The sequence below is a fragment of the Crotalus tigris genome, unplaced genomic scaffold (genome assembly GCF_016545835.1).
Source record: "Crotalus tigris isolate CLP2741 ecotype Arizona unplaced genomic scaffold, ASM1654583v1 scf7180000024340.7048381, whole genome shotgun sequence".
NCBI classification, from domain to species: domain Eukaryota; kingdom Metazoa; phylum Chordata; class Lepidosauria; order Squamata; family Viperidae; genus Crotalus; species Crotalus tigris.
In genome coordinates, this window is record NW_024100510.1 from 6,417,627 (window position 1) to 6,539,543 (window position 121,917).

The 121,917-nt window shown below is 38.7% G+C and overlaps 3 protein-coding genes across 8 annotated transcripts; 1 reads left to right on the forward strand and 2 right to left on the reverse strand.

The window, feature by feature from the left end:
* Positions 1-24,261: 24,261 nt before the first annotated feature.
* TRAM2 (translocation associated membrane protein 2) lies at positions 24,262-69,084 on the forward strand. The gene is made up of 11 exons (XM_039326422.1): positions 24,262-24,503; positions 50,071-50,134; positions 51,326-51,435; positions 52,289-52,405; positions 58,116-58,174; positions 60,100-60,184; positions 60,656-60,726; positions 61,109-61,213; positions 61,710-61,853; positions 63,018-63,187; positions 63,966-69,084. The coding sequence occupies exons 1-11, from the start codon at positions 24,384-24,386 to the stop codon at positions 64,037-64,039; spliced, it is 1,119 nt and encodes a 372-aa protein (XP_039182356.1). The 5' UTR covers positions 24,262-24,383; the 3' UTR covers positions 64,040-69,084.
* A 1,165-nt stretch (positions 69,085-70,249) lies between these two features.
* EFHC1 (EF-hand domain containing 1) lies at positions 70,250-110,306 on the reverse strand. 2 transcript variants are annotated; one of them, XM_039326419.1, is made up of 12 exons: positions 110,181-110,306; positions 83,608-83,928; positions 82,326-82,547; positions 80,603-80,890; positions 79,836-79,985; positions 78,609-78,801; positions 77,820-78,040; positions 76,788-76,928; positions 75,270-75,483; positions 73,871-74,018; positions 72,647-72,860; positions 70,250-70,392 (listed from the first exon to the last, which is right to left on the reverse strand). In XM_039326419.1, the coding sequence occupies exons 2-12, from the start codon at positions 83,668-83,670 to the stop codon at positions 70,321-70,323; spliced, it is 1,926 nt and encodes a 641-aa protein (XP_039182353.1). In that variant the 5' UTR covers positions 83,671-83,928; positions 110,181-110,306; the 3' UTR covers positions 70,250-70,320. The 2 variants fall into 2 exon arrangements, with proteins under 2 accessions (XP_039182353.1, XP_039182355.1); XM_039326421.1 differs by lacking the exons at positions 83,608-83,928; positions 110,181-110,306 and having other exon boundaries at positions 82,300-82,419.
* On the reverse strand, positions 95,620-110,318 carry PAQR8 (progestin and adipoQ receptor family member 8). Of its 5 annotated transcripts, none has more exons than XM_039326423.1 (2): positions 110,181-110,318; positions 95,620-99,369 (listed from the first exon to the last, which is right to left on the reverse strand). In XM_039326423.1, the coding sequence occupies exon 2, from the start codon at positions 99,356-99,358 to the stop codon at positions 98,297-98,299; it is 1,062 nt and encodes a 353-aa protein (XP_039182357.1). In that variant the 5' UTR covers positions 99,359-99,369; positions 110,181-110,318; the 3' UTR covers positions 95,620-98,296. The 5 variants fall into 5 exon arrangements, with proteins under 5 accessions (XP_039182357.1, XP_039182360.1, XP_039182359.1 ...); XM_039326426.1 differs by lacking the exon at positions 110,181-110,318 and adding an exon at positions 109,892-109,972; XM_039326425.1 differs by lacking the exon at positions 110,181-110,318 and adding an exon at positions 109,105-109,830.
* Between the last annotated feature and the right edge of the window lie 11,599 nt (positions 110,319-121,917).

Consider the following 121,917-nt stretch of genomic DNA (forward strand, 5'->3'; position numbering starts at 1 on the left):
ATTTAATAAAATGAATTAAACAGCTGTCAGGAGAATCATTAAAGCATAAGAGACAAATACGAACATTCTACTTAATTTTTCTTTTTTATCCCCAACACTGTCTACAAAATACAACCTGGCAAGCTAAACCTACTGATTTGGAAAGCGACCTGGCAAAAGAAGAAGATTAGAATTAGATTTAAGAGATGTGATTCAACTTACCAGATGGAATACTATATGACTAAACACCTGTTTGAATACGGTTAAAAAATATAAAGTTTGTATATAAAGAGGCCCTATAGTAAGATTGCTAGATGGTGTACTATGATTAAATACTTGTTTGAATATGGTTAAAAAAATAGACAAAGCTTGGATATAAAGGGGCTCTATAGTAATAGGGATAAGATATATAAGTAGTATAATACTTTTATAATATATGAAATGAAAAAATATTGAGATGATGTATTTGAATGAAAAGTTTGGATATTCAAAGGTAATGAATTTTGAGAAAATTATGACTGATAAGAGTGGCTTTAATACTGAGAGGAAATTAAGCTTAAATAAGAATCTTGAAAACAGGACATATAATAACTTAATAAGATGACTTCTATAAATACAATTGAAACATAAGCTGATTAGAAAAGATGTTATATGTTGATGTTATTGTTATATATATAAATACTAGAAAAATGTTTATACCCAACTCTGTATGTATTGAAAGTATTAAGAATTATATTTGTTTAATGTAGACCAAAGGAGAATACTACTGGAAGAAGAGAGGATCAAGGAAATATATTATCAACTAACATATTGATCGATTATAGAAATTAATTATTATTTATTGTTTTTAAATATATGAACCCAGACAACAATTGTTCGCTAAGCACTAAAGATTGTTATTGTAAAAAATTAATAAAATATATTTTTTAAAAAAGGAAAAATCAACTATTGAATACTTTTCTGAATGTATGGCAGGGAATGTTCTGAAGGAAACCAACTTCCCCCTTCCAGAGAAGCTAAGAAGATTGCCTTATGACTATTGATTTCCTTTAAGAACAATATTCGTTTAGGAAAAGAAATAAAACCCATGACTTGTGCTTAACTTGGAGGGAGTTCGATGGATTTGCGTTCCAACTTAGAGGTGTGTTCAGGAAAGAACCAAAGGTTTTGAATTCCTTTTGGAAAAGCTTTGCCAGATATAGCACTCCCTGGCTGTGGAGAGAGAAGTCTTGTTGGGTGGCTCTCTTAGGAAATCAAGCTGTCTGGAGGAAGTGGAAAGGGTAAGAAAGGGTGAAAGATCAGCCAATCACCTAACATGCAGTCAAATATCCATAACAAAAACCAGTTAGTTGGGTTAGTTGGTTAGTTTGCCCAACAATGATTAGAAATATATTTCCTTTTTGGCTTATCTTCTTCTCCCCATATTCAAGCTTTATAGATTGCTGGAAGGAAATAAAATTTAGCAGTTACCTCCTATTAAACTGAGGATACCCATCCCATGTGACAATCTGAGTAAACTGAAAATTGAGTAGTCTTGGAAAGATCAGAACATATTATTCATAAGCACCACTGCACTTCTGATATAATGATAATTTTTTGTACATTTGTATCGCTTTGCATTTGTCACTGTGACATTTCGCTTTGTTTTTTCAGCCCATTATCAAAAAAAACCTTTGAATTTTATTTATGTAATCCATATTTTATTTATGTATTCTATTCCACCCAGTTTTGTGTCATATTTAGTGCATAGTCTGGAATCTTCTGATGGTCTTGTATCATGTATAAATTTCATCAGTATTATTTTGGCCCCCTCGTTCAAGATGCTATTAAAAATGTTGAGGAAAATACGTAGGTCCTAGAATTAAAACTTAAGCTATCCATTTGATACTTTCCTTCCCTATGATAAGGAACCATTAACAGTATTCTTTAAAGATGTAATTCTTTATTGGTTTATGGAAGATTACAATCACCTTGCCAATTACTATATATCAGTAGGTCTTGATTAGTGTAGTTAATGAATCCCACGATATGATTGCATTATTCAGATTCACACTATTCAGACTGATATGTCTATGGGAAATAAACTAATTGGTTCTAGTTCAATGGAAATATGCAAGAAAAAAGTAAACATAAATTTTATATGTATATTAATGAAATATGACAGTAAAGAATAAGAATGTACTTATAATTTAAATTGATGATTTGCAATCACAAAGTAGTTATAGAAAGCAACATTTTTTTTTAAATAAAGTCTAGATTAAGGCATTCACACACCTTGTCTTATTTTATTGTTGCTATGACCACATTCATATTGTTCAAATACATCTTTTGCTCTAGGAATAAAAAAAAAACCCTTCTTTTTAAACCTGTATTCTTTTTCTCTGATGGAATCCTTCTGTTCTCCATTTTCATACACAAGATTAGCAGTGTCTATACCCCCAACTGAATAGTGCACGCACACACGCTAAACTCTCATTCTGTCAGCTCTGCCATCTTCGCTAAGCTTCCTGCCATAAATAGAGAGGGGGCAAAGGAAATTGGGGAAATTATGCAGGTGGAGAGAAGAAGGATGTACAGGGGGAGGGAGGACACTGACAGGAATCACAGGTGATAAACAGCCAGATTCCACCACCACAAGGACGTATGGCCTGGGGGAAAAAATGTGAACCCTATTCAAGATGTGCCTACAATCAAAGTGGTTCTCAAAACATTAAACTGCCATATTATTGCATACTGACCGTCAAGGGGGGGAGGCCACGAACGGGAAAAACATGTAACTTTGTGCGGGAATATTCAGATCTTTCTGTTGCTGCAACCTCTAATCCTTAGTAAAAGAATCTATCACTTCAACCAAATGGAGCTGAGGGTCTTTCTTTCATAGGCACCTAGCAGGGGCAGGTTTGACACATTCACTGAATTTTGGATCGCATTAAATGTAATTTGGTATCAATTTATAAATCACAATAAATCAAATATTACATTATTTGAACTCACACTAATTGTGACCTAGCTGTCATTGTATACTTATTACTGCATGCTTTCTAGCAAAAGTGCTAATTGATTTTGAATGAAGGCCTGGGGGAAGGGGGTCATGACTGGGGTTGCATCTGGAGTTTGAATGCCTGTAGTGGGTACATTTACAAAATGGTTTTAATGGGGGGGGTATGGCCAGTGATAAAGCTTCCATTTACTGTATGGGGTGAGTTAGTTCCCGAGGGCAGACTTTACTATCCCAGTGGGATTACAAACCATGGTTTCAACTAAAAATAATGCTCAAGGTTTTTATTTTGCAAAGCCCTCCCTACCCAACTTCCAATATGTTTAGGTTAAAAGAATGCTTATAAAATGGAAATAGGGCAGAGAACTTGATGGGCTCATTGGTATTAGATACCATATTTTCTACTTTAAATTGCCATGGTAATATTAGATTTAATGTAAATTTCAAGTGGGCTGATTCTGTGCTGTTTTTTTACTTTTGCATTTATTTATTGTTTTCATTTATTAAATTGTACTTTTAGAATGTGGTAGACTTTGGTGAACCCTTTTGCAAATGAAACAAGGTCTGTTTTCTGGATCTATAGTATAACCAAGAATATCACTGTCTGGATTGATATTCATTAAAACTACGCAGTAATTTTTTCCTATGTCTCACTCAAGGCTGACAAAGCCTGCCAGCCTTTTTAATGCAAAGAACTCAGTGCTTGGCTTCTTACTCCAGTGACTTCCTTTTATTCAGTCATCTGATGGGAGCACATATATTTATATTCTACTACTAATGTCTATGGAGATTCTCAGTCATCTAGGTCACAGTTATTCCAAAGATGCTTTTTCACGAGGCAACTGGACTTTCTTGTTTTTCTTTGAAGACATTTTGCTTCTCATCCAAGAAGCTTCTGACTGGATGGTGGGGGTTTTGTGTTTCAGGATTCGAGCAACTGAAACACAACACATCATAAAGCAAGCTTATTTATTTCTCCTTAACTCCACTCCAAGCAACAAGCAAACAGGCACGCAGGCTTTTTATAGTTTTCCAACACCCAGGCAGTCCAGCCAATAATAATCCTTCTTTCTTCGCACCTTGCGCATGCGCAGTAGTCTGGCGCCAGCCAGTCTGGTCCTGGGCAGCTTTTAGGTTGCCCAGGACCATTTGCAACATTTCTGAGGAAACTCAGCAGGCCCAGGACACAACACCCCTCCCCCTTGGATAGAACACACACAATTCCCATTTTCTTTACAATAATAATAATAATAAAAGAAAATAATATTCTTGCTCACATGCAGGCAACCTTCTTATAACTAACAGGATTAGCTAAACAACCCGCCCTTTAATGTGGACTTCATGTATCTATCTTCTACCCAAAATAGGTCCCATCTCCTCATCCTAGACCTATAAGGTCCCGTGTACTGACAGGAACCTCACATATTCGCCTAGATGCTTAGGAGGGGCCTTAACCCGTTGTGACCTACGCAAAGTCAGAGAGGGTGCCTGGCCTGTCAGCTCACCTGCCCGGCTAGGCAGACCAGGACTTGTACTTAAGGGCACCTGACCTACCGGCCCGTCTGGTGAGCTTGCTAGACCAGGATTTTTATGCACAAATTTTGCAGGTGACCCCTGGTGAGGCATGCTGGCAGAGTTGCCAGGGCTCTCTCCAGGCTCCATGAGATCGGAGGAAATTCCCCAACCCGCTGGAGTGGTTGAGGACTCCCCAACTTCCCTGGATGGCTCCAGGGAACTTAGTCCCTCAAGCCCGCGACCAGTCTCGGATGTGACCTGTGTTGCAGGTGTGCCCCAATACTCCCTGTCCCCTGTGGCTGAGGTGCCAGAGTCAGGAGCCACCTCTATGGCAAACCCCTCCTCAAGAGAATTCCTGTTTGGAGCTCTTGCGGATACTCCGGGCACCCCTTGGGATGACTTCCTCTTGGGAGCAATTGCTGATGTGCCAAACTCTCTGTTCGGCGTAATGGCTGAATCATGAGGATGCTATTGCTCCTCCCCTGGGAAATCCCTAGTGATCTGTGGCAATTCCCAGGAACAGTGAGATTGTGTCTCAGAAGGTTGACCTGAAGTGTGATGTAGTTTCTGGGCCCCCTCCCCCCCGAGAATGGAGGCAGGGGCAGAATCAACATGAGACAACCACCAGTGCAGTTGATCGATGTGGTGCTGCAGGACACGGCCATCTCCCAAGGTCACTTCGTACGATAGAGGTCCAGAGATCTTACAGATGACAGCAGGAACCCAGAGATGTCCAGGACCATAGTTCCTAGCCCAGACCAGATTGCCCACCTGAAGTCTCCAAGGAGCCCGTGGCTGTGACACCTGGGAAGACAGTCAGTTGGGGTGCAATCTGTCTAACTTTGTGATGAGGCAGCGGCCCCAGTGGAGTTCAGCTGGCTCTTCCCAGTGGCAATGCAAGGTGTGGTGTGGCGTGCAAGAAGAAAATCTGCTAACCTGTGATGCCAACTGCCGTGCGTTAGTCTTTTGAGCGTGTCTTTGGTGGTGCACACCATTCTTTCAGCTTGCCCATTGGTGGAAGGGTGGAAGAGAGCTGACGTTGCATGCCATATCAAGTTGGCCTGAAGGAAAGCCTGGAACTCACAAGATGTAAATTGAGGACCATTGTCAGAAACGAGAACATTAGGAAGGCCATGGGATGCAAAGATTCCTCATAACACCTGGATGGTCCTAGCAGCAGTAGTGGAGGAGACAGGTACAACCTCTAGTCATTTGGAATGGCTATTCACAAGGATAAGGAAGAATTGCCCCTGGAAGGGCCCAGCATAATCTAAATGTACCCTTGACCAAGAGGTTTGTGTCTCCTCCCACCTGTGTACAGGGGCCTGAGGCATTTCAGGCCAAGATTGTTGGCACACCTGGCATCCGTGCACCTGGGCTTCAATAGCTTTATCAAGCCCAGGCCACCAGAGATGGCTGTGCACCAGTGCTTTCATGCGTTCTATGCCCAGATGTCCCTCATGCAGAGAGGACAAGACCCTAGAACTCAGTGAGGCTGGGATAACTACTCTACTCCCCTATAAAAGGCACCCATTAAAGGTAGACAGTGCGTGTCTCCTTTGCCAGAAACTTTGAAATGTAGCATCTGGACATATGTCGGGCCATCCTGACAACACCCATGTCACCACGCATGCAAGCATGTGATCAGTGGCAGTTTCTGCAGCCACATCCCTAGCATTGAGGGGAGATTCAGGCAACTCTTGAATGGAGAGAATGTTAATAGCAGGAGCAGGATCTGCTTTTATCTGTTTTAGAGGTAATCTGCTAAGGCCACCTGCATGGTCCATTTCCTTTCCAGGTTTGTGAATTAAAGTATAGTCATATGCTCACAGGAAAATAGACCATCTCAGCATATGTGGGGAAATAATGTGTGATGTTTGTTTGTTTGTGGTAAACAAACACAGCAAAGGCTTATGGTCTGTGTAGATCATGAAGTGGCGGCCATATAAGAAATCATGAAATTTATGCCAGCCACTATGGCCAAGCTTCTCTGTTAATCTGAGCGTAATTACTCTCTGCAGATGACAGAGTCCTTGAATAGTAGGCCACAGGGACTTGGGTGTAACGGCTCAGCCACAGCAGCCTTATGGGGAAGGAAAGCATAATAAAAGTTAAGAAGCCCCAAGAAAGCCTGAAGCTCGCTCTTGGACTTGGGACTTGGGGCCTCCTGAATGGCCTTCAATTTAGACTCTGCATCCGCCTTGAGCATCTATTTTAAAGCCTAAAAATCTGTAGAAGTAACACCAATTTTACATTTGTCCTTTTTTAATTTGAGGCCCACTTGACAGAACCTCATCAACATAGCCCTTAATCTTTCAGCCAAATTCTGCAATGACTCCCCTGCAATGAGGACATCATCAAAGTAGGGGCAGATCCCTGAGATACCCCTGAGCGTGTGCTCCATGATGCTCTGGAATATGCCAGGAGCAACATTCATCCCAAATTGTAACCTTTTTACTTTAAAAGCGCCCCTATGGATCACTATTGTTTGGGCTTCAGCAGTTGCCTCATCAACAGGTAGCTGCTGATAGGCCTGTGCTAAATCAAGCTTTACAAACAGTGTTCCCCCTTTTAGGGAGGCCAGAATATGATTCACTACTGGTACAGGATATGCATGCTGTTGCAAAGCTGTGTTGAGATTTACACGTATAGTCCATGCAAATTTAGACTTCCCCATTAGCCTTTAAAGGCATCACGATTGGGGTTTCCCATGGACTTGAGTCCACAGGTTCCAAGATGCCCTGCTGGAGCAGCTTGTCCAGTTCAGCATCAATCTTGCCTTTGAGGGCGAATGGCACCCTCCTAGGCTCAATCCTAACTGGTGCGATGTTTGGGTTTAATCACAGTGCAATGGGAGGCCCTTTGTATGAACCAAGCTCCGAACTAAACACATCCACAAACCCTTTGCAGACTTTTGCAAGTCCTGGAGTTTGCAGACTATTCAGACCAGTCACCTGAATTCCCAGGGCTTCAAACCAGTTGAGTCCAATTAGACTTGTACGATCACCCCCAACAACTACCACATCTAAGAGGCCTTGGAAAGCCTTATGCTGTACCTTGAGTGTGGCTTCTCCTAATACACTAACCTTTGAATTTTGAAAGTCAGTAAGAATTAGGTTCGATGGCCTGAGTTTGACTCGACGGCCACTACTGCAACAAATCCTTTTAAAAGTATTGTGTGAAATGATTGATAGAGCGGACCCGGTGTCCAGCTCCATCGATAAGAGAACCCCTTGTAACTGTACATCAATGTGAAGCTTCTTTTTAAGGTATTGTGTGTCCCCGTTCGCAAGATGCTTCTACGCGATGCGTAGAAACCCACCCTGTGTTGACTGGGGACCCCGGTACCTTTCCAAAGGGATTCTTCCTGAGGTTGCACCTGCTGGTGACCCAAACAAATGGTGGCAATGTGGCCTTGCTTACCACATGCCCGGCAAATGGTGGAGCAGAACTAGCAGTCTGTGCGTTTGTGGAGTCCTCCGCAACCAAGACACTGAAGAGCTGCTGGGGCCTTGTCTGGTTTCTCTCACAGTCTTCTCACCACCGGCTGGTGAAGTCTGTCCACCACCTCTTCAGGATCCGAGTCTTGGACTTCCTGAGCAATGGTCGCGATGGCTGGATCGTTTCTGGCAAGCCACAGAGCCTTCACAGTGCCACCTGCTGCTTCTTCAGCTGCAACTTCACAAAAGACATCTTGGAAGGTGACTTCAGTTTTAGCAAAGATTTTTTGTTGCAGCTCCCTGCTTCTCAGGCTGCAGACGAAACGGTCTCATAAGCGTTTTTCCAGGTCCTTGAATTCACAAGGCCTGGCAGCTTGTCTCAATGCAGCAATGAACTCAGCAGCGGACTCGCCCGGCTTCTGATCCCTCTGCTCAAAAGCATGCCTCCACGCGATCACAGAAAGCTTGGGGTGGAAATGATCCTTCAGCATGTTTTTTAGGTCTGTTTAGGTGACAGACTCCAGCGGTGCCGGGGCTACCAAGTTCTCGGCTACATCGAAAGTGTCTTGACCGCAGATGCACAGCAGGGTTGCTGCTTTCAAGCTGTCTTGCCAAACTTGATTAACCCTTAGGTAATTTTCCACCCGGGCCACGTAGGAGTTCCAGCACTCCGGGTGAGAGACGTCGAACTCGAACAGACGTCCAATCTTTGACATCTTCTGCTTCAAATGCCTCGCTGCAAGCCTTTGTTGAGGGGAAGGGCCCATTTGCCAAGCTCACCTCCAGCGATGCTGTACTGGCAGGTGAGTGCAGAGCTGGACGCCAATTCCCAGGCTTCAGGCTTTTCAGATGAGGCTTATCCTCTTCTTACTGCCTTTTTCATTGCACCTTCGTCACCACTTTTGTGTTTCGGGATTCGAGGCATTGAAACACGACACATCGTAAAGCAAACTTCTTTATTTCTCCTTAACTCCACTCCAAGCAACAAGCAAACAGGCATGCAGGCCTTTTATAGTTTTCCAACCCCCAGGCAGTCCAGCCAATAATAATCCTTCTTTCTTCATGCCTTGTGCATGCGCAGTAGTCTGGCGCCAGCCAGTCTGGTCCCGGGCAGCTTTTAGGTTGCCCGGGACCATTTGCAACATTTCTGGGCCTGCTGAGTTTCCTCATCAGGCCCAGGACACAACAGGGGGAATGGAAGGATTTATACTTCTTGCAGACAGCTGGTCATTTGCATTCTTTTAGAGAGCTGTTGATGCCAACTGGAGATTTATCTGTTTCATCAGAGTCACCTGAATAGTGCAAATGGGTGTGGAGCCTTTTTGAAACTGTTGAAAGGACTATATTGTAAACTGGAGATTGATGATGTCATATCCCTCCCCCTTGAGAGAGGGCTGTTCGGTTTTGACACAGATGGTCTCTTTGACCCCTTTTTCAAACCAACAGTCCTCTCTGTCCAAAATGTGGGCTTTGCTGTCTTCAAAATAATAGTCTTTGTCTTTTAAATGCAGACCGATTGTTGAATCTTGTCCTGTTGTGTTTGTTCTCCTATGTTGTGCCATGCGTTTATGAATCCTTCCATTCCCCCACCATCCAGTCAGAGCTGAAGAAGCGTTTTGGACAAGAATCAAAATATCTTCAAAGAAAAAGAAGAAAGTCTGGTTGCCTCGTGAAAATGCATCTTTGGGATTCTACTACTAAGCAAAGAAATTCCTGGGAGCAAGCCCTCCCTCCATCCCGCTCACAGGCTAAAAGAAAGCCAGCAAAGCCTTCTCTCTAACTGTCTTTATCTTGGGGACTGTCTTGGGCTTTTACAATTCCCTTATTCCTAATATATCATACACAAAACACCTAGAGGAACTGATGCAGCAAAATCAAGTATCTTGACTTTCTTTGATTAGATGTTTTAGATAACAGGATCTCTGCAAGGACACATGGACTGTTTTTCTTATTCTCCAGACTAGTGCTGCAGAGTACATCTTCCACCTAGTGAAACTTCAGTTATGAGGGAAGGAAATGAAACCCCTTCTTAAGAGGGAGGAATCTCTAACCTATCTGATATTGTTGTATTACAAGATTTGGCAGCCTTAGGCAATATGACCAATAATGATAGAGTCTGGAGGTTCTCATTCATCAAATGAGTTTCAAGTTCCTCGTGGACCACACCATTTCTAATAAAGCCCAGTATTTACAGCATCCTGTTTGACCTCCAAAACTAATGACACAAAAGGAAAGGCTCCCCTGATAATATTCCCAGGGTCTATGGGGACTCCTTGTAAGTTTGAGCCAAGTTTGGGTCAAAGCCAAGGGCAACTGAAAATTGTAAATTATAGTTTCATTAAGGGATATCCCTCTTTATTTTCCTCCATTTGTTAGAATGATACATTATTTTCCCCACCCTTTGCATTATAAATAAAGATTAAATATAGAACATTCAAATGAGCAAAGCCACTGGTGTGAGTAGCCAGGGAGAGACTTAGTTAAAGCCTTGCCTGGAATGTCACAAATGATGACGTCACAGGGCTACTCTCTGAAAGTTCTATTCTGCATCCATTGGAGGCCAAACTGAGACTAGTGGCAGAAGCTGGTGGCTGCTCTTGAAGGACGGGATATATTTTTATAAATACCACAACGACTCCGATTTCATCTTGCTGGGGAATAGCCTATTATTATAGATTCATCATCAGGGAAAAAGGAAAAAAACAGGTAAAGATACATATTTATTTATTTTGTTTATTATTTATTTAACAAGTTTATATAGTTGCCCAACTTTATTAAATTAATTGATATAGCTGTCCAACTTACTCATAGGTCACTCCTATATGATATTACCCCATTGAATTTAATTGCTTTTGATGGTGCTCCATAGGAATTGTCCAAATGAATTTCAGGATTTTCAGACATATTGGATTACATGTGTCTTCATTGTAAGATAGCATAGCTGGCCTTGATGACTGGGATGATGAGAATTATATCCTAATACAATGTTGAATATTTCATGCCCACACATCAAATTCTTTCTTTAATGATACAAAATATAGGAGAGGTGACCAGGTGTTCTGCTTTCCATCTCGGTACTGCTATTGCTGTGCACTTATATTGAAGTTGGAACCACCAAAAGCTATTCTGTGAAACCTTTTGATTGATAGATAGATGGAATAATATAAATTGCTACCCAGGTTTCATCTCTCTCTCTCTCTCTCTCTCTCTCTCTCTCTCTCTCTCTCTCTCTCTCTCTCTCTCTCTCTCTCTCTCTCTGTCTCTCTCTCTCTCTCCCTCTCCCTCTCTCTCTCTTTCTCTCTCTCTCTCTCCAGTGCCTCTATTTGGGTTTTGTCAATTAACTATTTTTTAAAGTTTGCTGATGTTTAATAAATTAACCTCAAGTTATATTTTTTGCTAACTGAACTGAGTGGCATGTGTGCTTACTATGATAGGGAATGGCTACTGTATGTTGGGTGCCAATCAAACTGGAAATTACCCACAATTTCCCAACTTTTAGAAACTATTTAATCAGTGAAATCTGCTGAGAAGCTTTTTATGGGAAGTGCCCACTAAATTTACTGGGTTGTATTAGTGAATAGAAATAAATAAGATTTGGCTGTACATACATCAAACATGGAAAAGAGGTAGAAAGGAGATACAAGAAAAGAAAGTTTGTCATATGTGAGATAAGTTGCTTTTTATTTTTCAATAAAATTCATTGTGGACACTTTCCCACTTAATTACAAGCAGCCACTTATTTGTTCTAGAATGTTCACTCCTCGATTTCCTACTTTCTAATACTTGAAAAAGTATACTTTTGAATTTCTCCAAAACTGTATATTTCTTTTTCCCTGAATCAAGCTTTACTTTATTTCATTGGCAGATGAAAATTCATATCCATAATTTGTACTTCAGTCTAAGTAATCGGGAACCCAGCTGACACTTTCATATAAGTCACTTTGTTGAAAAAGGTTCCCCCAAAGCAAGCTCTGGCCTCATGAATAATATTTCCTTTGAAAATATGCTGGAATACTCTCAGAACCAAAGGCAACAAAAACCTCTGTATACTGAAGCCAGTCTTTTCCAGCCTGGTGCTCTTGAGTGGACTTCAAACCCCATTCTTAAAGGCTGTATTGGCTGGGAATCCTGTGAGCTGAAGTTCAACACATACGGAAGGCATTGAATTAAGCCATCAATAGCCATTTTTGCTTTTTTATGGGATTGATAAAAAGGAACTTTTTGAATGATGACATTAAACTAGAGTGGAGAACTTGTGGTTTTCTAAATGTTCCTGAATTAGAGTACACCTTGGCAACCTAAGTACTACTGTAACCATGGTAAAGGATGCTGGGAGTTGTCCTTCATCAACAGTACCATGGATTAAATAATCAAGTATTAGTTGTTGTAATCAAGTTCATTTGCAAGGCTTTACTTTAAATCAGTGGTTCTCAACCTGTGGGTCGGGACCCCATTTGGGGTCGAATGACCATTTCACGGGGGTCGCCAAACAACGCAGTCCGCCATTTTCCCCCTTTTCCTTAGCTGTGCTACTCCCTTTTATTCTATTGGCTTTTGAAAGCCAATAGAATAGACTCTCTTGAATAGAGTCTGATTCTATTGGCTTTCAAAAGCCAATAGGAATTGTCCAGGCTGTCTCTGCCCTGCTGAGCCTGCCAAAAGTCCCATTCTGCAAACGGTGCTGCAAGTTGTCTGCAGCGAAGGCGAGCTGTCTGGAAGCTTCCAGCCCTCCCTGCTGAGCAACTACTAAAAATGTAAGTAAAAAAGGGCCAGGGGTGGGAGGTGGGAGGCCGGCGGGTGCAGGGAGGGTTGCTGGCATGCATAGGGCCCGGCGGGTGCCTTACCTCCCTTGGGCTGGGCCAGCTGGTGGCCCAGCTGGTGGTCAGCCTGTGCCGTCTCTGCCGCTTGCCAGCTACACCTCGGCCGGTGCAGGGGGGAGGTACCACGCATGCACGGCACTCCTGGGCAGGGAAAGTCCTCAACTTACGACCGGTTGGGTAGTCCTCGACTTACAACTGGTTGGGGGTCACGGCATTAAAAAGGTTGAGAACCACTGCTTTAAATGATGCAAATATAAGCAGCAGCAGGCAAGGCAGTTTTGAGTAGTCCCACAATCCCCTGGAAACTTACCTGTAAAGAATTTCCAGTACCCAGAGTTGAATGCAGTGGTTAGACATGTCATTGGGGCACAGGCCAAAAGTATCAGCATTGTCGATAGGTTGTCAGCTGTGGCTCAAAGTCAACTAACAGTTGTTCTTAAATGGAGCCCAATTTGGTGAATTTAATTAAGGCTGGGAATATATCTGGAATGCAAAGACACATGATAAATACTGTTGCGATGCTCTCTGTTGTATACAGGATGTTCTGGGACTAGTGGTCTTTCCAGTCCCATATCATCATCTTTGGATGGGGGGAGGGACTGCTCCTGGTGATTTGCAGCCTTAGGTGATTGGGTGCTTGAAGCTTCCTTGGTCTGAAACCAACCAGGTTTTTCCAGAGCCACCTCCTGTGTCCAACTCCTCTGAGTCAGAGATGGCTATGACATCCTTTCTCACTAGTCCATCTAGAACAGGGATGTCAAAATGCTGGCCCATGGGCCGGACACATCACATGGAAGCCACACCCACCCCATTGCCGGCAATGGCAAAACAGTCCCGATACGTTGTGTGTCATCACATGATGGCGTGAATTTGACATGTCTGATCTAGAACATGAGGCAGCAAGACAGTTATGGGATGAAATAGGGCTGTTATAAAAGAATCCTGAATCTAGCAGAGGGGGAAAGCATGAGAAAGAAACTCAGAGTAATTGTGCATAAATTAGATTTGGTATGAGCTGTATAGCAGAACTACTTGGATAGACTTTTAAGATTCTGTTGCGCTTTTCTACTAGCAATAAAAATCTTTTCAGAAATCCATGCTTCTTGTTTCCCTTAGTTGTGTCTAAGTGTGAGCAGAACTAAAAATGCACATGCAGAAGGACTGCCTGAGTGCATGATTTTGACTGTAGTCTGATTGGTCACAGACCTTTTCAAGGGAAAGCAATTTGTGAAGCAGTTTCTCATACCTCCAATGTAGTCCAGGTCAGGAAACAGACTCTACAAGTTAGACAGGAAGAATCTTTTATTGATATAGGCTTAGTAACAGAACTGATGGAGCTAACTGAGCTTGTTTCTTATGCTGTCACTGTATCCTAGGCTTAAAGCATGATTTTGTTTATACAAGTCTATCTTTGTTTAATTTCTCCAAGATCATGCCTGGAGCTCACTACACCATTGATGACTATAGAGATAGAGGCTTGATCATAAACAAACAGGCCATGCTGTCATCTGGCCAGAGTTCAGAAAAATAGAAAGAATGGGCCTGCTGGTGTCCATTAACTATATAGCATTTGTAGTTATTGGATGTCCAACTTCACCTGTGCTGGCTTGTGCATTCTTGGTTATCTAAAAGAAACCAACTGATTGAAGATGGTACAAATCTTCATAGAACTGCACTTATCCATATACCGTAATTGTGGATTCATTAATTCATTAACTCGAATCATTAATTCAAGGAATTCAACTGAATAATTAATCCAGTTTATTAATTCATAATTAAGCAATCATTACAATTCATTAATGAGTTCCTGAGTTCATTAATTCATTAATACAATAATGAAAAGATATATAGTGAGTAATCAAATGTGTTACCTTCTGTATCACTTTGAGATTTCAGGTGAACATTGAAAAATGCTGACCTACCAAGAGAGACAGTTTTTACCATGAAAACCAGTTGGATGAATACTTTTGAAGGTTTTTTTTTTGTTTGCTTGTTTGACCCCCCACCCAAATGACAGAACATTATTTTCATTAAAATGAAATTAGGTGTGGATATAAACTCTACATGCAGGGATTGCTTTAGAACAAGGGACACAAATCTTTTATGTTTGTTTATTTTCACACAGTTATTACAGGTTAATAAAAGGTCTTAATTTAACCATTTTCACTATACATAGACACTATTTAACATGTATCCTAAGATATTACACGTTTAAGATATAAACGTTTAGCAGTATTTAACTCTGTCATAGATTTGACACTTACCACAACATAATTTTTTGAATAATCAGATATTAGAGTACCCTGAAGCAGTATGTTTACCATATTATCTCTATTTAATCTTGATTAAATGATCACTCTATTTTGAATGATACTGCCATACACATCTACTCAAAAGTATATCCTACTGATTTCAATGGCATTTACCACCAGATTAAATGGACAAACACAGATTAGTTAGGCAACATTCTTCCAAACATGATCTATTTATCTACCTAAATACCTATCAGTTGCCACTTGGACTATTGCAACACAGTTTATGTGTTCTTGAAAAGCCTTTGGACAAAAGCTGATAGAAAATGTGGTAGATCAGGCAGAATGCCCTAACATACTAAGCTAACTCCACTGTTCTGAGATTTCCATTTGCTGCACTTGCGCTTCCCTTCTCCCTCTCTCTCTCTCTCTCTCTCTCTCTCTCTCTCTCTCTCTCTCTCTCTCTCTCTCTCTCTCTCTGTGTGTGTGTGTGTGTGTGTGTGTGTGCGCGCGTGCGTGTATAAAAAAGAGAGCAGCCTCACCCTGTTCGACAACCTGATAAGCTTATTGGGCGGAACTCCCAGTGTTTTCTTTTCTCTGGGAACGGGTCCAAGTAGCTCTTTGAGTGTTTAAGGTTGCAGACCCCTGGTCTAGGATACAATCAGATAAGAGGGAGCATAGCTCACAGTGAAAAATGGATGGAGCAAGAGATTCAGGAGGGACTCTCCCTAAGTTCTTATGCTGTAAAGGTGATTGTGGGAGAATTGTACTTGCAAGATTCAGTTGCACAATTCAGCTAATGTAGCCTTACAATAAAATAGAATTAGCTTATATGACAGTGTTTCCTGTCTGGTCTATCTGGTAAAACTAACATCTTCTCCTATATTCATTTGCCCATCCAGTCAGATCAAATAGGATCATTTGTTTCCCAGGTCCTGCCTATACAAGGAATTCTCCCCATCAAAATCAAGTTTACCCTTTCTCTTCAGGGTTTTAGGAGGGCAGAAAGACCTGGCTTATTTATCAAGTGCAGCAGAAACACATGCTATGACTGAAAATTTGAATTTGGCAGATAAATATATTTGTTTTTTGTTTTCTTTCTTTCTTTTTTTCTTTCTTTCTTCATAATTTTGCTTCTGTACTTGGTTTATTTTATGAGTGAATTTGTGAGTTTATTTATTACTTTTGAGGCGGCTTTTTTTTTGCTTGGTGATTTTTTTATTGTTAAGTACCCAGATCCTTTGAAAATATAAATAAATTAAGTAAGTAAGTAAATAAGTAAGTAAGTAAATAAATAAATAAATAAATGTTGGTTTCCAGGAATCACTTGGGATATGGCAACAATCAGGAGTCATCACTAGAGAAGGGGGGGAGGAGCTGAAAATATTGGGTCCATTTTTTTCAGTTCAGGACATGAGGATTTTTAAAGAATAAAAATATATGTGAAGCCTTTCTTGCCTGAATTTATGCCTGAAAACTGGAAAATTGTAATGTCAGTTTTCATCAGTTCCATACAGGCAAGCTCTAAGAAATTAGATTTTGAGGGATTCACAGAACATGATGAGAAAATACCAGACCTTAGATTTGATTGCAAACAAACAAACAAAAACAAGAAAGCCACATGGTTGTGTCCCTACCAGGAATCAAACTCAGCCTCAGGAAAGTTCTTCTTAAAATAGAAATAATAATGTAGTGAAATATTTTGTCTCTGTTGTGTCCTTATATTGTTTTAATTTTTCTTTTTTCTAGTGAAATACCCAGTTATTCCTCAGTCAGCATGAAGGTTTTTTATGTTTTTCTACTTATCTTTTTCTTGTTCCATTCAGTGTACCTGGACAAATCAGGTGAGAATGCCAACATTTCTCAGATATTTCCTTTTGGAGATATTTCCTTTTTCACTATTTCCACTACTGACTTGTGTTTTATGACATTTAAAAAAACAGGAATTATTATTTCCAAGATTTAATTTGTTAAATTTATTTGCCATCTACCCTGAGCCTGTATGCATATGATTCATTCCGTAGACTGCAAAAATGCATGTTTGCATTAGATGGCAATCAAAATTATTTTTTCTCTCATTTTTGAACTCTTCAGTTTTGTTTAGATGAAATCTTCAGATAATTTGTTCCAATTGAACAATTGTTCAATGCAATTTCACTCTAAATTCTAACTTAGTGTTTCTCAGTACAATTTCTGTACAATTTCTAACCAGTTACATACATATTTGCTTTCCACAGGATTGTTTCCAGGAGAGAGATATAAGACTAGAACTTTAAACTGTTATTGATATTGTAATGAACAACAGTTGTGTAAAGCTACATAACTTATCCTAGGAAACAGCTAGAAGCAGATGCTGAAGAAAATGCAGTGTGACAATTGGAAGAAATATTCAAGAGCAACATAAAAACTTTATATGTGAATATGTACTACTCTTTGCTCAGTTCACTGAAGCGAATGTGAAAACTATTACGTCTTTTTAAAAATAAACAAACTAGTATTTAAACTGTTAGGTAATACCAAGATTTCTTAGTAAGGAGTCCTCACCTTACAAACATAACTGGTGGTATGGTAATTAGAATGCAGTATTGCAGGCTAACTCTGCCCACACACCAGGAGTTCAATCCTGACAGGACTCAAGATTGACTTCTAAAGTTGGTAAAATGAGGACCCAGATTATTGGGGAGAATATGCTGACATTGTAGATCATTCAGAGAGTGCTGTAGAGCACTATGAAGTGGTATATAAGTGCTATTGCTATTGTTATAATTAAGCCTGGCAGTCAATAAAGAAGTTGAAAAATGAATGCCCCGGTCGTAGAGTGGGTTGTTTCAGTGAATCCATTGTCTACTAAGGGGTGGTTTTTGCTGGAAACTGGAAGTAAACACCAGTTTCTAGCAAACCATCATAAATCATGAGCATGTGACTTCAGGGTGCTGCAAATGACTGCAAGTGCGGATTGGTTGCCAAGCGCCCAAAATACAGTCATGTGACTACAGGGAGGGGCAGTGTCATAATTTTGAAACTTGGTCATTACTACCTTTGAGTGGAGGGGTCTGTTGTAACTTTGAAGGGTTATTAAGCAATGGGTGATAAGTCAAGGACTACCTGTAGTGATTTTTGCACAAGTAAGGAAATTGCAAATGGAAACCAATTATCCATACCCTGTAATTTGTATTCATACAAACGATGCTCTATCACTAAGTACTTAGGGACATGAAGATGTATGGAGCATGGCTATGCACTCAAGAGCTAACCGCCTCATTCTGTGATAAAATAAAAGTATATGGACTTCCCAATGCAATCAATTACTAGATATTCCCAGTAATAGTTGGAAAGTAAATGTTTAATTAATTTCTGCATATTTTCTGGTTTTGTCTAGATTTGATAGTGGCAAGGATATTGGCTTGCTAATTTTTTTTTAATTCCTTTCTTACATTTTTCACTTACTTAGGAATATAATTATTAATCTTCTTTATCAATATACATGTATGCATATGTGTTCTTAGGTTTCTCTTCTGCATAGGAGTGTAGAAAAATTAATTCAGATGTACATTCCTATTAAGCAGCTCCTTTCTGTGATCAGCAACAATAGCAAAATGTAGAAAAGGATTTAAAAATACCAAGCCAAAGACATTAAAAGCAGGAAATTAGGAAAGAAAATATACAAATCACAAGTCCTCCTGTTTTCTTTGAAGGCACTGGACGATGTAGAAGACTGAAGGGGGTTTGCCGACATACCCTCTGCCATCCTGTTGAAGTCTATGTTGGTCGATGCAACAATGGGATGGGAAATTGCTGTGTCGATGATGCTGAAGACATTAGAAAATATAAGCAGTAAGAACTCTGCTGGTCATGGCACCAATTAAAGAAGAATAAGCAGTCCAAACAATGATTGTTGTTTTGGAAGTGAGCATCAAAAGAGAAAAAGAACTGTTTTATATTGGTGAAATAAATGCGGTACATTGTTGTGTAAAATTATTATTTGTGCTGCACTTGCTGAAATTTATCTTCTGTGTTTCTACCAATAGGTGGCACTCATTTTTCACATCATTTTTCTGGCACATTTTTCAAGAAAGGCTGATTATGCCAGAGAATAAAGTTGTGTTTGATTCCTTTTCCTTTTTTGATAAGAGGGTAAGCTTAAACTTTGTTGGATAAATTCCAGTATCTCATTTCCCTCCCACTTCCTCCACCTTTCTGAGGCTGACTCTTTCTGATACTGGTAAACTGCATTAGACAAAGGGCATGGGGTGGAATTGGGCAATCGATGTCTAAAAGACTATGCTGGATCCAGTGAGATCAAGTGTTCTGGCATGTCTACCAAGTACTCTGATCAGTCCTGGGGTTAAAACAAAAATGTGATCAAGAAAGAGAGATGATATTTCAGACTCCAAGAGACAGGATTGCTTTGCCCGATTTAAGCATTATTTTCCAAATATTGATACATGATGCATTAGCACTATATAATAATCCACTTCAGTGGGTGTACAGAGTAATTTACACCATATGGAGATGTTACTATTTGGGTAATATTCCTCAAATTTCATAATTAACTTGTAAGATACATCTAAGAAAGGTTCTGGGAAGAGTCAGTATGTTTTGGAACTGGCTTCTGGGTCCATAGTTGTCAGTTATAATACCTCTAGACATAAGATTACTGTAACTCACAGAAATCTTTTTTTGGGGGGGGAATGGCAATTCAGTATAGGGTTTCTGTGAGCTACAATAATCCTGCATCAAGAGGTTATAATCATAATAGGGTAAGTAACTCTGATTAAACAACTAATTGCCATAATAAATGCTAAACATCAAAAGCCTTTGATCTATAATAGCAACCTATTCTGCATAAATAACTGAGAATCACATAGGTCAGTGATGGCGAACCTTTTAGAGACTGAGTGCCCAAAACCTGCCCCCCCCGTCCCCGCTCCGCCTCCTGTCCTGCCTGTTCCGCCTGCCCACAGGGTCACGCACCGCCTCAATGACCCACCGTAGCATATCGCCCAGGCAGCCCTACAGCAATGTGGCAGCCACATCCTGCAGCACCATCTGCACCCTATGGGGCGCAAGGCCGGAATCTTGTCCCTGCTGTCTGGCTATGTCCTTGGCTGCAGTACTCTGTGCAGGCCATGCCTGAGGGCGACTCTCCTCCAGGGGGAATGCTGGAGAGGAAGGGGCCACGGGGGGAGACAGGGCTGGGATGACGGCGCATGTGCCCACAGAGAGAGCTCCGAGTGCTGCCTCTGGCACGCATGCCATAGGTTCATCACCACTGACATAGGTTATGCTGTTGCTTATAAAATTGGGGCTAGTGACACTATTCTTAAAAAAAAACCTGAAATAGTTCACTGTTCAGCTTTTGGAATATGTGGCTTTGAAATGTCTAATTTAGCCTGCAAAAGCCAAAAGGTCAATCATTTCTCAGATAAAGGTCTGGAGTTTTCATCTAGCCTTTCCTAGTTTGGTGTGTTCTTTAAATCTGGATGGAAACTAATCAAAGACAGAAGCAACCTAGAACTAAGAAATTTCCTGACAGTTAGAACAATTAAGCAATGCAACAACCTGCCTCCAGAAGCAGTGAATACTCCAACACTGGAAGTTTTTAAGAAGAGATTGGACAGCCATTTGTCTGAAATGATATAGGGTTTCCTTCCTGAGCAGGGGGTTGGACTAGAAGACTTCCAAGGTCTTGTCCAACTCTATTATTGATATTGTATTGTTAAATCTCTCCTACGTTGGGGCAAACCCAGGCCCTGAACAGTTCTTTAATATAACAGAGATAAGAGTGGGTTAAGAGCCAGTTTGGTGTAGTGGTTAAAGCATCAAGCTAGACACTGAGACCATACGTTTTAACCATGTTTTGGTCACAAAGCTAGTTGAGTGATCTTGGACAGTCACTCATTCTCAAGTCTTAGGAAGAAGGCAATGGCAAATCACAGTCAACACTGATTCAAAGGCACCAACCAACAAAAGAAAGAAAGAAAGAAAGAAAGAAAGAAAGAAAGAAAGAAAGAAAGAAAGAAAGAAAGAAAGAGAAAAAAGGAAGGAAAACCTTGGATCTTTATGGGGTTTTTTTAGAATTTTTCTGCCTATTTATTCTAGGAACGTGTTTAACTTGAGGATAGGAAATGAGTAAAGTTGCAGTTCTAAACATTTTTGTAGCCTGATTTCATTCAATGTAGTGGTACTTTTTGAGTGGAAATGTTGGATGCAATTGTAAATAGATCAAGCTTCATTAGGGCTGTATCCCAATTCTTTCTTAGAAGTAATTCCTGCAGAAATCAATGGAGGTAACTGCTGAGAAAGCAGGCTTCAGAGCTAGCTGAAGAATTCTCCTGTATTTTTTAATACTTCTTGATATTTGAGTTTGGAGACTTGCCATTCTCTCCTTTATTTAGCAGTTGATTTTGTTTCCACAACATCTCCAGAGCCTCTTGTTATGTCTGTAGTCTCACTTATCTGCGTATAATTTTGAAAATATAATCCTTTGAGTTCTCTGCTCTCTTTGTCCTGTTTCAGGAAATTTAAAAGACTATCAATAGTAAAATGTCTCTACTGAAGCAAGTTTTGAAAGACAAACTCCCCCAGTTCCGTGTAGGAGCAGGCTGACACGTAATAGTCCAGGAATGTTGCATGTAACTCAGCCCAACTGATTGTTTCACTGTCTCTTCCTTTCTGCTGAATCGCATAAGCTTTAGGGACTTGAAACATATGTGCATTTCCAATTTCAGATGTTTTGGACGGGTTTTTTTTGTTAAGAGAAAGACACACACAAAACAGCAACTAATTTCTGCCAGTCTCATGACAGAGAAAGCTAGTCCAGCACTAGTTTCTTTTATGGAAAATGGAAGTTAAGTGATAGCAATACAGCAAGCTCAGCTGTTCCATTACCCGAGTGTAAATCTAGGAGCGGGGAAGAACCTTATTTCTCTCTGTTCTTGTTTAATTATGCCTCCAATGGTGTTTTACTTTGAAAATATCTAGATTCAAAACCAAAACAAGGAAATAATAGCTATTTAAAACTGTTTTAATAAAAATAATAAAAATCATTTGTTCTTCTATTAGTTGTTTTGACACACAAGTTTGGATTTCTGAAATCATAATAGTCACCAAAATGGAAGTCAGGACAATCATGACCTCTGAACCATTATTATTGATTAAAATGTGATTAGGGTAAAGCATCCTCAGACAACTGGCAATAGAGACAGGAAGCAGAGGTGGCCACCAAATTCCAACCACAGTGTCTTCATCTGCTTTTTTTTTATTTGTGTGGTTGTGCAGAGAAAAAATAAGAATACCAAGGAGGTGAACCTCAGCCTTCCCTCCCTCCAATTACTTTTTTTTAAAAAAAAAATATAAAACATATTTAAGGGGGAAAAAATCTTCAAGAAGCATCAGTCAAGTCATGAACAACTGCAAAGCCACTGATGTCTGCCAAAATGAGTAAGTTAGAGAAATCTTGATTTGCCACCATATGCCATTTTGCCTGACATAGCACAAATATATTAAGAAATGAAGTGAAAAAAACATATTGCTAAGTAAATATTTAAGGACTACACTCTGTATACATTAGGTAAGCCTCAATGCAGAATGGAATTTAAATCTCAGAAAATTTTTCAAAAGGCTCACTACATATTAGACATGTGTAAACAGTATTTTCTCTAAATTTAGTAGTTTTCTCCTGCCATGAAACTGTAAGAGAGTTCAAACTACAGTATAGCTTCACTTTCATTAGGAGAGAATACCTAAACTATGATTTGGACTGCAAGGAGATTAGTTTGTCTACTTTTGTTTATATCCTGTTCTTTATTCAGGAGTTCAAGCCATTATATATTCCCTCCTCCTATTTGGGGACTGAAAGAGAGTAACTGCCTCTGGACAATTAAATCATTAAAATAAATAGGTTAAAAGACACATACTGTACATCAAATACATAACTCTGCATAGGGCTGCAACTTCATGACTGAAACTGGAAATTATGCATTAATTTTATTAAGTCAACAATAGTTTTCATAACAGTTTACAAAGTTTGCAAATTTTAAAAACACAGCAAGACTATTCTAAAATAACAAAAAAAGGAAAAATAACATAAACACTATCAAACACTTTAACATTAGATTGGTGCCCCAATATTTTTGCCCCTACATTACACTTACTTAAACCATTCCCTCTGATTGAATGTGAGGCATGATGCATATGATTATAAGTACACAGTACATAATCCAATTATAGAAATACAATTTTTGATCCCTGGGCTTCAGAGTCATTTTATTTTTTTCAGCTGTTCCTCAGTGCTACTCTAGAAAATTATTTCTTTCTGTACTGGTTTTAAATACAGATAGTGCTCGATTTACAAAGATGGGATTACAGATAAGACTTTGTTTAGCAACCACTGGGTCCAGCTATTCTTCTCCCTAAGCGACACATCTTTATACAAATTATCATGGATCATTAAGTGAGACATCACATTCCTGTGACTTGTGAATTTACTGCCAGCTTCTCCATTGACTCTGCTTGTTAGAAGCCAGTTATGATGCTGAAAAGGTCATAAATCCAAGGACTTGGACAGTTATGGGGAAAATCCAGTTGGAGGAAAAATAAGCTTATTTATCGATGTTTTATTAAGGTAAATTGGGATAAAATGCTGGCATTAGCAGACCACCAAGAAGTTTTGTTTTGTTTTTAAACAGGGCGAGAACTGGAAAATATGCATAGTTCACTTTTGGAAGGCACATTGGAAGGCCAGTAGCATATCATTATGCATAGACATTTGGGAATAAGTTCTATAACACTAATTGCAGAATAAAATCCGAATAGAACTGGACTGCCTCCCTACACACCGAAATTTCAGACACTGAACCATTTGAAACCGTTTTTTGTTTCCACCATGCACGCCTAACGAGCTTCTATGTCAAAGCTATCTTCTATTAGAGTCTAGGAATTGCGGGGTGCTTTTAACCGTGGCCACAGATTCCCGTCCAACAGGCTTACTCGCCTCCCCAGCAGTGGGAACTCTCCCGTGAAGGATGGTGCCACGAAACTAGATCGGACTTCAGCAGGGGAGCTTCTGGTCTGGGGGAATCTGCAAGGGCGGACTTTGGCAGGAGGCGGCTTATGCCGCCACGCCGCGCAGGACCAGCGCCTCCAGCCCGGCCCCTCGCTCGCCTCAGCCCGAACAGGCAGATACAGGGTTAAGCCAGGCGGGGCCGAGCAGCCAGCCAGCCAGCCGGCGAGAGCGGCGCCTGCGCAGGGGGGGGGGTCGGGTTCTGGCCCCGGTCTGCCTTGCTCGGAAGTTGTTCAGGGGCCGGGGAGAAGTTGGCGGTTCTGGGCGGAGGCAAGGGCGGTGGGGCCGGGCCGCTCGCTCGCGTCCCTGCCGGCCATGGCGTTCCGCAGGCGGGCGAAAAGCCACCCGCTCTTCAGCCAGGAATTTCTCATCCACAACCACGCTGACATCGGCTTCTGCCTGGTGCTCTGCGTGTTGATATCGCTTATGTTCGAGGTGAGCAGCCCCGGCCGGGGGATACCAGTCGTCCTCTCCTTCGGAAAACGGGGTCCTGCCGGGTCTTATGGCTGCATGTCCTCACGATGAATGCTCCCCCTGGCTCCGGGAGCGGGAGGTATCAAGCGATTTCCTTCCACGGCGAAGGCTTTTGCCATTTCCTCTGTCTTTCTCGCTTGGGACATCTCTCTCTCCCTCTCCCTCTCTTCTCCCGGGTTCAATTCCTGGATGATACGGTATTAAATCAGAGAATTACACTTCTGTTTATGCTTCCCACTTGGGATCCCTCTCGCCCCCTGGAGTTTAAACTTGATTGCCTGGATTTGAAGATCTAGCCTAGAAATCCGCTTTCCATTCTGAGCCTTTCGCTCTCTTTATTCTCCAAACTTTCTCCCAAGCCTTAAAACTTTGCCCTGTCCTGATTCAGAGCCTTTCACGCCAGACAAATGCCATCAAGGCCAAATCTTGATAGGTTGTCACTGTCAGCAGGAAGATTTCTTGGGAAGTTTGTCCCTCCGGGGTTATGTCAGTAACTTTCCTCACCTACTGAAGCAGACAGTGGAGTGACAGATCAGAGGAGCTGCCATCTTCCCCTTTGTTGCCTTGGGTTTGGCATGGTGAAGGTTACTGCTCCATAGGGAGTGAAAGAGCATCAGTTGTAAGGAGCATCTGTTGTGTGCACCCTATGAATGAATTCACCATTGCACTGAGTCGTTGTGTGGTTTGTGATCCAACCCAGTTGCTATGCTCTATAAACCTTGGTTTATGGCTCAATATTCTGCATAAACCCAGTTACAGTATAGCTTGAGCCCAGCCCCCTTTTGGGTAGTGCAGACAACCATCCCCATTGCTGATTTCCAGCTCGGCTGACTGAGCAAGCCATGTTGCTGCAACTGTGAAAAACAACTAGTCTTCCTTTACTTGCTCTTTTCCTCCAGAAGGCTGGAGGAAGCATTCAATCTCATACATTCTGCCATTAGGGGGAATGAAGAGAGTGGTAGCAGCTTTTTTTTAGCCATCTCTGTTATCACAGGCCTATTTAGATAAACAAGCAGAAAAGACAGTTGCCAAAAACTTTTGATTCCACTGACTTTTGCTTTTGGGTGAAGAGCGAACTTGGGCCATGTCCACACAACAAATTAATCATCAAAAGGGGTCAACAAAAATGTATGCATTGTCACCTTACTCCGATCACTTGTGGCTTAATAATCAGCATCAGATTATTGGAACCAGAATTGGTTCTGTTTTGAATTTGGAAATTTTTTTTTGAAAAGCTTCTGGCCCTAGTGAATAAGTTTGAGGTGGGGGTGGCAGTTTAAGATAATGGCACACAGCTCTCCCTTAAACCTTTTCAACTTACTGGATGAGCAGGTTGTGTGAACATAGCCCCAGTTCCTCATAGCCCTAGTGCCCAAAGAGAAGGAGAGAGGAAAGGGTGGCTTGTTCCAGGCTCAGTTAAACAAATACAAACCACAGCTTTTCCCCCTTTGGAGAAAAAAATGGAGGGGAGGGATTGATTTGTTCACCTCTCAAGCAAAGTGAGTGAACTGCTGAGGCGCAGCAAGCAAGCCCTGAGTCCACAGCACCCCACTCAGTCTTTGTCTTCTTTCCCTGAATAAAAAACAATTGGGAATAGATTTATTCTTCCTGCCTTGCTACTATGAGGAGTGGGTGTGTTGCATTAGAGACGACGTTGTCTCTAATGTACAGTTGTCTACTCAAGCAAATGGTTAAAAGCAACTGCTCCTCTCTCCTACCATAGTACAGCAGTTAAGATTGGATAGATTGTGTCCAGCCCTTCGCATTGAACTACCAGAGAGAGGCAGCAGCTCTTTCTTCCACAATTTGGGATGATACCAGGACCCAGAATTATGCAGAGCCCTAAGAACAAAGAACTGATATGGATCTTTTTAAAGCTATGATAACTCATCAAGAGAAATTCATGGAATTGAGAAACACTTAAATGTTTAATGACTTCTTTCCTGTATCTCCATAACCCAGGGGCAATTTGAACTTAGTTCCTGTTCCCCATAAGAACTTTGCTAGATCAGGCCAATCTAGTCTAGCATTCTAGCTAGATCATAGCCTGCTCAGTCAGTGCTCACCAGCAGGGCATGAGTACAATGACACTGTTCTGCTTACGTTCCCTGATAACTATTATTTGGAGGAAGTTAGACATGAGGATTAGTTGCCAAGCAGGACAGGAATCAGATGCATCTGGAGCCAGGGCCTTGAGAAGCAATGAGATGACTTCAGACACATTCTCATTTTCTCTTTAGAATATGGACAAACCTGAATCCGTTTTGTTCAGAATCCTGGCTATAGGTACATATTGTTCTGAATTGATCCTGAAATGAATGACTCCCACGCCCCCCCTCCCCCCAAAAAATCCTGCTCCTAATTTATGTGCAGCACTGTGACTAGGAGGGACTGAAATTATTAAGATTTATCCTGGCTTTCAGGCCACCTCCTTTATTCATTTGTTTTTATTCTGTTCTCTAGCAATGTGTAGAAGAGGGACTCCTGCTGTAGCAGGGGTCTGGCTAATTACATTCTGTTTTGATGTATTCTCTCTATTCAGATCATCTAGTTTAGTCTAGTCTAGTCTTGGTGGCTGGCTGACTGGGGAATTCTGGGAGTTGAAATATAAACTTCTTAAAATTGCTGATATTGAGAAATGCTGATATAGGGTGAGAAAGATAGATAATGCAATGTCACACTATGTTTTGTTTATCCATTTTGCGTTTTTTCCCCTTTGACTTCTGTAATGAGTGATGTGTGATAATTATACAACCTTACAACCTTAAACTAAAGGAGGATTGATAAAGTTTTTCTAAAATCTGCCTGGAAGATCTGGATTTTTCTGATTTCTACTCTTTTCTGTAACAGCAGCTTTCTTGAAACAGCCATGAGTCTTCATTAGGAGATAAACACTTGTTCCCAACTTGTCACTTTTTCTCAATATCCTTTTATAAGCATCTCCCTGAGTTATCTAATTATTTTGACTAGGCTTCCTTTGCTCATTTTCCTACTATATTCAATCTTCATGGTATGTAACTTCAATCTTCCCTGCCTCAGTCTGAACACATCTATTATATGGATTTATTTTAACTGATCTCCTCTGGATCTGGGCAGGAGATCTGCAGACATCAACATTATTATTATCCTTATCTTCCATTATTTTTTCTATTTGGGCATCCCTGGGTGGTCTAAGGATATTGTTTATATACGTGATCACCAGTAGCAAGCAACTGTGGCTGGTATGCGCTTTTAGAACCTTTGTTCTATGTCTCATCATTTATATTTATTATGAGAACAGAGATGCCAGCAGCCTTACATTATCAAGAGTATTATGGCTGAGTTCAGTTATTGGATTTTGTTATTTTATTGTTGTCTGATGTACTTGGATCATTCCATTCAATATTCTCTGGAATCTGGAGAATTCTGAGAATGTTCTTTAGTAATGTAATGTTTAGTAATGATCTTTAGATTAGTAATGCAGCAGAAATTGACTTAGATGTTATCACCTCCATAGCAGTAGTAGCCTACAATGTAAGGAATTGCATTCCCCGCCATGTGCTGTTGTGTAATATCAAGACTAAGGAGCATCCTTTATGGATTTTATGCCTTGCAATCTTTAATTGAGCCTCTTGGAATTATTTAATTGCAATATTATATATGAATAGTATTTTTATTAGATTTCAAATAAAATCATTAGTGAATGAAAGGTTATGCACAGTTTATTTTGAAGTATTGATTTTTAAAAACCTATTTAAATCTTTGCAGTCATGGGAGAAAGTATTACACAGCTGTAGAGTTACTAGTAAAACAACTCTGTCCCTTACATCAATATACCTACTGGTAATTGATTTGGCAGGAGGACATGGAAGCAAGATTAGGACTGATATGGATGAAAAGATTTATTTCTATAATCTGTCCTCAAAGCATGAAAGTAAAAGATATTTTTTAAGATAAAGAGTTGCTGATCCACTGATATGATGCGTTCTTAAGCTCTCTTTGATGCAGTTAAGGGACAATCTATTTAGATCTTTCTCTCCTTTGGCAGGGAAAGACATTACTTTTATTTTAGTATATTTATTAGATTTTTATCCTGCCTTTCATTAAGGGGATTAAATTGGTCTATACTACATTCTATCTTCCTAGCTTTTCCCACAGGAATCTTATGAGGTAAAATAGATTTACAGAGAGTGACTGCCTCTTGATCAGGGATTTTGGAAGAGAGACAGACAGATATGAATTAACAAGTTCTGTGGTCTGAAAGTTTGAAAAAAAAAATCCCACCTCCATTTAAATCCACCATCTTATAATATTATCAGCTTATATTTGGTTATATCAGAGACAGTATTGAATGATTCATACCATGAAACATGAACCCTGATTATGCCAGTCTCTTTCCTGGAAATGATTAGAATAATCACTCTATCAACAATATATAAAGACTATATAGATTATATATAGACTCTCTATATAGACAAATATGTAAAGAGAGCAAAAGTGTAAGTGTATCATGCACAGAGGAAGAAATGTTTTAAAGCAACATGTCAGCAACAAGAACTCAGGAAAAATTGTTAGGATCTGAGGTCATAATTTTTTGCAGTTTTAGATTGACCCGTCTATGCCCTTGAAGTGCCATCTGGAGTCAGACACATCAACTCTCCACACTTATCAGCTCTCCATATGTAATCAACTCAGTTTTGGCTTGAAAATAGATGTGTCTTGGATGCATGCAGATTGTGGAGGTTGGAGCTGGTTCCCTTCTGGGTTGGCTGGGAGCATTTGCAAATCCAAGTTGCATTTGCTTTATTCTTCCAAGAAAGAATGCCGATCATTGTTACAATACTGGCACTGGTCCCATAGAGGTTCATGTTAGTACTTGATCTCCTTCCCATACCTGATGCCTTCCAAGTTTTTCTATGACTCCCAGCAATCTCTGGTTCATTGGAGGGAACCAAGTTGCTGGGGGGGGGGAGGCTGCTCTATTTACTTGTTTGATTCAGGGAATTAGGGCATCTGGATGATTGCCTTTTGCTTGTTAAAAAAAATGAAGGGGGCACCGACCCAGAAAATGGCAGATGTCCTGGGAAAAGGCTTTTTTCTTCATATGGCATCTTGTGATGTGGGCACAAAAGACCTATGGTGTGGATTATACTACTTCTATCACTTATGCAGGCTGGTAAAGTTGCAGTTAAAATCCCTGGCTATATAATACCTTATTTCTTTCCATACTCTGTACATACAAGTAGGAAAACTATAGCAGACCAATTTTAATCTCTCAAACTTGTTGTGTTATTTGGAAAGCAGCAGATGCATTTTCTGGATCCATATTGACCCAGGTGGCTCTCTATAGAAATGACTAACGGGTTAAACTAAGCTGTGTCTTTTTCATCTTGATTCCGCAAAAAACAACAACAATAGTTTGCTGGGTTCACACAACTTGCTAAACCAAAACCCTCGCAACCTGTATTAGCATGAGGTGCTCATTCAGTGAAATGAAAGTCACACTGACTTAACTTCCGGTTTTGCATCGTGGCGAGACAGGACATAGGAAAGCAGAGCTCTGCCCTTCACACCTGATTTTCCCTGCTGGGGGCCCTGAAAAGGGCCTAAAATTGCCCCAAAGAGGTGATGAAGAAGGGGGAGTGCCTTGTTGATTACAGAGAGATGGTAGTCTCTCTGTTAGATCCAAGGAAAGCCCTCTAAACTGGCAGGGGAAAGACCGACCACACCTCTGCGGCCAGCCATTAGCTGCTGACAACCGAAGAACAAAGTTTAATTAGCATGTCGTAAATAGCATGTTTCGGACTGAGTGAGAGTATTGATTCTTTCTTTATTATTTTACAACTGAATTTCCTGGGAAAGGCTCAGAAGAAGCTTAAAACCTCTGGATGTGAACAGAAGCGGTGTTTTAAATTTGTTATGGGGGACAGAAATACACAATACTGAAGTGAAAGTAATACAAAGCTACAGTTTTGATAAATCTGAGAACTGAAATAATTGTTAAGATTTTCTCTTTGGAAAAAAAATACTGAGGTAAAATATAAGAAATCAACCCTTTGTTTTAAGAGTGGAAAATTGACTTTGAGTGACATCTAGTGGTGGATTTCTGTTCAGCACCATAACTAGCTCCTTGGCTGCTAGGTACAGCTGGCAATAAAGAAAAATATTTTGGCATATTTATCATCCTGACATTCTTGGAGTATAAATACCTATTGAGCTTGGACTTTTAATCTCAAGAGCTAGTGGGAGAGAAAGAAAAATTTGACTTTTGAATACATCTGGCTGCAGGGAGGTTGAACATTTTGAACACTTGGAACATTGTGGATTACAACATTGCCTGACTGATAATTTTCAGGATACTTGAGACAAAGGATTACATAAAATATTGCTATCAGGACTGGATTATAAAGGTTATATGTAAAGACCAGAAAACTAGAGGAAATTTTGTTCCACTCTTACTGATACTAGAGGATTTCTAGGAATGATGCCTCAAGAAAAAACAAATATCTTTCAGAAGGAAATACTGTCTATGTTACAGCAAATTCATCACACAGTTGTTGCACACAAAGAGGACATAAAAAGAAACCATAATGAGACTAAAAATAACCTAGATGATATAAAGGACCAAATCTCCAAATTGAAGCTACAACTGGAAAGCTCCCTGACAATGACTACAAAGTATGAACAAATAAACCAGAAATCAGAGGATGAAGCAGAAGAAATGGATCTAGAGATGGAGGAGATAAAAGAAGGGAAATATGGACTGCCATATACAAATTAATAAAATACTGCAAGACCTATCTATAACAATGAAAATACAAAAGACCCCTTTCTTCCTTCTCCAAAATACACCTGAGGACAAGGAAGAAGATTCTAGAAAATGGAACATGGGGAAATGTCTAGGCCTAGGGAATGTGGATGGGTGGAGTTCCCCCCCCCCAAAAAAAAATACTCTGCCTAAATTGCCTTTCCCATGCCAAGCAGCTTGCACATAAATAGAAAGAAAATTTTGGGGCAATTTACTTGCCTTGGCCTGGAAAGCTACTTGGCAAAGAAAGAAAGTGAGAGTTAGACTTAAAAAACAGAAGATTTGATCTATCAGAGGGGGGCTCTATCTGTTTAATATACCTGTTTGAATATGATTAAAAGAACCCTTAGATATAACTAGTTTTTTATAATGGAAGATACGATTTAGAATTAAAATAGCATTTTGTTTTTCTTCTTTTGATATGGGAAATTTGAAAATAAGAGGAGGATTGGCATGATTAAAATTTTTTAGCTTTATAAATGTAATTAATATTGAGAAAATCATAACTGACAAAGATACTTTAAATTTGATGGGAATTCAAACTTTGATAAGAGCACGAAAAACAGGATATTGACTTATGAATTGATTTGACTGGTATTTCTTTAATATTAGTAAAATATGATGAAGATGCCTATATTTAATTTTGTATACATCAATAGTACTAAGAATTGTAATTGTTTAACGAGGGGAAAAGGAAAAAAATATGGGGAAGAAAAGAAGATCAAGGAAAAAATATTGGATTGTACAGTACTGAATAGATTTATATTGAAGAAGTTGATGTGAAATATGTGAACTCAGACAACATGTTGTTTACTAAGCTCTAAAGATAGTAATTTTTAAAAGTCAATAAAACTTATTAAAAAAAAGGAAAAAAAGTCACACTGACTTTGGGAAGAGAGCAAACATAGCGGATGAGGCCAGGAAATGCCTGGATCTCATGTTCATTTCAATTCATTTCCATTTAAAGAGAAGTAGTGTGATTATACACATGTAACAGATTTCATAATTTCTCCTCTTCTGTTACTTGCACCTAAGGCTTTCTAGAACTCAGGTTGTGTCCTTCTACCTTACAGTGAAGTTGACCCAATCCTGCTTTTTTTTTTTTCATTCTTTTTTCCCCCTCCTCTTTACTGCTTATTTTGTTCTTCTTCCCAGTTCCCTCAGCCCAGCAAACTCTCTTCATGGGGTTTTTGAAAAAGGCCAGTACTACTGTAGTACATGCTTGGCCTTAAAGAAAGTCTGACTTGCTTTTCTTCCCAAATCATTTCCACCACCTCCTCCTTTTGCTTTCTGTTTTTGTTTTTGTTTTTTTTTTCCCTCCAGCCACTTCTTTGTAAACCAAATGCACATTTTCTTCAGCCTTTGTTTCCTCTCATTTCCCTTCTTGAACTCAGCTCTTGTCTAGTTCTGGTGCTGGTCCGCCTTTTGGGGCTATAGAATGGAAGGTTCCTTTTTGAACTTCAGACCATCCCAAATTCTACCTCTGCAACCAGTTTTGGAAAGTTGTGAATGGAGTCTTTCTCTCCCCCTCCTCTGCCTTGCTGGGGTTCCTTCCAAGTATTCTCTCCAGGCAGACCTGGCCTTTTGCATTGCAGTGCTGCCACTTTGCACAGAAATGCCAGGAATGCTGAGCTCCGCCTTCGGCTTCCCAGCTTTCTGTCCCACTGCTTTCCAGGCAAGGGGGGGGGGGTCTGGCTCTTGCGAGACAAGCCTGGGCCCTTCAGACTATCCTGGCTGGAGTCTGAATGCTCCTGCCAACAGTCCCTCTACGAGAGGCTCAGTGAAGTCTGTGATTGAGAACTTGACAGTTAACATACATGCACACTCCTCCCCCCCCCCAATCCCTTGCAGCTCAGTGCCACGTTTCAAAGCAAACTGAGGTGAGAAGGGAGGGAGAGAGACAGATGGCTTTAAGCTTGCAACTTGGATAAATTTCTCTCTCTCTCCCTCTCTCTCTCTCTCTCCCTCCCTTCCCCTCCCCTCCCCCTGCCCCTGCCCCCCTTCCTCTCCTCTTCAGTTCCATTCCCTTGAATTAACAAGCCATTACCAGTGGGCAGAAACATTAATGGTTTGAAAGGGGAGGGAAGAACAGGATCCCTTTAATTAATGAGAAAACTGAGCTGGCAAAGGTCTTCATGTGCACTGTTTTTTGTTTTGTTTTTTTAAAAAAGCATTAAGAATTCCAAAGGACTTTTTCTCCCTGTGAACTGGAGTATTGATTAGTTTTGTCTTGTTTGCTTCTACAAGGGGGTGCTGTGAGAAATGAACAGTGATAAATCACATAAACAATCAGTGAAAGATGCTGTTGATCTTTTAACTGCTTAAGCAAAAATTAATAATTTGTTGATCTTGGAAGATTACCTCAGTTTAAACTAGCCAGAGAGTAAGGTAGGGTGAGCCTCAAGAAAACACTGGGACTTCTCTTTCCTTTCTCCTACATAAATTACTAACACTTAAAATGAGTTTTTTCCCCCCATCTGTAACATGAGAGATTTCATAAAGAAATGAAAGTACATCTCATTCCAGGCTTCTCAATTCTGGGAAGATACAAACATCAATTTATAATGGGTGACCGTTGTCCTGCTCAACACTTACATATGAGGAAACAAATCTTCCAAAATACTTTAAACACAAAAGGTTGCATAAAAGATAAATATTGCTTATACTTTCCTTCTTTAAAACTGCCCTATACATAAATGAAAACTCAAGGCTTCTCCAGATATTGGTTCTACCATATCAGACTTGTCTATTATTTTAATTTACAATAATTTACAATTACATTGTGTATTTATAATCACAAAAATATTGTAAATGTCTAGAAATTTTGAGCCATACAGATAAATAACTCATGGAAGCAGAATTAATCCTACATCTATACACTAAATCTTCAGTTCAACAGACCATTAAAGTTATGTCCATTACTTGCAAATGTCTGTTAAATTCAGATTTTTGCTATTTCTGTCCATTTTCTGTGGCAACACAAATGAATGGAAATGATACAGTATACATTTGTTTAATTGTTAAATGTACACTGTATCATTTCCATCCATGTGTGTTGATAGGTCCAATAGTGTAAATTGATAAAAATGATGCAAACCATTCAGACTATTTTAGTTTCAATTGACTTTGCCTGTTACAATATATCCAACATCTGCTAAATTGTGATCTGTGCACCAAGTTTGTAATGCAATCCCTGTCACAATTTCAAAGAAGCAATTTCATAAAAAGCACATAAAAGAGTAAAAAATGGTAGACCAAAGAAATTTTAAAAAGCAGGAGTAAGAAAAAAAAGTAACATAAGAGTAATGTATACCAGTATAATTTACTGTATTTCTTTAAACCTTCTGTCTTTGCAAATTGTCCTTTCCTTCACCAGCTTCATATACTACAGGTAGTCTCGACTTATGACTACAATTGAGCCCAACATTTCTCTTACTAAGTGGGACATTTGTTAAGTGAGTTTTGCCCCATTTATGACCCTTTTTCCCACATTCGTTAAGTGAATCACTTCAGTTGTTTAGTAACACGGCGGTTAAGTGAATCTGTCTTCCCCATTGACTTTGCTTGTCAGAAGGACACACAAGTGTTCACATGACCCTGGGGACACTACAACCATCGTAAGTATGAACCAGTTGCCAAGCATCTGAATTTTGATCACGTGACCCTGGGGATGCTGCCATGGTTATAAGTGTGGAAAACGGTCATAAGTCACTTCTTTCAGTGCTGTTGTCACTTTGAACAGTCATTAAATGAACTATTGTATGTTCAGGATTACCTGTATTTCATATGTCTTTTGTTCTTTTTTTTCCCCCCTTCTTGAGGGTCTCTTCAGTTCCATCCAACCAAGCCGTTCTTGATCTTCTCTTCTTGTTTCTTTATATATTTATTTTTGCAATTTGATCCTTATTCATTTTCTCTCTATGACTAAACCACCTCAGTGTACTTCTTTCATATAATTCACTTTTCTATTCATTCTATATTATTTTGTACAGTACAGGTAGTCCTTGACTTACAACTGTTCGCTTAGTGATCATTCAGAGTTACAGTGGCACTGAAAACAATGACTTATGACCAGTTTTCACACTTACGCCTGTTGTAGCATCCGTAGGGCCACGTGATCAAAATTTGGATGCTCGGCAACTGGCAAGTATTTATGACAGTCTCAGTGTCGGGGGGGGGGTCACACGATCCCCTTTTGCAACATTCTGACAAGCAAAGTCAATGGGAAAGCCAGATTCACTTAACAACAATTTGACTAATTTAACAAGTATTGTGATTTGCTTAACAGCTGTGGCAAGAAAGATTGTAAAATGGAGGCAAACCCACTTAACAAATGTTTCACTTAGCAACAGAAATTTTAGGTTCAATTGTGGTTGTAAGTCTAGGACTATCTGTACTTATAAATTCTTGGCCTGTTTTGTTTTACAGTGTAGTTCTTTCATTAAAAAAAATGGACGCATCATATACTTCTTAGGGAACAATATACCATATTATTGTAGAAAGGTCAGATCAGTGTTTCATTTCCTCTGTTGATTTGATTAATAAGACTTTGTTTTCCATTATTGATTACATTAAATGGTCTGTGTTCTATGCAAATACTTATTGGACTGCCCGGTCACCATCTGACTACTGATAAGGGGATTTGATATGTAGCCTTTACTGGAAAAGTTGCGTAGTTTGGAAGCTTTCCCACCTCCAAGAAAGATCACCTTATCAGAGTACTGTTGGGGCAGCTCTCAGGACAACATAGCAATCAAAATTAGATAAACTGAGCATTCAGGAATCCTCTGTGGCTGCCTTCATTGTCCTAGATCTTATTTTATTTATTTTATTTTATTTTATTTTTAAAATTTATAAGCCGCCCCACTCCCGAAGGACTCTGGGTGGCTAACAATAAAAAACACATAAAACATAACAAAACAACAATACAAAAACAATCATCCAGGGGTAAGGTTTTATAAACCCCAGGCCTGCCGGAAAAGCCAGGTCTTAAGTAGCTTACGGAAGACCAACAGGGTGGGAGCGGTCCTAATCTCCGGGGGGAGCTGATTCCAAAGCGTGGGCGCCATCACAGAGAAGGCCCTCCTCCACGGCCCCGCCAAATGGCACTGCTTGGCCGACAGGGCCTGAAGGAGGCCCAACCTGTGGGATCTAACTGGACGTAGGGAACTATGAGGTAGTAGGCGGTCTCGCAAATAGCCTGGCCCTGAGCCATATATGGCTTTAAAGGTAATGACCAACACCTTGAATTGGACCCGGAGACCAATAGGCAACCAGTGCAGCTCACGGAGGATAGGTGTAACGTGGGTGTATTGAGGAGCACCCACTATCACTCGCGCGGCTGCATTCTGGACCAACTGTAGTCTCCGAATACTTTTCAAGGGTAGCCCCATGTAGAGCGCGTTGCAGTAGTCCAAACGTGAGGTGACAAGGGCGTGAGTGACTGTAAGGAGAGCCTCCCGGTCCAGGTAGGGTTGCAACTGGTGCAACAGGCGAACTTGTGCAAAGGTCCTCCCAGCCACAGCCGTCAATTGATGTTCCAAATTCAGCTGTGGATCAAGGAGGACACCCAAGTTGCGAACCCGCTCCGAAGGGGGTATATTTTCCCCTGCAAAAGTCAACACTGGACAGTCGACATGATCCTTGGGAGGCAACATCCAAAGCCACTTGGTCTTGTCAGGATTGAGCCTGAGTCTGTTAACCCCCATCCAGACCCTCACAACTAATCTTTATTGATTATTGTCTTTCTTTTTTGTAGATATAGCTTTATAGGTTTGAGTCTTTGTATTCTTTATTTTGAACATAACTATTCTTAACTCTGAATACCAAAGGTCTGTTTTTTTCTGTCCTTCAGGCTTACGGGATTTTGATCACTTCTGAGATTGACTCAAGTGTTACTTAATTTCCAGACCCTTTCCATGTCCTCTTCATAGCACAAACTCTGTTCTCTTGGAGTAATGTTCTTGTTTTTTTTTCCTTTGAACAACCATTGTCCTTGAGATAAAGATAGTCAATAAAGGCACAAATGAATACAATTTATTTTGTATAGCTAGGTAGAAACTCTTTATCTTCTTATTCATTAAGCCAAAGCCCTCATTCCACACATGGGGTGGTAGAGCCTGCAAAATCTCTATTTCTGCTTTTGGTCCCAGGAAAGAAACTGTCATATATTAATTTTGATACCATTTGTTATAGTGGCAGAAGAGTGAATTTTGATTTTTTGGGGAAACAATTATTGAAGGTGATCAGCCAAATGCAATCTTTTAACCACTTTGCTATCCCAAAGTATACCAAATTATTATTCTGAGGATCCTACTAAGAATTAACTCTCTGTTCACTCTATCCATTGCTACTTTGAATCTGTCCATTTGGTTTCCAAAGAACATACATTTTCATTAGCATAAGTTTCCCTAATAGGTCTTTACCATTTCAAAAACACCTTTACTGAGTACTCATATAGGAAAACTCTCTTCCTCAGTGTCTGTCTTTTGCTGTTGTTGTTTCTTTGTTAGGATTGTTAGTAGTATACCAGTCTGGACTATTAAATTGGTATTTTGACCAAGCTATTTTTCCTTTAGTACTTGTGTCTGTCAAAAAAATAAATATGATTTGGGGAATAATTAATTGGTTAATATTCTCCCTTCTTGAAGCATTGTGCATGCCAAACATCTGGGAAATGCTGTTTGTATCCAACATCTGCCTATACACAATTGCATATGTATGTCATGTATATATGAACAAAAAAATGTGCTGATACAATTCCATTAATGTTCCTGGGTGTAGATCAGGGGTGTCAAACTGTCAGCCCATGGGCCGGACGCGTCACACGGAAGCCATGCCCACCCCATTGCCGGCAATTGCAAAACAGTCCCGATACGTTGCGCGATGTCACATGATGTCATGAGTTTGACATGTCTGGTGTAGATGGACCTTTGGTCTGTGAGGGGATGAAGAGAATGGGGGAAAGAAGAGAGATTGGCTCCTACCTTTCGTTCCTCACTCCAGGTTCAAAATTTTGGTCCTGTCTATGAATGACCATGTCCTACGTAAGTTAATCCCACTGAACTCAAATGGACATTTGGATACACTATACCATTTTATGCTTCAATGTTATTTCTTTGTTTTATACTGCAAGTTTTACAGTACAGATAGTTCTCAACTTATGACCTGTCATTAAGTATAATCATATTTCGGGCACTCAATAATCAGTCAGCATTTATCACCATTTGCAGGGTCCAAGGTCACCTGACCACAAGTTACAGTGGCTTTTGGTGGCAACCAGTGTTTACTTCTGATTTCCAGCAAAAAACACAGATTGTGGACAATGGGTTCACTTAACAACCACTGCAAATAGTGTCAAAATGGGTGCCTTGACTTTCGACATGTGATAGAAATTTCATGCTCCATTATAATTGTAACTCAAGGACTATCTGTACTGTAGTTTTAGATAGATAGAATTAAGTATATATGTATTTAATTTATATTTGTCATTAGATATTTGAAAATAATTTTCTCCCAGTCAGAAACCATGTCTGAAACAGGCATGATTCCTTAATTTGGACTAAGAGGTTTTGCTCTGAAATTTAGAGTTTAAGGAAAGAGAAAATTTGAAGGAACTTCTCGTACCTCTACTTTTTGCCTGATGCTTTGATTTTCTCAAAAACATCAAACATCTTTTCTTTTGATGAAAAGAATTTGAGAAGCATGAGAAAAAGAGGCTATGTTGTATAAAGGCTTTGTTTGTTTCAAGAGCATCGAAGTTTCACAGAACTCATTTTCTAACACCAGCTATATGAAAATGTTTTATATTCTTCATCATTCTCCTTTCAACTATATATTTCTAACATTGCAATTCAGGAAAATGCAATATACATTATTACAGTTAATATTATTGTGTTTGAGTATGGATCAAAACAACCTATTAATATAAATGGCTGCTAATGCTATTCCAAATAACTGATTTAAAAATACTTCAATTATTTGAATGAAAATAAAATTGCCCGCAAAAAAATTTGGGACTTCTATTAATCTATATTTACTTTTCCTCATAATCACAACCATTTGCTATGCACTTTTCCTAACAACGAGCAAAATTCTTGAAGCCATCACAAAGGAACTCAACAAGGTTCTAAAAGTTCTTTCTATCTCTTCTTTTGAGTCCAACAGATGCCCACAAAACTATTCCTTCAGTTCTGGAATGAAACGATATAAAGCTGCATGGTGTTAAGTTTGGACTGTATAGCAAACTTTGCAATTGCATGTTGAATGGCTCATGCCAAATATTGTGACAAGCAATTCAATCACAACACTTTGTTCAAAGCACAGTCTTACAAGTACCCACTGCTTGTATTTTGTATTCAGAAAAAATAGCAGCACAACCTTTTTTCACAGCAACCTGTGACCAACTGAAGCAAAAGAATATATGCTAAAGAAAATATCAAAGCTTATAGAACAGTAGCACCCATTGATGACATAACAATGGAGGTACTACTTTTCATTCATACCTTGGGGAAATAAGAGAGCTGATTTTGGAGGGAGGGAAGAAAGGAGGGAAGCAAGGAAGGAAAGAAGGAGATAGTATGTGAACATATAGTTTCATTCCATAAGTGGAATGAGTTAGAAATGAGCTCATTTCATGGATTATTTTCCTGTTTCATTTATTAAAATATCACTTTTTAAATTGAAGTTATGAAGGTACAGTCATTACTTTTCATTCAGCCCACATAATTTTGAAGATTAAGGTTACTGAGAAAAGAAGCAACACACACACACACACACACACACACCATTCCCTGGCCAGTTAGGGAGTTGGTTTGAATTCCGATGAACCAGGTAGAGTCCCCTCTCTCCAAGTTATTGCCATTCAGTGCAACAGTATTGGAATGAGTGGTGAGCCTTCTGTAGCTTCCTGCTACTTTAGGAGTTTTCTTCTGAATGCTTGATAGGATAAGGGGGTAGAGCTGCCAGAGTTATGCATCCTTCCCATGTACCATATATAATGACTGCCCACAGAAAGAGGATTATTGACTGCATCTCCCATCTACCTCAGCTGACCAGTGAGGGGCACAAAATTACCTTCAGCCTGAATCTCATCCTCATCTTTGTCTCATTGGGTGTGGAGAATAAAGAGGGTGACCTTCACGGAGAGAAGGATGATCTAAGGAAGATCCGTTATCAAAGCAATTTAATAAAAGTAGTTTTTCTGTGTCTCCCTCATAGGGCTTGACACTAGGTTTGTTTTTGCAACAGTCACTTAATTTCTTTCTCCCTTTTTGTTACAGGATTGCAAGCTTGCTTGCTTATTTATTTGTTTATATTTATTACATTTCTACTCTGGCCATCTCATCTAAGTGACTTTGAGCAGTTTACCATAAAAATATAAAAAGTGGTATAAAGGCTGAAATAAAAAACAAAACCATATTAAGAACAAAATTAATATTAAAATGTTGCAAATTTAAAAGGAGGGGGGAGTGATCCTCATGTTACTAACTACCACAGGGTTGCATATCAGTTTTTGACCGACATGCCAGTTGGCAGAGCCAGGTCTTAACTCTCTTTGGGAAGGCCAAGAGAGTGTGGACTTGCCTTAGCTACGGGAATAAAATGTTCTGTAGCAGCAGAGAAGGCTCTCTTCCTGGATCCCACCAGTCAAATTCTTTCATCGATGTGATCTGGAACATACTTTTCTTTTGTCTAACCAAGTGAGACAGGTTGATGTAATTGGCCCAAGTTCCTCATGTCTTTTTAAAGAATAATTTTCATTAAAGATTTTTTTTCCACAGGTAAGATACATTTTTAAAAACAAAGAAAGAAAAAGAAAAAAGTGCAAAGAAAAAGCTAAAAGAGAAAAAAGAAAAATAACTAAAGAAACTAAATTGTTTCCAAATTATTTTTTAACAGATATTAACAAACCCTTCATGTTCCTTCCTATGAACTATTCCTTAGAACTCTTCAATCCCTTATTTAATCCTAATCATTTTCGATCATTAAATCATCATTTCACTTTTATTTTTCTTCTAGTAAAAAAGTCTATAAAAGTTTCCAGTTTTTTCAAAAAAGTACTTATTGTTTTTCTCCTGATTTACTATTATAATGGAGCCTGAAATTTCTGTCCTAAGTCTTCACAATTGTAAATCAAGGCACTCCAATTTTATTACTTTTTTGTGGCAGTGATTAAATGAATGTGGCAATTGTTCAGTGAATCCACGTAGTCCTATGGGCATTTTTGCTGGAAACCTGTAAAAAAACCCATAAATCATGGTCACATGACCCCAGGATACTGCAACAGGCTGTAAAGGTGAGCCTGTTGCCAATGCCCAAGATAAGGTCATGTGACAGCAAAGGAGTAAGCAGCCATGGAACTCTGAAATCAGGATGTAAGTAGCTTGGGGTGTGTGTCTGTCATAGCCTTGAATGATCGCTAAACAAGCACTTCCTGTAGGTCAGTTTTGCCATTTCTGCCATTGTCACAATTCATTCATGCTTTGTGGGCTTTTCAGTACTCTTCCATCCTTTTGCATATAGTAGTAGTAGTAGTAGTAGTAGTAGTAGTAATAATAATAATAATAATAATAATAATAATAATAATAATAATAATAATAAGTGCCTGGAGACAGCAGAATAGAAGAGAAAGAACTGGAGAAGATAACAAAATACAAAGACCTACAAATAGAAATAGAAAGACTGTGGCAAAAGCAAGCAAGGGTAGTACCAATAGTCATAGGCTCCTTGGGTGCAATCCCAAAACAACTGGAGCACCACTTGAACACCGTTGGCATTGACAAATTCGCTATTAGTCAATTGCAAAAGGCGGCCTTATTAGGAACTGCTTCCATCCTGCGACGATACCTGTAATACCATCAAACATCCACATCTGCCTATCCCAGGTCCTGGGTAAGGACTCGATAGGTAGACAAAATGCCAAATCCAGTCTGAACATCTGGCTGACTGTACGATGATAATAATAATAATAATAGAGTTGGAAGAGACCTTGGAGGTCTTCTAGTCCAACCCCCTGCTCAGGCAGGAAACCCTATACCATTTCAGACAAATGGTTGTCCAGTCTCTTAAGAACTTCCAGTATTGGAGCATTCACAACTTCTGGAAGCATGTTGTTCCACTGATTAATTGATCTAACTGTCAGGAAATTTCTCCTTATTTCTAGGTTGCTTCACTCTTTGGTTAGTTCCCATCCATTTCTTCCTGTCCTCCCTTCAGGTGCTTTGGAGAATAGTTTGACTCCCTCTTCTTTGTGGCAACCCCTGAGATATTGCATCACTTGTAATCTTGTTGTGGTTACCATATACAAGATCAGCCTTCCATGAGCCTTTCCTAAATTCATTATCCATAAATCCCAGTCAGTCATTATGAAAGGGGCAGCAGAAAGTTGAGGAGCTGCCATGGCCCTCAAACTCAGCAAGTCATGAGTGAACTGATAAGCTGGGAGGTTGAGCAAATTCAGCTTCAGAATTAATGTTGTAGACTAGGGATGTATAAATTTCCCAAAATTGTATCATATTCTTCTCATTGTTCATTTCTGTTTGGAGTTTTAGAGAAGATGTATACATTAAGATTAGGTGGCAGTATGATAGCAAAACATTTAGGGAGTCCAAATGATCCATCTTCCACTTTGGTTGGGATATGATAAGCAAAGAATGGTCCAACAGAATTCCTCAGCCATGCTGTGTTTCATCAGAGCATAGAGCAAAGCACAATTTTCACTCTGTATACAGCCCAAGTGTCCAACTCTGCTCACAACATTTTCATTGTGCTTCAATATTGGTTGAGTTTCAGAAGATGTGAAGTAGCCCAGCAATATTAGAAGAACTCAGAAGTATGCTGATCCTCCTTGAAATGCCTGCTTTTTACTCCATTTGTAATGTTACTGTTTTTAAAAAAACAATTCATTGAAAAACTAAAAATCTACAAGAAAAGCTAATAGTAAAAAGTATTTAATTACTGAGTATTTTCAAAGAGAAATTTCTGCTGTGATTGATAACTGTGATGGACTAATGGAATGTGTTTTCCTCTTTTCTTTTATTTTTTATAGTATCTGTATCTTACAGTTGACTGGATGCAGCTGTGGGTCTCTGTTTCAAGTTTCTTATCATGAGAAACAGTAATAATTTTGGAACTGAAAAATACACACCAAAGGGTTTCAGTAAATGTTAGTCATGTTTTTCTTTCTCAGTGCATTCAGATTCGGCTGTGATCTTTGCTAGGAAAAAAGTTTCAATGAATTTAAAATGTAAAGAACATTGGGATCTTATTGCCACATTTTATTGCAGTGCTGATAGCCCCTAAATTACATTTTATGTATTGATCTCCGTTGTGCTGGGGGGTGGGGATTTTAGCACACGTCCTACAGAATATGCAGACCCAGCAGAAATGAAACATGGAGATGTGCATGCAACCAACACAAAGTGGCTGACATCTCTTATGACCTTTGGGTTCTGTGCAAAACATCAACATAATCTCACAAATCATCAGTCATAGTGTCATTGCCCCCATATTGTTTGAGTCTGTTTCCTAATATATTTAAACCACTCTGTTAAAAGAAATGTAAGTGCCAAATTCCATATCTAACCACAAGGTTCCGTCTTAGGCCCAGTACTCTTCAATATCTTCATAAATGATTTAGATGAGGGAATAGAAGGAGAACTCATCAAGTTTGCAGATGACACTAAGCTGGCAGGAATAGACAACACCCACAAGACAAGCTCAGGATCCAAAAGGTACTTGACAACCTTGAACAATGGGCCTTATCCAACAAGATGAAATTTAATGTGGAGAAAAGTAACGTTTTACACTTAGGCAGGAAAAACCAAAGGTACAAGTTGAGATTAGGCAAAACCTGGCTCAAAAACAGTAACCGTGAAAGGGACTATGGAGTCCTAGTGGACAATCATTTAAATATGAGGCAGCAGTGTGCAGTAGCAGCCAAAAAAGCTAATGCAATCTTTGGATGCATAAACAGAGGCATAGCATCAAAATCACATGAAGTATTAGTACCACTTTATAAAACTTTAATAAGACCTGGAATACTACATGCAGTTTTGGTCACCACATCACAAAGAAGATGTTGAGACTGTGGAAAAAGTGCAGAGAAGAGCAACTAAAATGATTAATGGCCTGGAGACCAAAACATGTGGAGAACAGTTGTAGAAATTGGGTATGGCTAGTCTAGAGAAAAGAAGGACTAGAGGGGACACGATAGCAGTGTTCCAATATTGAGGGGCTGCCACAAAGAAGAGGGGGTCAACTTATTTTCCTAAGCACCAGAAGGCAAGACAAGAAACAGTTGATGGAAACTAAAGGAGAGAAGCAACCTGGAATTAAGGAGAAACTTCCTAACGGCGAGAACAACTAGTGGAACAACTTGCCTTCAGAAGTTGTGGGTGCTTCATTATTGGAGGTTTTGAAGAAGAGACTGGACAGTCACTTGTCTGAAATGGTGTAGGGTGTCCTGCTTGAGCAGGGGGTTGTAGACCTCCAAGGTCCCTTCCAGCTCTATTCTGATTTTGATTCTGGTTCCTTCTTCACTCATAGACTAGGATCCTCCAATATCTGAGAGTCTATTGCCTTTTTCTTTCTAGTAAATAGCTGGAACAACTAAATATTCTTTTGAGTGAAATCCTTTGTACAAAATTACAAAATTCCTTAGGTTTAAAATAGCATTTCTTACTATCTAAACTGGCTGCTTTCTTGTATTTCCTTCCCTTCTTTTCCAAATTAATGACAGCTATGAAACCTTTAGCCTGGGTAGGCAATGTGGTAGCTCTCATTCGCCTCATACAGCAGGACCAAGAATTGTGAGAGTTTGGTACCAAATATCTAGAGGATATACCATATTTTTCTGTCTATAAGACGCTCTGGCATGCGAGTTTCTCCGCGCCGATCCACCGAACAGCTGACCCGGCAAATCCATAAGTTCGGCCGGCCAATGATCTTGCCCCCTCCCCCCTTCTGTTAGTGGCAAGCCCACAGGGGCTTGACACCTGCACCAGGTGGCATGGCAACCCACACAGGCATGCCCTGGGCTGTGGAGGTTACCATTATTTTTCCATGTATAAGATGCTGCACTTGTATAAGACACACCTGATTTTTGAACAGGGTGTTTGCAGGAAAAAATAGCATCTTATACATGGAAAAATACGGTTAATTACCTCTTCTTGTGGCACCTACTGGGTAATAGGTAAAACAAACCTCTTTTCTGCTGAAAGCTGTTTCATGTTTTCATTTTTCTTCTGTTGTGCTGTTTGTTCCATAATTTTCAACATGTGGAAGTCAACATTTCCTTATCAGTACTGTCACAAGTCTTGTTCTCCCCAAACTGGCTTTATTCCCTAAATAAAGGAAGCTTGAACGAATATAGGAAGCTGAGGCTCTATTTACAGAAAATGTTGACCTTTTATCCCATTTCTATATATGGTCCAAATATTTATTTATTTATTTGTTTATTTATGAAACTTATATACCGCTTTAAGTGCAAGCACTCTCTAAGCGGTGTACACCAGTAAGCAATGTGCAACAATCTGGGTCCTCATTTTACCTACCTCGGAAGGATGGAAGGCTAAGTCACCTTGAGCCGGTGAGATTTGAACCGCTGACCTGCTGAACACAGTCAGCTAAAGTGGCCTGCAGTACTGCACTCTAACTGCTGAGCCACCTCGGCTGATCAATCTTTGTCTAGACGCCTTCTAGATGTATGGACTTCAGTTGCCGGAATTTGAGCAATGGTGATGCTGGCAGGGAAGGTCTGGGTGCTGAACCATCTCGAGTATTCAGGTGGGGCAGTTCTTCTGTACCTGATAAGAATGTTTCCACAGAGGTGGGCAGTTGAGCAAATAACCACTTGTAGAACTTTTTCTAAATGTTTGTGGGCCAGTTTGTCTGTGCATTTTCCTTGGCAGTTTAAATTCAGTTGAAACTAATAGAATTGCAGGCAAAGTAGAATTTGTAGGTAATGGACCGTGACTGGACCCAATTTTTTTTGTGGCAATTATTAAGTGAACACTGCAGTTGTTAAGGGAATGCTATTGCCATAAAACTAACATATTGTTTGCTATGCAACATTTTTGCCCAAAACAAGAGCAAATGTCAGTTTTTAGCAAAAACATCATAAAGTGTGGGCATATATTGGAACTTCAGAACTGGGTTGTAAGTACCTTTTGCAGGGTGCATTGTAACTTTGAATGGTCACTAAGTGACTAGTCATAAGTTGAGGACTATCTGTTAGGACCTGAAAGCCTGACTCTGCCACCTGGTTTGGGGTCCCAACATTACACTGGAGTCGGTTGATGAATGAATTAAGAGAAAATCTCATCTCCACCCTCCCTCCCCCTCTGTTAACTGCAACTTCACTTGGATTATATTTTTTATTATTTTTAGAAATATTTATATTTTATGGTTTTATTGCTTTTAATATTGTAAGCTCCCAGATGGGCAGCAAGCAAATGTAAATACATAATATTGACCATGTTATTGGGTTTGAGTTGGGCTTAAAGTAAGGCCTAATTACTTAGGACTTTGGCGGAAGCGAGAGTCATGGCTCTTCTCGATCCATACTTGGAAAACATCAGTAAATGTAATTTCTTTATTTTTTTTAACTGAATGGGATAAAATTGTAAACACATAATGCTTCTAGGATGATGAAACCTGTTCAGTTGTATGAGGAAAGGTGCAAGTTTGTTTGAATCTGTTCCCCCCTCTTGTTGTAAAAAGGTAGGTGCTTGAAATTTAGAAGAAAGAATTGTATTTACAAGTGTAATTCCATGTTTTAGGGATAAACCTTCCAAAATTTCACATAGCAAAATTGTCATTTGCAAGTAAGCATTTTGTGTGAGGATGGCCCTTAAATACTGGTACTATTTATCTAAAGCAAATGTTTTGTTTTGTGATTAGTTCTTTTCAGGGATAATTACTTGGCAGGTTTAAGGTTTATCAAATTCAGTTATCCTTCTTTAAACAGAGTTTGGCCAGTAATCTCTTCATATGCTATGTTATTTTAACTTTCTAGGTCTCTTCTTTTATTCAAGGCTATGTTCAGATCTTTGCATCAAATCTGTATGGTTTTAAGCATAATAATTTACCCATTAAAACAGTTGTTATCTCCCAGATTTGAGGAACTTATCAGGTTGCTGAAGTCTGGAAAACGTATTTGTATCCCGGAGATATGTTTACTAATGAAGTACAGCCATCAGGAATTTGAACTGCATTCTAGACACTCAGACAGTAATGGAAATACTTGATTAATATTGCCAGGATAGCTAATCTCTTGCAATAAATATTATCATGTTTGTTTGTTTAAATTTTGCATGAGGATAAAGAATACCCCGAGTAAATGGGATGTCTTCTTATACATACATTAAATTTAATTAAATATAACAGTTTAAATCAATTTCAGAGTTGATTTAATTTAATTAAGGTCCTTCTGTGATTGATTAAATAAAATTAGGTAAGCAATTTACAAACTTTTCAGTCAATAATTTTTATGCATCTGTAACAAAGAAACTAATTTAAAATCTATTAAACTTTTAATAAATTGGTATTCAGAGTTTACCAGAAATTTTCAACAATAATTATAAATTCAGATGATGTATAGTGATGAGAAACTTCTGACAACTCATATTGCTAGATAATCAAACCAGTGGGTCTATGTAGTACTCAGTTCTTCTAATATTCGTCAATGTATTGTGCTTTAGGTTTGAAATGCATGTATTTCAGAGACTTTTATATAAAAAGACATGTATTCCAACCGATAGCTAAATCATATTCCACATATAGCTAACATTTTGCATAAAATGAATTACCAGAAAGTAGCTCCAGGCCCAAAGCTAGTTTCTAGGACCTCAGAATATATTTTGTAAAGAACATAGCCAGTCTTATATGATTCATTAAGCATTTGTATAGAGCAGCAAACTACATACTGAAAAGGAAGTTCCTATTCAGTTGTTATTCCTCAGGCATTCTTAAAGATTAAAGTGGTGGAGGACAGAGAACTCAAGGTTGTAAAAATATTTCTTACCAACTATAATTCAAGGAATCTGGATTATCTCAGATGTCAACATAAAATCATGAAGGCTAAAATTATATTTTGTGTTTACTACATGTAGTCCTTGACTTACAATCACAATGACACCCTCCCTTAAAAAAGATACTTATGACTTATATTCAATTTCTGCCCCCCCATGGTTACATGATTGCCTACATTTATGACCACAATTAAAGACATTTCTTGCCAGAAACCACTATTTATTGAATATATATATAATGCTTGACTGATAGATTAGAATTGTTGTTGTAATAATAATAATATAACAGTTGGAAGGGATCTTGGAGGTCATCTAGTCCAACCCGCTGCTCAGGCAGGAAACTCTATACCAGGGGTGTCAAACTCAATTTCATTGAGGGCCACATCAGCATTTGGTTGCCCTTGGGTGGGTGTGGCCAGGACGGATGCAGCCTACTGGGTGGGTGTGGATGGAGTGGGTGTGACCTACTGGGTGGGTGTGGCCAGCTCTACATCATTTGCGTCAATAGTCCCTGTGGGGGCCTTGGCAGGAGTGGGACAGATATGAGGGTCTCTGGCAGAAGGGGGTGGGACCAGGACAAGTGCCAAAGTATGATCCACTGGAGGAGCCTCACTGTTCCTCTCAGGCCATGTGGGGGGGGCTAGATGGTGGTGTGGGCTGCCCGGAGCCCTGGGCAGCAGAGGTCAAATGCCCAGCCTGGCCCTCGAGCACCCATGGCACCAAGCCCAGCACCACTTCCCCAAGGGGGCCCAACTGCACTTACCTCCTCCTCCACCTGCACTTAACTCCTCCGAGAGACTGAGCCAGCAATATGAATCTGAAAAGAAGTGTGATTCTGCCCAGCCCCCAGCCTGCCCGGCCTCAGCAGGCAGTGGGGCGCTCTCTTCACAGCGCCGAGAGGCTGAGCCAGGCGGCGTGAATCCGAAAAGAAGCGCGGCACTGCCCAGCCCCCAGCCTGCCTGGCCTCAGCAGGCAGCGGGGCGCTCTCCTCACAGTGCCGAGAGGTTAAGCCGGACGATGTGAAGCTCACCAGCTTTGCACCTTGCTGCCTGCTGAAACTGGGCAGGCTGGGGGCTAAGCAGGACTGCACTTCTCATCAGATTCATGCCACCCGGCTCAGCCTCTCGGCGCTGTGAGGAGAGCGCCCTGCTGCCTGCCGAAACCCTTCCCCCGGAGCCCATCAAGCCGGATATGTGAAGTAGGCCAGGGCCATTTGTTGGCCACTTCCAAGCGATGGTGCATTTCTTCATTCCTCACAAAGGGTGACACCTCCCCAGCATGCACCCAGGGGGCGGGGCTGACATGGCAGGCTGGTTCCTCGCTGTTCCAGACAACCTTGTGGAGCTAAGATTGAATGCGTTTCAGCATAGATGGCCACCACAAAATTGTACATTGGCTCCCTCCCAGCCAGCCTGGGCCAGGGCCAAGGCAGCGGGGGCCGTTCCCTCACTGTTTCCAGGATGGCTTTGCGGGCCACATGAAACCACTTCGCATGCTGCATCTGGCCTCCGGGCCTTGTGTTTGACATGTCTGCTCTATACCATTTCAGACAAATGGCTGTCCAGTCTCTTCTTAAAAACTTCCAGTTTTGGAGCATTCACAGCTTCTGGAGGCAGGTTGTTCCACTGATTAATTGTTCTAATGTCAGGAAAGTTACTGATACTGTACTAAAGGAAGCTAACCCAGAAATGTATTTTTATCTTGATAGGTTACAGCCAAGACTGCCTTCTTGTTCATCTTACCTCAGTATAATGTCAGTGTGCTGACAGCAGGTAAGAGTATAGTCCACTGAATTGAAAACCTCTGCCTGGTAGTCTTTATATTTCACCAAACTTAAAATGTATGTGGTTATAACCACAAACTGGCTTTCAATTAATTGTGGGTAAAGTGTCTTTACTGTGCATCAAATAAACAAACATAAACATTCACATGCTCACACGTATAGATATGCACAAATATACAGAATCAAGGCCTCTTAAAACAGAAATCTTTCCAACTTCCATATGCACCATATAATCAGCCTTTCAGGTTGCCTTCCAAATGTGCTGGAACTACATATCCCTTAGTTCTCAATACAGTAGCTTCTAAACAATGAAGCTTTCATATGTACCATAGATAATGAGTGCAGACATCATCTCCTCTATGAATTTCTCTAATCATCTTGTAAAATGATCTAACACAGGGCCAAAATTAATGTAAAATATAAAGAGATTAGAATGCATCTGTTCAATGGTCTAGATAGCATTTCAGTCTAGAATGAGTCACAATTCATATGTAGCACGCATAGTGAATACTGAGATTAACAACAGGTATATGTGCCTGCAGTTCTATACAGGTTGTCCTAGACTTACAACCACAAAATTTCAGTTGCTAGGCAAGACAATTTTAAGTGAGTTTTGCCCCATTTTATGACCTTTCTTGCCACAGTTGTTAAGTGCAGCCAATGTCCCCATAGACTTTGCTAGTCAGAAGGCCACAACAGCTGATCACATGATCCTGGAACATAGCAACCATCATCAACACATACCAGTTGCCAAGTGTCCGAATTTTGATCACATGACCATGGGGATGCTGCAATGGTTCTAAGTATGAAAAACGGTCATAAATCACTTTTTTCAATGCCATTGTAACTTTGAGCGGTCAGTAAAGAAATAGTAGTAAGCCTAGGACTATCTATACATACAAATACTTGTAGATAACTTGGATGATCAAATGAGTTTTCATTTTGAACTAGTGGGAGCCCAGAACAAACCTGTGTACATTCATAGTTGCCTCCTATGCAGACCAAACTGATTAATATTCACAGGTTTGATTTCTGTCTCTTGCCAGCATTAGACTCACCCTTTCCTTCTTTGGTTCTGCTTCTTCATATCTGCCTTGAACAGCTTGGTTCCTAAATGGTTTCTCAGCTTAATTTTTTGACTTTGATCTTTTTTCCCCACTCCCCATTTCCTTTCTTTTAGATGGTGAAATTGTTCTTTATCACTACGGGCTGAAGGATTTGGTTACAATCCTCTTCTACATCTTCATAGCAATCATTCTGCATGCTGTGGTGCAGGAATATGCACTGGATGTAAGTCTTGCCTCATGCTCAGTAGAAAACCTAAGTTGCAGGCACAGTCCTCCCCTTCTCCCACATTTCTAATCCTGTGTTACAACTGAGATTATAAAGTAACTTTACTTTACACTCTTTGTTTTGCGTTGAACTTTATTGAAGCATGAGGTGGGCAGATGTGACTTTTCCTCTTCTTGAATGATATAATCTGTCCTTTTAACCTATCAGGTCTCTGTATCTTTTCCTTTTTTCCCCTTCTTTCATTTTTCTTGCCTGGGGTAAAATCAGTTTTCTCTTTAGGCATGTTCCTTCTTGTTGGAGGGAGTGGGAAAACTTTTTCTCTCTTCCCCCACCCCATATGGTGGGAGGAAGAGAATTTCTGGTCACAGCTGGTGTTTGTAGTGTCCTATTTTTCTCCATCCTGTGTATGGGTCACTAGCAAAGATAGTTTGTTTGCTTAGAGAGAGGCAAAGACCCTTGTGAACTGCTCCAAGCTATAGCTTAGAGGCAATTTTAATATCCAGCAGCTTTTGCTTATTTCCAAGTGAAAGAGAGTTGCCACTGTCACCCATGATGAACATACCTGTCTTTGCCTCCTTCTCTAAAATCCTGCATAAAATTTTGTCCCTGTCTCAGGGAAGCCTGGGATGAGTGAGTGGGGGGATTCTGTTTCATTTTGCATGGATGCTGAACCATAAGCCAGGTCAAAATGTGTGATGCCCCCATGTTAGATCGCCAGATCATTTACTTGATTTTCCTGAGATGGTGTAATGCATATCAGTCAAGCTCTGTCCATGCTTCTTCCTTGCCTTTTCCCTGAGTGGAATGCTTGTTTTTCTTCCGCTTTTATTCATTTCTTCTTTTCCCCTAGAAAATTAACCGTCGACTTCACCTTTCCAAAATCAAGCACAGCAAGTTCAATGAATCTGGACAACTGGTAGCATTTCATCTTGCCTCTATGGTTTGGTGCTTATATGTAATAATAACAGTAAGTTTCCTTAATCCTTCCTTCTTTCTTCCCCCCCCCCCTCTTTTCCTGATAGAAACTATGGTAATAAGATTTAGTAATAAAGAATGCTACATACTTTCTGCATTGATATCTGTTGATATATGCAGAAAAAGAATGTGATAGCTGTAGTCTATATCAGTTTTAACGACATGATTAGAAAAGAACTAAATTTTCATCTTTCAAAACAATCAGAAAATGAATGATTTATAGAACAATAAAAGCAGGCATGGTGTATTGATTGAAGGAATTCTTTATAGCTAGTGAAAACATTCCAGATCTGTAGGCCTTTTGTTTTTGTTTCAATAGTTACTGCTTGACTTTTTCCCCTAGTATCAAATAGGATATTTTAGATCCAAATTTAGCTTGCAGTAAATGTCAAAACTCTCCTTAGCAGAACTTTGCTGAATGAGGATTAGCATGGAGACAGTACAGTAGCATAGAGGCTTAAATCATCCTCTGTGTCAGAACAGTGATGAATTTGAGAGAATGGAGTTTGGTTTTATTTACTTACCGTATTTTCCGGCGTATAAGATGACTCAGCGTATAAGACGACCCCCGGCTTCGGAGCTGATTTGCATGCTTAGAAAAATGTCTTATACGCCAGAAACTACTGTAATTTCCGGCGTATAAGACTACTTAGCGCATATGACGACCCCCGAGTTCGGAACTGATTTGCCTGCTTTAGAAAGTCGTCTTATACACTGGAAAATACGGTACTTAAATTTAGACACCACCCAAACCCAAATTAACTCTGGACTGCTCACAATACATGGTTTTTTCAGAAGTTGGAAGCAGACATATTTTTAATTCACCCAGTAATAGTATTTTGATACATCAACATTAAACATTTTTGGCATCAGCGATTGTACTTTGTGGAATACATCAGGAGAAAGTGGAGAAATAAGATCAAAGGTATTAAATACTGGGGGAAAGTGAATGGTAAAGCAGAAAAGCAACACAATAGCAGCAGAGACAGACACTGCAAGTTTAGGAATAATGGAGAAGATAAGGTGAAGAATGAGTTCAAGGCATACCAGATTTAATCAAGGGAAGTTTCAATGTTAAATTCCCACCACTCCAAAATTAATGCAGTGTTGTCATTTGATTGAAAGATGGTGGCAATATTATGAAGCAGATTCTGAGGATGGTATTTAAGAATTGTAGTCCTCTTCTTTGAATATTATGATAAATTTTAGTATCTCAAAAAGTAATTAAAACACTTTTCTTAGAGGTGGGCATTTGGTTCCAAAGCAAGAAAGGTACCTCATCATAGGCTTGCTAATTTTACCTGTTGGTAGTGCCCTTAAGAAGTTATGCCATTTTGTATTCAGACTAGTAAAAAAAAAATAACATTAATGTTAAAGAGGCATTAGCATGCCAGTGCTGGATCTGAATTACCTTCTACTTTGGATTCAAATGCTGCACATGTCTTGTCATAAAAGTGTCAGATTGGATTGTTAGATGAAATTCAGCTGGTTTCAAATCTTGTGAACATCTTTCCCCCATCTTGGTTATTTTTGCATCTTGTGCTTAAGAGTGAGCAAATATTCCAGTGAATTAGGGACTAAAATATTCAAGTAATGCCCAAATGTGCAAAACTTTGAGTGCACTGGTGTGAACTAAGTACGCTTTCAATTATTAATGGTATAGGAATCTCATTTGGTTTGGGTCCTTGATCTTCTTGATGTGGGTTGTATATGATAAGTATTTTTGTTACAGTTATGGAGTCACTGAGAGTGAATTAGGTGGCTGAATAAATTTGTGTAAGTTAATAAATAAATACAAGCAAATCTTCCTGCTGATTTAACCAAATTATACTGAAATATTATTAATTCTGTATGAAAAAGTGCACTTTTTTCCACTTAGTCTCACTTCTAAAACTGCAGGATTTTTATTTCATTTTGAGTTTTTTTGCACTGGTGGGCACAAGTTGGATAAAGTGATTGTGGTTTATTTAATATTTTTTGGAAGAACTTTTGTTGAGAACTGATGAGGCTAAAGGAAATCATGCTGAATAAATGAATCTCATTGTCTGAATAATTTCAGGTAATCTTAATGGAAAATAGCTGCCAAGGCATATCCATAAAAAGCCAGTTATTCTGTAAGAATAACCCAGAAACATTGAAAGAAATACCACAATTATTATTATGCATGCTTCCAGTTTGGATAAGGCAGCTTTAAAGATAGAAAGATTTTGCCAGTGATAAATCAGAACAAAAGAGAAAAAGGAAGTGAAAGAGCATTTATAAAGCAACCAAGGAGTGAGCAAGCTTGCCAACCTCAAATAGTTCTGCTTTCTTTTTGTAATTTTTCATTAATTATTTGATGCTCTGTAAATATACTGGCAAGTTGAATGTTTTTGGCAATTGCAAGAAAACCACTTTAAAACCAGCTATTATTACAGTTATTACAGTGCATTTATCATCATTCTATTGCTTGTTGATTTAATTAGTTGAAATGATGCTTTGGAGAGGAACATTTGAGCTTCCAAAAGTCCTTTTCAAAATGAAGGAGGTGGGAGTGTCTGTCCCATTGCTTCCATTTCTCACACCTTCCAGCCCATCTGCCTTGAAAGCAAACGGGCTGGATGATTTTTATTTGTGGCTTTTGTAAATCAAGCTTCTCCCTTTTTGTTCTTTCCAAATGCCGCCCATTTATTCCTTGATGTCTTAACTAGGGCCTCTTGTTGCCTAAGAAATTGTTTAAAGCTGTTAATGTGCTTTAATCTTGCAGGTTATAGAGCCACAATATTAGGAATTGAGATTGCTTCTTTAGGCACTTCTGAAGTTTGTCAGCTCAGTTCTCAGCTGATGGGTTTCTGGATAATTTAGTGTCTAGATTTCCAATCTATTTTGGGTTTTGCTCTTTTTTTTCCCTTCAGTTTTTGTTCTACCCTGGTGGAAACCTGTGTTTACAGGATAGAAAGAGATATAATGTGTTTAGTTCCTACTATCTTTGCTTTCTAGGAACAGAGTCATAAGAGTGTGTGAATCTTTTGCTAGATGAAACTGTCGGTTTTCCCTATTCCCATTTTTTCTTTTTCCAAGCAGATATATCATGCTGCTCAAAAACAGGGCTTACAGTTAGCAGCCATCTCTTTTGTTTGTTCCCAATGGTAATCAATTAGAAAAATGCTACTGTGGCGGTCTTATTTGCTATCAGAACAGATGATTGATGATTGCACAATTAATAAAAACTGCTTTATTCCTTCCTGTTTGATTACATTACTTTTTCTGGTGTTTCTATTATGAATTTACATGAAGGTCTTAAAAATAATGTCTGAAGGCACCAGTGTCCCTCCAGACCTCTTCCTTGGACCTACCAGGTTTCCAATCCATCTGACACTGTGGTTAGAGATGTACCAAGCATTTCACATGAGAATATATAATGTTGGAGGGTTTTGCTCTAGAATAGGCCAATATGTGCATCTCTTGGGTTGCTTGGAACAAAAACAACTTTGTGTTCCTAAATGAATATGTTCTGGGGCTGCAGTATATCCAGAAACCCATGTGTTGAGAAGTGAACTGATAAAACTCAGAAGGGTTTAACACAGTGAACTACATCATATTCTGGATCATCTTCCACAAAAGTATAAGATAGCTCTGAAATGCATGTTGTTGTTGTTGTTAATTGGATTTTCTTCTTTGGAAACATTTAATAAATAACTACTTTTGAAATATTTAAATTAAAAGAAAAATGAAAGAGTAACATGCTGCAAAACAAAGCAGTAGAATCTAGAAGTATCTTTGCAAAATCCAATTTGGGCTGGTCACCAGGATAGGGGTTCCGGGTGACCCTCCAGGTTGGATCTTGCAACATTATCCTGGGATACATATATTTGCCTTCATTCATGAGAAGTATTTTTGCTTCCAAGAATGCCATTAAGTTTTTCCAAGAGACCCAGGTTGGTGTAATGGTGAAACATCAAGATGCTGGCCTAGAAACTAGGAGCCTGGGAATTCTAGACTTCCATTAGACATGAAATTCTGCTGGCTAAGTTTGGGCCACTCATTCTTTCTGCCTAGCTCATTTCACAGGGTTATTGTTGTGGGGAAACTGGAAGGTAGGAGTAGAAAATATGTTAGTCCCCTTGAATTATCTATAAAAAATGTGGACTAAAATAATAATAATGGAGAAGAACACAAATATGATAGGAGCTGGAGTCTGTTGCTTTCTTCTGAAATATGTATATCTGTCTAGCAAAAGGGGAAGTAATGAAAATTCTGCAGAATGGGTTGAGAGCTCTAGGGGAGGTGGCAGAACTTTAATAGATGTTTTGCAAGTGACATTATCCTCATTGCATCTATTTTGTGAATGGGAAAGCCTTTCCAGAGTGGCTGTTGTGGAGATACTCTTAAAATGGTCTGATAATTCCAAATTTGCCCAAAGCTTTGGACACCTTTCATCTGAACTTTTAAAGCAGCATATGTAGTGTCATAGAGAAAAAAGACTGTAGGGATAAAAGGAGAATAATAATTATTTTAACCCCTTCCCATCTTTGGAGGTATCCTGTACCCTTTGCAGATACTCCTTCCCACCACATTGCTTATATGAGTGATTGATATTGTAAAATAGCTTGGGAAGTTGTTACTGTAATCTAAAGCTAAGTTTTAAAATATGATACAGATGGTCCTCAACTTATGATCACAATTGAGCCCAAAATTTCCATTGCTAAACAAGACAGTTGTTAAGTGAGTTGCTCCCATTTTACAACCTTTTTGCCACAATTGCTAAGCAAATCACTTCAGTTGTTAAGTGAATTATGAGGTTATTAAGCAAATCTGGCTTCTCATTGACTTTGCTTGTCAGAAGCCAGATGGGAAGGTTACCAGTGGTGACCACAAGACCCCAGGATAGTGCAATATAATAAATATATACTAATTGCCATATGATCATGGGGATGCTGCAATGATCCTAAGTGTGAAAAACAGTCATATCACTTTTTTTCATTGCCATAGTAAACTTCGAACAATCACTAAACAAATGGTTGTAAGTTAAGGACTACCTGTACAGCGAGCCTTCCCCAAGATTAATTCACCTTTCTCATTTCTTTTAAACAAATTGACTTTACTTTTAAACCATTCAATAATAGGAATTATCTGGGCTCTCAAAGAAAAGAAAAGCTAGATTCCTTATCTACAACTGATTTTCCTTTGCAAAAGGCTCTTTAGCTTTTGATACATAAGTTGCCAGCCACTTGGATATCAGCGGGAATATTATCCGAATTAAACAACAATTGGTTCTGAGGGCAACAGCCCGTTCCATCCTGCCTCCTCCTCCTTCTCCTCCTCCTCCTCCTCCTCCTCCTCCTCCTCCTCGTCCTTTAGCTTGGTCAACATACTGGACTCTTGTTCTGGATGAAACCCTTGGGATTCCCAGAATTGCCTTGATCCCTTGCCACAGTAATGGCAAAAAAGAGGGCAGCCAGTGAGAGAGCCAACATGAGCAGCCCGGCCTACTGCTGGAGACCACAAGTTCTTCTCTCACCTGAGCTTGTGGGGCTCTGCCTCTGAGGGAAAGGAAGAATTTTAAGAACCAGTTCATAAGAACCAATCCAAACCAGCTAGATGGGTTATCCGGATTGCTGATGATTACTTTAGCATGCGTCACAAGAATTTGTGTAAGGGTCATTACAGCAAAGATGGCTGCTAACTTACGTGTTTTCCTCTGATTTTCTTCCTCTCTCCAGGAAGGATACTTATCAAACCCCAAAAGTCTGTGGGAAAGCTACCCTCATGTTCATCTCCCGTAAGTATTTGGTAATTTTTATTTCTACCCTTCAAGAGTGCCACAGCATAACCATTGTACAACTGAACAAAACCACTTCCTTCTTCTTGTTATCTGAGGTCGACAGTGAGTAATGGTGCAAAAACGGTATTCAGGGCTTCAGAGTTCTAAAGCAATCTCATAGCTTCCTCCTGTGAACAATCCCAAGATTGCAAGCAAAAACCTAGCTTTTTCAAGGGGAACAAAGACACCCCCAGCTCCAAGAGATGCAGAGTCTAGCTGGCAGTGAGAAGGGACTTCATGTTTCTGAGAGGAACAGGAGTTGTATTGGGTAGAAGAATGACACAAGGCAATTACAGACACTTGACATATCTGGGTAAGACTGGAGTTTTCTCTTTTTTTCTCTCTCTCAAGTTTAAGGGGAGATACTGGTTTTACTTTTATTTTAATTTTTTCACAAAAGGCAAAGAGCACCCTTGGCTTAAATGGAGAAGTGGGGTGACTCTACCCACGCACGCCTTTCTCCATTTAAATTGTGCTCTCAATAGCTCCTCAGAGAACATGCAGCGAGGAAAAAAAAGGTGGTACTCTTGACGTTGATCTAAAAATGATAGTAATATAACTCATGTACATAATGAAGAAGCAAGCAGTTTCTTAATATGCTTCATAATATCATTTCTTTGCCCTCCAAGAATTTGTCATGCTTTATGTCAACTTCAAGGGGGAAGTGTTTACAAATAAGAATTTTATTTTACAGTGCAAGCAAAGAACTTTACAGGTATTGACTTCCAGTTGTAATCCTCCCTTGTTTGGTTATTACTTTGGTAATTTTTTCTGATGATTATTTACCAGATGCCGAAGGCCATGTCAGGCATTATGTTTTTCCAAAACGAATTACTCTGTGTGAAAAGAAGAGAGAAATGTATACTTCCCTGTGTGTTGCCTAGTTCAGAAATCAATCTCTGTGGTTTCACAGACTTCTTTGACCATGTGCCTTTCAGCAAATCCTAAAATTCCCAGTGAGCCAAGTTGCTCTCCAATCATATCTGAAGCTCTTGCTACGAACATTTCTCCTTATACTTCAAGGACTTTTAAACGTTTTTAAAAGGTCTTTAACCTTTCTTTTGTGGGCGGAGGCAGCAGCAAAATAAGGCGCTAGTATTTAAAGTCGTTAAGTTTGCTTGGTATTCCACAGATAGGTAGAAAGATTTTAATTTGTCCAGAAGATTCTCAGAACAGAAAATAGAAGTAAGATCTTCCTAGTTTGAGGACACTTAGCTAGCACTTGTCTTTTGGTTCATAGATATCTATCATTATTCCCACATATTATTAATCTGATTGGTAGCCACCTGATTCTACATTATATCCTTTGGATGCAGTGTGTAGTTTGAGACAGTGACTACATGTAGCCCTGGGTTCCTAAAGTTTCTGCCCTATAAGTAATTAAACAATTGCATTGAATTAAAATTGGACTGCCACTAATGTTGCCATTCCTGTTTATGATGTCCAGCAAAAGTTCATGCCCATTACACGGGCACCGACTGTTCAAGCATGAAACTCGCATTTCTTCCTGAGAAAACACAGTAATATTACATGGATATGTGCTTCTCTGTCGGTGGAATCAAAATACAGTGGGGTATTACATACAATTAGCAAAGGTAGCTCGTTTCCCTTCTTTTTCCATATCATAGAAAGAAGTTATAGTGCAAATAACATCACTGGTGCTTGGAAATTTAATTATTTGAGAGTAGAGTAGATATTACCAACTGCTGTGGGATGCTACATATTGATGGCTGGTTGTTATATTCCAAAGTGAATTTGGAAATGTTGTTTCCCAAAACAACTTCACAGCAAGCAGCTTCCTAAAGGCATGTTCATAACACAGTAGGAAGAACCAGAAGAACAATGTAACTGTTTGCTCAGTGCTATTATTTGTTACATTCTAGGTTCCAGGTTAAGTTTTTCTACCTTTGTCAGCTGTCCTATTGGCTGCATACATTGCCTGAATTATATTTCCAGAAGGTGCGGAAGGTGAGTGCCAACTCAATGAGTTTTCTCTTCACTTTTACTTTAATGTACGTTTCAGAGGCTGAAATAATTACCCTCAAATTCACCATTACAAAACTGTCCTTTCTCCAGATAAGACCGCTTCTCCACCTACAGCAGAGACCCCCTGATATTAGCCTGTTAGCAAGTTTGTAAAATAAATGCATAATCTGCCAGCGTGGCAGAAGATACCAGGAGCTGGCTTTCCTGCTTCTGTAGCTAGGATGGAAACCAAACTGCCTGGCAGAATCATTCCCTGCCACTTGGCTATAATGTTATCATGATAACTCACAGGATCAGGCTGAGCAGAAGACTTTGCAAGTGGATTTGTATAAAGCTTATGAATAATCCTGATTCTAATCCCCAGTTGCTTTGGGAACAGCCTAAGATAACGCAGAGATAAACAACTGGTTTCCCTGTATTTTTAAAATTAACACTGACTTCCTTATTTCCTAGGAAGAAATTCCACGTCAGTTGCAATACATCACCCTTTATCTAGTGCACATATCAGGAGCATATCTCTTAAAGTAAGTGTTACTGAGCACTTTATTTAATACACCAGGTTAACTGGGAGTTCTATGAGTTCCAGCCCTGATTTAGGCACGAAAGCTGTCTGAGTGACTTTGGACCAATCTCAATTTCTTACATTTTTTTAAAAAAAAATATAAGTATTTTCGGAAACAAATGCCGTAGGCTTTGGTCCATATTGCACATATCATGTTATTTTAATTTAGAGATTGCCGGTGTTTGATAAAACACATCAGGATTCATTGATGGACGTTGTAAGGGAAGGGTGAGATATGATTTATTAATACTTCTGCCCATCATCAGTGCCCAGTTTTGCTCACTCACAGAGTTTTCGTGGAGAAAGTTCAACAGGCATGAAACATTCTTCCTCCTTGTCTCTAGCCTCACCCGCCTGGGACTAATCTTGTTGCTGCTGCAGTATGTTGCTGAATTCCTCTTCCACATGGCTCGTCTGTTTTATTTCACAGATGAAAACAATGAAAAGTTGTAAGTGCTCTTTCGTGAACTTTAGATAATGAGGCTAAATCTTCTAAAATTCAACAGTAAACTTTTTTTTTTGTAATCCTGGATCGTTCTTTCTAATGCGCTATATCATGTTTCACTGCTAAAATAAAGCTACTGCTAACATAACTTGAATGTGATGGCTTATTAGCTTGGGAATAAAATTCCTTTTTCTATTAAATAGGAAAAATCTTAGATTCCCAGTTCCAATCTATGAGGATAAAGAATTATATGGACAAATTAATTTGTCTCAAACATTCAATACTTGATGCAAACTCGTTTATCAAAAATGAGATGATTGATCTCAGCTTTCAACGTTACTGGAAGATCTGCATTCTTAATGATTGATATGTCAGATCTCTTGATGCAGAATTCGGGATACTTTGACAATATTCCAGAGAACAGTGCATAACGACAGTTGCTATAAAGTGAAATATGACACATTTTAATGCAAGAATCGTTTTGTTTTTAATTTCATAAGGTTTAATGCATGGGCAGTAGTTTTTGTCATCTCACGGCTTTTCACCCTCACCCTTTCTGTGCTGGTCATTGGCTTTGGGTTGGCTCGAGTGGAGAACCAGGCATTTAACCCTGAAAAAGGAAACTTCAACACTTTGCTTTTCAGGTAAGTTTTTTTATGAGTTGTGTTTCTGGATGCTGAAGAAAGATGGCTTGGGGGCTTGATGATTGAAAAAAATAGGGATTGTCATTTCATCTCTCTGTTCATTTAGAATTCACATTTCTTACGTATGATAAATAGATTGGGGGAAAAGTAGCAGCATTATTGCTTCTTCTTCTGTACATATTCCTTTAGTTAAAAAAAAAATACCCTTGCCTTGATGGCTTTAATTTTGTTAACTAGTACAGTGACACCATTGTTAGTAGGAATTGGCCTTTGTTAAGAAGTCCACTCTTCACTACTGTTTTAAATCTGATGGAACAAAGCAATCCTGGCTGGGGGAAATTGCTTCATAGCATTAATTTTGATATAATGCTTAACTAGGATTAATATTAATAGGAAAGCATGTAAGGAACTCATTCTAGAAATTGGGTGGACATGAACTCTCCCATCGCCCACCCCAATCTTCTGTGACTGACTAATCATAAAGTAATCATAAAAATCAAATGGCACTATTTTCTTACATTCCTGGGTTTTTATTGCATACAAAAATGGGTGTGAAGAGTATGTTGAAAGCTGTGATATAATAATGTAATAAGGTAATATAATAATGATATTATTATAGAACTCATGTTCTAGGTAAATGAAGATAATAATTTTAAAGTAATAAGCTTGTTAGTGTCTTGTGCAATGAAGCAACTGAATAAAGACAGCTATCATATTGTAAAGATTTTGTGCATAGTTGCAGAGCGAAACAAAAATCCTACCTACCAATGTAAAAATAGACTGCAGAGTTCCCGGCTTCTTGGGATTTGCCAACCTCAGTTTCTCTCATCTTAAGTCATTCCAAAAAGAAAAACATTTCCAGGACAGTTAAATTGCTGTAACTTGTGGGAGTGGTCTTGACTTATTTCCCTGAGGAAGTTGTAATGTTAAATAGGATTACTTGCCCCTGCCTTTAACCGCACAGGGACAGTCATCTCTTCCCTGTTTCCCAGTTAACAGAGGACTGTTCAAGTGATCATTGAGGAAGAGCGACCAGGGCTCCCCAGGTGCCCTTGGCTCACCCCTGAAGCAGCTTGTAACTGCATACAGGTGATGATTGTCACCCTAGAACAGGCCAGATCCTGTTGTGCTTATTCCAAATATGTTTACTTTGTCTCCTCCTAGGATGGGCGTGTTGCTTCTGGTGTGTTTCTCACAGGCCTGGATGATGTGGCGCTTCATTCATTTCCAGTTGCGACGCTGGCGTGAATACTGGAATGAGCAGAACACTAGAAAAAGGGTTCCAGCCACTGCCCACTTCAAACAGCAAGTAAAGACAATGAAAAGGGAATCTGGTGAGCTTCCAGCCTGATTGACCATGTACTAAAGCTGCAGAATGCCTCTTATTATTAATCAGTTCAATTGCGAAATGTTGATGGACTAAACTGATTAAGTGAGAAGTAGATTTTTAATTAAATGCTTTAATAAAAGTATTTATTAAGAATGAAAAAAAATTACAAGAAAATATCAAAAATTTAGGAGCAGGAGAGTGGGAATGTCTCCTTTAAGCAACGGACCTTCTGTGACTTGCACTCAGTCACCCAGCCCCAGAGTGTGTGCATTTCATTCAAAATATTATTTCCATGAATATGCAGCATAGATTACTTTTATTATACATATAAAGGGCAATGATGAACAATATAATGCACAACAATATGCAAAGATTTTATTGAATAAAAATATGCAAATAAGGGACTTACTCTGGCTCAAGCTTTTTGATTCAGCCGTGGCATCAATGCCCTTGCTATGCTAGAAATACTTATGCGATGCTGCTTCTTTCTATTTTATTGCCTTGTGGATTATGCAAGGGAAGCCTTCTTCATTGTGATTTCACTCAGTAGCTCTGCTAGTTAAAGATTCTAGAGAACTCGGTCCTACTCATTTGGGGAGCATGAGATTGAGGAAATCTGCAGTGGGCAATGAGGTGACATGACATTTCTGAAGAAGACTGTTTCTCCGTGACCTAACTGGAAGCCTCTTATCAGCTACCACTGTTTGACTTTCAAGAAACATAATAGAGAAACCAATCTGTTAAAACAAATTTCTCATTATTATTCCCCTTCCCCATTCCAGGTTACCATGAAAATGGATTAGTAAAGGCAGAAAACGGTACCTCACCACGGAACAAGAAACTCAAGTCTCCGTAGAGCCAAAGGACAACCTACATGGGATGTTTGAGGAGGAGACAGAGGTGCAAGAGTGAGGACTCTGGAAATAAGAAGCACCTTCCTCTCTTTTGTCCTCACAATGCTCCACCTCAAGTGATGCTCCCACAGAGTGAACCAAGCTCTCTTCTCTCCTCCCCCATCCCTATGTCTTTCTGTCTCTGTCTCTCTTTGCAATAACCAAAAGGCCTTCATCCTTGACACCAAAAGCTTTTCCTTGTCCTTTTGTGTATTGTGCAATTCAAAAAAACATCTTTTTTGCTTGTTTTCATGCTCCCAGAAATGTTTTGTTTTGTTTTTTTATAACCCTGTTCCCAACGTAATATCTTTTTTTTCTCCTTCACTTCCTTACATCTGTTTTTTGGCTTGGGGAGATTGCAGCTTCAGCCCATGATGGAATTTAGTTCTGGGAGTAAATCTGGGGGACTGTAAGTTCTTGTTTCACTAGAAAAGGCACTCTTGCAAGGACAGGTTTTGAAAAAAAAATGCAGTTTCAGTCCTGTTCAAAGAGCATCCTCTGATCTAAATCCTGTAATTGTATTAGATATTCAGTAAGATTTGTAAAATGGTTAGGATTTGTCAAGTTTTCAAAACATGATGGAAAGATACAGATGGCTATTTTTATCTGTTGGTGATTTAGCATGCACAATTTTCAAAGTTAAAGTTTCATTTGTAGCTTTAATTACATTCTGAAGACTAGAACAGATATGGTCCTCTTTCTTATCTTTCCCTTCTGGTCCTAAAACAGAATTAATGTTTTCTTAGAAACAATTGAATTTTCCTGAAGCAGGAGAATATACTTGTCCTATCAGTTTAGTATGTGTGAAGTATGATTTCCACCTTCATTGTTCTAGGAAGCCTCAGCCTGGAGTGTCTTGAGGGAAGGAAGAAGCTTCTCCATTCATTTAAAGGGGAGCTCAGGGCATTTGTACTAGTGAAGAAGAGAAGACTGTGACTTATTCATAAGAGGATAATATCTTTTATATTGAAGATTTTATCTGTTGACCTTCTTAAGAAAGTGCTAGTACAGTCTTGTTGTTTGAGTCATTCATGTTTAACTCCATCCAATCGTAGGATAGTAATATTTTGTCTATGAAATGTACTCTTATGCATATTTTCTCAGAAATAAATTCCAGCAAATTCAGAGAGGCTTACTCCATTTCATTGTGGTATAGAATTGCAACCTGTCACTTGTTTTCCCAAGCACCTCTTTTTCTAAGTTGCATCTAATAGGTTTCTGAATTCATGCCTGCCCTAGTGTTCTTATTCCTAAAATTATATTGTTTTTATTCAGATTGAAGGCAATTTAGTTCCTAGTTGCTTAGTAGGTTCAATTATGAAAGATAGTAGGGGAGGGGAGAGAAGGAATAATGTCCCAAAAGGGGAGAGCCACAATGTGTAAAGTTGGTGGATGTTATTAAAAGTAAAATCTACCTCGGAAGCCACCCATTCCTACATTTCTTTTAGCTAAGTTGATTTGGCACCTACAAAAAAATTGGGGTTGTTCACACAAAATTTTTAAAGTTACTTTGTACATCTGTAATGTTCTTTGTTTTCATGAAAATTGTCTTGTGTTCTCCTTTGTGCGTGCTTAAGCTCATCTTATCCAGCAGGGTTGCTTCATTGTTTTAAGCCCTATGTAGCTGGGTCATCTTATGATGTTGTTCTCCTTTTCAAATAATACAAAGAAGAAACTTTTGATTTCTATTCTCTTTTGCCATAATTTGGAATAGAACTATCTATTTCATTAATAAATTGGATGAAATCAATAGAATGCATACTTAGTAGTTGGGTGTCGCAGGATTTGATTCAACTACTCCTTTTTGTGAATGCTTTTATTGTATCTAAAGCAGGTCTGCATAAGTTAAGACCTGCCAAACCAAATACATTAGCCATGAGTTTCATCCTGCCAGAGCATCTCTGGTTTGCATTTAGATCAACTGTTAAGAGGATTGCTGCAGTCTTAGCAGATAGCAGTGCATGATTAATAAGTAGCGATAAGTTTCTTGAGTCAGGGATATAGCTTAGCTGTAAAATTTTGGGGGAGTTTAAGAAGTAAACAAGACTCTATAAACTGCTTACAATATTTGTATCTCTGAAGAATCATATGTCTCTTTTTATCCTTCTCTTGCAATGGACTTTAATGCTGCTTGGCACTACTTGAGACCGTACAGAGAGCTATTTTTTTTCTTCCCACCAAAATCTTGAAATGTTCAGATCAGAGCCCTTCTGAGCTGAAATCAACTATACCATATTGTGCCTGTCACTCCTTAACTCTTATTGAATTCTAAATATACCTCATCCGTACCATTTTTATACAGGAGTGAAGGACCAAACTGGGTTGGTGTTGGTGCTAAATAGGTCAGGTGGGCAGGCCAACTTACATGCATATGTGAATGCAATAGCAATATTGCTTGAGCCCAATAGAAAGCCCACCACTATTGCAAAGCAGGTATGTATGGCTTCTACCATCAGAAGAATAACTCTTGGTCCTGTGTGGCATGTTGATGATCACCTTGCAATAGTGTGTGAAATAAAATTGCCCTGATTTTTAATTGTTTTGAGTCTCTGGAAGACATAATGAGTTCACTCACTCTTTTAAGTTTTTCCCCAAAGCTACTGAAATGCAAAAAAATAAAAATAAAATCTAGCCAAATATTTTACTTACATCTTTTTGGGAGTGCTTTGGGGACCACAAAATATATGTGCAATTTGTAGGCTTTCTTTTACACCAATTCTTTACATCAGTGTTCCAAATTAGAATTCTTTATGCTTTTTATTAATTCTGATCTATCTTATCAAATGGAGTTTTTCTGACTTTGCACCAAGCTCAGTCAAAAGACTTAGGTTTTCCAAAGAGCTAGTTCTGAAAAGCTGCAGAAAAGCCTCCAAACAGGCCTTACCCTGACCCAGTTGGCCCAACTTCTTTCATCCAGCACCAGGTTTTCAATTGTAGTACAATTTTGTGCAAGTGCCTTACATTATCACATAGCCTTTCCAATCTTTTTATCCTTCATATCTGTTTTTCTTTGTATATGTATTGTTGTAGTTCACTTGAACTAGTATGCACTAGTTTAGCTATTCAACAAGGGGGCAGCTTTTGCTGAATGCTTGCTTCAATTTCTATGCCTTTTTGACCATAAGTAGTTGCCTGATGAGTGTAATTATTGGAACTATTCTAGAGGCAAGAATTCCTTTTGTAATACGGAACAAACCATATCACAAACATTTCCATAGCAGGCTAGACGCTCTTGGTTTTAATTTTGGATGTGTCATTGTAGTTCTAAAACTTTTTGAGCAACTGCTTTTGAGCATCTTTCATAGAGTATGTTGCTAGAATTAGAAGTTATGCTTAGTTTTGTAATTATTTAGGAACGGAGCCTTTAAAAAACACTAAGCTGCAATTCTAAACAGAAGTTACCCATATATAAGACATCACCAATTTGTGCCACTTTTTATGGAGAATTGTCTTCTATTTTTGGGTGCTTTCATTCTCAAAATAAAAGATGTTGGTGTTACAATAATAGTGAAAATAACTTAGAGGGAGTTACCTTTCCTCTCCAGCACTAATGGTCTGCTTCAGATTGCTGTCTCAGTGGATGTGTGTGGATGTAAAGAGAGACAATCTACCAACACAAATGGGATTTTAACCTAAGGGTGCCTTTGTATGAGTAAACGTAGTCTCACTCTAAGTTAAACAATAAGAGCCTTAATCTTAACTTCTTGGTTCTTCTATACTTTGCTTCTCCCGTTATTCAATTAAAAACAGTTGCATCAATTTATGATCTGTTGTGAGTGACCTCATCTTGAGGAGAAGAAATGGGAAAAATAGTTCTCCATAATTTAATTATATTTGTTTGGGTTGGGGGCAACATCATTAGCTCTGGGACTTGTTCTTCATTTAATACAGGATTTAGTGTGGAAAACCTCATAGTGCCTTTCCTTTCTTTCTTGTTCTAGGTCAAGGGTAAGCAAATGTTTTGGGTCAAAGCATGTTTGGAATTTTGAGAACATATGCTGAGCATGCTTGCAGAATGAGTGTCAGGTTAGATATGGTCAGTCACAAAATACCCATTTAACAAATGATGTACTAGATATTATTTGTTACCCCAGTGGGACCTCAGGGTTGCAGATAATGCTAGAGGCAGGTGCTTCACTTTAAAGTATGCCACCGTCCTAATTTTATTAATTTTGTAAAATTGAAACTTTTAAAAAGTTAAAACAGAGCATGATGGGGTTCAAGAAGTTGCAATGGGCATGAATTTGCCTATCCCTGGCCTACAGGGATCAACAGATATGTAGCATAATATTGAGATCTAACTAAGCGTTCCAAAGCTCAGTTAGCAGATCTTTGTGATTTTGGAAATAGCATATGGCATGCTTTTCTTCGAAGTATCCATGTGATAAAGCAGCTAGCAAAACAATTAAATGTCCTACCCATACAATTTTTTTAAGCTTTGTTTTTTAAACAAATTGTAGGTGTTATGTAAAATGCATTGTGAAGGTTGCAGATAATTTGCTGTCAGTCTGGTTGAAATTAAGATTTTGTTCTGTTTCTGATACAATTAAGTGGAAAACCGTTTACCTCTATACATTCTTTTGTGTCTTCCAGAAAAAAAAAAATCTTTATTATCCTGAATCCACAGCTACATCAGGGTTATTTCTAAGGGCTTTGTTTTGTTGACCTTCTTCAGAAATTAAGTATTATAATTGTTCTTCAAATGACTGTATAGAACAGAAAATGTTACATTAGAAGTGTACATGGCTGGGTTTTTTCCTATTAGTAATTCTAATTACGGACCAAATCTAAGCCTAATTTTACATATTTAAATTTAATCTTGTTGTCTCCTGGTTTGTAGGGAGGGAGGGGACAGTTTTGGGGGATTTTTGTTCTCAACATTTTGTTCCCACTGCTGAAAAATCCAATTTGTTTATGATTTTTTGTTATTGTTAAAGAGCTTTTATGAAAGCAGTCTGTGATACAACTATTTTTCTGAAATAAAAAAGGCATAGAATGATGAAAAATATCATTGTTTATTCAATATTAATTTGTTCCTCACCATTAACTATGAAAACATGGTTCCTAACCAGCTTGGTGTTCATTGCTGCAGACTTCCTGCTTGCCTGGCTGAGGAATATCAGAACATTTGAACATGTTTGAAACTCTTGTGGAATATGCTGAGATTGTGAGAAGTCCCAACAAAGAAAATCCTGGACAGAGCAAGTGTAATGGCTCTGTTGAAACGTATGACATAAAACTTGCTTGGTTCTTATATGTAGACCTAAGTAAGTTTTATCCTTTCTTAAATGAAGGCTTATAATTTTACTTGTTTCAGGCAACAGAAAGGAAATCATATTAGTAATAGACTGCCATTAAATGTCTTCTCCTCCCATTTAGGGACTGAAAAGTTCTGAGTCCTAAGGTTCTAACCCTAATACAGGGTGTCAAGCTGGCAGCCCGCGCGCGGGCCAGTTGATCACACAAGTTATGCCCATCCCGGCTCCATAAAGGCAAAAATGTCACTATACGTCACATGACACAATCGAGTTTGACACCCATGTTCTAATACATGTTTTCAATTTCACTGGAGCATAAGATGAATGGTTAAGGGATTTAACTTATCTGTGCATTTGATATAATAGTAAAATAATTTTATATGCCACCTGACTTGCAGCAACTCTGGATGATTTACAAATTGTTAAAAACATTTTAAAACAAGTAACAATCTAACAAAGAAAGAAAAGGAGTGTCAATTTCACTCACTGAAGGCCTCAGTAAAAAATCACATATTTGGAGTCCAATAGTGTGGCAGTCATACAAATTGGAGGAACTGCATTCCAGAGCACAGGCATTGCTACATAGAAGGAACACTTCCAGGGACCTGAAAGATGGAACCCAGAGCGCGCCAACCTTGCCGGACTGAACCAGCTGGGATACACTGTGGGAGACAGGCATATTGTTCATAACCAATAAAGTAGGTCTATTACTAAAAGACTAAAGGATAATTACATTGACACAGAATCCCACAAGTGTTTTTGCTTCCCAGGCAATAAAATAAGAGAACTACCCATAATTACATGCATTAAGATAACCACCCTCACTTTACCAGAAGGATCAGACCTGTGATAGACTGTTTTTGCCATGTAATCTGGAAAGCTGAGTATATGATAAAAAAAGAAGGAATACCAGAGCAGCTTTTAATAATTAGCATTTTTAATAGAAATTGATCTTGTATAGCTGGTAACTGCTAGTTTTGAACTGATCAACACTGGAAAGCTCTGAGGAAATCAGGGTATCTTATCTGATTTTCTCCATGTGAACATATCTTAATAAGCTGCAAAAAGAGAGAAAGAAGCCAATGAGAAGTTGCAAATGCCATGTCATGTTTTTTTAATTGCCACATGTTCTAAGAGTATATACAGTTAATCTGCAGTAATAAGATTTTTGTTTCTAATCTTCAGAATAGAACATAAAAAACAGACTTTTCCTTTTCTGATAATTTCTCTAAATTGCTGGATTCTTGGGGTGTGTGAAAACATAGACATAATATGCTATTAGAAGAAGGAAACAACTGTCTATATTATGCAGTTTTACCCAGAGAACTTTTTTTATCATTTTCTTTCTCACATTTCAATTTCAATTCCAAATCTATTACTTATTACAAAATCCAAAGAAAGTCCTTGCTATTCAAATAAAATCTGACATCTAAGTAGCAAACTGACTAAAATGGAAAAAAAATCAGGAATAATCTATGTTCTTTTAAACTGAAATAAAAAAGAATAACTATGGGATTTGTAACGAACATTTACCATTGAGTTAAATACAGGTTGTCTTGAGTTATGATGATTTATTCAATGACCCTTTGAAATTACAGCAGTACTGAACAAATAATACCCGGTTTCTGACGTTATGGCCATTGCAAGGCTACCTTTGTCCTGTGATCAAAATTCTGGTGTTTAACAGCCCACCTACACAACTATAGGGGCACTTCAACACCTGCCACTCACCTCTCTCCCCCATTTGTGCCCTTTTGGCTCCCTGCACTCCACAGCCCCTGTGCCATGGGCTCCACCACCCCAGTTGATCTTTACCATATTCTTGCTCCCACTGCTGACCAAGCATGTCCAGCCTCTGCGAGGCTGTTACTGATGGTCACATGAGGCTTTTCCTCAATGTCACAAGTTGCAGCATTCTTGTGAGACCTGGGGAAGAAGGCCTCAAGTGGCCAGGCCAGGTATGCGTCAGCAGCAGCGGGAGCAGAAAGGCAGCAAAGTTCAGTTACAGTACCAGGGGCTTCTGAATTCAGGGCCACTTAGGCTAGGGCGGCTGGGATTTCTTGGGGCAGCTGGGGCTATGCATCACATTGCTGGGCCAGGGTGTGGCTTCCCAAGGTAGCTGCAGCTCAGGGGTTTCTTGCAGCCCGAGCTACAACATGGCAAGCAGTCCCACAACTGTGAGGTTCTGAAGCTGCTTGCCACCCCACAAAGCAGGTCGCAGGCTGACCAGAAGGACAGAGATTAGGGGAATAGGCAGTTGGGAGGAGTTGTTGGGAAAAGATTCCCTTATCTTGGAAGAACTGAGCATGGGGCTGAGAGGGACCAAGCTGGGAATGGTTTGGATTGGGGTGGGTCCTTGGCTAATGACCAATGGAATTCAATTAATGATGGCAATGGTGAGTGCCAGAATTGCTGTTGCTAAGCAACATGGTCACATGATGTCAAGCTTTAGAATTACATTGCTTAGCAATGAAATACTGGCATCATACCTGTTTCTATAAGACTTTGGAATATTTTAGCTAAATAACTAGTGCTGCAAATGACAATTATCACATAATAAATCACCAGTATTGGGACTCAAATAAGATAAAATCAATTTTTAAAAAACATGAAATGCCACTAGTTAACTGCAATAGCATATCATCTAATAATACTTAAATTTTGTGTATACAAAAGGATTTCAGAAAATGGCTAGTACAAACCACTCTGGAATTTGTCACTCCTAAAATCCTAACAGAAATCAGCAAATGGCACTCATGGAAATATTCAGTAACTTCCCATTGCTTTGATAAACTTAGGAAAATTCTATTAATCACAACATGAATTGGCAAGAAATCGCTATATAAAGATATCAATCCAGATTGTAACTTTCCGTGATATAGGAGATATAATATTTAATACTGGAGGTTTTTAAGAAGAGATTGGACAGTCATTTGTCCAGAATGTTTTAGGGTCCCCTGCTTGAGCAGGGGGTTGGACTAGAAGACCTCTGAGGTCACTTCCAACTCTATTATTCTGTATTCTATTTTGTATTATGCTATATTTGTGTCGGTACTATGAAGAAAGAAATGAAAGCAAATGTATAGCTACAATGATTTTAGATTGATCCCAGTCTCTGAATCATATTGGTAGAATTATGAAAGGAACAGGTGTACCAGTATCTCCATACAATATTAATATCCTGTTACTTGTATTTCCAAATTCAACAGCCTAAATACAGTTATTTCTCCGTTTGAACATTTCTATCATTGTTCTCACTGTGGATCAGCCTTGGCTTACAGATAGAACAGATTGCCAGCTCTTCCTTTTTACCTTTTGGAAAATTGAATCATCAGTTGGTATTTTAAAATGGTCACAAAGGGCAAAGAACTCTGCTTTGTTTAGAAGCCCTGAGCCATTTTTATCTTGCTGAAGGAAAGCCTCCTGCATACTGCTGTCTGGCAGATAATTATGCCGCCTCATGTGTTCCTGAATCTGTTCCAATACTGCAGCTAGCTCCTGAGGATCAGGCTCATTGGAAGCTAACCTAGAGGGAGACAAGAACTTCCTTTAAATAAAGTGTCCTTAAGACTCAAGCATCTTGAAAGGCTTCCTAAAATTATGATTAATAGATTGCATTAATCACCTACATTTTAATCTATGGCAAGATACATTCTATATGGATAGCATTGGGGGCCTATGGAGATATTAGGACTTAGAATAGAATGGACAAAATTTATCAAAAGAAGTTGATAAGTTCAAAAAAAGTTCAAAAGAAAATCCATTCTTAAGATGTATTTATATGTCACAGTAATGCAGGAACATTTTACACTGACAATGAATACCCCCAATTTGCAATGCACTCTGACCAATTTACTAAATTTTTAATCAGCCTACTAATGAGATGGATGAAAACAAATCATAAACCATTTCAACATAACTGTTGCAGATTTATCTGACTCTAAAAACAAATCCTGATCTTATTCTGCCAGGTAAGACATCATTCTTTTCCTCTGTGTCTTTTTAAATTAAAATTCAATTCCAACTTTTCTCTAGCTAGAACTGTCACTTCTAGCTCCATGCAAGTAGTAGTCACATGAATAAAACATTTCAGTACAGATTGTTTTAGATTTATTCGATCTGATTGAACATGATCTACAGGGGTAGTTAACTCATCTAGGAACTTGAAAAACATGTGAATAGTTTATCATGTCAATTGGTTACTCACAATAACCAATCATGTGCATCTTTGGTATAGGATGAAAGCAAGTTCTCTTTCCTGATACCATTCGTTGGTAACTGGAAATGGGTGCATAGTGTAAGCCCCTCCTTATGAAAGCTGCAATTACTTGTGATGTTTGAAGGTAAAGCGATACAGTTATTGATTTATTGTCTATGTGGTCATGTAAAGGGAGTATCTTCCATCATCCTCAGACACACAGCTGCAGATTCAGTATAATTAATAAAGGGCAGTTGCTTTCATCCTACACCAAAGATGCACTTGGTTGGTTATTAAGTATGGAACATTTTCTATGTATATTTTCTTCAAGTGCTCACCTCTTTAGTTCCTCTATTGCTGCCTTGCGAGGTGCGAAATGATCCCTCATAGACTGCACAACAGATGCTGGGAAGCTTTCCAAATTGCTTTCCATATAATTCAACACATAATTATCGGCATCCACAATAATGAACCTGTGGCCAAACACTGCACGAAAGAGACAATCAGTCACCATCATGACCAACTGTCTGCCAGCTCCAGAAGTACAGATTAAACTTGTGCAAACTTTTTCAGATGGATAAAATTTATCAAAAAAAATTTAAGAGGTGGGAAGGGTGCACATATTTTTCAGCCTCTTAAACTCTCAGCAACACTGGTGGTGAATATTTTGGGATTTTTTTAAAAACAGCCAATAGGTGTCTTAAGCCTAGCAATAACATGTGTTTATTTTAAACCTTTTCAGTGACACAAGGAAAATATGAAAAATAGAAATCTGGAAAGTAACAATACGCCTTTGAATTGCATTGGTGGAATCCTTGAAGCCCTATAAATGGAAAAAAGTGGTATTGAACTACCCTTGCCATAGATGACTGGCTATTTTCTTAGAAGAACAACCCTGCAGTTCAAGAAGTAAAAAGTTTCAACTAAACTTGCAGATCAACAATCTATTTTTGTTTTGCAAAGCAATTGAAGCAAAATTTGAAACAAACCGCCTGGGAAAGCCAAGGAAAATCATCCAAACAATTAAAAAACGAAGGTTAGAATATTTTGGATATGTGATGCGACACCTAGAAAAATACAGCATACTCTATTTAATCCTCCAGGGAAAGACTGAAGGCAAACGAGGTCCAGGCAGAAGAAGAACATCATGGCTTCAAAATCTAAGGGACTGGTTTGGACAAAACTCAGCAGCACTTTATCGTGTGGCTGCTGATAAAAATAGGATCACCAACATGATCGCCAACGTCCGATAACAGATATGGTACAACAACCATGTGATTGCAGTTACTTTCTATCAATATTTTGATTTCTATTCTGCTCTGAGGAAACTCTGTAAGGCTATAGGAATAAGCTGTAAGAGGACTAACTATATGTTTTATCTCTGCCATTTCTTAGTGCTTTGTTTATTTGTCAGTAAGATGGCATTTTATCATTCCAAGGGATAATCGAAGTCAGATCCCTCTCCAAAAACCCAGGCTGTAACTAATCTGAAAAGATATGTCATTTGTGAACTTTACGATTCAAATAGCTCAGTAGTGCCTAATGAAAGCAAGGGGAATTGGAGAAAAATGATCCAGTTTGTTTTAGATGCAAATTACATAATTCTCTATGCTACAGTTTTTTGGGATAATTCTAACAGAGAAAAACTTTATTTCTTATGCAAAAATATAGCATGAAGAATGAATATGTGCCAAAATATTCACTTCTAAAATATTTATACTTCATCTTTCTACTTACCTTCTATCATAGCACCTATGGTTAAGTCGGCAGGTTCATAATAAACAGGATCGTCTGTAGAGGATCCTGGTTTTGGGATTCTGGTTTTGCCTAGGTATTTACCACCAATAATTCCCGAATTGCGCATAGGTGGTTCATAAATGCTTATCATGTCAGTAGCGAGGCAATAGGAGAGGACAAAATGTCTCTTGCTGTCATCAGGGTTTGTGGATTCCTGTACAGATTAAAGATTAAATGTAAACTGCAAAATAAGCTGTGCTTAAAAGATTTGTTCATGTTTGACTATTCTCAACATTACATCTTCTTGAAAGTACTGAAACTCTCAGAATTCCCAGCCATACTGAATTAATTCATTGTGTAAAAAGCAGCCTGAATAACCAGCTGAATCATTATTTAAAATGTTCAGAAGTCATTTATTCTCTGTTCAAAGCAAATGACATTTACATCACTCTCCATGAAGAGGCCTATTCAGTGGTGGGATTCAGCCAGTTCGCACCACTTCGGCAGAACCAGTAGCTAATTTTTTGTTGCCCAGGCCCAGAATGGACTTCCGGAAGCGGCATCCACACAGAGAACCGGTTGTTTACATATTTGAATCCCACCACTGGGCCTATTTAACCTCTGTTTAAATATCTCCATTGAAAGAGATCTTACCACCTTCCAGTAAAGGGAAATTGTTTCTCTGTTAAATAGCTCTGAGTCATAAAAAATTTCTCCTAATATTTAAACAAATTTTGTTCTGCAATTTTCTGAACTTTATAATTCTGTTAATGCAGCTTAAGATTTCATTAATCTGTTTAACAGCTGCATCACACTGCTGGATCCAATGTAATTTATGATTTAATCAAGCTCCTATACTGTGTGACAGACCTGAGTATTTTTGTATGTGTATATTTTGAGGTGATTTGTGCAACGTATATTTAATGGCAACTTATTCCTTTGATGGGACATCTATTTTTATATTGTTTCTGGTTTTATACACATTCCAGTTGCTCTCACTACTGAAAGCCTTCTGAAATGTAATCTTGCAGTAATAAAATGATTGGATGCTCTGAAATGAAAGCAACAAAAAGGGACAATTGCTTAAGCTGAGAACTAAATGTAGAGCCTCAATAGATGTCCTCAACCAGCCAAGGCAAACTACACTGTGTATATAAACAGATATATGTATTTCCCATTACTCCCTAGTTTTGAGAACTCTCTATTTTAATCAGATTCTATGTAACCACAGTACTTTCAGTTGAAAGATTATTCTGATATAATAGTTTAACATCTGCTTCTATTTTTCTATGAATTGTGAGAAATAGAATTTTTATTATTATTATGGATTGACCTTCTTTCAGCAATTTCATCAGGTTATCAAAGTCATCAAAAGTTTAAATTAAAAACTCCTATATATGAATACTTATTACAGTAAAATTTTACTACTTGGACCTTTACCACTGGAGGTAAAATTAAAAGAACTTCTAATCCCCAACTCAATAATCACTCTGAAAACTATAAATCATGACATCTCACCATTCTAACAGCATAGCGCAAAATTTTGTGGTCATTTTCTAGCATCTTAATAATGTTTTTCTTAGGAGGTTGTGGAATCAAACTGAAACAGTTTTGAAGAGAGTCTTCAAGGAAACCATAACCATTGTAGGGAGGAATTATCTATAGATAAAATAAATCAAGAAAAAACTTACAATATTGAACCATGAAACTTCACTCACAATATTGTAAAATGGCTTATTTTAAAGTTTTATTTTAAAGTTTTTAAAAAATATATTTAAAAATTTCAATAAATTTAAATAAATTCTTTAATTTTTTTTAAAGAACTTTACTGTACTCTGTTGTGAAGCATCAGTAAAAGCAGAAATGGGATGGGTAAGACACCATTATGTTTATAACTAGGAGGTTCTGTTTCTAGGCAATAGCATCCACATGTTTCTGTTCATCTTAGCTTTCTAGTTACTGACAAAACAATTCAATGTAGAATTGTTTATTTTCTAATAAATTCGGATAATCAGCTCCTAGTTTTATGAAAGGGACAGGTGCCAATGAAATGGTCATCTCCAATCACTCTTTCATCTGGAAGAACTGCATTTGGAGTGGGTAAAAAAAATAGCAAAAAGCATTCTTCATTTGAAAAGAAGAGAAGGAAGGGATAATCAAAAAACATAGTCTAGCTGAGCTGATATCTGATACTTGCTACCTGGTTTTTCCTTCCACTACATTCTTACTTATTTCTAAATAAATAATATTTTAAAAACAGCCGTTGTCACCATAAGAAGTTAAACTCTCTACAATATATTTTGAACTTTTATCTATTGGCAACTGAATAAACAGTAATGCTTTGACTTAGTGTAAGTGATGCTTCCTGGTACTTCAGTTCTTTATGTCTATGAAGTCTGAGTTTCTTTCTGGAATTTCTCTAGCAACTCTCATTTCCACTGCTTGTCAGTCCTTCTTTTCAGTCCTACTCCATGTTCTGACCTCTATTTCCTTGCCCTTTAATTAAAATCTGCCCTCTTTTGCAGCTTCTTCTTTGTTTTTCCCCTTTACCTGTCTGATTTCCTCTGGGAGTGGCTTCTTTACATCAACTGGCTGGAAGTCAGTGATGCCAAATTTATCCTGATAGAATTGTCGAGTGAACTCATCACAGTCATAGATGAAAAAAGTGCGTCCAAGTAGAGTAGTGGGTTTGCCCACTGCAAAATCTTTGGCGGTAAACCATTCTAAGACCTCCTGATCAGAAATCTCCAGCACACAGGTTGGAAAGTTTTCTTGCAAAAAAAAAAAAAAAAAAGACAGTTTGGTAAGCTTTTCATTGCTGCTATTTATTCCAAATGAAGACATATATTTAGACACTGGAAAATGTAGCCCTTCCTTGGCTTGCTCACGTTTTTAAGATAATCAGTTTTATTTATTATCATGGGCCTAATTTTCATAGCATCTGAGAACATATTGCCAAATTTCATTTAGCCAGCTTCTGAAAAAGATGTATCAGCTTTAGGAAAGGCAAGCATGGGTTCATTTCAATACTTTATAGAAAAAGTGTAATTAGAAATGAGTGCTTCAATAGTGCATCTGATTGATTGACTGACTGAATAAATGTACTCTTATTTTACTAATTTTAGAACATCAGCCTCTCTGAAAACATATGCATTCCTTCTTTTGTTATAGCTGATTCCCATGCTCACATCTTTACGTATTCTTTGTGTAGCAAATGTTAATGGGTTCATATTACATCTAAAAGTATTTGTATGAAGATCTTGAAGGCACTAAACTTTTTTATTTATATACATATTATCTTAGAAAAGATCTGAACGGTCAACCAGAGAAAGTTAGTACCTTTCTTCTCCACAAAAGTTTTCGGCAGGCGCTGGCGTCTTATCAGGACTGGGAAAGGATCTCTGCCATCATTTCGTTCATGAACTTCCCGCACCTCCACTGTGTCATCTGCCAAGTAGTAGTGGATAATAAATCTCCGGCTTTCACCAAACATGTTCCAAGTGTCATCCCAAATGGCATAAAAACGAAGAACCTGAAAGAAATGTGAAGGGTTCATTCTCATTATGGAAGAATAGAAACTTTTCTCATATAAGCATGATGTCTCACAACCAAAGTGAATCACAACTTAATAAAGAGGACAAAATTATATCTTCCTTAAATTTAAGAAAGAAACTCACATTAAAACTTCAACAAAACAACATAAAATAGCAAGCCATTGATTAAATCTATTGGCTGCACAGGTTCATATGATTTTGGAGACAAATAATACAGATGTCCTCATTTAACAACCATTTGTTCAGTGACCATTCAAACTTTATGATGACACTGAATGAGTGGTATGACCAATCCTCATACTTATGGACAGCATTGCGTTCCCACAGTCATGTAAACATAAATTGGAGGCTTGATACCTGGCTTGTAATTAGATTGCAGCACCCCAGTTTGTGATCTTTGCCAACTTCCTACAAGTAAAGTCAATGGGGAAGTGAGCACAAGGTCACAAAAGGCAACCATGTAATGTCCGCACTTAACAACCCACAGTGATTTGCTTAATAATGGCATCTGAGAGGGCTGGAATTTCTGTTGCTAAGTGGTGCAATCATGTGACAATGCACTTTATGACATTGTTTAGCAACAGGAATTTCAGTCCCAACTGCTGTTAAATGAAAATTATTCGTAATGTTACCGTACTATTTATAAAATTTTACTACAAGTGAAATTACTTGTAAATTTCACTAAACTTCACTATCTTTGAAGATGAAAGTCAGAAAACTCACTGTAGTTACATAGCTTTATTATCACTGTGAGTTTCACTACTGCACCTCTTAGCATCTCCTCTTGCATGCTCTAAATATAAGCAAACCTAGATAACCTCTACAATTTATTTTTCTCCCATTTTAAGTATATTTTACAATTGTACTTGCTATTATTTTTTCACAACTTCATTGACTGTAATTTTATTTATTTTCTTGGAGAGGGGGGAATAGATTTTTTTTTGTTGTTTAAAATGTTTTGAATACACAAAAAAGTAAATTATGTGTAATATGAAACAAAACTGAAGTTCACCTTTTTGTCAAATGCCAGAAACTGCTTAAGTTGATCAAAATCTGAGGGGGTGACATACATACGTGGAGGCATTTTACGTAGTTCTATATAAGGATCAAAAATCATTTGCTCTGGAGGGTTCAGTTCAATTCCTTGGCTTTCCAGAAAAGTCTGTAAAGTGATAATCATGTTGTTAATATTCAAATAAACACAGAAAGAAATCATATAGCAAGACTGCCTTAAAGTTGCATTTGGGAGCGAAATTGCAATTTGTGGTGGGCATACTAAAAATGTCTTCCCATATTACTGAAATAAGACAAGAAACTTCAGACCTTGCAAAAAAACTGCACTGCATTATCTGCCATCACTTTATTAATCTTAGCAAAACTGAGTAAAATGCTACTCTACAAATGAAGTTTAGGCTCTTGAGAGATCCCATTGTTTTTATTCTCAGAACAGACCTCCTATATTATCAAGAAAGAAAGAGGGACAGACAGAGATCTCAATCAATTGTAAATGAAATAAATTACTAAAACTACTGTGAACATGTACAAGAATCAAAAATAACCATTATGAGAACTCAGCTGATAATGTAGCATGGGTAAAAATATGTTCATAATTCTAAAAACAAATCACATATACACAATGCTACTTATGGTGGAAAGTTTCATCTCCAAATTGTGTATTTTACTATACAATGAGAACTCTATTTTATCCCCATATTTACCACTGCAATAAGAACAGTTTATTATTGTAATGCTGTAGATTAGCAATCAAGATTACAGTACCTGGGTGAATTGATCACAATTAACTATCCGGAAAGTCTTGCCATAGATAGTAATATTAATTCCTCGATTCAGATCTTTCCAATGATAATGATCCCCACGATCATTTTTGGGCAAGCGCTGTCTTTTGATGAACTTGCCCTGAGGAATCCCTGAGTTTTCAACAATGGGCTCCATGACAGACATGCTATCATCTTCCAAATAGTAATAAATGCCCACTTGACGAATGCGGAAATGCTCTTCTGTAGACATAGGAACATCTTCCTGAAAGTATCCATCAAATTTGAGCACCTAGCCAAAAAAACAAACAAACAACCCTATATAAGGCAAATTATATTAATGATAAAAATGACAGGAAACCAACTTGATGTTGTGTGAAATCATAAAGTGACAGAAATATATTAGTGTATATTCTATTAATATTAAATGTAAGTTTACAAAAAGCTGCGCTGTCTTCATAAAGAGTAGGGAATTTCTATTTAGCACCAAGCAAATAGCAATGGCAAACTATTGTTATGGCACATTTTCTTTTGTATCCTATGATGGTACAATTGTAGAAGATATATCCATAAATATAAATATGAATAACTTTTGCCTGACAAGAATACAACCAACAGAAAATATTTTAATTTTCTAGAAGAGTGTCTGTGCTGGAGCAGAAGTCTCTTTGCCCAGCATAAATGGGTTATATTTAATTCTGCACTGTAGCATTTATTTTTGTAGAATGAAAGCTGCCTAAAATTTCTGCTATTTGCGAGACCGCCTACTACCTCATAGTTCCCTACGTCCGATTAGATCCCACAGGCTGGGCCTCCTTCAGGCCCCGTCAGCCAAGCAGTGCCATTTGGCGGGGCTGCGGAGGAGGGCCTTCTCTGTGATGGCGCCCTCGCTTTGGAATCAGCTCCCCCCGGAGATTAGGACCGCTCCCACCCTGTTGGTCTTCCGTAAGCTACTTAAGACCTGGCTTTTCCGGCAGGCCTGGGGTTTATAAAACCTTACCCCTGGATGATTGTTTTTGTATTGTTGTTTGTTATGTTTTATGTGTTTTTTTATTGTTAGCCACCCAGAGTCCTTCGGGAGTGGGGCGGCTTATAAATTTTAAAAATAAAATAAATAAATAAATAAAATCCCCCCTTCCCCAATGTATAACTTGGAGGTTGTTCATATGCTGATTCATTCTGTCTCCATGAAGTAAGCTAAACTGAATGACTGGCCCAGAGATTTGCTGCAAGGAAGATGTACTTAAATCTGGCTCTTCCCAGTTCAATATATTTACCACTAGATTACACTACAAGTCTAAAAATATGTAAATAAACTATTGATAGTATAGAGGAAAGTAGAAATAATGATTGTGACAGAAAGCAAGATATTTACTGTCATTTTTGGTTAGTTGATAACAAGAAGAGAGCTTAACAAAGTCATTTTTAATTCTGTATATTATAAAAAGGGAAGAACTTTGACAGTCTTTCAAGAAGCTATGATTATAACCTGCAAATAGAGACCCAGCAGTCTTTTCAAAGTTTGTATCTTGATATGGACTACTTTCATGGGTTGACAAATAGATATCAGAAATAAACGGCTAATCTTAAACACTTATCCAAAATAGAAAAAGTACTTTTTAAATTCAGAATACAGTTTTTTATGATTCAAGAGACACATAGCAATATTTTTCTTTTTAATTGTGCAATAAATACCTGTACCTGAAATCAGATGTTTGAGAAAATACCTTTTTGTCAAAAGCCACGTGTGCTGGGATGAAATCTGAAGGTGGGGCTTGTTTAGGTTCACCATAAGTTAAGGTGGGTCTCTTGTTAGATAATTCATCAAGTTCAGCTTGAGACAACTGATTTACATAAAGCCGATTTCCACCTATCCCCACGGTTGGAAGTTTCTTAAAGGCAAAACCATTCTTGAAATCTAGAGTCTGGGTGCGATGAAAAGCAGTTTTCTATAGAACAACAAAAATACAGATTCAAATACTGACCAGACTGGTGTATTAAAATAACACCTTTATTTTTCAATTGCCTTGTCTCAAATATATTTGTCTTTAGAGCCAAATTTCATTCATGACCCTCCCACATAATTTTAATAATACATTAACGTAATTTTTTTCTCAAAAATATGGAATTATATTTTCATAATAATAGTTCACAACCTCTAGAACAGTTTTAAACTCTTAGAGATCATAGAGTTTCAAACACTGAGGACTATATTTTAAAAAATAAAAAAGGAATATTGAAGTAAAATATGTTTTAATAATATTCTTTAATAATACTTAGACTGAATTTAACATATTGACGTAAATTTTAATGAGATATATGAGGGGTCCTTGGTGCTTTCTGAGCTTGGTTGTTTTCTTGCAGATATTTCACTACCCAAACTAGATAACATCATCAGTCCCAATATAATGAAACGTCAGCAAGAAAACAACCAAACTCAGAGAGCACCAAGAACTCCTCATTTCAATCCTGAGCTACAAATATTCTCCTTTATTGGTGAGATGTTTGAGTTTGCATAACATGACATATCACATAAACATCTTCAGTGATATTGATTAAAATGTTAGTGAAAGATTCGATCATTTTAATATTTGGTAGAAAGAGCTGAAAAATCTACTTTCACCGAGTTATGTTGAAGGAAAAGGAAGTAGGCTATTCAATGCTTTTCTCTTAATTTTTTTATGCCCTTCTGTAACTTTTGTTAAGAAATCTTCTAACATTGAGGCTACCAGGTTTCAGTTTTAAAAATATAGATGGTTACAAAATGGCTTGAAAGCGTTTTCAAAGGCTGTAAAGCCATATTTTAAAGACCCAGAGTCGTCACATTCGGTGACAGAAAGGTGGGAGTATTTATGAAATATATCGCTCTTAAAGGATGGCGTCGATCGGAGTCTCTGACTAGGCCCGCAAGACTCAGCGGAGCCGCTGGGAGATGCTTGATCTAATGGGCCACACCGCTAGCTATTCCGGAGGAAATGTGGTGTGGGAAAAAAAAAAGATTTTCCTCACCGTCGGGTCCCGAAAGGACGACCCCGGAACAAGCGGCAAGCCTTGCACCGGCTGAAGGCTCATGATGGTCGGTCGAGCAGCGAAGGGCTTTGCGAGAGATGGATCCGCTACCGCGGGTAACTAAGCAACGCCGTTTCCTCGGTAACCATCAACAGTTGGACTTTCATTTACATTTCTAGAGCGCCCGAGGAATGCGCTTGCGCACTAGTGACCGAGGCGCTCAGCTCGGTTGAAAGGTTCAGATGCCGCTCTTCATCAGCTCTCGGTTGAGTTTGGCTGGATGCTCCCCACCCCGTCGTATCGTCTTTCACTAGCGCTAGACTGAGGGAAAGAAATGTCTCAGTATAAACAGGCTGGCTTGAAGTTTGGTTTTGCTGTAATTGCTTTTATTGTAGTTCGGCAATTGAGCTTTACTCCTATGTAGCAGATTTACACGTGGGCGATTAAGCCTAATACAATGGAGCAAAGTTTACCTCGGGTTCAGTTTGGCGGCAATTAGGACGGTAAGAATGTGAATATATTAGGAAGACTTTAGTTCTAGGATTTTATTAGCCTTTCCGATTGTCCTCTGTATGCAATACTACATAGAGGCAGTATTTCCTTCCCACTTCCAGTATTCTACCATGTTATTTTTTTCTTCAAATGCAATTTGTGAAAAATAGCATTGCTTAATTTCTTGTCTGCATGGTGTTACACATCATTTTGGAAAATATGGAGAGTAATTTCTGAAGCAGCCTTTCACACTTCAGAAATCTTTCCCAGTTAGGACTTCCCCTTCCGGATGACGGCACCCTCGAAGAGCTCTTCGTGGGCTGTTTTCTCTCTACCGGTAGACCCTTATGTGGGTCTTAAATCGCCCTGGAGGGGCGACCACCGTCGAGGAGGCTTTTGCTCGGCTCTGGTGGAGCGGCGGCTCCCCCTATCTTGTGGAAAAATAAAGCCTTAAAAAAATAAAGCGCTTTTACGAAATTCCATGGGTGAAAGAGAGATCTTTATTTTTGCGCAAAAAGTGACTTAACAATCAGCAAATTTCTGAACAAGGGGGAGGGTCTAAACTAAAGCTTTATAGGTTTCTTTCTCTCAGGAACAAAGGAAGCATAGATGGAATCTTACATTGAATATGGAATCTACTTTGTGTAACATTTAGATAGTTTCTCACACTTAGGTCCATTTCTCATGGGAATACAATGAAGGCAGTTTTTACTTTTATACAATGTTTCTAAATATGCATTAGGTCATCCACGTATTGTTAATACAGCTTTTGGCTAACAGCTTTCTTTCAGAGATTATGCAGACACATGATTTTTGCTTTTAGTGATTTTTCATTATTATTATTATTATTATATTACTTTATTCTTCTTTATTCTATGTTATTCTATTTCTTTCCCACATTACTTACAGTCCGAGCTAACTCTGTAGGGCCGATGGAGAAGAAGATCAGTCAGTAAAATGGCCGATCACTTCGCTGTGCCAGCTGAAGTCAGAAAATCATTTAAGCATAAAGAACCACCTGGTGAATCCGGGTGAGACTTTTCCTCCCTCTCTCCATTCTGAACTATTTTTCCTGCAAAGAGTTTGCTGTTTGGATGACTTCCCTGTTCTAAGAAAGCAGCTTCTGTCTGTTTGGGGGGAAAAAATACTTTAAACAAAACTACAGAATAGCACTTTTACTATATTTTGAACCTTTTGGATTTGGGTATCCCAGGAAAGATTCCTAATTTAGAGCATTATTTTACTTACTATACTGAAGATATTTGCTTTTTTCGGTCTCTTTTATTGTCAGTCTTAATGTAAAGGCTTTTAACCGTGCAAAGAAAAAGCTTTCTATAGCTTACTGAGGACATCTTATGGTGAAAATATTTATTGCAATTCTAATGTCTTTGTTTTGGTGTTTGGAGAACACTACTTCAGGAATTAACAAGAAGAAAAGATAAAGGCTTGGAAACAGCTGTGGATTGTGTTTGTGATTTAAAAATTGTGGAGGAGGATATATATGGACTTAATAAATATAGTTTCCACAGAAAGATTAAAAGACTTTTTTACTATGGAAATAGAAGACTTTTACCCACAGCTTGACTATAAGCTGATATTGGAAAAAATATTGGAAATGACAGAGGAGGTGAAGTTATGGAGAAAAACTAAAGGTTATTTTGCAGAACCACAAGCTGAGCCTCAAACTTTAAAAGATCAACCTATAGGCCAAGAAGAAGCCTATATGCAACAATATACACAATCTGAGATGGAAGTAGTTACTGATCAATTGAATTCTGGACTGGATTATGAGCTGATATTGGAAAAAATATTGGAAATGACAGAGGAGATGAAGTCATGGAGAAAAACTAAAGACCATCTTCTAGAATCACAAGCTGAGCCCCAAATTTTAAAAGACCAATCTACAGGTCAAGAAGAAGCTTATATGCAACAGTGTACACAATTTGAGATGGAAGAACTCACTGATCAGTTGAACTTTAGAAAAACTCTGGACCCAAAATCCCAGACTGAGACCTTAAATAATTACTTATAAATCAACTAACTACTACAGAGGAGGATATTTCACAAGTCTATGTACAAATGAACAACTTTGAAGATAAAAAAATGACTATAAGTGAAGTTCACCCATTGCCAAAATTAACAGGAATTGACAGCCAGACGTGATCGATTGAAAGTTATGACAACCTGGATAATTAAGCTGAAATTATAATATGGAATAAAATGGACTATATTGCTTATATGATACTGTAAGAAGGGGAAGAGAATTTTGATCAGATCGATTTGTTGATAAACATTAGTACTCAAATACTGAGATTTGATGACATAGATGCGACATTACGGAAACCAGCTTGGTATAGAAAAAAAGCCAGAGTTAGATTTAAAAATGTGATTTAAAATCTTAATTATTGTGTCAAAAAGGCTTTAGAGATTTGGACTGATTTGACAATCTAATTGAGTAAATGAAAGCAGTAAGATAATAAGTGGTGTAATAATATATATGTCTTAGATACAATAGTTAATTTGGTTGAGAGTTAAATTTTACTTAACAGGTCAAAATGATTTTTTTTTACTCTGTTCATATAGAAAACTTTTGTAATAGCAGAAGAATTAGAAAGATCTATGATAAGAGAAGAAAGGGTATTAATTAATGGTGTATTAAATTAAGAGATGGAATATATGTGAAAATATTAGAATGTTATTCTTGGAATATTATGTGTGTTGTAGAAGGGATATCCAAAATTTTATTAATATGTTTGTTTAAGATCAATTGGAACATTTTATTTGAAATTAGTGGAGCTTAAAAGCAGGAGTGATTTATGTAGATGTAATAGTAGGGATGATTCTGTGGATTGATTGAATTTTAAGAAGAAATAGATTAAACTAAATTTGTTAAATCATGTGAGGAAATAGAGGGGGAAATTTTTTAGGGTATTAATTTTAGTTATATATATATGACTTGTTCTGCTATGATTGATTACCCTTTCACCACGGTATTTTCCTGAGCACTTTGATGTTAAAATTAAAAAAACCAATAAAATGTGTATTAAAAAAAATCTTTCCCAGTTGGAATACTATAATTTATACTTACTGTGCTGTAATTTATCTACTGTGAAACTTGAATTAATGGATCATTTGGGAGGTGGGGATATCTATATACCTAAATGTCTGCTGAATCTAAATGCATGCCATTACAGTAATATCAATTTATGTCATTTGCATAATATTCAAATAATATAATTTGTATAACTTGCATCAATTTACATTTAATGATATAATGTCTGGACAGACTTTGGAAATTTGAGAGTGAAATGCATATTTTTCTATTGATTAAATCAAGGTGCTATAAACTGAGATTTTACCTTCATAAAAATCAATTTACAAAAAAAAAAAAACAACTAGAAAACTCAAAACACCACAAAACAGCCTTATTGAAACCTTGTTCATCCATGTGGCTAGCAACAAATCAAATCAGAAAATCCAAAAGCATGGTGAAGAGCAAAACCAGAAAGATTGGAAGAATGTATATCAAGAGTTCTATGCAGAGATTAAATAGGAGAACATTGAAGACAAGTAACTTGGACAAATAGTTGTCAAATTCTTTTTTGAAAACGTCCAGCAATGTTGCAGCCACAACTCCAGGCAAACTGTTCTATTGATTAATTGTTCTCACTTTCAGGAAGTTTCTCCACAGCTCTAATCTGGAACTAAGGAGAAAGTTCCTGATAGAACAATTAATCAATGGAACAGTTTGACTCCTGGAATTGTGGATGTATTATCACTGAAGATTTTCAAGAAAAGACTGAACAACCATTTGCCTGGGATGATATAAGGTCTCAAACATTATTGAGCATTATTGAGCCAGGCTCATTCCCTTCCGTGATCCACTCAGAACTCACCCTCATTTTGTCATTATCTTTAAATTCACACATTTTGGCCCACACAGCAATATGCACAAAGGTATTCAAGAAAAAATGAAGTTGACAGAAAACTGTTATTTTAAAAAAGATAAAGCACTGTTAGATGAACATTCAGGAAAATATTTGTGAACTAGTTATATAATATTTTTGCATATCAATCACTGTTTATCCACAGGATTCATAAAACTTTAAGAGGGGAGTCATTTAGAATCATAGAAAATATATCTATATGGATTATAGAATTATAAAAAATCTGTCTGGTTTTTCAGAGGAGTAAAGTTCAATAGGATGATTATTCCACTCACAGGATAGTGGGAACATATTAAAAGATAAAATTAGCAAAAACATTTACATTTTTTTCAAGGGCAGATCTTGGTATGGAAATTATGAAATTGGGAATTAGTTGGAAAAAGGCTTTATACCTAAGCATACTTGCCTGAGGGAAAAATTAGTGAGATAGCCTTCTATCCATAGTAAATCTGTCTTTAATGTATTGTTACATGAACTGAACTCTTACAATAGCCGTTACAAAATAGTATTATGTAAAATGTGAAGGCACTTTGGGTGTGGGTTTCTATAATATGTTAAGCTAAAATATAATTTATGGCTCAGTGTCCTGCAAAAAGCTAGCCAGTATGGTTTAGCACAGTGGTTCTCAACCTTTTTAATGGCGCGGCCCCAACCGGTCGTAAGTCGAGGACTACCCAACCGGTCGTAAGTTGAGGACTACCCAACTGGTCGTAAGTCGAGGACTACCCAACCGGTCATAAGTCGAGAACTTTCCCTGCCCGGGAGCGCCACACATGCGTGGTGCCGCCCCCTGCGCCGGCTGAGGTGTAACTGGCAAGGGGCAACGACGGCGCAGGGTGACCACCAGCTGGCCCAGCCCAAGGGAGGTAAGGCACCCGCCGGGCCCCACCCGTGCCAGCAACCCTCCCTGTGCCCGCCGGCCTCCCACCTCCCACCCCTGGCTCTCTTTTACTTACATTTTTAGTAGTTGCTCAGCAGGGAGGGGTGGAAGCTTCCAGACAGCTCGCCTTCGCTGCAGACAACTTGCAGCACTGTTTGCAGAATGGGACTTTTGGCGGGCTCAGCAGGGCAGAGACAGCCTGGACAATTCCTATTGGCTTTTGAAAGCCAATAGAATTAGACTCTATCCAAGAGAGTCTATTCTATTGGCTTTCAAAAGCCAATAGAATAAAAGGGAGTAGCACAGCTAAGGAAAAGGGGGAAAAAATGGCGGACTGCGTTGTTTGGCGACCCCCGTGAAATGGTCGTTTGACCCCAAATGGGGTCCCGACCCACAGGTTGAGAACCGCTGGTTTAACACATTCACTGCATTGTGCAAATCTCTAAACTGGACTAATTCAATCATTCCAGGTTGCTTTAGCCACAAGAATATTCTGTTATTACAAACACAATGAGATTGTTTAATGCAAAAGGAAAACATTGTTGCTCACCTGAATATTTACTCAGGTCTCACACTTTCTGATGGACTGTGATTTGATTTATGAGGTGATATATAATTTTGTACTCTGTTATAATAGTTAAACCCATCAGAATCTTGAATAAAAATGGCATTTTTAAAGTGATACAAGCATTAAATACAAACGTATCTGCAGAAGGATCAAGGTTTTCACCAAGACAATTTTTTACTAACACTCTCCCTTAATCTTGCAAATCATGCAGAAGCACATTTTGATATATAAACAGTTTGATATAAACAAATTTCACATAAAATATCATTTTTTTAAACTTTACTTAAGATATCCTCTTCCCACTCCACACTTCAACAGTTTATAACAAAGTACAGTTTTTCAAATGTTCTCAACAATGCAGATTTCAGGAGTTTAATACAGAAGAAGTTGTTCATATAATTCTAAAATTAACACTTTTTTAAAAAGAAAGAAAATAAAAAAACTCTTATCATTTCATTTTAGTAACAAATAATGCCTATCTTAAAATATAGGCATTATATGAAAGTTATAAACATCCAAGGCACACTTGAAACCATCACCATATATTATTTGAAATATTGGAAATAATATGTAAGTCTGCTACCACAATGTTTGGATGTCAAATCCAAATAAAGCGGAAATTAACAATTGCAAATAGGCTGAACCTGCAGGTAGCAAAGAAGGCTAGTTTTATAAAAATGTGTTCATAATGGTGGAACTCTAATAATAAATTGCATTGTATCTGCAAATATTGTCATTGATACTAGCCTGGCCTTACCCAACCTACTGTTCTCTGCATATTCTATACTTCAACTCCCAAAATCTAAAACCAGCCAGATCATACCACCTTGGAATGAAAAGGCAATAATTAGAAAAAGTTACTTTAAATCCATATAACTGTAAAGTAAAACCAGTAAGGCTGTCTAAATTCTCTCAAACTGTCATGTGGCTACTTTAGGATGTTGCATTTGATCTCTGCATCACTGGCTTGGGGGGGAACAAAGGAAAGTGGTTATGTAATCATAAGCAGTGCTTTTTTTCTAAAAAAAAAAAAAAAAGGTGCCGGTACTCATACAACCCGCCTTGCCTATCCTACAAGGTTCCATCCTAAAAAGGTGCCGGAACTCCGTTCTGGGTGTTCTATGAGAAAAAAAGCCCTGAGCATAAGTATGCAAAATCAGTCAAGATTAGCCTGAAATAGCTGAATGAACCTGAAAAAGACATGGCTGCTGTGGGACTAATTGCGCAAATGTCCATGGGCATCTATCCATGGGCATCTCCCACAAGGGCCTGAGATAACTGTTTCAGACACAGGATACATTCATCAGCCTTTTGGACAGACTCTGATAAGAACACCTGCAGTAGCCTTGTATCTGGAGAGTGTCTGTTATTTGATACATTGTAACCACCCCTATATACGTCTTTTGATTATGCTGTGTGATGTAAAAACCTTAGTAACAATAAAAGAGGGTGCTGGAGTCAGCTCTGGGCTCTCATCCCGAGATACCTGCGTGCGTGTCTCATTTTCCATGGGAGACCACCACATCTGGTGACCCCGACGTGATCCACTGAAGGATACGTCCCTGCCAACCCTTTACTTATCGCCTGGAATAGGCTTGGTGCACCCGACGAAGTTGCTGGCAACTGACTCCTCTTCGTAAGTATGGGGGGGTGGAATGTCTCACGCTCAAAAGCAGCATGTGGAAGAGCTGAGGCTACTTGGCAGGAAAAAATATCTTACTGATCAGGAACAGAAATTAACCCGTCACCTTTCTAAATCTGAGGCTGTCAAATTGCTTGCTTACGTTTGGGCTAACTGCTCATCCTATCCGGAGTCTGGATCTTTAAAAATAGATACATGGAGGAAAATTGGTACTATTCTCCACCAGTCTCCGAGAACCCCCCCAGAGATTTTATGCCTTTGGAAAATTGCCTATACTTTGATTCAAACCTATGCTGAATTGCCTCATCAGCCTTTATTAGATCCTCCACCGTATAAAAATCCGTCTGTTATGTTGGCCACTCCCTTAACCCCTGGAGCTGGTTTTAACCCTTCTGTCCCTGCAAATTTTATGGATTCTGATAAACAGCAAACAACCTCTCCTGTTCCTGCCACGTTGCCTCCTCTCTCCTCTCTCTCTCTCTCTCCTGGAATCATGCGTGGTGCTTTTCAAAAGGCTTTAAATAATGGTGATTTAAGCGTTTCTGAACTATCCGAGACAGAGTTGTTCCCTGTTAATTACCAACAGACTGCTAAAGGGTTAATAGTGGGTTGGGAGGCACTTCCCCTGGCTATGATCAGAGAATTGAAAAAGGCTACAAAAGATTATGGCATAACCAGTCCCTATACTAGAGGACTAATACATTCAATTGCTAGTGCATATAGAATGTTGCCTCAAGATTGGAAAGATCTGTTCCGCATGCTTCTTAACGGAACACAATATATAGTCTTTGAATCTGAATATAAAAGAGAGGCACAAAAGAGAGCTAATCACCCAGGTTCACAATACACAGCAGAACAACTCTTTGGAGAAGGCAATTTTACTACCCTTAATGCTCAAGCTCAAACTTTTACTCCCTTTGCATTTCCTATCATTAATGCTTGTGTTCTTTCTGCCATGGCTTGTGTTGATGAGTCTGGCACCCCGATTCAATCTTTTTCTGCCATTCGCCAGACTGCAACTGAATCCTATGCAGACTTTGTGAATTGCCTGCAAGTTGCCATTGAGCATCAAATTTCAAACAGAGATGCAGCAAATGAAATCCTCATAAAATTGGCTTATGAATATGCAAATGCAGACTGCCAGTCCATTCTTAAACCAATTGTTTCCAGTCCCACGGCCACTCTGGCAGACTTTCTTAAAGCCTGTCGCATTGTGGGAACCAATGCTTTTCAAATGGACACTCTTGCAGCTGCAATCCAAAAGGGGAATCAACCCCAAGGCACTTGCTTCAATTACACTCTTCAGATGTATGGCAACTTTCTTTTGCTGACTGGGCAGGATCTGTTTCCTGTCATATTCCCTCTGACCCTTGCTTCCAACTCCTTAATAATGTTTCAATTTCTCTGCATTCTCCCATTTCCTCCTCTCCCATTCCTAACGCTGTCACCCTGTATGTTGATGGTAGCAAGACTTATGGTTCATGTGTATGGAAGGAGAGTGAACAATGGCACACAAAAATTACTCCTCCTCAAACTTCTGCTCAGCGTGCTGAACTTGCTGCTACAATATTGGCCTTACAAACTTTTTCTTCTGAACCTTTTAATCTTATTTTAGATAGTCTTTATGTATATAAAGTTCTCACCTCTTTATCTGATTCATATGTGTCACCCTCACTGGATGACTCTCTCCTCAGTCTCTTTCTCACACTTCAATCCCTTCTTCATTCCCGCTCTACTTGTTTTTTTCCTGCTCATATTAGAAGTCACCAACCTTTCCCTGGTATTATCTCCGAAGGCAATGCCAAGGCGGATGCTGCCGCTTCGGCTGCCTCCACTCACCAGGACGTTTCTGTCCTTGTTTATCTCCCATAACCCCATGGGACAGCCATTCATATTTTCATCAAAATAAGAAGGCTTTAATGAAACAATTTTCTTTAACAGCTACGGAGGCTGCGGCTATCATACAACAATGTCCCACCTGCAGCCTCCAAGCACACTCTGTTCCCCAAGGGGTCAACCCAAGAGGGACGCAGAGCTGTCAACTTTGGCAAATGGATGTTACACAATATTTGCCATTTGCCCCTTGGAAATACTTGCATGTTTCCATTGACACCTATTCAGGTTTTATTATGGCCACCCCTCAAAGGGGTGAGTCTGCTAAACATGTTATTAATCATTGTATTCGTATCTTTTCTATCCTGGGCAATCCAAAAGAAGACATGCATGCAAAAAAGAAAGGGGAAAATACCCCCGGCTTGCCTGGGATACAAAACACTCTTAATCTTGTACTTTTTACCTTAAACTTTTTGAATGTTTCTGGCACCCCTGGCTCAACTGCCGCAAGCAGGCATTTTTCTGCTTCTCCCACAGATTCTTCACGCCCCCAGGTATACTATCGACGTTTGCCTGATCCCACCTGGAAAGGGCCTGCCTCCCTCATTACTTGGGGTCGAGGCTATGCTGCAATAGACGACCATGGCGAGATCATTTGGACTCCAGCTCGTTGTGTTCGTCCTTATATGGCTCAACGTACACCACCTCAGCCAGGCATATGAGGATCAGGGACTGTGGGCTTTTAATGCTTTTGTATGGGATGCCAGGCGCACTGCTCTTACACTTAACGTCACGAACTGTTGGATCTGCATGCAAATTCCTGGTGACAGTCGTGGTGGCCTTATTTTCCATGCCATCCCGTTCAATGAAACAGGATGGAAGCAGCAGTGGAGCATAACTACAGAGACATTGAATATGACATATGCTGTGGGTGCTCGTATAATGGAACCTGCCAGATTTTGTTTTTATAGCACAGGACTATTCCGTACTGCCATTTATTTGGGAACTTATAGTAATTGTCAACAAGTTATTATATGGAATTCAGCAAAGAGATGCAAATCCATCAAAAGCAACCTTACTAAGGTAAATGACACTTATCAAAGCAATCAATGGACAAACATCAGTACCTACATGGCTTGCCTTGACATGGAATCCATAATAACATTTGCTAATGAGTCTCACCAGGGTTATTATGAGTTACCCGATATGTGGCTACTATGTGGCCGTAGAGCCTATCGCCAGGTGCCTAAGGATTGGAAAGGCACCTGTACATTGGGCCTTTTGACTCCTGCTGTATATGCTTTGCCTCATCTCCCTGATGGACGCCTGCGGAACAAACGTGATACTGGTTCCTCGGATCCACCCCTAACATTGGGTGGTAGTTTAGAGACTCAAATCAGCAGAGGGATTCTACCCAATCTAGGAGTTGCCATGAACTATAGAGACCTTCATTTGCTTAACAATTGGACTGTTCATATGTTTAATGAAACAATTAACAGCATTAAAATGATTAATCAAGAAATGGGGGAAATAAGGGAAGTAGTTTTGCAAAATCGGTATGCTTTAGATATTATTTTAGCAGCAAAAGGCGGTGTATGTGCTTTAATTCATTCTCATTGTTGTATGTATATACATGATTTTCAACCTAATATTTCTGCTACAGCTAGAAAAATGGAATCTTTGCTCCAAAATAATCCCTTACGCAGCGATGGATCAGGCACCGTGGATATTTGGGGTGCCCTTTGGTCCTGGCTACCGGATGGATCCTGGCTACGATCTTTGATTTCTATTATAGTAACCATTTTGATATTATTTGTATTGCTATGTTGTTGCATTCAATGTATTCCCTCCCTCCTGCAAATGTGCAAAAATGTTACGCCCTCCACTAGGAAGGACGCCTTAATCAGTGAATCAAGATCCCTTCTGGAACTGGAAGTGAGTAACATTGAAAAAACAGAAAAGCAGGAGATGTGGGACTAATTGCACAAATGTCCATGGGCATCTATCCATGGGCATCTCCCACAAGGGCCTGAGATAACTGTTTCAGACACAGGATACATTCATCAGCCTTTTGGACAGACTCTGATAAGAACACCTGCAGTAGCCTTGTATCTGGAGAGTGTCTGTTATTTGATACATTGTAACCACCCCTATATACGTCTTTTGTTTATGCTGTGTGATGTAAAAACCTTAGTAACAATAAAAGAGGGTGCTGGAGTCAGCTCTGGGCTCTCATCCCGAGATACCTGTCTGCGTGTCTCATTCTCCATGGGAGACCACCACAGGCTGCCTTAACTGTTTGAAAAGGTGCCCTTCCTATACATTCTGAACCAACTCTTTGAAATATGTGCTAAAAACAATCCTTTTGTGCATCACATTTTTTTTAATAACAACACATTCACTTGGATTCATCAATCCTAAATGCAACATTTTGTGTATATAAAGAACTAGCAGTAAAAGGATCTGGGAATTATCAGAGGCAGATATATGAAAGAGTCTGAAGAACAATTTCAAGAAACTTAGTACACTGTACTTTTTTTTAAAATAACCAACCATACTTTCTAAGAGTGCTTACAGATTTAAAATTGTTTGAGGGATGCCTGCAGCTTGACTAATGCTGATTGTAGTACACATTTTACAATGCATTAAATTGAAGTAGCTTAAAAATTTTAATGTCATGTAAGCAACCAAGTTACAGGCATGAAATACATGTTCAATGAAAATTGCTGTGAAACAAAGATATCACTTATGAAATCACAGAAAATAATGCAACTTAGTTCACAGTAAGAATAATGTATGTTTTACAAAAAATAATCATAATCTATTTATTTAGTTAGAAACATCTTAATGAAAAGTATTTCTGCTGAGTAACAACGTAATTAAAATTCTCAAAGCCATCCCAACTATTAGAAAAATCTTAGTAGATTATGCCACTAGATGGTGATATAAACTCACTAAGAATTTTCATACAGTCCATCAGATTTAATTGATGGAATTATTTATTTTCTTCCAATAGTTTATATATTTTAAACAAAATTTTTCAGTGTTTATGTTGGCAGAAAATGGCTTAAATTTCTTGTGACTCAACTATTATTAATGGTTTTTGAAACCATCTTGGACTGTACTTGTCTTTGTATGTTAACTACTTTCACCAAAATTTGAATAGGTATAAATCTGGCCATCTTGAATACAACTGATATACTGCATATTAAGGAGAATAAGATGGGAAACTGTAATTAGAATTCTGAGTGTACCATTGCCAGACTGCAAATGGGGTTATCCATTGTTATGACTGTCTACTAATGCAAAATGATTCCCACTTCCCAGCATCATCAAAAACCAAGTTTGGCACACATCTTTCAATTATATGCTAGTGTGCTATGTGCAAATAACATTTCACAGGAAACATTAATAAATAAAACATTCTACAGCTGCAGTTTCTGTTTGAGTATGCTGTTTGTGTTTGGAAGAAAGGAAATAGAAGTTCAGAAGTTAAAAGCCACACAAGACTCAAAGCACAACTCAACTGGACTCCTACTGATGAGAAGACAAATAAAACTGTGGTTAGGAAAATGTGCTGTTGGTACAATGGCATGGTACTTATTCATATAATACTTTTTTACAATAAAACCGATCCTTCTTTAATTATTTAACTTGGTGCTCAAACAGGGAAGAAATACTGTACTCTTATCTTGGTTGCCAGAATAGCATTCAGGTTGTAAAAGTCTCGAATGGATTTGTTTGAATGACATGATATCTAAAATCCAGAAGGGACCAGGAAAACTAACATTTTGCCAAAAATATGAGTGAAGGCATGCAGAAATGAATTAGGAAGAATAGAGTCTTTATGGACAACAAACATGAAAAACACTAGATATATTTATAGTCATAGATGCTAATCAGTGTTAAAATGGTAAAATAGCATGCTTAGCAGACCAACCGGTGGCCTTTAATTTCTTTCAGGAGAAATCCTGATTGATTTTCCTGAAGCTTTATTTTATTCCATTGATAGTTGTACTCCTCTTCCTGTTTTTGATATCCCAAAATTCTTCAGGAGGCACAGAGGGAAGCTGCAGTCCTACCTGAAATATCTTAGAATAGGAAAGATGCAAATAATCTGGAATGTGATGTGTGTGTGTGTGTGTGTGTGTGTGTGTGAGATTGTGGGGGGAATGTCAGGAACTGGGCAGGGCACAAAGCAGGGCAGATTCCCAGCATTGAAAAGGGATTATCTAAATTTGTAGATAACTTTATAGCACAACTTACTTGAAGGAAATTGAAGTACTAAGATCTGAGGAGGCTTCAACTCTTCTGAAAATATGTTGTAGATTCATTGAGAAAGCACAAAACATCACCTTAAAGGCAACAAACATCTCCTGTTCTGCTTGATCACTACTAACCTCAGTGGAGAGATAGTTATCCAAAGGAGAACAACTGTTTGCACTGCAAAAACCTTTGCATGTATACAAAGGGAATAGTAGGGCTATTAACTTCTGCTACCTTTGAGAATCCTACCCTTCTTTGCTTCAGCTAACCTGGGCTTGAATGATAAACAGGTGACAGCTATCAAATTATGAATGGTATTCTACCACCATACTATTTCTGAAGCTTATAACTTGGGGGAAGAATCAGCACTACTTGAGCTGTATAGGTACCAGTGGTTTCAAGGTCACAGATAAAATGAAACCAACTGAACAAGACTATCAGCATTATGTCAACCTTCTCCATAAGCTTTGTTTTAATCATCTCTGAAGTCATAAACATGACTACTCTATATCATTTCAGATTGCAAGTAATGAGTCTTATGATTTAACATGAAAAAAAAATCCCTACATATAAACTAGTAAACTAAGGACTTTGACCCAATGTGTTAAGGAATCTTTTTCTCTCTTATGTGACCCCATCCCCATTTATATTCTGAAGTAATATAACCCACACAGTTCCTTTACCAATGAGATAAGAGCTTTACAGATGTGCAAGTCAATGGCAATAGTCTACTCTTCTAGTTAGTTACAGTATCCTCTTTCACATAATACAAATTTCTATAAATAAGTAAGAGTAAGACCATTTAGAAAAATCTGCCTTTATAACTCTTCAATTAAGTATTCTAAATGCCCTTTGCCCAGCAATAGGTACAGTTAGTAAAAATGTTTAGGGCATAAGGCAGGTATAATAAATTAGTGTTGACCTGTAATCAATTCCTTGATTATAATTTATAGAGGAAAACCACTTGGTTAATTTACTTATATACAGTACTTGAGTAAACTTCCCTCTTCCTAGTTTTCTTCAAGCACATCAGGACTGAACCCTGTTTCTATGTCAGTCTCTCAAGATGCCTTTATGGCCAGTTCCTCCTTGATTTTGCGCTGCAGTAGGAGTGCAGTGACAGCACTGCAAGCAACTAAGCCAAAAAAAGAGCCACAAGACAGGATGATGGAAAGAGATCCATGTCGCCTGAATAAGATATCTTGACTGTTCTTGTAATCCAAGAAGATGGCTTCCAATTGTGAGAGCGTGCAAATAGCAAGGAATGTGTGAAAAATTTGGTGGGCATGACCAACAATATCACAGGACCCAGGGAAATATTTTTCAGGAACTGGACAAGAGAAGAAATAAGCACTGACTAGGAAGAAAAGTATCTGGAAGGTGTGGTACCAAGCAGCCAACTCCTCACAGCCTTCAAGGTGGCACATAATCACACGGTGAGCCACAGGACTGATGTCCAAGATGAATGCCAACCCCGCTGGGATCACTTGACATACTTTCCTCATGATGGGATATGGGCGCCGGTAGCGGTACTTGGCATAGCAACAGCCAGCACATGACAGCCACCCACAGAAAGCAGCTGCTGGCAAGAAGAAAAGCCAAAATTTGTCATACCAGGCTTGGTCAGAGCTGTAGTAGAAATGGGCCAGGGCACTTCCGTATTGGTAGATGCTGACGCCAACATAATCCACAAAATAGAAACTATAGTGTGATATCTCTGACTTGGACTGCAAGAGATGAGCTAAGAGGCTGCATGTCAGATATGTAACAGAGGAAAGGACAAAGATGAAGAGAGGTAAGGAGCGGATCTCCAGAGATAAGCCCTCTGCTTCAGCAAAAACATTAAATCTCAGCAGCACTGCCAAAGCAGCCAGAAGGTGAGTCCAGACATTAACAACCTCATTATGTTTTTGGAAGAGGCTGAGGAAATAATAGCGCCAATCCTGACCTATGGGGCGATAGCCAGCTTGGATATAAGGCTCCCTGAAAAGTTGGGGCACATCAGATTCTTTAACTGTGCAAGGCATCTTGGGAAAGCCTTCTTCCAAGAGCTGAGGAAGTCGACGGAGTTGTTGTCCACTGATGGACAAAGTGCTGATCCGTTCCAGAATAGCCGTCATCATTTAAATGTTTCCTAAAGTGATAAGAACATGAACATGATTAATAAGAAGGGAAATGAAGAATACAAAGAGGCAAATATTTACAATCTCTATATGTTACCCTGTTTAGAAAAACTATCCAAATTAAGCCCTTTGGACAAACAACTGGAGAAAGAAGATGACAATAAAGATGGTTTGATGGGACTCAATTAGGATTCAAAAATTGCATTCCTAGCTTTCATTTAAAAAAAGAAAAAGAAAGAAATGATGCTTGATCCATAGTGGTCTCTTTCATGTTGTGTTGTATTATAGACCTATATCATAAATGAACATAAATGGATCTAATTGAACAGTCAAGCTGCCTTCCTTGCTTTTCGCAATACAAGTTGTTTTCCACTTATTAATCAAAATTAGCATTGTTATTCCATTTTTTTAAAGTCACTTGATTCTGAAAAGAATATTTGGATATATTACAACCATTGTGAAATTACTGTAGTTGGGAAGTGTATAATTTGAAGCCCACAGCAAAGTTTTAAGAAAAAAAATTCAAAAAACCCACTACCATTTACATTTGTCACTGTTGCACAAGAAAAAAAAAAAAAAGCACTGCAGCTTATTGTTCCTAAATTTTGATTCAGGAAAAAAACAGCATGTATACTGAAATTATTTCCATCAGAAAATAATGCCAGAGAAATAGTCGAGTAAGTGTCATTAAACACAGTAGCCCCAAATTATTTCCATCTCTATCTCCAAAAATTACTTCCATAAGAAAATACGATGTTATATCATCATTGTCCCAGTCTTACATAATAATTATAGTGGTATTATAGTGGTAATTATGTAATATGTATCCAAAATAATGCTGCATCCCTACATGTCAAGAACAAGTTAAACAACATATGAAGATTGAAATCTCAAGATTAATACATTCAGTACAAGTAAATCACTGCAGAATTCAACATCCTGGGTCCAACTACTGCTTCAATTACTTTTCAAAAATTCCCTATTTACGAAACGTGCATAGGTTACTACCGTGTATTGAATCTCAGAGTCAGTAATGACTGGAGCAGTGACTAATGTGACAGTCTCAGAAACAAAAAATGATAGCTGTGCAGATATCTCAGTGACAAGCATGGAGGATGGATTCTTGCATTTCTAACGGTTATGTTTTAAGCACAATGTTAGATGGTATGGACATATCTCATAAAACCATGAGGAATACTTAAGAGAAATAAGTTCGTTGTTTGGAAAATAAGAATATTTCTTCTGATCATATCGTTGTGTGATATTCTTGTTCTTGAATTTTATATTACTGCTAATATCTCAGTGCTTTTTACACTGACCTCAGTCTCTGGAAGTTCCTTTCTGAAACATTCACTTTTTGAATAGTATCTCATTATTAGATTTCCGTAAAAGCATTCCATCTTAAAATGAGAAAAGACTACCTACTCTATTCCAATCACAGTGTAACTCACCATTCCCAATTAAAAAGGTCTTCAATACAAATAACTCAGATTACTTTCAGTTATTCCAAGACAAGTGATATTATCCTCCTAGCCTGATTTTCTATTTTCATGTCTTAAAGTTCAGCATATACTACTTGCACACATTAAAGGAAATCCCACAATGATTTTTCTTATATCCATTTGTTTTCTGGCTTTGTAATACTGATCCTCTTCCATATAGCCAATTTCATTCATTCAGCACTAAAAAAGAAATTAGATGATACTGTAATAAATGAGCTTGGGAAACAATGCTATTTTCTATCCTTAATAGATGCAAATGGTCCTCAATTTCATCAGGACAGTAACACTTGAGTGGGACAGCTCAGCTCAACTCCTTCCTCCCAACTTCCTATATCTCTTCCATTTACTATTAGTATCTTCCTACATACCTATATACACACATGAAAACTTACTGGCCCCCATGAGAGATTCTTCTTGGATAACAGCATATGGGACAATTTTTGCCTGGATTATTCTCCTCTGAGTTCATTTGGTTCATGCCGGATGTTAACGAAACAAAAACACCCAATTACTAAATACAAGTATGGGAAGATACTGAGGTTGGCCCAGAGGATGTAATTTTGATCACATGTTAAAAGTTCCTAAAGTGTTGGGAAAACTTGCATTCAAATACAGATTAAGAGGATTGCATCTGCTACACTCTTCTCCCTTCAAATTAAAAAAATGCCAGGAAGAATTTTAATAGTCATGTTAAATCTAATTGAAAGCTGAGTTTAAAAAAATCAGATACTGTTTTACAGCGTTTATTTTAAGGGCCATCCCTCTGTCTCTTTTTCTCTTTCTCTCATGTACTTATGAGGCTCTTTATATTATCAAAATATGAGTGTGATGAAACAAATTATATACAGTTAGCTTTACAATAGAATCATAGATAGACTGAAATCAAGGAGTTCCCATTTTTCTCCTTGCCCTCTTTTGTACTCTCATTACTAACAAAACAGTAGATGAAACATTGAAGAAACATCAGTTAAATGCTCCTGCACATTACATTTAGTGCATTTATTTATTTATTTATTTATGCATTACACTTAGCTAAGTGTAGTGCATAAATAAATAAATAAATAAATGCACTAAATGTGTAGCTAAGTGTAATGGCTTGTTTCAGAGAGATGTCCAAATTTAATTAACAATTTGGATACAGATAAAAAAACAGACCAGACCGCAAAGGTGTAGCATTCTGATCCAAGATTTCACCAAAGGAAGACACCAGGGTAAGGTAAAAAAAAAAAAAAAGAGAGACAGAATGATTTATTAGTTTGTTTTTATCTCACCTTTATTATTTTTACAAATTACTCAAGGAGCAAACATATCCAACCCACTTTTCTCTTCTTATTTTTCTTACAACAACCCAGTGAGGTGGGTTGGGCCAAGAGAAAGTGACTGGCCCATTGCCCAAAGTCACCCAGCTGGCTTTGTACCATGATACCTTGCTTCTAATCAGAGGGAATCATTTTACCCTAGTTTTCTAATCACAGCACACTGGTGGAGGGACATTGAAGTAATATATTAATATAGTTCCACTCTATGTTTTTAATAGTTTTCTGTTTTCTGAGCAAAAACGTCTATTAATCAACATCCATTATCTATTTTTTTCCTTATGCCAACCTAACTTATCTTTAGTCTTTTCTTACAGCTAATAACTTAGAACAGAAACATTTTTCTGTTATACAGTACTTTCTATAACTATTGAATCAGCAGTGACACCACCCGGCAGACTTTAACCAATCCAGAAAGCTACAAAGGAATAGCCTAGCTAGCACTTGAATGGAAAACCACTTTGGGCAAGAGTAGGAAGTCAGGGGGAAAAAGTCCTGCAAGAAGGCAATGCATAATGACAAGAACACTGAACAGATGTGTCCATGTAAGTCAAGCTCAATTTGACTGAGACTTCACTTTTTACTAAATTACACTGCATACCAAATATTTGTTCAAACTGGTCATCAAACATGTATTTCTCAATAAAATCTAGAATGTTTATACATTATCAGATCCCTATACTTCCATAGCCTAGTGATGGGTAAGATGTGTTTCTTCATATGTAATTGGCTTTGAACTCCTCCTCTCAACTTGACTCTAGCTATCCTCAGTAGGCTGAAGAAATCTGGAGTCTATCAACAGGTGCAACTTCTTCCACCTTGCAGTAAATCAATGTATCTCAGTTTCATCTCAACTAACAGAATTCCAGGTATATCCATCCTTCCTTCCTTCCTTCCTTCCTTCCTTCCTTCCTTCCTTCCTTCCTTCCTTCCTTCCCTCCCTCCCTCCCTCCCTCTCTCTTTCTTTCCATGAAATATTTTATTTATTCTTGAAGCATACAAAATTTATTATGCTTTTTGTTCTGTAATTTCTGGACCAGCAAAATGAATTTTCCAGTTACGCAAACTTCAATTATGGTAACAATAGTAAACAACAATAATTAATAATAAGCATCCTAATGTCAGTATAAATAAACTTTTTAATAAATAAAAAATAAGAGAAAGTTAACAAAACTCACAGATTCCTTCATGCCAGATTCCAGGCTACAGTATTAGAAAATAAGAACTTGTCTAATTTCAGCTGTCATGTGCCAATGTCGAACAAAGCAATAGGCAATTAACATTACAGAAGGAAAAATCCTTGGTCAGCATTTACTGTTCCACTTCCACAAAGCTTCTATTCTCTTCTTTTCTGTGTGGGTGTAGCATTTTGCTGAAAAGCTATATTCAGTTTACAGGGCATGTATTTCAGCCTCAGTCACAAACAACAGCATTTGTATGCAAGTTGCCTGGTAACTCAAATGCAAAAAAAAAAAAAAAAAAAGCAGGCAGGAAAGGACACTGTCTGGTGTACAAAATTAGTTTTTTTTAATATCTCTTCAAGTACACTTTTTTCTTTTTTTAACATTACAATAGAGGTTCTAAATAAACACACGTTGATTTTTCATTCCTGCACAATTATTTAATAATGAACATTATCAACATTTACATAAAAAGAATTGAGTTCTATATTTGTACAAACGATGTCCATTCAATACATTTTCATGCTATCATTATGCTAATTAGGAGGAGGGATAGTAATACAGGTCATAATCATTTACCCTTCTCTTTCCTGCTATAGTAGATTCTAAAAGCTAATATTTATGGCTCAGAATTTATCCATTTTTAATTTTTAAACTGTTCCCAAAATTTCCAGTTCTCTACTTTTATAATTGGGAACTGGAATACTTTTTTCTCCAACTTTTAAAATAGCTCTAGGAGAAAAATAAATTTGAATTCAAGTAATGAATGCTTTCCTTTATTTCTTCTTTTCATTTATAAATATTTTAATTTAGAATAGAATAGAATAGAATAGAATAGAATAATAACTTTATTGTTACTTTGAATGTATGCTAATCGGCATACATTAAAATGAAATTTTGTTGCATACAGCTCCCAAAGGGTTACCACCTCCAATATACACAACATAAATAATGCAAAAATCAATCAATAAATAAATAAATACAGAATTATGCATATGCCCACATATATTATATGACACAGAAAGACAACAGTCTAGTTCCGATTATGTATACATGTGCATAGTGAGAAAAACAAATCTTGCAAGTTTACCAGATGGATGGCATAGGGAAAAAAACTATTACAAAATCAGGTAGTCCTGCTAGAAATACTTCAAAACCTCCTCCCAGAGGGGAGTAAAAGAAACAGACTGTATAATAGGTCTTGGGGTCTCTAATAATGCTTTGAGCTTTAAGCACATAGTAGCATCCTGAATACCAGGAAGCAAGCTTCCTATGATCTTCTCCACTGTCCTTACCAATCTCTGTATGGACTTTCTATCTGAGGCACTGCTGCCACCAAATTAGACAGTGATGTAGTTTGTTAAAATGCAAATGCTCTCAATCGTGCCTCTGTAAAAAGTGGCCAGGACAGAAAGAAAGAGATGTGGTCTCTCATCTGATGCAGGAAGTGCAGATGCTGGTTTGCACACTTCACTATGGATAAGGTGTGGAGAGACCAATTCAGATTGTTAGTTATCTGTACCTCAAGATACTTAATACTGTTGACCACCTCTACAGCTACATCCTTGATACTGAGTGGAGTATTTGGTCAGACATTGCCCTCATGTGTTTATGTAATGAGTCCAGGCTAATTCCCTACTTGAGCCTTCCTCCCAACTGGGACAGTTGCTCTCCAACATCAGGACACATATGTCCAGGTGCTAAATATTTACACACATACCATATATTCCGCCGTATAAGGCGATCCGGCATATAAGACGACCCCCGATTTTGGCGCCGAGTCACATGCCTAGAAAGTCATCTTATATGCCCGAAAATACCATTATTTCCGGCTTATAAGACGACTCAGCGTATAAGACGACCCCTGACTTCGGCACCGATTTCAACGCTTTCAAAAGTCATCTTATACGCCGGAAAGTACGGTAATATTTATTTAGTCATCCTATTTATATGGCTGCTCATTATATAAAACATGATTCTGGGTGACATACAATAAAAATCTATAAAACAATAATATAAAAACAGTCAACAATTAAAAAAAGATTAATATTATGAGGAAATGTCAATCTAAGAACAATAAATTACATCTCTATTTGCATTTTGAATATAGGTGGCAATCTCCAGCTATTATGACTTAGTATCTTTTTTCCTCCTTTTGAGTGAAAAAGAGCATTATTCTTATACAGTAAAAATTTGCTTAATGTTTAGTAGGGTCACCAGGAGGCAAATGAAAATGCCCCAATGGATTCAGTTTTGCAAGCTGAGTCTCCAGATCAGAGAATACAACAAGTGTGTCAATTCGTATTCTATACCCCCAAAAGGGGAAACAGGATTGCATATATTTCCTTCAATCTAGCTAGCATTTCTTTCAGCTCTATAACTTTGTTTCTGAACCCTTAGCTTGTGTAATCAGTGAGCTGCACTTTGCCAGAAAATGAAAACAACACACCTGTTGTGTTGTTCAATAGTCAAATCCAAGACTGTGAACAGGGTTGGGAAATATTTTGAAAATGAATGCCACTATTTAACACTGAGGATGGAGCATTTGATTTGTTTTTTCCTAGATGTTTGATCATATTAAAAATCAGCTTACTTTAGGATATTTTTTTATAATTCTGTAAGAAACAAACTCAACATGATGGGAAATTGTGTCAATATTTCATCATTCAGCCACTAAAATTCAACAGAGAAAACTTCAGCAACAGAAAGTAAAGAAGAGCCCAGCACCACTTGCGGCTGAGAAGGAATCAACCTTCCTCTATGTAGCTCAGAAAAGAAACACAAGTAGGCAGATGACTCAAACAAACTCATTCCGTGCTTGCTTCCGCTGAAAGTTGCTCTCTTTATAGCCTCTTGCCTATTCCCAGACTGTGCATGTGTGGAAAACTGTGCATGTGCAGCTCTGCGGAAAGCTGCACAAGCGCAGAGAGGAGGAGGGAGCAGCTCAGCCCAGCAATGGCTCGCATGCCAGCAGAGACGGCTCCGTGTGCCGCCTGTGGCACGCGTGCCATAGGTTCGCCACCACTTGCTCAATAGTAGTAACTGTGAGAGGGATCTCGGAGTCCTAGTGGACATTCACTTAAATATGAGCCAGCAGTGTGCTGCAGTTGCCAAAAAAGCCAACACAGTGCTGGGCTGCATTAATAGAGGGATAGAATCAAGATCACGTGAAGTATTAATACTACTTTACAATGCCTTGGTAAGGCCACACTTGGAATACTGCATCCAGTTTTGGTCACCACGATGTAAGTAAGGCCGCCTTTTGCAATTGACTAATAGCGAATAATAATAATAATAATAATAATAATAATAATAATAATAATAATAATTATTATTATTATTATTATTATCATCATCATCATCTATCTTATCCTAGCCTATCCTATTCTATCCTATCCTATCCTATCCTAACCAACATATTATTTATCTATATCTCTTTATCTATATCTCTCTATCATGTTGACTAATCTCTGGACTAATCTCTGCAGTTATCCTGGCAAGGTTTTCAGAAGTGGTTTGCTCTTGCCTGCTTCCTAGAGCTGAGGAAAAATGACTGGCTCAAGGTCTTTGGCTTTTTGCCTGAGGCATAACTAGAACTCATACACTCGCATATTCTAACCTGATGCCTTAACACAAGCTCTCCTACCTCAACACAGACCCACACTAGCAAGAAAGCAATTGATTTGCCATGGCAAAACCTCAGCATTCTTTACCAAATATTTCGATACACAGTATTAGAATATAGAATATAGCTTCATGTATTCTATGTCTACAATCCACTTTGTCCATCAATAATTATGTTTACACTGAGAAGTCAAAAACTAATCCAAGCTGATTAGTAGAGCAGGAACCATATCCTTGTCTATCCTCAAATGTAGACGCTTCCTGGGTGACTTTGGAGCAGTCACACTACCCTAGACCACCCTAAATCATGGGTTGTGGTTGTGGGGAAAATTCTACAGTATGTATACCACCTTAACATACAAAATAAAAGACAAGACATAATTCAAATAAACTTATTTACTGCACAGTAGGAATCCATTTTCTTGTAGTGTTCCATGCTCTCACATGAATTATGCATTAGGTACCCAAACAGTTCAAGCTTCATTTTCCAGAACAATTCACATCAGTCTTTAATGACTTTCCAATCTCAACTCTTCAAATTAAGATTGTTTCTGAATTTTCATTCAGGCTCGTCCATTTTGCACTAGAGATTGGGAGTAAGCAACAAGAATTACTTGGCACTAAACTGTCTGGAATCAATGCCAGAAGCATAAACAAACATTCTTTGTCCATGTGACAACAATAAATTTTCATATTTTAAAAAATTAAAATATGTTTATCCTTTATCAAAGCCTTTAAAAGCCACTAAGGAAAATTTAAAAGACAGTATAAAATTAAACAACTTTAAAAAATTAAATTTAAAATAACAAGTCATAAATAAGAAGCTATAAGAGATTCAGGACAAAATAGGAAACTCGGGTTTAGATTATATACAAAGAACAAAAAACTACTAGAAGTAAGTAAAAAAAAACAGCAGAAGTTTTCTACAATCGCAAAAAAGAGGAACATTATAACTGTATTTAACTAATAGAATTAATACATTGATTTTCTATTCATAAGTAACCTCCAAATTATTCTTTAATTAATTATTCTTTTTTTAAAAAAAAGAGTAATATCCCAACACAATATTTAAAAAAAAATCCTCCAAAATCCCCAAACATTGCAGGTCATTAAAACCCCCAAATTCAGTAAAGATGGAGCCGAATTCATTTCCTCAGGAGCTAGATCAGCGGTTCTCAACCTGTGGGTCGCGACCCCTTTGGGGGTCGAATGACCCTTTCACAGGGGTCGCCTAAGACCATCGGAAAACACATATTTCCGATGATCTTAGGAACCGAGACACTGCTCCTCTATCTGTCTCCAGGTGGTGGGTCCGTCCATGCTGGCGCCGAGACTGGGGTCTGGCGAGGTTGGGCGGCAAGGCTGGGTGCTGGTGGAGGAGGATGGGTGGGCCGCGTGGAGCAAGAGGGTGGCGAGGTGGCGGGTGCTGCGGCTCCTGCTGCTGTTGCTGCTGCTGAGGCAGCCAATCACGACGCAGAAGAGCCATGGCATGGAGCGGTGTGACCGAGGGTGGGTGGGCGTGCAGGCCGAGGGGGAGGTATGGCGCTCCACATGATGAAATTGCAGGCGGTGGTGCCTCGCCAGCTCTGCCTCGGCCGATGCAGGGGGCGGCGCCATGCATGCACGGCACTCCCAGGCCGAGGCGGTTGCTGGGCGACGGCCCGCGTGCATCCTCGGCCTGCCTGGCACGCGCTCCAGCCGCAGGAGAGGAGGCGGAGCACGCACACCAGAGAGAGAAAGAGAGAGAGAGAGAGAGAGAGAGAGAGAGAGAGAGAGAGAGAGGGAGGGAGGGAGAGGGAAAACCCCGCCCCTCCTCCTGTCCCTGCCCGCAGGGGTCGCAGCATTAGGAAGATTGAGAACCACTGAGCTAGATCTTTGGACCAACTCAGTTCTAATACAGATAGCAAAAAAAAAAAAAAAAAACCAGGAGCATATGAACTGATGCTGGCTCTCCCAGCTCAAATCCACTCCTTTGGTGGCAACTTATTTCCAGATCCAGGTTGAATACCTAACCAGCTGAGGTCATTTCATTGACTGTAAGTTGTTCCCCAAATCATACTAGTAGCCATTACAATTGTTACTTTAAACTGTGGATTTTGCTGGAAGGAAGGACTAACGCTTACCTTTTACCTGTCACCATGCACCCATCATTGAGTTGCCAAGCCCCTATGAACAACTAAGATGCAAGACTACCAGTTTAGCATCTAAGGCACAGGGCTAGAAATCGGGACACTGTGAGTTCTAAGTGTCAGCAGTCTCTCTCAGCTCTGTGAAGAAGACAATCACAAGCCACTTCTAAAATCTTGATAAGAAAAGTGCAGGGACTTGTCAGGAGGCATTCCTGTGGCTAATGAACTAAAAGGAAGAACGACGAAGGCAAAACTCCTACCAAGGCTGCATTCCTCATCTCCACCAGGGTCATCCAAGAAGTCCTTTTTTTACACTATTCTGGATAGAAATTATCACAGCTCTGAGCAGCAGTAAATCATATTATGCAAGCGATACTTCGAAAGGATTTCCTCGAACATGCCTGCCTGTAATTGAAAAGCCTCCTTGCAGTTTTCGCCTGTGAATTCTGAATTCTGTAAGTTGCTCGGGAGCCGTCAGGGCGAAGCTGAAGGAAAGGAGGGTTTATTCGCTCAGGTTGAGTTCTCCACTCAGTCCGGCAGACCAAATCGGCCAAAGGAAAGCGCGCGCGCGCGGGGGGGGGTTCATTGCTTCCCCATATTAACTCCGCGGGCTGCCAATTTCTTCCTTATCCCTAACCGCTGCAAGAACTACTTGTAAGCAAAGCATCACAGTTGGAAGATGTAGCGGCATAACGTCACCGCCGCCCACGAATCCAAGACACAAACAAAACACACGCGGGCGCGCGCGCATACACACACACACACGCACGCACACTCCCACCTAGAAAGACGAGTCTGCCGGGAAGAAAACAAGCAAGGATCTTTTGCATCTGACGAGCACAAAGAGGTCTCCTTTCAATCAGGAGCTAATTTGTTGGGGGGCGGGGGGAGGCGGCGGGCAGGGCGAACTGAAACGGGCTTGGGAGACTCCTAACGGCAGTGAGCGTGTTGTTCCGACTTCAGGAGCGACAGGGCAAACCGGCACACGCTCCGAAGCGCTGCCTCCAAAGCTACCGGGGCAAATGAAATGCAACCCAAGCTTTCTCCGGAGTCCCGGTTCAAATACTCACTGAAAAGTACCCCCAAAGAAGCAGCGAGATTACGGGCACTTCAGGTCAGATGACTCGCCATCTGACTCTTGCTCCAATCGCTTCATGCCAGTCTCCCGCTCCCGTTTCGTCGAAAGGCTGTTTCCTCCATCCTCGCTATGCGCAGCGCGATTCTGGACAAAACCGGCCCTGCGCTTGCCCCGGACTGGGAAAGGCGAGGCAAGCGCCTCTCTCTTTCTCCCTCTCTCTCTGCCTCCCTTCCTAGTTCTTGCAGGGATGCGGCGCAGACTCGGGGCCTTGTACGGCCGCCCGGGTCTCTGGGCTGCGCTGCGTCGGGTTGCGCTGCACACCGACTCCTCCCACCCGCCTTCCGACAGTTGCTCCCCAGTCCGCGAAGGCAGGAAGGCGAACGACGCTCGGAACTGCCACCTGCACCGGCCGCCACGCGCGATGAGAGCGCCCCGCCCCTGCCTCAACTGCCCCTTCTGTCGAAGCGCACACCTGCAGGTTCGCTGACATCTGGCCCGGCGCCGCTTGGCTGAGAAGTTCGCTAAACGGGGACCAGCGGATGCGTGGAGTTCTCGCGTTTATAGGCTTATCCGGTGAAATCAGCCGGGGGGGGGGGGAGAGGATTTATAGAGTTAAACTGTATAAGATAGGTATAGTGACATATATCCTTTATTGTAAAGGATAGCCCTGTATTTCAGAAAGTAGTGTTTTAGATTTATTTCCTTCTCAAAAGCTCACATTTGTCCTTTATTTTGGTCATTTCACTTTTACAGTATATAGGGTATCACTTAATGCAGTCTTTCCCAGTCATGCGAAAAATACAGATATTGAATTGTCTTTTTAAAACAAATGTATACATACGCTTTGATTTTACATATTTATATTAGAATAAGGAGTTTTGCACAGTTTTTTTTCTTGAATTAGCTGTTGAATTTTCCTCTGTAAAGAAAAGTTTTAAATATAAACAATTTTTTTTCACTGTTATAAACCTTTTTTCAGATTTGCCCCTTTTGCAGGTTTGTCCTGTACTTTTTTCCAAGAAAAAAAGGTCACCATAATTATAAGAGATTAGAGGGGCCTTGTGAAAGGCACTGGGGGATGAAAATTACTCATATAATCAGAAGGAAGAATGGGTTTTTCTCAGAGGCACTAGTATGTAACACATACTGTAGTAGGTGTGATTGGGCACTAGCACACTGTGGATTAATTATCAATCTAAAATATATTCATATATACAGAGGGGGGGGGAGCTGGGGGAGAGCCAATTTGATTTTGTGGATAAGGCACCAGACTGAAACCTGGAGACAATGAATTCTAGTCCCACATTATGCATGAAAGCTGGCTGGGTGACTTTAGGCCAGTCTCTCTCTCGCACACCCCACAACATGCTTGGGCAACAAGCCAGTGGTCAACACTTGGTTGATGCAAAAAAGCAGATTCATTCTCTCTCTCTCTCTCTCTCTCTCTCCCCCTCCCTCCCTCCCCTCCCCTCCCCTTCCTTGCTCTCACTCTCCCCCTTTTCTCTCTCTGTATTTCATGCAATCCTGTTCAAATCCCAAAGACTGCTTGGACAACTCCCTGCAGTTTTTTTAGCAAGTTTTTTTGGAACTGGTTTGCCAGTGCCTCCCTCCTAGGCTGAGAGAAAGTGATTAGCTCAAGGTCATCAAGCTGGCTTTGTGACCAAGATAGGACTAGAACCAAAACAAACCTGCATGCCTAGATACATACCTAGAGGACCATTATCAATATTTTGCAATCGTGGAGAGAAATGTGAGCTGGATACTGAGTCATAGTTTTCCACAGACATAAGCAGTCTAGAAAAGCATTCAGCTTGGCACAGTAAAAGTTGATTGTCATGCATGATGTAGCATTTGAAATAATCACATGTTCATTCTTTCTTTATACTGTTAGTACTGTAAAAGGTGTGCTGCTTGTATTTTTCCACAGTTAAATATTCAATAGCCTCTATTGTATGTTTCCAAATATCTTTTCAAATCTAATTTATATAAGCTCTGTGACAATAACCAGCAATCCTCAGCATTAAATGATCCACAGGGAGGAAAATTACTATGACTATCCAAGCCTTTGATCTCTTATTAGACCTTCAATACCTTTTGAATGAATTTATATTTTAATTTCACATGTGAAAAGAAAACCATCTTGTGAAATAAAATCCTTTGATGTTCTAAATATATATATGTTTATTTGGGACGTGAAAGCGGAGAGATAGTGTCAATATCTCCCGCTGCTGAAAGTATTCTTCTAGTTTTTAATCATTCCTTTCCTTTAGCTATAGGGAAAACAATATTTAGCAAATAATGCTGAAATGTGGAAATGAATCAATTTTTAGCACAATGGAAGTACCTGCCAAAAAATAAGGCTGATGTTCCTTCTTAGGTAATATTCAGTAGAGCATGACATACTGCTTATCTTTGGAGTTCCCAGGTAGAGGCTTCTAATGTATTTTGTGGGTTGCTGAGCATCTATTTGTAGTTATGATTTTAATTTTTTTTAGTATACATTGTCCAGAATCACAACTATTTAAATTGGGTGGCCATGCCAATGTCATAAATAAATAAATCTTCTTCTTGTATATAGTTTTCTTGTCTATCTATGTTGAGTTTCTATTTACACAACAGAGGCTTAAGAGCTTCCTTGAGTTGACTATGATTTCACAAACATGTCCACATAGTTATCTTAGCAACTGTGCAGGTTTATCATTATATCTTGGATATAATGATAAACCTGCACAGGTATATCATTATATCTTGGGTAACCTTGGGCCGTCATTCTCTCTCAGCCCTAGGAAGGGGATAAGGGCAAACCATTTCTGAAATTGCTGAAAGAACTGCAGGAACTTGTCTAGGCAGTTGCAGGAATCAGTACAGACTCTAAAGCACAAATAAATAAAATAAAAACAGGTTTGGAGTGCTTAAGTAGGTGTTAACAAGTAACCAACTTTAGATAATCTTTAGAATAGAATAGAATAGAATAGAATAGAATAGAATAGAATAGAATAGAATAGAATAGAATAGAATTAGAACAGAACAGAATAGAATAGAATAGAAATTCTTTATTGACCAAGTGTGATTGGACACACAAATAATTTGTCTCCAGTGCATAAGCTCTCAGTGGATACAAGCAGCGTGATAAATCATGAACATAATATAATTATCATAAATAGTAAGGTACAATACTCAGTGATAGTCATAAGATACTAAAAGCAATCAATATAAATCATAAGATACAAACAACAAAGTGATAGTCATAAGCTGCTAAAGGAATAGATAATAGGAAAGATGAGAAGGATAATAGTAATAATAGTAATACAGCCCTATTACGTGGTTTGATATCCTAAGGCATAAACAATGTTTTGGGATTAGTTGTTTAGCAGAGTGATGGCATGGGGGGAAAAACTGTCCTTGTGTCTAGTTGTTCTGGTGTGCAATGCCTTATAGTGTCATCCTGAGAGAAGAAGTTGAAACAGTTTATGTCCAGGATGTGAGGAGTCTGTAGATATTTTCACAGCCCTCTTTCTGGCTCGTGCAGTATATAAGTTCTCAGTGGAAGGCAGGCTGGTATCAATTGTTTTATCTGTAGTCCTAACTATTCTTTGAAGTCTGTGTTTGTCCTGTTTGGTTTTATGCCAAACCAGACAGTTGTAGATGTGCAAATGATAGACTCAGTAATTCCTCTGTAGAACTATATCAGCAGCTCCTCGGGCAGTCTGAGCTTTCTGAGTTGGCGTAGGAAAAACATTCTTTATTATGCTTTTTAATGACATTTTTGATGGGAGATTATAGAATCCAGAAACGTGGTTTCTAATATTGATATTGTGTTGTCTAGTATTGTAAGAGGTGGTAGAATAGGAGGGCTTTTCTTAAAATATATTATTATCTCTACAGTTTTGAGTGTGTTCACTTTATGATTGTTCCGGATGCACCACAGGGCCAGTTGTTCAACTTCCCATCTGTATGCAGATTCATCATCATCTCAAATGAGACCAAGGACTATTGTATCACCTGAAAACTTCAGTACTTTAACAGATGAATCATTGGTATATAGAGAGAAGAGTAATGGAGAGAGCACACAGCCCTGAGGAGGAACTGTGCTAATTGTACAGGTATCCGATTTTGCCTAGCTTCACTTGCTACTTCCTGTCTATTAGAAAGCTTACAATCCACTTACAGGTGTGGTCAGGCACAGCTAGTTGAGTCAGTTTAGTGAGAAGAATATCTGGAATGATAGTATTGAATGCCAAACTGAGGCCTACAAAAAAAAAAACCTTGCATGGGTCCTTGGAGATTCAAGATGTTGATATAGTGCAGTGCCATATTAACAGCATCATATGCTGATCTCTTTGTTTGGTAGACAAATTGCAAGGAGTCTAACAGCAGACCCATGATAGTTTTCAAGTTGACTAGCACTAACCTTTCAAAGGTTGTCATAACTACAGACATCAGAGCAACCGGAAGCTAACAATTGTTGACCTGGCTTAATTCTAGGACTCCAGGCTAGACTGGAAAGTTGACAAAAATTCCTGGAAGAAAAGGCAAACCTCCTCTGTAACAGATCATTTCTGTGACTCAGCAGGGTGTTGTCTTTGCCTTCTTATCAATTCTAAAATCTTGCTTGCAAAGTGTGGTGTTCTTCTTGTCATTCCTTGACTATTACATACTGTAAGGATTTTCTTACATCAGGTATTTTTTTCCAACAAAATAGAATAAATCCAATCATCTGAACGTTTATAACTATCGATGACATTTTGTGGCATCTACTCAGGCAGGCAGCTGTCGGCCTTCCTTGGTTTTACTATGTTTTAGAAAATTACATTGAGTCTTTATTGTAGAGATTATTCAATTCATAAGCAATTTTTGAATGTTTCAAATATCCTGTTCGCCATTTGAATTTTTTTATAGGGTTTTGAGTGCTGGAAAGAAGATCATCTCTGGCTAGTCTGTCTTTTATTATTTCATTGTATGATGCCTGGGAAACCTACCACATTCTCTACAGTAATATAGTTTTTGGCCCTTGGGTATCAGTGCTGGGATTCACACTCCAAAAATGCCCATATCCCTGCTAATTCTCAGCTTTCCATCTATACCCTGGCATTCATTCCCTTTTCCTAACATGTTGTCCATTAGCCAGTTTCAAGGTCAACCAACAATCACAATCATTTCAACTAAAGGTCATAGAACTTGACTCTAAGATATTTGTTCATTCTTACTTTTAATTAGCTCCTTAGTTTTAATTCCATAATTTAATTTATTACTTTTAATTATTTATTTTTAGTTCCTTGGTTCCCTGTTATTATATATTCCATATTGATGGACCTGTTCATTTTGTACCAACAGGTGGGAGATGACTAAATAAGGAACTTGGATGTATGGTCTTGTGATTATTTCGATTAATTGAAATTATATTTTGATACCAGGCTAGTGTACATTCCTCTGAAGAAAGGTCCATGCCTATATATCCAATTCATGATTAGATCAAAACTTCCTATTAATAATGTAGTATGGATCTCTGCATAATTTGATGGGAGAAAAGATCATACTTCACCCTTGAACGTGCAGGACTGTCTTCCAAAATATGAAGGGTGGAGAATAGGATAAAGAAGTGGCAAAATAAGATAAGATTTAAAAATTAAATTGACTTATCATATTAAAAATTATAATGCACCAGCTTTGGGGGAGAAGATCTAGGGGCTGTATACAAAAGTTCATGGGGCATGTCAAGAAAGCAGAGAGTGCAGGGCAAACTAGAAACTTGCTGAACTGTCCTCCTTCCATTAGAAAAACAACATTTAAAATTGGGAAGAAAACTTACTTGCTTTCTGATTAGGAGAGTATGGATGGTGGCATAAAAAACTATGTGTGAGACGCTTTTGCATGACAAAAGCTATGAAAAGAGAGCTGCTTTTCACAACAGCAGTTGAGATAGATTATAATTATTACTTTTTATCTTTCTCTACTATCCCAGCAGCTTTTCAACACTGAAATGATACTTTCTACTATTCTCATCTATTTACTATTTTCATCAGAGTTGTTTTTTTTTCCCAAGGGTGTGGTGGGGTTTTTTTGTACATATTTTATAGCTCCAGACTTTTGGCATGCTCTGTCCAACAACTTTTGACTGCTGTACTTCCTCCTTCTCTGTGTCTTTTCATTGCAGACAGGATTTTTAAACTGAATTTGGTTCTCAGCATTGCTATCCTACTCTGCTGCATACTTCAAATGTCACACACAATTTATCAGAACACAAATGTCACACACATGTCACACACAATTTACCGGAACAAAGTCCCAAAGTATTCCAAGAGGTAAGCAGCATACAGCCTGGACATCCATATTACTCCAGCGCTTCTGAATTTAAAAGGGGGAGATCTAGAGTATTGCTTCAGTAGTAATTTGTACATGAATGTTCCTTGGAGAAAAATTATATTTCAAGTTTCATCTTGAAGACTGCTTTCCACAACAAAAAGAAGAAAGGGGAATTTCTGTTCTTCCAAATATCATCTGAATCTCATATGATAACCAAACACACAGAGAAAAAGCAGAAGCAAGGATGACATGATGACAAGGGAAATGTTCTGAACACTCCATTTAAAGTTACTAACTATGGTTCTAGCCAAGGCTTTGATGATGTGAGGGATCAGAAGAAAAGGAGTTGGGCATGCTGATACAAATCAGAGCTTATTGGAAAATTTACTTAGACTGAGTGTAAAAGGAGAAGCACTATTTTTACTCCAAATATTATTTCATTACAGTTTATGACTCATGTGAAACTTAAACATAAGACTGATTTGCAAAAGCATGGGAGCATGTTAATTAATTATTTCAATTTATATAGCCAACCATTTCACTTTTATGTGACTCTAGCAGAGTCTACTGTTCACATTGTGGAGGGTCTCTGCCTGTGTAGTTGAACTTTATATGGTAGCAATACAAGCTGTGCACTTTATTTGAAAATGGAATCAGTACAATTTCTTGAATCCATAAAGATGAGATATCTGGTCACAATCCTGCCCAGCCTTAAATCCAGAAAGGAACTCTCAGCTAAATAAATATGAGGCAGAGTATTTTCTTGTCAGAGAACATAAATAGCAGAAGATAGTCCAGGGCTGCATTTTAAATTTTATTTTTGATTAAGTTTCTCAATTTCTCAATAGAGTTGAGAAATATTTTGGTTGACACTAAAAATAACATCCAATTCATCATTATGAGGTAGAGAAGTTACACCATGACTTATTCTATGTACAGTATATTTTCCACTTTACCCAGCCTTCCTCACTGCAGTATGTTGGGACAGCAATTCTCTGCATCGTGGCTGAGATTCTGAGAACTGCTGTCTCAATTCATCCAGGCCAAGGAGCCTCAAGTTACGAAAAAAATGGTGTAGTCCAATGCTTGCCTTGCCAAATCCTCTTTCAATGATAAAATCCATGCAGGATGAATGGCCATGATATCTGTCTCCCAAAATAGTTGAATTGTTACTTTCATTCAGGGCTGCTAATCAATCTACATGCTATCACATCCTGTTATACCAATACACAGAACAGCTCATTAATCTTATGCTGGTGCAAACATTTGAGTTCCAGTTTTTGTGTGTCTTGATTGATACGACTATGTTTGGCCTTAGTGCTGAATGTCATATCAGCATGAGAGCAAGATAATTTCTTTTTATATTTTTCTTTATCTAGGGTTCCCAAATTAAGAAATCTTAAAGAAGAACAATTACTGTTCTAATTCTTTCTCTTTGCTTTACTTTTCTTTATTGACATAGAGTGATGAATATTGGTGAATAAGGTTTAACTTCTTTCGCGAATGAAGGTAAATACATGTGTCCCAGGATAATGTTGCAAGATCCAGTCTGAGTCAGTCACCAGGACCAAAGGTTTATTCTTCCAAGTTTTTGGACACGTGTTAAAGCCCATCACCAGGGAATTTCTTTGTCTCTGGAATACGTTATTTCTTTGCATGAGGAAATTTGCTGTGATAGGAAACTGAAAATGACTACAATATAACTAATTCACTTTTTCCAAAGCATCCCTGAACATAAGAATAGGAATAAGATAAGGATAGAAAGAACTGGAGAAAAATCACAAAATACAAAGACCTGGAAAGAGAAGTAGAATGATTATGGCAAAAGAAAGTAAAGATGGTACTAATAGTGATTGGCACCTTAGGTGCAATCCTGAAACATCAGGAGCACTATTAGCATTGACTAAATCCCCATCCATCAATTGCAAAAGATAGTTCTACTTGGAAAACTTGTATAATACCTTTAGCACCATCAAATAACATTTTGCTATCCCAGGTCTTTGGGAAGGACTTGATCGGTGGACAAAATTGTCAAATTCAGTCTAAACATCTGGCTGATTCTCCAACCAATCAAAATAATTTATTAAACTTACATGCCAGCTGAATCTCAATGATTTTAGGAGACCCACAACAAACAGTCCAATCTTTGTATTAATACAAATTGGGTGACTAGACCTAATAACTAACCTGAGAAATATCTGATATTATAACATTCTCAAGTAATCTTCCTTTTTTTTTTAAATGGAGCCAATGGGATTTAGAAAACTTTCAGTCTGAGTAGGGTAGTGTATTTTCACCAGAAATTCATACTTTTGGATTGATCACTGTGGCTGTTCCACACTGATCCATCCAGAATTTAAACCCTTCAGCACCATCCAGTCAGATCTGAAGAAGCTTCTTGGATGAGAAGTGAAATGTCTTCAAAGAAAAATAAGAAAGTCCAGTTGCCTCTTGAAAAAGCACCTTTGGGACACCAGGATCTGGATGAGAATCTCCATAGACATTTAGCTATGCACTTTGGGATGAACACCCTTCAAATAGTGCAGGAGTATGAACGGATTTCCAGAAAAATTGCAGACTACAGGAACCATTTGCACTTCAGTTTGAGATGCAGACAACATAGACTCATCCCCAACAGCCTGTGCCTGTGTTCAACAGTGAAGGGACCCGGGGCAGAAAACATCCTGCAGAAAGTACAGCTCTACAACACAGTCCTTTCAGCAGTTCCAAGAAATCTTGACACCCATTTGCACCCTAAGGATTCAGACAAACCCCAAGTGGCTCAGTGACTCTCTAAAAGAATGCAAATGACCAGCTGTCTGCAAGGAATATAAATCCTTCCATTCCTCACCATCTAGTCAAAGCTGAAGAAGCTTGTTGGATGAGAAGCGAAATGCCTTCAAAGAAAGAAAAACAAGAAAATCCAGTTGCCTGAATGACTGAGAATCTCTATAGATGATCAGTGTAGCTGAATCTCCAGATCATAGTGTAGACACAAAAATGTCTGATTAATGTAATCATTAAAAATATGGTGCCCCAAACACTCATAGTTATCACTAGTGGCTTTTAATATTTTTAAATGTTTTATGCTTTTAATTATATATTTTTTTCTTTTTATATTTTAGCTACACAGTGCCTTGATGGCATTCATCACACCATGCAAATAAGTCATACAGCTATATATTATATTGTTATAAGTTCCTTCCTTTCTTGCCTCCCTGCTCTTTCCTTTCCTCCCTCCCTCCTTTCCTTCCTTCCTAGTTCTTTTATGTGTACCCAAATCAGTGGGCTCTAAAACCCAACAGCCAACACAACCACACAAGTCCTTATGCAACACACACACAAACACTCAAAGGTTAGTACTCATTGATCACTACTCTGCTCTTTCCCACTTCTACTACATCTACTACTACTACTTCAGTTACTACTCCTTGTGAGTGGTACTGCTGGAGAGCACACTCTTTTTCTATCTGCTTTAGGCTGCTTTACAGACACACATACCCTTCCCTCCCTTCCACCCACCAACCCCACTATCTCCACCTGTCTCTCTGCTTTTGTAACCAACTGCTGAGCTGGCTAGGGAGAAACCTTAAAGGAATAGGTGCTGGCTATTTTGTATGTAGCCTGTCCTCTCACACCTCCCTCTCTGTCATTATCTTCTTTCCTTCTTTCTCCCTTCCTTCTTTTCTTCTCTCCCTCCCTTTCTCACTGTTCCTTCTTCATCCCCCCTTCCATTTCTTCTTCATTGTTTCTTCCCCTTCCTTCCTTCCTTCCTTCCTTCCTTCCTTCCTTCCTTCCTTCCTTCCTTCCTTCCTTCCTTCCTTCCTTCCTTCTCTCCTCCTGGCCCTACATTATTGTTTATCATAGATGGGTATATTGGGTAACCTGCTGGCTGTGGAATTCTGGGAGTTGAACTCCACATGCCTTAAAATTGTCAAGGTTGAGAAACACTGAGGTAGAGAATAAAATAAAAGATCACAGAGGAGAAATTTTCTATCAGGGGGTCTAGACAATGTTAGGCACAGACATTGGATGGATTGGGCAGATACTCAAATCCTGAGATAATAATAGTGAAGTTGGAAGGGACCTTGGAGGTCATATAGTCCAACCCCCTGCTCAGGCAGGAAACCCTATACCATTTCAGACAAATAGCTGTCCAGTCTCTTCTTAAAAACCTCCAGTGTTGGAGCATTCACCGCTTCTGGAGGCAGGTTGTTCCACTGGTTAATTGTTCTAACTGTCAGGAAGTTTCTCCTTAGTTCTAGGTTGCTTCTCTCCTTTCTTAGTTTCCACCCATTGCTTCTTGTCCTGCCTTCAGGCGCCTTGTAAAATAGTTTGACATTCTCTTCTTTGTGGCAGCCCCTGAGATATTGGAACACTGCTATCATGTCCCCCCTTGTCCTTCTCTTCATTAAACTAGACATACCCAATTCCAGCAACCGTTCCTTATACGCTTTAGCCTCCAGTCCCCTAATCATCTTTGTTGCTCTTCTCTGTACTCTTTCTAGAGTCTCAATATCTTTTTTACATCACAGTGACCAAAACTGGATGCAGTATTCCAAGTGTGGCCTTACCAAGGCATTGTAAAGTGGTATTAACACTTCACGTGATCTTGATTCTATCCCTCTGTTAATGCAGCCTAGCACTGTGTTGGCCTTTTTGCAGCTGCAGTACACTGCTGGCTCATATTTAGGTGATTGTCCACTAGGACTGCGAGGTCCCTCTCACAGTTACTACTATTGAGCAAGGTACCCCCTATACTATACCTGTGCATTTGGTTTTTCTTGCCTAAATGTAGAACCTTGCTTTTTTCACCATTGAATTTTATTTTGTTAGATAGCGCCCAGTGTTCAAGTCTATCCAGATCCTTCTGTGTCTTATGCCTGTCTTCTGGAGTGTTGGCTATTCCTGCCAGGTTGGTGTCGTCTGCAAATTTGATGAGTTCCCATCTATCCCCTCGTCCAAATCGTTGATATAGATGTTGAAGAGCACTGAGCCAGAACAGAGCCCTGGGGCACCCCACTACACACTTCCCTCCATGTAGATGCGGTTCCATTGAGGACCACACGCTGAGTACGGCCAGTCAGCCAGCTACGGATCCATCAGGTGGTGGTGCTTTCTACCCCACATTTTTCTATCTTGTCAAGTAGTAGGTTATGATCTATTTTTTTTTTATTGAAAGTTTTTTAAAATTTTACAAAACAATACAACCCTTCCCCAAACCTCCCCAACCCTCCCATTCCCTCCCCCGACCTTCCCAGAGCTGAATATAGGCTTAATTAAAATTTCTTCAAAAAATCTTAAAAAAAATATAAAACATGAATAAATCTAAATACATTAATTAAACAAGTTATAAAATACTTAACAATAATATATATATAGAAAAAACATAAGTACAAAAAAATACTTAAAAAGAGAAAAAAATA

Bases quoted from the DNA above. Each gene is read 5' to 3' on its own strand.
- EFHC1 (XM_039326419.1), bottom strand. From the start codon at position 83,670: ATGAGCCTTCAGCCGGTGCAAGGCTTGCCGCTTGTTCCGGGGTCGTCC. The intron at 82,548-83,607 runs GTGAGGAAAATC...GTTGTTCTATAG, and splicing joins CGTCCTTTCGGGACCCGACG to AAAACTGCTTTTCATCGCAC. The intron at 78,041-78,608 runs GTACTAACTTTC...TTTTTTTGCAAG, and splicing joins AACTTTTGTGGAGAAGAAAG to AAAACTTTCCAACCTGTGTG.
- TRAM2 (XM_039326422.1), top strand. From the start codon at position 24,384: ATGGCGTTCCGCAGGCGGGCGAAAAGCCACCCGCTCTTCAGCCAGGAA. The intron at 52,406-58,115 runs GTAAGTTTCCTT...TCCTCTCTCCAG, and splicing joins GCTTATATGTAATAATAACA to GAAGGATACTTATCAAACCC. The intron at 63,188-63,965 runs GTGAGCTTCCAG...TCCCCATTCCAG, and splicing joins GACAATGAAAAGGGAATCTG to GTTACCATGAAAATGGATTA.
- PAQR8 (XM_039326423.1), bottom strand. From the start codon at position 99,358: ATGATGACGGCTATTCTGGAACGGATCAGCACTTTGTCCATCAGTGGA.